This window comes from Ceratotherium simum, chromosome 5, assembly GCF_057802395.1.
Source record: "Ceratotherium simum simum isolate JZ-2026a chromosome 5, ASM5780239v1, whole genome shotgun sequence".
Classification (NCBI taxonomy): Eukaryota; Metazoa; Chordata; class Mammalia; order Perissodactyla; family Rhinocerotidae; genus Ceratotherium; species Ceratotherium simum.
Genome location: NC_141904.1, coordinates 12115231 through 12259409, shown reverse-complemented (window position 1 = coordinate 12259409; position 144179 = coordinate 12115231). Strand labels below are relative to the sequence as shown.

General features: G+C 38.0%; 1 protein-coding gene across 3 annotated transcripts; it reads left to right on the top strand.

Moving 5' to 3' along the window:
* Positions 1 to 28116: 28116 nt before the first annotated feature.
* On the top strand, positions 28117 to 140917 carry RASA2 (RAS p21 protein activator 2). Of its 3 annotated transcripts, none has more exons than XM_087430461.1 (24): positions 28117 to 28262; positions 50605 to 50722; positions 55745 to 55848; positions 66753 to 66847; positions 76198 to 76274; positions 91634 to 91717; positions 93348 to 93420; positions 96670 to 96746; positions 97731 to 97832; positions 105542 to 105698; positions 106020 to 106168; positions 106820 to 106934; positions 107337 to 107411; positions 108109 to 108232; positions 110585 to 110691; positions 114125 to 114208; positions 114624 to 114701; positions 118476 to 118549; positions 119297 to 119403; positions 133770 to 133852; positions 134519 to 134727; positions 135441 to 135544; positions 135895 to 136084; positions 137805 to 140917. In XM_087430461.1, the coding sequence occupies exons 1-24, from the start codon at positions 28136 to 28138 to the stop codon at positions 137833 to 137835; spliced, it is 2544 nt and encodes an 847-aa protein (XP_087286587.1). In that variant the 5' UTR covers positions 28117 to 28135; the 3' UTR covers positions 137836 to 140917. The 3 variants fall into 3 exon arrangements, with proteins under 3 accessions (XP_087286587.1, XP_087286586.1, XP_087286588.1); XM_087430460.1 differs by having other exon boundaries at positions 119297 to 119406; XM_087430462.1 differs by lacking the exon at positions 135895 to 136084 and having other exon boundaries at positions 119297 to 119406.
* Positions 140918 to 144179: the final 3262 nt, after the last annotated feature.

The window sequence follows — 144179 nt, the reverse complement described above, 5'->3', positions numbered from 1 at the left end:
TGTGTAGGATGGGGGAGGGAGTGGTAGGGCACCTGAAAACCTTTGGATTGCCTCATGACAGCACCCATCTCATATACTGGCCAGGACTGAGATGCTGCCAACCTCAGAGGCCAGGTGAGAATACTAACTTCACAAGCCATTAGGATGTGTGGCCTGTTCTCCACCCAGGTAGCCAGGTAATTGCACCTCACAGCCACTGGACAACAGATGTGTCATGGTCCTATGAAACCAAAAGGAGATATAGAGGCAGTGGCAGCAGGAAACCCCATGAGAAGACAAGGAAGCTGTCCATTATCTGGTAAGAGCTCTGAGGAAGAAGCATCTGACCTAGGCTTAAGCCAATCAATACACTGCATTTCCACATTCACAGTGATTGGCTCAGCAATGCCATGTGACCCACTCAGAGCCAATGAGACTTAATGACTCCTGGGAATGCTGTAAGAGAAAAGGTGTGTTTCTCTCCCAACTGGACTTGGAGCTGAGGGGATACAGAGGTTGGCAATACTGCTTCCTTCTTGTCAGCACAAGGGAACACCTGGAGCTGAGTGGAACCACCTTGGAGCTCCTGAGATTATGACTAACACAGTGAGAGAACCTCAAGGTGGAGGGAAATTGAATCCTGATGACATTGTTTGAGCCCTGAACCCAGACATATCTGAAGTTAATTCTACCCCTGGGCTTTCAGTGAGCCCACAAACTCCCCTTGCGCAGATTAGAACTGCTCTCCTGTGCCCCCGGGGGTGGGAGAGATGAGGTAGGTGTTCTCCCAGTCAGTTCTGACATCTGATTCCCTTAGGGTTCCTTGTACTGAGGTTGATCTGAGATAAACCCAATTGGCCAAGGCAAGCTGCTTAGGCTCAAAAGGTCACCCAGAGCTTGTTCTCTTACAAACATCTAGACCATTTGAAATCTTTGTGACCATTCCTGACCCCAGAGCAGGAGCCAATAACTTCCAGGTATGACTCCAAACTCCAGGATCAACATGGAGATCCCAGCACTCCTGTTACATATCATGACATGTTTAGAAGCATCTCATTGAAACTTAAGTTGAAACTTCACCTTAAGATTTAGAAGAGTTTGTAGCAGGAGAGCGCTGATAAATTAATTGGACCATTCCCATGAAGGCTAATTTAAAATATGTGAAGTATCATTGATTTTCTCTTTATTCAAAGTTCTGCCTTTATTCCTTTATTTTAGTGATGGCAAAAAATATCTAGGGTCATTTTTTCCTTTGTTCCTTTTTGCTTTTTCTTACTGAAGTAAAACATACTCACAGTAAAGTCTTAAGTGTGTAAGTGTGTAAGTCTTAAGTATACAGCTTGATGGGTTAACATATGTAAAACAAGTGACTTGTCCTCTCTGAGTCTGTGTCCTCATCTGTCAAGTGACTGTTGGTGAGGCTGCATTCCTTAAGTCTCTTCTCAGAGACTTTCTTCCAAGCCATGACACCCATTCTGCATGTTTCAGTGCAGTAGCACCTATATCACAATCGCAGTGTCTTTTAGCTCACATCTGACACAGTGGCTCTGCGTGGTCGGCGCTGGATAAATCTTTGTTAGGCTGAGTTCCACAAGGGCTGCCTCTGACACTGCCTTTAGAAGAGCCCAGCTTGGGAGCAGGAAGCTGTTGACCAAAGAGCCCACAGCCCATGGCCCACAGTACTGCCACAGTGGTCACAGTGCACACCGCACCTGGCTCAGGGGAACCTGGGGCCCCATCACCGCCACATTGGTAAATGCTCACATAGAGGGGGTCTAATAGATACTTGCTGGATGGATGGATGGATCGCAGTTCCAAATCCTTTAGGGGGAAAAAAAGAACTAAACGAAGAAGAAGCTGATTCTGAGGTAAGCACGCTGTTGCCTTGACAGGAAAGGAGATTCCTTGGCCATCCAGCCTGATGCCTATTGTTCAAATCAATTTCCAGTTCCTCTGTCATGTAACTGCACAATCAAACTCCTCAGAAATCCTCTGGAGTCCAGCATCTTGCTTTAAGCCATAACAAAACCAGAGTGTTTATAAATTGTTTGCTAAAGGGTTTGCTTTGTGCCTGATCATGTTAGATGAGCTGGGCAAAAAGTATGTGTATCAGTTAAGATGCTTCGGGCTTCAATCCACAGAAAAACTAACTTAACAAGATGTCCCAAATAGGCAATTCTGAACCTCAGTTGTATCAACAAGGATTCAAGCCTTTATTCACATCTGTCAACTCTGTCCATAATATCTACCCCCACAGTCAGAAGATTGCCAAAGCCACTCCAAGCATCAAGTCCTCACAAAAGTCCAAAAGCAAGAAGAAAGTGCAGCATGGCAGGACTTTCTCCCTTCCTCAAAGGCCCTCAGCAGCCCACAATTTAGACCAATCCTTGGCAAAGAGGAAGAGATGGCCATGATAAGGCTTATCCCTGGGCTTGGGCTCATGGTCACCAAATAACTGTACAAAATCGAGGATCTTTGAGCACAGATGGAGAAGACACGAATTGAGTGAGCAACCAACACGTTTGCCATAGCATGGCTACGTTGGCAGCCAATGGCGATCATCCAGGCCAATCTCAATTCAAATAAATAAATTATTTTTTAACTTGAAATAATCCATTTCTACAGTAAAATTGGATGACAGCCAGTGACCAGGCAACCAAAGGCTCTATGTAAAAAGCTCTGGTGGCTTCTGGAGGCCCTTGGTGACAAAGAGAGCCTTCTTGCTCTGTTTACCACAGATTCTCTCCAGCAAATGCAGAGACTTGATACGTGTGCTTGGCCTCTTCCTGGCTAGAGGTCATGGCTCAGGGAGAAAGCAGCTCATTGTGTGGCCTCACAGAACAGTCATCATTTGTTCCTTCTCCGTGAAACTCAGCAGGCTGGGAACAGAGCTGAGTACCCTTCAACTTCCCTTGCTAGCTCCACCTCCAGAGCACACCCACGTGAGCCTGGATAAATGGCCCTGTGAGGAAGGCGCGTGGGGGCAGGCAGTGACCCTGGGAGGGCCAGAGGTTGAGGGCATGGGGTGACTTCCCAGGAAGTACCAAAAATGTCACCTAAGAGGCTCATGTACTAACAATTGGCCTTTTATTTCCACCCTTTCTCCACAGTTGTGGAGGCAGGACCAAGGCTACCCTGGATGCAGGGAGAGTGTGTGTGTGTGTGTGCGTGTGTGTGTGTGCGCGCGCGCGCATGTGCGTGTGTGTATGTGAGTGTGTTAGAGAGAGAGATCAGGAACTGTGTATGTGTATGAGTGGGAGGGAAACGGGCAGGGCCAGAGGACCAGAGAATGAGTGGTACCTGTTGTAAGTAACCCACCTCCAGGGATCACCCTGGTTCCACAGGGTGCCACTCTTTTTCCTCCCTCCCAGGGTTGGGAGGAGCCCATGGGACCAACAGGGTGAAAGAACAGGGGTAGGCTGGATCGTTGTCATTGTCGTGTACTCTCTTGGCCTCTTTTCTACCTTCATCCATGTTCTGCTCCTACTCTCATCCTTTCTCCTTGTCTCTGCACATGGCTACAGTAGTTAGGAGCCCACTTCCCCCAAGAACAGAGTATGTGTAACACTAGAGGCACCCAAGATAATTTCAGGGGCACAGAGACAAACATTTTATCGTTTAATAGACATGCATTTATTTTCTTTTTCATTATTAAAAAAATTGTAATGAGAATTATAATTTGTATGGTGGCTATGAGAATTCCCGTGGTTCTTGAGCTCTTCCTCCACGAGAGGTATGTTGAACTCCCCCTAGAGGCCGGAGGAAAACAAGACCCAGATGGAGGGAGTTTGAATGGCATCTTGGAGCATAAAAGCAGTGGTTTCAGCATTTTAACGAATCATGCCTTTAGGCTCCTAATGCAGTGCTTCTCTCTCCATGCCATACTTCCGTTAAATATATCTGTCTCATCTGGTGCACTTTCTATTTTTACATTAACAAAAATCTTGTAAATTACTCAATGGGAATAGCTGCTTTCTCAAAGACAAAATAGGGAGCTGGTAATTTCTGAATTCTACCCTGATTTCTAATTCTGATTTCATCTAAGTCTAACAAATCTCTAAATATCTTTCTTTTTATTTCTTCATCCAGGAAATTACAGGACATTACTGACGTTTCAATGAATTTTTAATTAAGAATTTTAAAGATAATAACTCTCTATAGCCTGGTTTCAAAGAAGGTATTTTTTTGTGTGTGTGAGGAAGATCAGCCCTGAGCTAACATCCATGCTAATCCTCCTCTTTTTGCTGAGGAAGACCGGCTCTGAGCTAACATTTATTGCCAATCCTGCTCCTTTCTTTTTTTCCCCAAAGCCCCAGTAGATAGTTGTATGTCATAGCTGCACATCCTTCTAGTTGCTGTATGTGGGACACGGCCTCAGCATGGCCGGAGAAGCCGTGCGTCGGTGTGCGCCCGGGATCCGAACCCGGGCCGCCAGTAGCGGAACGCGCGCACTTAACCGCTAAGCCACCAGGCCGACCCTCAAAAAAAGTTTAATTGAAATTTTTTTTTTTCTTGTGAGGAAGATCAGCCCTGAGCTAACATCCATGCCAATCCTCCTCTTTTTTTTTGCTGAGGAAGAGTGGCCCTGGGCTAACATCTGTGCCCACCTTCCTCCACTTTATATGGGACACTGCCACAGCATGGGCGGCAAGGGGTGCATCAGTGCGTGCCTGGATCCGAACCCCAGCCGCCAGCAGGGCAGCACGAGCACTTAACCGCTATGCCACGGGGCTGGCCCCTTTAATTGAAATTAAATTCCAATACCCCAAATAAAAAGCTACATCATATACAAGATTACATAGCTCCCATTTTTTGTTCCAATCTTTTTTGTAAATTCCTCTTTTCTCGTTGCAGACTCAATGTAACTGAGACATCTAGTGTCCAGTCCTAAGAAAAACAAATTTCCACTGATTCTGGGTTTAAAGAATTCACCAAATCCAATTTATGGTACTTGTGAGTAAAACTATGAATTTTCCGCCCAATCTTGGAAAACCTCTTCGTGCTTCTTCTAAGAAAGGTTAACCCTTTCCTAGGTGAAAAATATTTTCATATCACAGAAGTTCACGAAATATTTCCCACATTTAGTGTTCTTGTTATAACAGTGTTGCCATTCACATGGATAAAATCCACCCCCTCAGTCCCACCCCATCCTCCCCCAACTTTTTAAAGCAATTGTCTCAAATAGAAAATGCTTCTCCTCTTCAGTGGCATTTAAGTCTAGGGTCACATCTTGTTTTCTGGATTTCCAGTCACTAAGAACGTACATATAAACCCAAGGTATGTAAATTATTTTGTATAATTAATTTAAACTGTAAAAACATATATATTATACAAAATATAAAATATTTTATAAACTATAAAATTATAAAATATTTGTATAATATAAAATATGTTATATAAAAATATATACACAAATAACGTATTCATTTCTATCACGTAATGAATAATATTTTCATATCATGATAACTTTTAATAATAAGTGTTAAGGAGTATGTAGAGAAATTGGAACCCCTGTGCACTGCTGGTGGCAATGTAAAATGGTGCAACCTCTTCGGAAATGGTCTGGCAGTTCCTCAAAAGATTAAACACAGAGTCACTATATGACCCAGCAATTCCACTTCTAGCTATATACCCAAGAGAAATGAAAGTATATGTCTACACACAGACTTGTACATGAGTGTTCATAACAGCATTATTCATAATAGCCAAAAAAGACTAAACAAGCCAAATGCTCATCAACTGATGGAAGGATAAATAAAATGTGGTATATCCACATTGTGGAATATTATTTGGCCATAAGAAAGTATGAAGTACTGATACATGCTGCAACATGGATGAACCTTGAAAACATTACACTGAGTGAAAGAAGCTAGACACGGAAGATCACATATTGCATGATTCCATTTATATAAAATGTCCAGAGTAGGCATATCTGCAAAGATGGAAAGCAGATTCAAGATGCCTAGCGCTGGTTAGAGGGAAATGGAGAGTGACTCCTAATGGGTATGGAGTTTCTTTTTGGGGTGAGGAAAATATTATAAAATTGATTGTGGTGATAGTTGTGGAACTCTGTGAGTATACTAAAAACCATTGAATCACGCACTTTGAGTGAATTGTATGGTATATGAATTATATCTCAATAAAGCTGTCATTAAAAAGTGAATTATAGGTAGTAACATATTTTAAATAATTAGCAAAAGGATAAAAAATACACTGTGGTCTACGCCCTGAACATCTTCACAACCTCCATTTCTACCTGTCTTGCAAAGTTCTAAGGCAACCCCCCTAGAAGTCTCTACAAAGGAATTTGTAGAGATCACTGCTGAAGTTAAGCCTAGGCCAAGGCTCTTCCTGGTGAACACAGATCTCATTCATTCTAAAAAGAAGAAACTAGGTTCTCTATGGGGGAGCTGGGGACGTGAAGACCTCAGAAATAAATCAACCAATCAAATTAAGAGGAAAAAGGATGTGAGGAAGGAGGATAACTATAAACCAATCTTTGGATGTGGCCAAGCCATGTTAACTTCTCTGAGCCCAGTTGCTGCCTCTGTTAATGCGAATATTAACCTTGCACACAGATTTCACACCCTGGCGCCACAAGGCTGTTGCGAAGGTCAGAGGATTGTCTGCCAATAACGGTGACCCACGGTCCCAGTTTACCAAGTTTTTCGAGATGTGGGACTTTCAGTTTTAAAACTGAAACAGCCCAGAGAAAATCAGAATGAGTTGCTTATCTTACTACCAATTGAGTTTTTAATGTCCAAGGTAGACTTTGGAGCATGGAAAGATGTACAAATATTAACGTGTCTGAATCAGTATTCAATTCATTTAAGTTTAAATTTAAGAAATGTAAGCTTGAAATCAACCTATAAATATAGTTATTTTAATCGTAAGTGTATATGTTCAAAAGTATACATAAAAGTACATTATGTATAAAAACAAGAATAATCATTTTTTCTCATCCTTGAACTAATGTTCCACTAATTTGTAAATTTAAAAGATTATATTCCCTTAAACAAATAACTCTTTATATAATTTGACTTAACTAAATTCCCTTAAACATTAAACAACAATTTCCAAATTTACTGTTGGATCCTCCTGGGCACTTCAGTTGCCTCACAGAATAGAGTTATAAATTTAACAAACAAAATCTTACTAAATTCATCAAAAAGCGGTAAATATATTAAATCAAATATTATAGATGTAGTAAGTCAAATTCACTTAAACATTCAAACTCTGTTTACAAACTTAGTTATATTATCTTAATAGTTTCTAATTAAAATCTCTTAATTTTTCTAGTAGCATAAATAAACGCAGAAATTTATATTTAACTCCGTTTTTTAATAGTATAGGATGATTTACTTCATTGTGCCCAGACGTTTCTATCTTCCCACAGCTGCAAAGGCAGTTATCCAACCCAGATGCAGAGCTGCAATCTCGGATCCATGGAACGTGAACCCAGGTCCCAGGATGCACTTCACTGAGATGCTAACCTGATGCCTGTTAATATGCTGAGTCTCATTTTAGAATAGGAGACTCTCTAAGCCTACATGTCCCCTTTCCCAATTTCTGCCTTAACCTTTTCTATAATTTTTAATTTTCTGATTTGAATTAAAGAGATTCTGAATCCTATTTGTAATCAACTGGCCTATTCTCATCCTGGTTTACATTGAAGAGATTTTTCCCTTCTTTACACCTGCCTTAACTGTCTTGTGCTCAAGTATTCTGAAACTCCTTCATGGACAATGTGAAAGGAGAAACCCTCTTAAACATTTAAAGCACCTCGAGGGGCCGGCCTGGTGGCGCAAGCGGTTAAGTGAGCGCGCTCAGCTGCAGTGGCCCGGGGTTTGCCGGTTTGGATCCTGGGCACGCACCGACGCACCGCTTGTCAGGCCATGCTGTGGCGGCCTCCCATGTAAAGTGGAGGAAGATGGGCACGGATGTTAGAGCAGGGCCACGCTTCCTCAGCAAAAAGAGGAGGATTGGCAGATGTTAGCTCAGGGTTGATCTTCCTCACACACACACAAAAAAAAATTAAAGCACCTTGCAAATATAAGGAAATATACACTTACAAATGTTACTGCCATTATTATTTAGTCAACAGTTATTAGCTCCATCATATCAATTCTCAATTAATACCTGGCAAGTAGGATGTAAGGGGGTAAATCAAAATTTGAATAGTTGTATTTTGGGAAATGGTGAGACAAGTCTAACAGCTCATCTGGAAGAAAAAGCAAACAAGAATAGGTAAGAAAAACTCCAAAGAAAATAGTAATGAGAAAGACTTAGATGTTAATAGTTATTAAATAGTTATTGTGGTTAAAAATGTATGGTAGTGGCACAATAACTGACAAGCTGCTTAAGGGAACAGAAATGAAAGTCATAAAATTGACATTCACATATAAGATTACATCATTTATAATAAAGGAAGGAACACAAATCAATGAAAAAGCAAATGTTCTGTTAAACAAATGGTGTTGAGATTATTGCCTATTTGGGGGAAATATGTGAAGCTTCGTTCAAACAATACACTAAAACAAATTTCAAATGAATTAGAGTGCAATGGAAAAAATAAAATCAGAAATACAAAATAAAAACTAAGTGCACATATATCTGATCTCTGGAAAGAAAAGATATTGTGAGCACAAAAGCAATGGTGGAAATTATCAGGAAGAAAAAGATTGAGTATGGATCCATAAAAATTGACAATTTCTATATGAAGAAAATACTACAAACAAGGCTACACACACACACACACACACACACACACACAGACTAGGAGAAAATATCAGCACATCACCTATACATACGAATGGTTCATGTCTGTTGTAGGTAAATATTTCCTAGAAATCAATAAGAAAACATTTTCCCCTACAACCTCCCCAAATAAAAGGATCATAAGGAGGTTCCCCTGCTGATGTGGAACCAGGAACCAGGAAAGGAAGGAAAAGGTAAAATATCAAATGCCAAAACACAAGACTTTAAAAAACAGTTTGGAAATCTGTCCAGAAGTGGAGACAAGCAAGCCAATAATTCCATTTTAATGTTAACCTGATAAAACCACTGACAAGAGACAGTGGGAACTCAACATCGTTCGAGTCAATAAGCATTCTCCTAAAATGCACAAATAGGCCAAGGTGTACATATGTGTTTGACATTATAGTGTTTAAAAATATGTGTCCCTATAAAGCATAATTAAGAACATCTTTGGCCAGGATTCTAGTAACCATTATTTCCATGCTTTTCCATCATAATAACAGATGTTTACAATAATAACTAAGGAACTGCGTGTTCTTGAAATTTCTTTTCAATAATCTTTTATCAATGAAAGTGTTGCTGCACTGTTGCTAGAGAATGTATTTCTATCTAAAATATCTGTGTCTTCAAGTGATTCCTGCATGGCATATAAGGTAATTCAGCTAATTGTTCCAGTCCCTGACTACTTTTGTGTAACAGAAATTTTACTACAATTTAATGTAGAAGATTCCTTTATCTGAAATGTAGAGAACGAGATTAAACAAAGCTACTATTTAATAGAGAAAGAGTAAGAAAACAATAAGTTTAGCCAAGGAAATGAAGCTAAATAAAAAAATGTGAAAATTGTAAAATGCCCAGAGAAGATCCTCTATCCGCAAAAGTTACATGGGCCTACAATGTGTTTATTTGTAAAGAGATAGCTGTGCAAAAAGCTGGATTTTCTGTTTTATCCAACCAACAGGTGGCGCTACACCAGCACCCTGCCTCAGGGCCATTAGCTGGGGAAAGAAGGCGCCAGAAACCACCAAGACCACTTCCTGTAGCAGTGATCATGGGATCCATTATTTGTCAGCGTTGGGTTGTGGCCTTCAAGAACCTCATTCTGTCATAAAACATAACAGGACCACACACAGAAAGGCACTTAGTAAAGTGTACTTGATGAGGATGATTCCAATCACTCTTCCTAGAGGTAAATTTATTTATTCATTCACTCAATACTTAGTCAATAAATATTTATTGAGTACCTATGATATGTCAGGCCCATGCTTGGTGCTAGAGATAAAACAGTGAAGAAAATACATGGACCCTGTTCTTATGGACCTAATGGTCTAGCAGAGGAAACAGACATTACTGAAATACTCACATTAACGAAATAATCACAAACTGGGGTAAGTGATCCAAATGAAAAGTACAAGCCATATAACACTACAGATATCAGGACAAGGTGAATCAAGGCAGAAAGCCTGCATAAGTATGGACTAAGTTCTGTATGGAATGAGACAGGAATTGTCTAAAATGCTAAAATCTACCCTGTGCATATGTATTAAGTTATTAGGAGTGTCTGCGGTACTCTTTAAAATCACCCTCCACCTCCACCATGGTAACCAATAGACACAACAACCAACAGACACAGAAAAAGTGCCCATTCGTCTCCCACCAAACGTTACAGTTCAGCCAAAGTCTAGGATGGGTTCTACTCTTTCTCTCCTTAATGGCTTTCCTTCCTCTAGCCTCTCTCCCTCAAACCGCAGTGATTCCGTCAGAGGCTGCTCAACTTAAATTTCCCAAACATGGTTTTCTTCGTGTCAATTCCCTTCTCGAGGAACAGTCAGAAGCTCCGACTTTCTCAAAGCTGACATTCTAGTTTCTCACCCTGTTACTCAAGGATCTCCATGACACGCTCTAACTTCCCTTCAGTTCTGCCTCCCATCAAATCCTGTAGAAATCCTGCAGGCAAAGTATACCCACCACCACCTGGAATTGGCATTGCCTATCTCCCTTCCCTGCCTCTGTTCCATGCCTTTGCTCCATGCCATTCCAGGCATCTGAAGTGGCTTTCTCTCTTATCAATAAATGATGCCTTCCTTCAAACAAAATCACTAACTTTTTGGGTGTTAAGTCCTTTTTTTTTTTTTAAATAAACATTGATGATATAGTGGTTTATTTTAAACATACTTGATTGGCAAAATAAAAAGTTAATAACTCTGTGTTAGTCTTCCCATTAAAAACATTTTATTATACTGATCTTTTGAATTGTAGAGTCAGGGAAGCACAACCCTACAAAGAAGTCTGCCTTTGCAGGCCCTGTCCTGACTCCATCTGGGAGAGAAAATTGCCCACGCTTGGGATAACCATCCTGGTCCTGAGGCTCCTGTGAGTCCAGGCCAAGAGACCTCAAGAACGGCAAAGAGCCCTTTCTCCTGTCTGTTAAGATTTGCCCTCAGAGTTCTGGTTTCCTGTCTGAGAACCTGTATCTTCTTCCGGCCATTCACTGGGCAGACGCGGTCTACCCACAGGGTGCGGTCTCGGCCTTGCAGGCCTCTGTGGAACAACCACGTTACAACATGACGTGTGGTAGGAAAAATTATCGATGTATATAATGGTGATAATACAGTTTTGAAATACTCAAATATACTACTTTCTTTTGTATTTCCTTATGCTGACCTTCCCTCCATACTTCCAGAGGTTTCCATTTGCCTCTGGGAGGTTTAGGATTGTTACAGAGGGAATGCAAAGAAAAAGAGAAAGAGGAAGAAAAAGTTAAGTATCAGCTTCTAGATAGGATTTTAGGATTTTTCAGCGGGATGATCTTAAAAGCTAGGCTTTGTAAGAGAGAGAAAAGATGTTCTAAAGATGTCCTTTAGTTCTTAAGATGTCCTTTAGCTCTCTTATTGGCATATCAAAAGCCAACTTGATCACAGAGTTTTGCACAAGGAAGTACAGGAAGAGAAAGAGGAACGCCAACCCTATCAGCGCTTGGGGACTATCTAGAAAAAAGGAGAGAGAGGTGGGGGAGGCTGTCGGAGGTGACTCTAATCTCCCTTTTCCTGATTCCACCCAAAGTGGGAGGTTTGTTAAGTAGCTGGGGAAAAGGTTGAGGGCCTCTGAAGACTTCGTCTTTGGGACTCTGGGAGGGGCTCACTTTGCAGATTGGCTGGCGCCACCCTGGGAGTGGTTGTACCAAGGTTTAACTCAACAGCACAGCATGATTCGGCAGAGAGAGAGGTGGAATGTAATTTCCTGGGCTGCCCCCAGGGCCAGTATGGAATAAATTGGACCGAGGAGTTCCCACCTGCTCCAGAGAAGAGTCCTGGAAAGTAGCTGAGTGGAGAGCCAACAGGTTCCCATGCCTCAGCCATGTGAGAAAGGTGAGTCAGCAGCAAGACTGGGGGTGGACATGCTAGGCAAGGGGCAGATGGAGGACACAGGGTCTGCAGCAGCAGCCAGAGCAGAGGCTGAGTCATCAGGGAGCACTAGCAGGCCCTCCCTTCCAGCCAGGAGGGACCAGACCACAGGTACTGTAGATACAGCCTCAACAGCAGGTGCTCACAGAACTTCCAGGGATGGGTTGGATACAACGCAGGAGTGTACAGACCTCCCACCCACAGCAGAAATCAGTAAGGATGCAGAAGATGCTGCATGGACCTGAGGATCCCATCTTCTCTCTGTCCCTGTAGGGTTTGTTAGCCACAACTCCACCAAAAACTCAGATACTATCTCAAAAAAATAGAAAAGGTGGATGCAGATACCTAAAAGATAGCGTTTTTTTTTATTTATTTTTTTCCCCCAAAGCCCCAGTAGATAGTTGTATGTCATAGTTGCACATCCTTCTAGTTGCTGTATGTGGGACGTGGCCTCAGCATGGCCAGAGAAGCCGTGCGTTGGGCGCGCCCGGGATCCGAACCTGAGCCACCAGTAGCAGAGCACACGCACTTAACCGCTAAGCCACGGGGCCGGCCCAAAGATAGCGTTTTTTACCTAAAAAAGATGGGCCATTTCCCTAAAATGTGTATTTAAATTGTGCCAGGATATTTTTCCCTCTATTCGGTGGTTGGAGGCTCATAAGGAAGACAAGAACAATTTTAAAATTTTATTTATTTATTTATTTTTTTCCCCAAAAGCCCCAGTAGATAGTTGTATGTCATAGCTGCAGATCCTTCTAGTTGCTGTATGTGGGACCCGGCCTCAGCATGGCCAGAGAAGCGGTGCGTCGGTGCGCGCTCAGGATCCGAACCCGGGCCGCCAGCAGCGGAGCGTGAGCACTTGACCGCTAAGCCACGGGGCCGGCCCAAGAACAATTTTAGAGAAATGAAATGCTACGTCTTTTTTGCACATTTGTGAGTAGGGTGAAAAAATCTGCAACCCTTCACACATATGAGCGTTGCCAGCTTTTCCCATCCTGCTCCCCGCTGCTAAATTTGGTGCTGCTTGGGCTGCTCAGTTCCTCCCATCCACCCACACCCAACTGAGGAGAAGAGCTTGGAAGGTCCAGACCGAAGCTTTGGAGCTGTTGATACAGAACCAGAGGAATGGGAGAGGGATAGAAGTGGTATAAGCCACATAGGTAGATTCTAAGGAAGAAAGAATAAAAGGCAAGATCCTCTTGCAAGAGGCCATGGAGAGCAGGGGGCATGAATATGTTCAGAGGCATCGAGTGGGAGTGGGAGAGGGACAGAAAGAGATGGAGGGAGAGAATGGGTGGATGAGAGAGGACACTGTTCTGGGGAAAGAGAGCGAGGCATAGAATGGTTGGATATTAAAGGAGAGGAAAGGTATTTTGATAAGGGCTGCTCTAGATTACATACTTGGGTCTCCTTTATAGTCCTTGAGATTAAGAGTAGAATTCCTATCCGGTCTTTGCTTCTTTGAACCCTACCCACTCAGGGACTGAGCAACGTGGATCCAAGCTTTGACAGGTCTCAGGTTTACAACCACAATGACCCTGCTGTTATACAAGAGATGTGTTCATATAGAGCAGGGGTTCTTAACTGGGGGTGATTTTGCCTCCCAGAGGACATTTGGCAACGGACAGGGACATTTTTGTTTGTCAAAACTGGGAGATGCTAGTTGAATCTAGTGGGTAGAGGCCAGACATACTGCTAAATGTCCTACAATGCACAGGACAGCCCCCAACATTAAGAACTATCCCAGCCAACATGTCAACAGTGCCACAGTTGAGACTCCCTGATGTAGAAAATGGAGGAAGTGGCAGATGTTGCCTTACATCTTCTCTTCCCAAAGACTAAATGAACAGTGACTTTTTTTATTTTAAACATTCTTTCAAGTTTGTGATATTAATTCTTTTTTGTGTGTGTGAGGAGGATCTGCCCTGAGCTAACATCTGCCAATCCTCCTCTTTTTGCTGAGGAAGACTGGCCCTGGGCTAACGTCCGTGCCCATCTTCCTCCACTTTATATGGGATGCCGCCACAGCATGGCTTGACAAGCAGTGCATCGGTGTGCGCCCAGGATCTGAACCGGCAAACCCCGCCGCAGCGGAGCGCACGCATTTAACCACTTGCACCACCGGGATAGCCCCTGTGATATTAATTCTTAAATAGCACTACATACGTACAGTAATATCAGCCAAATCATAGAATTTGGGTTCCTAAAAGCCTTTAAGGTGGGAGAATTCCTGTTGAAGAATTCCAGATTCTGTGGCAAAATAGAGTCGAATATGGAAGTTTCTAGAAAATTCATGAAAAGCCCTTATAAATATTTTTGTTCTCAATATAAAACTATTAAACTAGCATATCAAATAAAATAGCTATCACATTTAAGACGTGACCAATGTGAGCAGTCCTGGTTACTCTCCATCTCTTGCCCATTGCTAGAGAATCCTCAGAATCTGGCTCTCCTCTCCTCACACCCCTCATGACACTTTCACTGATGTACTAATAAATTTGTTTTGTTTGGTGGCAAATAAGACATCTCACAAGAAGGATTATTTGGGGAAGAGAATTGAGGGATGGTGGTAGATTTGACTCTCCATTCCAAACGCTCTATTAAAGGCCTTTTGGATTTTGATTCTAGACTCCCTGGCTCTCTCTCCATCAGCCCTTCCTCCTCAGGTCACAGCTCCATCTCTCTCCACAGACAGCCCCAAAGTTGGCTCCTGAGGACCACCTTGACATGGCTTAAAACAACACGACAGACTGTGGCCATTTTGATACAATTATTTCCAATAGGCCGGCCACTAGCTTATCAAAATGCCCTATTTCTTTTGTGGCTGTACATCTATGTCTTTCCTATGGAATTCAGACCTATAGAAGAAACAGTTTTATGAAATGCCAAAGTCTGCAGAACTATTTTAAATACAATTTACAACAACAAGAAAAATACTAGCCTTAAATATGTTACAAGGGGTGAGGATTTCCTGCTCTCATTACATTCCTGATCTCACTCTCTTTTAGTTTGAAGGCAGGAGGCAGCTGCCTAGGAGGAGACCACCAATAGCCCTGGCCTGCGGAGGTCAATTCAGGCTTCTCCCCTTCCATTGGGCCCACAATGTGAGGGCCAGGGTACATGGCTGGGCTGTCCCAAACCTCTTCATTTCTCTGTAGGGACAGACCAAGAACTCAGAGACAGGACACAGTGCCAGAAGGACATTGCCACCAGGCCTGGTCCTAGCACCAATGTCACCAAAAGTAAGTGCCTTCAGATGCCTCCCTCACTTTGGTGGAGACCTGCCCCCTTCCTCCAGTAGCAACAAATGGCAGGCAGGGCCCCTAGTGATGAATCAAGAGCATTGTCCATCAGGTGATTTATGAATGAACAGCATGGACTGTGAGAGATAGTTTCATAGTATCACACATAATGTGCAAAAGTCAAACTTATAACAGCTAGGAGCATGCTTTTGGCTTTAATAACTGACAAACTGTGGCTTAAACAGATAGGCATCTATTTCTTTCTCTCATAACAAGAAGGCTGGAGGAATGCAGTCCAAAGCTGGGCTTGAAGATTTCAGGGACAGGGATTCTCTTGGCCTTTTTGTCATGATCACAGACTACTGTTTGCATTTCCAGGCATTGTATCCATTTCAATGAAGGAAGAAGGCAGGGGGCCACAGGGAGAAGGTGTGGTGGCAGCCTCGTCTGTCCCTTCTACCAGGAAAAGCGAAAGCCTTCTGGAAGCCCAAAGAGGAGGACTCCTGGTGTCTCACTGGGTCATATAACCAAATCTAGCTGCCAGGGAGTCTGGAAAGGCAACATTTAGCTTTACTGGCCTCTATAGTGGAAGCAGCAAGGTGGGGGGGGTAGTATCTGTGGAGTTAACCATACTATGAGTCTCCTGTTTCCAGCCTGGCATCTTAGACTAGTTGGAGCCCTCATGGAGAAAGAGATGAGAACCAGAGCTAAGAGTTGATTTTATGAGAGAATCAGAGCCCTGGCAGTGCTGCTTTGAGGCCTAGAATTGGGAAGATGGCCATTTTCGCCAACTTCATCAACACCTGGAAGCTCTGGGCTGTGACAGACAATGGTCTGGGCTTGGGCCTTGACACTGTCACAGCAGGCACCTAAAGTGGTGAGAGTCCCTCAAACTACTTCCTGAGTTGACACAGTGACAAAGGGAAGCCAGAGCAAGAAAGGAAGGACATAACAAGTCCCGCAACCCCCACTCTGCCGATGGTGAGTCTGCCTCGCCCCTTGGGCACTCCTGGAAATAAATAATCGGGGAGAGGTTGAATTATTCAGGCGAGTGGAAGGTGGAGGCAAGATCAAGAACTTTGGGTTAATGACGTTAACAGGACTTCATGTGTAGCCACAGGCTGATATGGCTGCCTGGAGATTTGATCATAATAACAAGAACGAAAACAGCTTGCAACTTTGAAATCAGTTTTTCCAGCCTCTATAACAACCCACAAAAAATGAAAGATGTTTAGAGCTAGCCTACTACTGTACTAGGCAACAGTTCATGACGCATTAGCTTCTGTTCTCTTTGGCTATCTCTGCCAAAAATGAGCTGCTGTGACATACACAGCCCCAGCCAAGGGGGAGGATTGCAAACCCCAGACCCTGCCTCCTTCCCTTTCTTCTTCCTCGTCTGAGCTCTGAGACGTTGCCTTCTCTCTGCACCTAAGCTTTCTGCAAAGCCCAAGCTCAGCCCAGCATGGTTATGTGGTCTGCTCTGGTTTCCCTTGTGGCTTTTAAATTCAGAATTCTGAGCTCATTTATTAGCAGCTTCTCTGAACCGGCCATCTCATTCATTTATTTATTCATTCATCATCCATTAAACATTTAGTAAGTGTCTTCTATGTTCTTCTATGTTTTATGTGCACAAGGGAGGCAAAGACAAATAAAATATTGTCCAGTCTTTGAGAGTCTTACAAGGTGAACAGATAGGAATGTTAAATGTGTTATAAGCCTTACGGTGAATGTATACACAGGGTGCTATAGTGCTCCAATTCTATGGGGCAAACCAGGAGGTGAACCTTGGGTATTAATGTATTGAAAGATTTTCAGTTGAACTTATTGTTGAAAGATAAGCGGGAACTTTGGTGTGGTGCACAGAATTGACTGCCTACTCTCTGGCTATTGCTCCCCTTTCTTTCTCACAAGAGAACCTTGGTTTGGTTCAGGTCTCAGGTCTGATCTCTGTACTCATCAAACAATAACCATCCATTCCTCTCTCTGCCCCTGGCAACCACCATTCTACTTTTTGTCTCTAGGATTTTGACTACTCTAGGTATCATGTAAAAGTGGAATCAGGGGCCAGCGCTGTGGCATAGTGGTTAAGTCCTGCGGACTCTGCTTCGGTGGCCCAGGTTTGCAGGTTCAGATTCCAGGCGTGGACCTACACCACTCATCAAGCCACGCTGTGGTGGCAACTCACATACGAAATAGAGGAAGATTAGCACAGATGTTAGCTTGGGGCTAATCTTCCTCAAGCCAAAAAAAAAAAAACAGATAGAGGAAGATTGGCAACTGATGTTAGCCCAGAGCGAATCTTCCTCACCAAAAAAAAAAAAAAGTGGAATCATACAGTATTTGTCTTTTTGTGACTGGCTTATTTTACTCAGCATAATGTCCTCAAGGTTCAGCCATGTTGTATCATGTGTCAGAATTACCTTCATTTTTAAGGCTGAATAATATTCCATTATATATATATATATATATACATACCACATTTTGCTTATCCATTCATCTGTCAACCAAATGGACACTTTAGTTGCTTCTACCTTTTGACTATTGTGAATAATGCTGCTATGAACATGGCTTTGACACCCTGCTTTCAATTCTTTTGGGTATATACTCAGAATGGAATTGCTGGATCATATAGTACTTCTGTTTATTTTTGTTGGTTTTTTTTTTTTGCTTTTTTGTGAGGAAGATGGAAGATTAGCCCTGGGCTAAATCTGTGCCCATCTTCCTCTACTTCATGTGGGACACCTGCCACAGCGTGGCTTGATGAGGGGTGCATATGTCCCCACTCATCAAGGGATCTGAACCTGCGAACCCTGGGCTGCCGGAAGTGGAGTGCGCAAACTTAACCACTACGCCACTGGGCCAGCCCCTAGTACTTCTGTTTTTAATTTTTTAAGGACCCCTTTTTTAGGGGCAAGATAAACTGTAATTGTTTAAGCCATTTTCTAACAGTTTATCTGTTACTTGCAGCCAAAAGCCTCTAACTGGTATGATGGGGGATGGGGTGGAGAGGGAGTCTTGGACAAAGGGAACAGTTGGAGGACAGCAGATCCACCTGGCATACTTAGACAACTGCAAAGAGCTCAGCATATCAGCATGTCAAGTTCAGGAATGTATCAGTTATATCTGTTTTTGAAACAACAGAACCCACCACTAAGTGGGAAACACAGGCATTAAAGGTACTGGGCAACTAAGAATCTCTTGGAGAGTCAAAGAGTCAAGCTGTAAAGCTTTTCATCCAGGAACAACACCCAAGTCACACATTTGGTCCACACACACAGGCACTGTGGTTTACACAGGATACAGTGGCTGGGGCCTCTACCTCGACTGCCTGAGGTCCTTCTGCTATGCCTTGCCACCTTTACCAGCAATGTCTTCTTCCTCATGTCTCTCCCCTCTGAATTAAAATCTCTCGTGGCTATAGCTCCCTGGGGGAAACTGAGTCACATGTACGCATCCCAGCTTCAAGGGAGACTTTGACCTTAAGAAGGCAGGCACAATGTTCTGAGGCTCATTCAGATTCAGTAGCAAGGAGTGCTGTGATTGAGTGCAGTGTGCCATGGGTGTGAGAAAGGGAACTATGGGAGCTTGTTAGGGCCAGAATGTCTATGTCCACCCAAAATTCATATGTTGAGGCCCTAACCCCCATTGTGGCTGTATTTGGAAATGATTAAGGTTAAATGAGGTCATAAGATAGGGGCCCTGATCCATCAGATTAGTGTCCTTATCAGAAGAGACACCAGAGAGCTCGTCCTCCCTCCACATGCACACATCAGAGAAAGGCCATGTGAGGACACTGTGAGGAGAAGCCATCCGAAAGCCAGGAAGAAAGCTCTCACCAGAAATAGAATTGACCACAACCTTGATCTTGGACTTCTAGCCTCCAGAACTGTGAGAAAATAAAAATCTGTTGTTTAAGCCTCCCGGTCTGCGGTATTTTGTTATGGCAGCTCAAGCTGGCCACAGTTTGTAGCTCATGTGTCATGTGGTTCCCATCGATGCCTGAAAACCTCCAGTTCACAACTTCATTAAAGGTTTTAGATAGGAAAATGCAGATTTGCATTTTTGAAAGTGGCAAAGTGGGTAGGGTGGGAAGAGGAATGGATGGGAAGCAGAGAGCCTTAGGTGGTGTCTCAGTGACTCAAGGGAAAGAAGATGAGAAGCTGAGCTAAGCAGTGGCAGTGGGAAAGGGGAAGAAGATCAATTTGAAAGACATTAAAGGGGCAGCATCTACAGGATTTGGTTACTGAACACAAAAGACAAGGAAGAGGAAAGAGTGATGGCTCCCTAGTTTCTGGCCTGGGCAGTTGGATAGGTGAAGGAGCAATTCATCCAAGTGAAATATGGAAGGACGAACATGTTTGGGGAGAAAAACAAATTACTTTTACAAAATCTCAAGTATCACCCTACAAGGTACTTATTAATTACATGGGAACATAGTGACTTTACAGAGGACAAATCTGGCAGACACCACCTTAACCAAGGGAACGAAGTTAACATCACCAGTAACCAAAGAGATGTTCACCATGAGCTTCCTGATAAGATGTACTAAGAATTCAGCATTGCTTATGTGGTATTCCTGCCAAAAATGCATAATACAAATTGAGGGACATTCTGCAAAATAACGAGCCTGCACTAACCAAAAATAGCAAGCTTGTGAAAGAAAGGGAAAAACTGAAGAACTGTCCCAGATTAAAGGAGAGTAAAGACTCATAACAACTGAATGCCACTCATGATCCAGGATTTTCTTTTTGTATAAAGATTATTGGGACAATTGGTAAAATTTGAATAAAGCCTATAGGTTAGCTAACCTATTGTATCAATGTTAATTTCATGATTTTAATAATTGTACTAGGTCACGTAAAAGAACACTTGTTTTTAGGAAATATACACTCAACTATTGAGGGGTAGAGGGGCCACATACTCTCAAATGGTTCCAGGAGAGAGAGGTGTGGGGTGGAGAGAGAAGGAGAGGATGGCAAAGCAAAAGAGCAAATTTTTTTTTTTTGAGGAAGATTGGCCCTGTGCTAACATCTATTACCAATCTTCCTCTTTTTTTTTTCTTTTTTTCTCCCCAAAGCCCCAGTACATAGTCGTGTACCATAGTTGTAGAGTTGTAGCTCTTCTATGTGGGATGCCACCTCAGCATGGCTTGATGAGTGGTGAGGAAGTCCACTCCAGGATCTGAACCTGTGAACCCTGGGCTGCTGAAGCAGAATGCACAAACTTAACTGCTACACCACCGGGCCAGCCCCGCAAATATTTTTAAATATTAACATTTGGAGAATTGGGTAAAGGATATATGTAAGCCTAAAATTATATCTAAAGAAAAAGTGTTTTAAAGGAATACATTTTTGTGAGGAAGATCAGCCCTGAGCTAACATCCATACAAATCTTCCTCCTTTTTTTTTTTGCTGAGGAAGACTGGCCCTGGGCTAACATCCTGCCCATCTTCCTCCACTTTATATGGGACGCCGCCACAGCATGGCTTGACAAGTGGTGTGTCAGTGCGCACCTGGGATCCGAACCCCGGGCCACCGCAGCAGAGCACGTGCACTTAACTGTTACGCCACCGGGCCGGCCCCAGGAATACATTTTTGGACTTGACAAGTTAGATGTAGGTTCTTTTGGTTATCAGAGTTCAGTGAAATGTTTTTCCTTTTTTTTTAAAGATTTTATTTATTTTATTTTTCCCCCCAAAGCCCCAGCAGATAGTTGCATGTCATAGCTGCACATCCTTCTAGTTGCTGTATGTGGGACTCGGCCTCAGGATGGACGGAGAAGTGGTGCCTCGATGCGCACCCGGGATCCGAACCCGGGCCGCCAGCATTGCAGCGCGCGCACTTAACCACCAAGCCACAGGGCCGGCCCTTTTTAAATTGAAGTATAATTGACATACAACATCATATTAGTTTCAGGTATATATCATAGTGATTCGATATTTATATATATTACAAAATGATCACCACGGGGTCTAGTTACCAACTGTCACCATACAAGGTAATTACAATATTATTGACCATGGGAATTTTTTACCGAATAAGCGTTGGCATTCCTCCTCCCTTCCTGAAGAGTGAGCCCTTGGCAACTTTACCTCCCGGGTTCAGGTCATCTAAACTTCACTCTCCCTCCATACACCTTTGTACGTCTCATCAGTTCCCCTGGAAGACATACACGAGGCTAGGGCATCAGTCTGCTTTCCCCAGGAGTCATTCAGATTCCAAGGCTCCATGAGCCCTGGGGATGAGGTCCTCTGGAGGGGGCATCCTTCCTTGCTCTCTGCAGGTACACAGGAGCAGCCTCAGGGTTGATGCCCTCCTGGGTCAGTCTCAGGGTTCCAGCCTCATCAACCTCATCATCCCTTGTGCCTCACTCTCTTGGACTATTCTCCTTCCAGGAAGCCAGAGAGGGTCTCTGGACCACTCCCTTCCAAGATCTGGGAGGCCTTCTCCGCCAGTCTCCTTTAAGGCCCATTACTTTCTTCTGCTGTCTGGCGGGGATGAATGGCTCTCCCTTCTCCCTTCTCACTTCTCTGCTGTGAGAGGACAGTACTATGGGTGCCTCCTCACATCCTAATATGAGAGGCCAGACCCCCTATGCTGAATCTGCAAGAGTCTGGGAGACCCGCTCTGTGGGCCTGCTTTAGCCATCTATCCACTCTGGCCTATAACAGGAAGAGGGTGGAAAAGTCTTCTGGAAAGAGTTGTTACTGTACTATGGCATTTCTCCATGCCCCTCTCATGGGCAAAGGCAAGGAGGGTTTCTTATCAAGACAAATGAAAGTGACCTCCAAGGGAGCCCTCAGAGCACCTGGGGGGCGTCCCTGGAGGGTGACAAACCCGGGAAATCTAAAGGTAAGAGGCTGAGGTTACTGCCCTAGGTGGCAGAAAGAGAGAGCAAGAGTGAGAGAGAAGGCGGGAGAAAGAGGGAGATGCATTGCTCCCTACCACTGAGAGTACACACGATTCCAGGAGGGATTGACTTGGAAACATCATTTAAAGGGCTTCATCTGAAGTGGGGTGCCAGATGGATTGACTCAGCAGAGAGGTGGGCTGAGGAAGTCTAGGGGCTGAATGTTTGGAGTTGTCAGCTGCTACCTGGAGGAGACATGGCCAGAGTTGAGGTTCAGAACAGAGAATCTCTGAGAAACCCACATAAGTGGCCCATGAAAGAAAGAAGCTGTTCTGAGCATCAGGCTCTGAGAACAGCAACGCCAGATCATGCCAGGACAGGTCATCTAAGACTACGTCATTCCCCCATCCTCTCTTCCCCTGGACCCTACCTACCTTGAGAGTCAGCAACCTCGGCGAGTGCAGAAGGAGCCCAGGATAAAGGCCAGAAGTCAATCTCATCCTCCCTCCTCCTGTCAATCTCATCCAAACTGCTCAGCCTGGGGCAGATCTGAATCAGGGCAGAGGAGAAGCTTTACATTTGAAATGAGAAGTTTTGGTTATTTTTCTGAATTGGACTCTTAAATTACTGACATGAGACTTTTTTTGTAACTAAAAGTAGCTGAACAAGCAGTGGAACCTGTATGAGACGTTCCAGGGCTGGGAAAACAAGTAGGGAGAAAAGGACACGGAGGGGGAAATAAAACTGTTTTGTACCCAAAGTATTCTGCTCATGCAATAAAATGTCTCGTGCGGGAATCGCTGGCTCCTCCTCCTCGGAGCTGCCCTGGTTCTCCAGGAGCAACCTGTGCCTTCTCTGCTCAACCGAGAGTCTCCTATGGTTCTCCTCTGGAGCCAGCATGGCTGCTTGGGGGCTAAACACCCAATCAGTTTTCTCACCTCCAAGGCACCATGGAAGCTGCTCAGAAGTTGTTCTCACCATCAGAAGTAACTGCCTCTCAGAACCCGGCTCTCCCAACCCCTCACCACCGGGAGAACCGCCCAGTGGGAGACAGATCTTCCCAGGATGACATCAGAGTGGCATGACTGGGAATGTGCAGTGCAGTCAGACTGCATCAGTTCGAATCCCAGATATCCTATTTACTAGCTGTCTCACCTGTGGAAGTCTTTTAATCCTTCTGTGTTCAGAGACATCATCTATAAAATGGGAATAACGACAACCATAAACCACAATAACTTCAACCTGACGGGTCCACATGAAGGGTCTGGCACAGAGTGAGCGCCAATACATGGCATTGCTAGTTCCTCTGTTTTGCCGGAGGGTAGAGAGACTTTTCAGAGAAGTTCCCCTTGGACTTGCATTGTTGAATCTCTCTCCTTATTGATGTTTTCCCCACCTTGAGCTTTGCTGCAAGAGGGGACTTTGGGCCAGCTCCGTAGCCAGTTCCTTTAGATCCACCCAAGCCTCCTTTCTCCTTCCTCAGAGTTTGGAAGAACTCAAAGGTGTCACCTATACAACGACCACACCATTATTCTCTCATGGCCCTGGGGAGGGGACTTAGAGGTGACACATTGACCTCCAACCTGCCGTGAGCACAGCCAGGTGGGTCTCTAGCCCCAGCCTCATTCGCTGACCACTGGAGGTGCAAATTCAAATGTGTGACAGCCAAGTAAGTGACAGGGTTCTCGGCCTCAGGAGACCTTAGCCATGTGTTCAGAGCATGAAAATCAGCTGGGCCAGGGCCTGGTTCTGGCCAAGTGGATGGAGCAGTTCTCCAGCGTTCATGGTGAATGCACAGATCTGCCCAAATACAGAGGTTTCTTGAGTACAGAGCAGGAGATGAAAGAAATGCGTGATTACCCAACTTTTCTAGTTTTCTTTTCAGATGCATTGTTTTATCAGTCTAAAATGATAAAAAAAAGTGCAGTGGAGGTGGAGTGCATAGGCCATCATAGTTCAAAAGGAGGGAGGCTGAGAAACAACTGAAGCCAGACTGGCCTGGGGGCACAGAGTGTCCCATGCTCCAACATTCAGGCCTTTCACGTCCTCCTCCAGGAGCTGAGCAAATTTGAAAATATTTTTAATGGAGGAGCTAGAGGCTTGAGGATAAAAACTTATCCATATTTCTGGACATATCCTTGTTATGGCTCTGTTTGATCTTGAGGTAAGATGTTAAAAGTATGTTTTGAATATTCCACAAAATATTCTGAATACTTAAGGTCTTGCCTCACCTTCCACCACTCCAACTTTATCAGAAACAAAAATGCTGGTTGGATTTAGAGGCTGTTTGTACAACGTAAATGAAAATGATGGAGAAATCAAGTCATCAGTGACCAATAGAACTTGCCTCCCTACCCGTCCACCAGAAATAGTTCTGCCTCATGAGTGTATAGCCCTATGAAAATGATCTACATTTAAATACTGAAAAGCAAGCACATTTCTCTTCCCCTGACTCACCAGAAAGACGGTAATAAATAACTCAGGACCAGGAGATACCCTTTTATTGCCATGTTATAGGTTGGTGGGTGCTGATTCAAAACAATGCTGTATAACCGACAAGTTCTGGAATTAGTTTCTAGTTACAGGACATATTCTTATTAAGAGACAATGCAGTTTTCCTACCTCAGCCACCATGAAGCAAGCCAGTTTAGGAGTGAAAATGACTGAATGGGTTAAAAACTGGTGAAGAAACAGGAAAAGACACAGTAGTGAATGGTTGCTCATCAGAATGGAGGGGGTAGAGATAGGAGTGATGGCCTTTAAACACATTCATTAATAATTTGAGGAAGGAAGTGAAGTGCAAGTTTGTGTATGATGCAATATTGTTCCAGTTACTAAACATCATGAAGAAATGAGAGGAACTCTAGATGAATTTAAAACCTAATGCCAGGCCAATAAAGGGAGAGAGATGTAACAGCCTTCTTGTAATTGTGCTGTGAGTAAATCTTACTAGTCTTTACAAAATTTTATTTCCCAAATATTTTATATTAAGGAAATATTGACTCTGCTCAAGATCTCTACAAAGCAGGCCAGTATCAGTAAAAAGAATATTAATGTCCTTAAGTGTTTATTCAGAATTAGAGCAATTAGGAATGATTTCAGATGAAGAAAAAGTGGAGTTTCTGGGTTTTAGTGAAACAGTATGATAATTCTGAAATCTGCAACAGAAAGACTGCCTGGGAGAAAAAAAATGTGGAGGGTCACTTCACGTAAAATTGTTTTCACACCTTTAGTAACAATTTAGTAATAGAGTTATGGACGTGGGGTTAAGCTAGTGAAAAAGAAGGAAAATTAGGAGAATCTGGTACAGATATTGACATTTTAAAGAAAGGAACAAACCTTTAAAAACTAGCTTTTGATTTCAAATTATAGGACGTTATTAAAGTTTCTCATTCCTATTTTAATGATTTGGACAGGTATGATAATGAATAATAAATACAAATCAGAATTTTCAAAACAGGAAAACTTCAAGTCTGCAGAGTGGAGGAAGTAAGTGAGCTGATATGATTCAATCCATTCATTCAACAGATATTTATTGAGGGAGTTAAAAAAATGAGAGTGGGAGAAGAGATAAACAAGTACACAGGTACAGAACGCGATGCAGAAAGTGATCAATGTCACAAAAGGTACAAATAAGAACCTCTGTCCAAGAGAGAAGGAGCTAGATGGATGAGGCAGCATTGGCCAGGGGGGAAGAATGTCACTCCTGACAGAGTCAGGCTGGTGGGAAAAGTGGCACAGTGTGGCCGGAGATAAGAGGAGTGAGGTAGGCTGGGTGCAGTCCCAACCCTGAACACTTGCCTGAGGAATTTGAACTTTATTCTTTAGTCATTTCTAGCACTCTTCATGACCTGTAGTGTAGCTTGCTTGTCGGCTGAAGGGATGAATGAAGCCATTGATGTTCTTTTGAGCAGACAAGTGACAAACTCCAATTTTTGCTTTAGGAAGATTAATTGAAGTGCTGTGTAGGAGGAAGGAGAGGGATGGGAGACTTATTATAAGAATTCCAGTCAAGAGCATGAGGCAACATTTACTAATTTAATCCTACTACGAGCCCAGCATTCCACTAGATACTTCACACCAGTACTCTCAATAGTTATTTAATCCTGATAATAACCCTCTGAAGAAGGAAGAGTTAGGTATAGCATTCCCATTTTACTGTTAAAAAAAAAAAACAGGTTCAAAAGGGTTGAGTAACTTGCCCAAATGTCCCACATGTAAAAGTGGTAGAATTAGGCTCCAATCCAAGTCTGCCTGTCTCATAAGCTCATGCCTTCTTAAAAACAAAAAAACTATAACATGTTGACACTACTCAAATGAGCATGATTTTAACAAGGACAACAGGGAATGGAAAGGAAGGAGAGAGAGATTTCAGCCGAGTCAGAAAGATGTGGCACCTAAAAACACCATGAGGACAAGGTAGTTAAAAAAAAAGTTTCTAGCCCAGATAACAGAATATGGCTGTGAACTCAGATTTGGAAAGGAAGATAGGGAATTAAGTTTTGGACTTATTGTTTGAAATGACAGCAAAACATCCATATAAGAGGAGGTAGGTTTACTTTCTCTGGTGTGTAAAAATCATATAGAGGTCACCTGCAACATACACAGAACTGGCATTGCTAAGGCCATTCTCTGGCAGTCCAACCTTTGCACAAGTGGCTTCTCCTCCTCGGCACCTGCCTGCCTTCCCTGGCTTGTCTTCAGTTCACCCCTCAGTGCATCTTCCAGGGAGGCCTTCCCTGACTCCCCAGTTTCCTCATCTTAGTTCTTTTCTCCCACTGCCTCTGTTCTTTTCTGTGTCTCCCCAGAGACTGAGCTGCTGGAGGGCTGGGGATCTCTTCACCTCGACGTTGTGTAGTCTCTGAGGCTATCACTAAGCCTGATCCTCAAAAACTATTTGTTGACAGACTGACTGATTCCTAATGTTGCCCTGGAAAACAACTACCCTGCCCTACTAAGTCACAGTTTCTTCCTTCTTAGGGCAGTGCAGTTAACAACCTTAAGACCAGGAAATCATCTTCCTCCTCACATACCAGGGTATTATTCATGCAGTTTACTCACTGTAAAGAGTTTTCTTGAAATAAAGCTAACAACTGGTCAAAGATTGATGAATTTCCTCCTAGTGTCAATCAACTTTTTAACAAGCTCACTTTGGCGGAGGGGGCGGGGAGCCAGGACACGACGCCTCTGTGCTCTTTCTGTTTCCGAAATATACAAATGGTGGTAAAGGCTTCAGAATTTCTCTATGGGAGGGTCTCAGGCGCTGCACTCATGTTGTAATTAAGGGCTACGGTCCTTTTTCTGCACCAGCTTTTGCAGAGCAAAGAGTGTTCTCACTTAAAAGTAAGGATTTTTGTGTGTGGTGTGTGGCTTGGGGGTAGGGGCATGTGGATATTACTGGCGGAGTCTCTAATGCACCTCTTGGCTCCTTATGAATAAGGTAGTTTTGAGGTCCACCCAACTGTCAGATTCCATTCTATTTTCTTTCCACAGGGAGTTCCCTTGAGCGTTAGGAGATGTGGAAGTCCGCTCGCGGGGGGCCGGGGTGGGGAGAGCCTAATCCACAGGAGGATTTGGGGATCTCGGGAGGGCAGGGGTTTTCGCTCAGTGGGGTGTCAAGGCTGTGACTTGGAGCCGCACTTGGCCAGCGCCCAGGCGTTTACGGGGCAAAGACGAGGAGAGCCGGCGGTCGGTTCGCGCCCCGGCCGCCAGGGTTCGGGGGCGGGGAGCGGGGGGCGGCGGCCGCGGGGCCCGGGCGGGGCTGGGCGGGGCGGGGCGGGGCGGGGCGAGCCAGGCCGAGGCGGGGGCGGGGCCAGGCGCGGCTCGCCCAACCTCGGCCGCCGCTGGGCCCCGCCTCGGCCGGCTACGCAGGCGGGGGGGCTGCGGCACGGGCCGGGCGGCACCATGGCGGCGGCGGCGCCTGCTGCTGCGGCGGCTTCTTCCGAGGCGCCGGCGGGGACTCCGACGGGCGAAGCCGGGGCCGAGGACAGTCGCGAGGTCCGAGTGCTACAGAGCCTGCGGGGCAAGATATGTAAGCGGGGGCCGGGCTGAGGGGACCCACCGGCGGCGGCGGCGGCGGCGGGGCTGAGGGGGCGGCGGGCGCGCGGGGGCGGCGGCGCGGAGCCGCGCTGGGATCGCGGGGCCGAGAGGGGCCTGGGCGGGGGCCGGGCCGGGCGAGGCTGGGAGGGGGTGTGTTGGGGGAGGCGTCGCCTCGACGGGGCGGCGTGGGCTGGGGCCGCCGTGTCCGGAGGGAGTGAGAGCGGGGAACGCGCGCGGGACCGCGCCGGCGTGAGGGGCTCGGCTTTGGGGCGCGGCCGGGGGCGCGGGCCGGGGGCGTGAGGAGCTTCCGGCCGCGCTCAGACGCAGGCCTCCGGGCGGCCGCGGGCGCGGGGAGCGGCCCCGAGGTGGGAGGCGAGCGGTAATTACGGGGAGGCGCGTCCGGAGGAGCAGGCGGAGGGCGGGGAAGCGGGGCTGGCCCGAGAGGAGGGGGCTGCTGTCTCCTGGGCCGCAGCCGGCGCGAGGTTGAAAAAGGCGCCCTGAGCCGGAGGTCACAGGCCGCCCTGGGACGCGAGTGGCCGCCGCACGGGGTGTTGGCGAGCGAGCGCGCCGGGAGGGGTCGGGCCGGACACCTGTCCTCGCCCCACCTCGCTGCGGCGGGGACTTGAATCGAGAGACAGCGTGACTGACAGGACTTCAGGCAGGATGTAGTGGCTTCCTGTGAGCAGGTCTCAAAACACAGTCAGACAGCCCGCACTTAACCCACTTAATTCCTTTTCTTCTCATGCATTTAATTGTTACTTTGGTGAGCGAGCCATGCTAGTTGACTTAATACAAGCTTTTTACTCAGGCTCTGAGCATTACTATAGATGGACCATTTAAGTCCAGTCATTTGGACGTTTATTTTAAGAAAACGACCCTTTGGCGTCAGATTGCCAATTTTTTCACAGTGGTTTAGTCAGAGGAAACGCTTTTTCTTTTTCTTTTCTTTTTTTTTTTTGCTATTTGTAAGATATATCAATAGAACTTACTTTTACTTTTGTCGAAATTTAGCTTTATTTTCTTTATTCGGTATCTTCAGATTGGAAACCTGCTTCATTTTCATGTAAATAACCCTTTGTGATGAGAAGTACTTTTTACTTCGTATGAAGAAAATCGAATTGCGTTAAAATGGCTAACCATGCTTTTTCTTGCACAGGATGTAAAATTTTCCTCTTCCTGAATAGTGATATTAATTGAGCTGGGATTCTTTCACTGTCCTCTTTTCAAGTTGCCCCCCCTTTCAAGTATTTGGGATTTCATTAAACCTCAGAAGCAGATGTGTTAAATTTTCTCACTTTTTTATTCCCAGAAGTAGTCTTGGGGCTCTTAAGAGAGTACAGTTCTTAAAACCTGGGAAAAGACACCAGAAAAGTAGATCTTGTCTGTATCTAAGTTCGCAACATTGAAGTTACCTTCTAGGCTATAAAACCTTTACAGAATTCTGATTTAGTCTTATACTTAATATTTGCACATGTCTCATTTAATATTTGGGAAAACTATAAATGGGCCAGAGTTACCCCCTTAATCTAATTTTCCAAATTTTTACCATTTTACATTTTGGTGTCACTTGATGGTAGGCATTGTCCATTGGATCCTCACTGATTTACAAAGCTGCAGGTTATACCGTGGAACTACATGTACATGTGTCTTGGAATTGAGAGTTAGGGTTGGGCTGTTTCCAGAAGGACGTACCTGCCCTGCACTTTCACCTGCTCCGTGGCAAAGGTATCACAGTAAGAGATATCACTGTGAGTGAAACTTGGGCCTACAAATAGAAAAAAACAACTTTGTTTCTGTGGCTTAGAGCAACCCCACCACCCAGATTTGGAGATTGATCATCCAGTTGCTGGGAATGATATTACCGCTTTAACCATAGTGGAAGTATTACATCTGTTATCTCAGTCAGTTTCTTGCTTTCTGAATTGCTCGGCTTAGAGCTCAGGTCATGGAGTGTCTGCTTCATAGAAAAAACGTGTTAGGATACTTATATACGAAGCTTCTCCCCATCTCCCGCTCGGTTTCTTTGCCCTCCTTTTAGCTAGAGTAATCCAGAGTTGGTTGAGCCTCAGAACCCTGTGAAGAGATGCTGTTTTCTGTTTCCCTGAAACTGACATGTGGGTTTTGCAGGGTGGGGGCTGGGGGGCTGGAAGAGTCAATAGCAGGTGCTCAAGTCACAGAAATGGGATGGTGGTGGTTCTGACAATGACAGTATTAAGCAGCTTGGGGGTGTGGGTAACCATGTCAGCTTTCCTTTTCATCATACTGGGAGACCTTGGAGGAAAGCTTGATAGTGCTCACTAGCCTGGAGATGTGCTGGCAGATTCCAGGCTGCTGGTTGAGAGCCTCTAATCTGGAGAATTAGAGATCCATAGGGCTGAAAGTGAGCCTGAAGGGAAATGTCCTTTTTCCTGAACTTGGGCAGGACCCTTCAACTCCAGACCATACCAGCAAAAAACAAGGGATGGATTGATTTATAAAATATCTTCAAAGTTCTAGAGATAGTAGTCCACAGACTTCTTTAGGAGTTTCATTCCATTATTTATTAAATTTCCTGTATACTTCACAAGGTGAGATACCAGAGTGACAGATTGAAAAACCATTTTGTGGTCAGTTTCACGCAATCAATTGAGATTAGCAAATCCAGTGTTGCTGACAATATTTTGTCTTCTGTGCTGATCCCCAGTTCCCAGAGGTCATTTTAGTGCCCTAGGAAACCATGGCAGTTCCAAATGGTCTGCTTCCTTAATATTCAAGAGGCAGGTTTGGTTGTTGGATGGCCTAGAGTTGTCATATGAACCCTTGATAAAGGCAATTAAGGGTGTACCCCAGGCTCCATCTTTTGCAGTGAGGAGCAGGTATGCTGGCGCACCTGAAGCACTTTTGCATTGGCCCCACCCGCTAGAAAAAACCTCCACTCCCAAGTGAAAGAGGAGGATTAGGGCCTTCTCCTTTATATTTTCAGGCTTCATGCTGTTATTTTGTGATGTCCTCCTTTGTGGTTACTGCTTTTTGTTACAAGTTTGCTCTCATCCACTTAAGTCAGATTGTAAAAATGTTGCTGAAAGAGCCCATGCCACCTTATGCCTTGGTTTACCTACTCAAGGGAGACCAGGTTGATAAGGGAGCCACATCTAAGCGTTTGTGTGAATATTGAGATGTGTGGTACAGTGCGAGATCTGTGGGACCACGATGTGTCCCAGAACTCGCTTGGTCTCCCTGATATCTTCAGAAGAAGGCTGACCTAGGGCTATTTAGCAAAAAATCTGTGGGGTATGGTTAAGACGTGAGTTTAGAGGCTTGGTGAGGTTAGTCCCCTGGGTTTGAATCTTCACTTAATTTTGTTCATCAAAATGTGCCTCTGTATTCTCATGTGTAAAACGGGGATAGTAAAAACACCTATTTCACAGGATTGATTTGAGTATTAAATAAATCCGCTTCTCTGATCATTTCTCCCCCTCCACCCAGGAGCTGGGCCATACACGGACCATCTCTTAGGAAGGAGTAGAGCGGGAGATAAAACCTAATCTTTATCTGAAGTTCTTGTCCAGCATGTACTGGCATTTCCTGGTGTACAAAGCTGATTAAAATCAGAAGACCTGTGTTCTGTTTTGTATATTGTTAATTATTCATGTGACTCCTCACTTAACGTTTAAGTTTATCTTCCTCATCTTTAAAATGGGAATAATGCTTCATCACTAGCCATTTTGTACATATTGTTCCCTCTGCCTAAGAGTGTCTTTCTCCTTTTCTCCACTCCATATCAGGGAACTCCTACTCATCCTTCAAAAGCCTGCTCCATGTGATGTCCTGACCACAGTTGTCTTTGAGGCACCGCCACCCCCATCCCTGGAGATAAGGTGTTAGGCTTTCCTACTGCTGGGGAATCACAATTCCTTGTCCATTTCCTTAGTATAGCACATTTCACAGAAATCATTTATTTGTTTTCCCCATTTGACTGTGAGCTCTTCCGAGGTAAAATTCATTCTTGTTCATTTCTTTTAACTGTTCCTTTGTCAGCACGGTGCCTAGAACAGAATAGGTCTTTAGAAAATGCCCTACCTCTCATTATGTTATGATGAGGAGGATTTGCGATACTGATATGAAAGTGTTTGGAAATTTTACAGCTGAACAACTGAGAAGATGATAGTATTATTAAAAGAAAACTACATGAGTCTGTGACAGGAAGTTCATCTCTTTCAAAATCACAGTGCCAACTGCTTAGGTTTGAACCGATGCCAAATTTGCCTCATTAGGAAAAGGATTAAATTTTTCTAAATGCTCTGATTGCGTATTATTAGGGGATTTGACTATTGTTACCTGACTGTATTCCATGAATATTGTTACTAGTCCTGAGCCTGGGAAAGAAAAATCTCATAATCACACCTTACACATTAAATGTTTTTATTTGTCATGGCGGGTTTGAATTTTTTGGTAATAAAGTATAAATCAAAACATTTTATTGACCACGCAGTAGAATTGAGAGGGAGAGATTAAAAAGAGTTTATTCATGCTAAGAATTCATTATTATCAGATATTTGAAATGAGTTATTTAATAAATTATTAGAAAGAGGGAACGATTAATAAAGGGTTTGTTCATGCCAAGAATTCATTATTGTCAGAAATTTGAAAAGAGATGACGAGTTATTTAGGATAGAGGAAGAATCCATCTTTCAGATGGTAGAAATGAGAGAAAAGGGTTCTTTGTAAAAGTTCACAGAGCAGTTTGCTAATCATTTGCTCTGAGGAAGACAGGAGGTGAACTTCAATGAGTTCATAGAGTTGGTTTTGTTTTTTTTTTTTAACTTAGAACTGTGAATAGACTTTAAGAGACTGTGGAACTAATGTAGCTGAAATAAAACTATCATTTTATCCTTTCATCGTAGATGCTAATCCTATTTCCTTGTTAACGTGCTTTATAAAATTATTTAACAATAATATCAGATTGCGTATTTTATCTACTAATGAAGTTCTTTGCTCTTTTGAGAGCTGCTAACAGTTTTGTTGTATAGTCATCGATTAATGTAAATTAAGAAACTTTTTATGTATGCTAAGAAATTTCTATGATATATCTTTAGTTTTGTATGTCATTTTAGTCATCAAAAATCCCTAGCTAAAAATAATATACCTTATATGGTTATACCAACGCACAAGCAAACATCAGTGAACTGTAATTGACAAATTTATTACCGTGAGCTTGGTTGTAAGAATATCATTAATGACAGAAAGGCTTTGGGCAAATTCTTTAACTTTTCTGAGCCCCTATTACTTGTAGAGTGAGAGGTTTGGATGTGGTCTTTAACATCCCTTCTAGGCCTTTGATTATTGCTTTTTAACTTGAACCATTTGCTTTAAGACAGTACATCAGATGCATTTATTTTAATGCTTAAATATATTTAGTATACCTATTTTGCATTAGATGTACTATTTTAAAAATATTTATCTAAGATTTATTAGATAAGATTATTTGAATCCCCCCCCCAATTTTTTTCTGTGATCATTAATTTATTCAGCAGTACCTAATACATATTTGAGTGTCTGTTAGGGCATAGCCCACTGGACTGTGAGTTAGGCCTAAGCTGTGAATGGGATGAAAAAGGTCCTTACTAGTTTATTCTAAATTCTACAATACGAAGTAATAGTTGCTTTTAGACACTTGTATTCTTAGAGTATTTTAGAAGTTTAGAGCTGGAAGGTAGAGAACAAACATATCTTGTTCTGTCCCCTCATTTTACAAATGAAGAAGTTGACACTCAGAGACTCCAAGTGTCACATAGTTCACGTCCTATTGGGCACTAGTCCGCTACTATCAAATTTCTTTCTAAAATGATACATAGGATGAATTCATTAGTATCAATGTTGCAAATGTACTGCATTTACCATATGAAGATTACACTGCCTATCTAGTGATGTATCCAGAAATAGTAATAGATTTTCACTGTGCCATCTACACACTCTTCCTCTGTCCCTTCTTGAGACCTTTGTGAAGTGGTTAGGATTAGTGATCAAACTATGGTGATGACGTAGGTGGAGATTGAGCCCGGATGTTTACCTATTTGTGTCATGTTCTAACTCAGCAGTTTTCAGTCCTGACTGCCCATCAGCATCATCTGTGAACTTAAAAAAATTCTGATGCCCAGGCACTACTCCAGACCTGCTGAATCAGAATTCTGGGGTGGTGCCTGGACATCTGTAGGTTTAAAATGTTCCACATCCTAGCTGCCTGCAGTGATGATGGGCAGCTAGGATGGTGAACCTCTGCTTTTGCCAGTTGAGCAGACTAGCCACAAACTACCTGAATGGTAGCAACCTGCTGTACATGAACATTTAAAGGATACCAGTAGAAAGTTTGGCATGATCACAGGGTGGTTTTAATTTGGTTGATTATTTTTTTAAAAAAGATTTATTTATTTGATTAGATAATACGAATACCTAGTACAAAATTCAAAAGGTACAAAGGGTATATGTTGAAAAATAAGTTTTCTTACTTCTAATAGTTCCCTAGCTATTCTCTCTCCGGAAGCAAGCATTACCAGTTTCTTGCGTATCCTTACAGAAACAATTTAAGCATTTACAAACTTAAATATATAAGTATTAATATCTCTCTCACTGACATACAGATCATAGCAAAATATACATACTGTTTGGATCTTGTTTTTTTACACTTAACACAATAATAGCTTGAAGATTTTTCATATCCATATATAAAGGGAGTTGCCTCATTTTTTTAACAGCTGCATATATCATTATCTGGATATATCACAGTTTAACTAGTCCCCTATTGGTGGTCATTTAGGTTGTTTCCAGTCTTTGCTGTTACAAACATAACTGCAGTGAATAACTTTGTAGGTATATCATTTTTAAGTGCGTGTGTCTGTTTGTGGGATAAATTCCTAGATGTTAAATTGATGAACTGAATGGTGTGTGCATTTTTATTTTGGAAAGACAATGCCAAATTGCTTTTCATAGAAACTACAGCAATTTTTGCTCCTGCCAGCAGTGTATGAATGCCTATTTCTTTACACCCACACAGTGTGTATTTTAAAACTTCTTGATCTTTACTGGTCTGTAAGATGAAAAGGAACGTCTAATTTGTAGTTTTAGTTTGCACTTCTTCTAAATGAGGTTGAGGATCTCATCATATTTTTAAGAGCCGTTTTTATTTCCATTTTTTTTTCAACTTGTCTGTTTATTTTGTCCTTTCTTTTACTGGATTATCAGTCTTCTTTCTGATTTATGCTTTATGCAGTAAGAAAGTTGGCTATTTTTTTTAGTGGAAAGATTTTTAAAAATTTAGATTCTTTGGCTAATGCCTATTGTGAGATCCAGTGGGGGCAATCAGTTGTTGGTTTCATCTACTTACATAATTTATGATATAAGAATAGAGATGGAAAAAGAACTGTTGGAGAAAAAGTAAGTAAAGACTTAGGAGTTAAAAGACAAACAATAGATTGAGAGAAGATATTTGCAACAAATCCTACAAACAAAAAGAAAATACTTATATAACACTTGTTGTGTGCCAGGCACTGGTTTAAAGCACTTTAAGCACATTAACTAATTTAATCCTCACAGTGACTCTATAAGTACAGTTTTTATCCACATTTTACAGGTGAGGTAACTGGGGAATAGCTAAACTAAGTAACTTGCCCAAAATCAGGCAGCTAGTGAGTGGTGGAGCTGGCATCCAAACTGGGCAGACTGGCTCTCGAGTCCATCTTGTTACTCTTAACCTACTATGCTATACTACTTCTCTGTTTCTTAGAGTCCAGAATATATGAAAAGTTGACACAAATTTAAAAAAGGAAAAGGCCATTAGAAAAATAAAGGATATGAATAGGCATTTCACAGCAAAGGAGATACAAAAGGCCAGTAAACATAAGAAAATACTGGTAATGTTTAACAAAAATTAATCAGGGAAGTACAAATTTTAAAAAGTCATCAGTTTGTGAAAAAAGAAAGACTTGTTAATTTCAGTATTTGGTGAGGGTTTAGGGAAACGGGTAAGTTTAAATTGGTAAAGCAGTATTGGAGAGCATTTTGGCAATATCTGTTAAAAATTTAAATTTTTACTTTTAAAATGGCATTTAAAATGGCATTTCTACTTCTACATATCTACCCTACAGAAACACTTGTACGTTTGCAGAAGCAGCATATACAAAGATGTTTAGTGTTGCCTTGTTGGTAAAACAAACAATTAGAGACAACCTAAGTGTCCATCAGTAGGAAAATGGCTAGATACTATGTTCATATACATATTCTATAGCAGCTAAAAAGAATGAGGTATATCTATAGTATGAAAGGAAAGAACTTCAGGAGGTATTGTTGAGTAAAAAATAGCAAGTTGTTAGAGTGATATGTGTAATATCATATGTGTTTTATCTTTTCTACACATATGTGGGAAAATGCACAGAAAGAGGTTTGAAAAGATGTACAACATTGGTTACCTCAGTGGTGGACAAAGGGAATTAGCCTTGCCTATAATGGTTTCGTTTTCTACAGAGTGTATTTGTGTATTAGCTGTGTTACCAAAAATGACTATTGGTATAAGTGAATTTGGTACAGTATTAGTCTTAAGCTGTGAGAGCCTCTCTTGCTCTATTGTTGAAGACTATCCTATCTGCAAAAGTAAGAGTAACCAAGTGTTAGGCTTGGTAACATTTTGAGTGCACGTAGAAATAAAGTCAACTTTTCTGTCAAGTGTTTTGGTAACTTTTCATTTTGATATAATTTCATTCAAAAAAAGAAAAGTTTGTAAGAATAATATAGTGAATTCCCATATACGTCACCTGTTTTCAACAATTGTTTATGTTTAAAAAATCGATTAAAAAATTCATTGTTTTGTTTCAGAGGAATGTAGTAAAAAGAATAATTTTGTTCATTTAAAATATTATAGCATTTGTGTGAGTGGTGCAGAACTTCTTAGTTTTGGAATTTGGACAATTTTATTTTATATAAAATTTTCTTAGTGGATGGGGGAAGTGAACTAACATTTATTATTTACTCTTTTCCAGGTACTATTTAGGATACTTCGCAAATTCTTTCATTTAATCTAATTTCATGAAGAAGATTGTTATTCCTATTTTAGTGAAGAAAAGGTAGAAAGGTTATTTACTCAGAGTTTAAAGGGACAGACCCAGGTTTTTAGGAGGTCTTTAAGTTACCAAAGCCCATGTCCTTTTCTCTACCACGTTGCCTGTCGGATGGTATATTGCAAGGAACTGATGAGTACATTTCTGTTGTCAATAAGTTGATAATTATCCCTAAATTCGTTATGGTCTAATGTAATGGATATTCAATAAAATAAGAATCTTGGAATGCTATAAAAATTTATCTTGAGTACTTTTTTGGGGATTACAAAAAAATGTTACTCTTCTGTCTGCCTGACTATGCTCATATGAGTTTGTGTTTGTGAATGGTTCTTCTAGAACACACACATGCGTACACCTGTACATGCACATGTGTGGATGCAACTTCTTTATATCTAGGTGCCACGTTTTTCTTGAAAATTGCTAGATCATCTGAGTCTCATTTTGTATCCCTGGATGCCATTAGTAGAAACAGCAGCCATATCCTATATATGGCCTCTTCACGTAGCCCTTAGTTCTGCCACCACCTGGCTTTGGGCCTTTCATTTGCCTGCCATACCAGGCTCTCTTGGTCAGCTTAGGAGCCTTGCTAAGCTTCATGTAGCTGTAGGAACCATTGGCCTATCCTAGGAGAGATTCCTACCATATGTGCTTTCGAGTTTAGTTTGCTACTTGAGAAGGGGGCTGTAGGGAGCTTGGATCAGCGCACGTTCAAAACTGAAACCGGAAGTGGGCAAGGCAAACCACAGGAAGATCCTGCCTGCAATTTGGTGACGTATCTCTATAACCCATGGACGCTTCCTGGCAGTACCTTGCGAAACTTGCCTTTTCATGTACAGTAGTTTCCTAACTTCTTGTTCTAGACTCAGCTCCAGTCAGAGGTGATTAATATGATAGCAATATAGATAACTGACAATTGTTATGTGCATAACTTGTGTAAAACAACTGGCCTTTAATGATGTTCTGTGGACTTTCCCACTGAGGAATTGCATCTTACCTAGTAGGACATTTTTAAGGAATTGCCTTGGAATTTATGCTTTAACCTTGACTTATTCCTTGTCAATAATTGCACTTATATATTTTTCAGGTTTTATAGCCACAAAACAGTTCTTTGCTCACTGAGTCTAGGCTAACCACCTAAACTGTACTGGATTCCTGGAGTCCTTTGCCCACTCAAGTGCTTGCTCAGTGGTATTATCTTGCTTTTAGGCACCTTAATAATTGCACAGTACCTTATTTCCATGATGGAGTAGGAGTGCAGTGTTAGTGAAACTTTATTATTCCCCATTTCTTTAACCTCCAGGTCCTAGGTTAAAATCGAAGTACCTGTTCTTAGGCAGAACCAGATTTATGGTAGAAATTATGCAATATGTTGATTTTTTAAGATTACCAGTGGAGTGGGATTATAGAATCTCAGATTATATTTTTTAAAGATAATTTATTATTTACTGTGAGTGAGAAAAATTGCTGACAATCGAGTTATCTGATCATGTTAATTTATGCATTGGAAAACTCTACTTACTAGTAAATATTCCAGCAGTCACCATATACCTATTGGTACCATTTCTCTTTCTCTGCCTGAATAATATCACAAATGTATAACTTTCCAGTGGTGCTTTCAAGGTGACAACTAAGGAGGGGAATAACGAAATAACAGTTACCTAACTTTTTTCTGTTCAGTAGTTCCTAACCCCCAACCCCTGCTTTTGCTACCGTGCACCTGGGGCAATCCGACATACTCTGAAGAGGGTCAATATGAGACTCTTCAGACAGTCATGAGTGATTATGGCAGTTTTTTTTTCCTTTCTCCACTGAGAACTGTAAAGATAAATGAACAAGAGAGAGCTCTTATGTAAGATATTCTATTAGGTATATAGAAATCTGTTGAATGGTAATGTAGCATGTCAAAAGCATGGTTTTCTACTACTTTTCTAGTAATTACCTAACCTCGCTGAGCCTCAGCTTCCTCGTCTGTAAATTGGGAATAGTAATTTTTCTATTTTACGAAGTGGTTGTGAGAAGACTGGATGCCTTGGTATACTGCCTGGCACATTGTACTCAGTCAAGTGTGGGCTGTCACATAAGCAGTAGTAATACTCAAACTATACTCTCATAGTTTTCTTGATGAGTAATTTATTTAATATACATGTATATCTAGTTCTTGTAGTGTTCATCAGATTAAACTGGCGATAGGTAGCAATGTCTAAAAACATTTGAAATCAGTGTTACCATTTCAAGTGTTGTCTCTCAGAATTTTAGAGCTATAGGGAACCTAGAAGATTAACTAGTTAAGGGGTTGCAAACTCCAGTCCACAGAGACCAGGCATAATGAAGTGGAGCCAGGTGGGGATTGTTAGGATTTATTAAGGGAGTGCCTGTCTACAGTTTCTACTCAGAACCATGTTTCCAGGTCTTTGATTATTAAAGAGAAATGAGAAATATAGATTTATTTATTATTAACTCTCCCAGTATCTAGATGTTGGCTACATTTTCTTTTTAATACTGTGCAGGCCAAGGACTGGCCTGGTGGCATAGTGGTTAAGTTCACACACTCCACTTCAGCAGCCTGGGGTTCTCGGGTTTGGATCCCGGGTGTGGACCTATACACTGCTCATCAAGCCATGCTGTGGTGGCATCCCACATACAAAATTAAGGAAGATTGTCATAGATGTTAGCTCAGTGACAATCTTCCTCAAACAAAAAGAGGAAGACTGGCAACAGATGTTAGCTCAGGGCCAATCTTCCTCACCAAAAAAAAAAAAAAATTACTATGCAGTCCAAACAAAATAAATCTCTGGCTAGCTGACCAGAGATTTATGGCTCTGGCTAGCTGACCCCAATTTATGTCCCCTAATATAGTTCAAACCCCTCACTTTAGAGATGTAGAGCCTGAGGTATAGAAAGGCCAGATGTTTTTCTTTATATTTCCTATAATAGAAATGTATGACTTTTGTAATAAAAGTCTCATTTTCGAAAAATAAATGGGCTCCTCTGGTGTATCCAGTTGTTAAATTACCGATTATCTTTGGTCAGGACCTAATGGCTTGAAGAGAATTGTGTGCAGATGCTAATTTTTAGGAAATCTCTAACCAAGGAAGGGCACTACTAGTTATCATTTACTGAGTGCTTACTCTGTTCTAGGCATTGTGCTAAGTGCTGACCCTAAGTTAATGCTCACAATAATCCAGAAGTATTATAGTTACCTCTTTTTATACAGGAGGTTGAGATTGAGGACATACAGATCGTCAAGTACAAAGCTCGTGTTGAAACTCAGATCTCTGTCTCCAAAATGCATTCAGTTAACTTGCTATACTATATCAATACTGTATATGTTTCAGAATTATGTGCCCCTTTATCTTATTGCAAAAATTGTAACTAAACTTGATAAGAAAATTTGAAAGCCCTTATGATATATTAACATTATATAGAATTGTCTTATGTATAATTAGATGGCATAACAGCATTTTAATTTTACTCTAAACTTGTCAACACCAAGATTGTATTATATTTTTAAATGTACATTTGATTCATTCTTCTTCACTCCATTTTTTTGTTGTGAACGTAAATGATAGTTTGCATGTTTTTATGTTTTTCCCCATCTAAAGTTCTAATCCTCTGTTTAGGTTGATATTCCTGTTATTAGAACATCATATCCTGAGTCACTTGGGCCAAGTTCTGTGAAGTCTGTCTCTGTAGTATGTCTTTCATTTTTTTCCCTCCCATCGCCCTTTCATTACCTTCATTGAGGCCCTGTAACTGTCAGAGTAATTTTCCTGAAGCGTCGCTCTGACCACAAACTTGGAGTGACCCTTGTTACTTACTGAATAAAGCTAAAACTCCTGAGCTTGGCATTTCAGGTTCTCTGTGTGATTCCTGCCTTCATTTACAGGTTTATCTCCTCCTGGTCCCCTTTCCCTTTATGCTTCAGCCAAGTTGTACTATTCACTGCCTCCTTGAAGGTGCTCTTCTTGTTCCCACTTCCAGCACTTGTTCACATTGTGCCTTACTCTTGGAATGTTATCTCTCCATTCCCAGTTTCTATGTTTGGGGAAAAAAAAATCACTTAGAGGAGTTATTTTGAAGGTTAAGTAAAGTAATGTATATGAAGTTCCTAAAAAAATCTACTATGTATAATATATATATATGAATTTATTCACTAAATGGTAGCTACTATTATGATTTAGCTTTCCTCCCACCCCAAATTATCTTTATCTTAGGATCGTCTCAGATCATCTTATGATCATCACCAGATCACCACCTGGCCCTTTGCAATTTCTCTTGGGAGTTAATCCCACTGGGATCTGTGCTGGCTCTTATCCCTGAACTTAAGGTATCCTTTGAAATAGACATGGGCCTACAGCATCTTTTAGGATAATTTCAGAAAGGGGTAGCTCTCTATTCCCCTCCGCACTGCTGGATTCAGAAAGACATTAAGGGTGGAATGGAAAGACTAAGCTTTGGAGTTTGATTTCTGTCAAGTCACCTTACCAGCTATGTTAACTGTGAATTTTTTTTTTTTTTTTAACTATAAAAGGGAATAGTAATGCTTACCTCACGAGGTTTGTTGTACAGATCAACTGAGACACTTGAGAAAATATTTAGCACTGTCTTTGAGCATCCAGCTACTTCATAAATATTTATCTTCTTTTCTTACTTATCCCAGTAGTGTCATCCTGTAGGACACACGGAAAGATACATACAAACGTACAGATATAAATGCACACACACAATCCCCCCCATATGTACAAATTCACACCTATGTACGTACTCACATGTCCAGAAGCATATACACCAGAATGTCCATCCAGTAGCCTGATATTTGGAATTCTAGCCCTAGGTAAAATTTATATGGTAGGATCTGGATTTACTGTTGACCTTTGCATGGAATCATTGATCTTGTACGCAGACAGTTGGCCATATTTTCATTTCTGTTAATCTAAGTTATCTTCTCAGTTTTGATTCCCAGTGGTGTTTACCTTCTTGGTTTAAACTGTTTACTTTTTGACAATGGCTAAAATCTACTGTTTTCTGTAAAATATTTAGCTGTCTCCCCTATTCCTTCAGGTATTTATGCAGAAGTTACCTTCTCAGTGGAGCCTTCATTGGTGCTCCCTCTCTCTGCCAGTTCATGTGGTGCCCATTCCTGCTTAACACTTATGACTAACATACCATATTTTTTTACTTATTTATTTTATTTATTGTCTACCTGTCCATATGTGTTAGCTGAATGAGGACACAGAGTTTTGTCTGATTTTCTCACTGTTGTATCCCTAGCATCTTAATAGGCACTCAGTAAATATTTGAATGTGTGAATTTCAGGATTGGTTTGTTTATTTGCAATATGATATCTCTGTATTAAAGCTATAAAGATTCTAATAGTGCTTTTGGTAACTGTATCAGGAGATTTTTGTTTTTTTTTTAAACCTTTGGAGCAGTTGACATAGATGAACTTATATCAACAGGAAAAAAGAAGCTTATATGCAATTTTATAATTTGTTATATGATATTAGAAGCTCTTTTTTCCCCATGCTAAAGTTATAAACACATGTACACTCATACTTATTCAGTAGCTATTCTATTATCTATTACAAGCTAAGCATGGTGCTGAGAATTGGTCCCTTCCCTTAAGAAGTTTATAGTTCTTATAAGACTCTTATAAGAAGAGAGGTACAGCTGTCTCCTTTGCTGGTTTCTTCTCATTTCTACTAACTCAAAATGACAGAGAACTCTGAGGCTCAGTCTTCAAATTTCTTTTCTATCCATATTTGCTCCCCTTGTGATCTTGTATATTCTTATGGTTTTGTAAATATTATGTACTTGCAAATGATTCTCAAATTTTGTCTCCAGCCAGGACTTCTTTGCCCTCTTGATGTCTGCATTTGGGTGTCTAATGGGCATCTCAGACTTAATATGCCCAGTACAAACTCTTGATGTCCCTCCCCCAACGAGGCGCCTCCCTCTGGAAATGGCATCTCTATTCATCCAGCTGCTCAGGCTGAAACTCTAGGAAGTCATCATTAACCCTTTTTTCTCTCACATCCACATCCAAAATATCAAAAATCCTGTTGACTCTATCTTCAAAATAGATGTCCAGTTGACCACTTCTCTCCATGGTAAGACTGCCCCCCTGGTCTGTTATCTCTAATCAAGATTATTACAGTAGCCTCCTGTCTAGTTTCCTGCTTCCAGTCTTTCCCTTCTGCAATGATTCTTCTAAAACAAAAGTTAGATCATACCATTCTTCTGCTTAGAATCCGTCAGTGGCTTCCCATTTCACTCTAAAAAGCCTAAGACTTCCCTTTGGCCTACAAGACCCTATTTAACCTGCCTCCTTCCCCTCCCCTACCTCATCTCTTACCATTTCCTCCCTCTCTTCACTTACCATTTCCTCCTTCTCCTCACTTTGCTTATTGTTTTACAGCCCTACTGGCCTCCTTGCTATTCCTTCACTGTGCCAAACTGTCCTCTCTCAGGGTCTGTGCATATTTTATTCTTCCTGCCTGTCCATCTTTTTCCCCCGATATATGCATGGCTCATTCCCTCATTTGCTTCCTTCCGGTATCTGCTCAAATATCTTATTAGAAAGGCCCTCCCTGATTCCCTATATAAAATAACTTTGCTCTCCTCCCTCTCTCTACCCTCTGGGCCTGGCACTCCCTAACTCTTTTACCCTAGTTTGTTTTCTTCCATGGCAATAAATATTGTATACTTCCTTGTTTAAGAGTTTATGATGTTCTTGTCTCCCCTGTCTAGATTGTACAACAGTTCCATGTGGGCAGTGACCTATTTTTATTCATTGTTATATTCCCAGCATTTAGAAAAGTGCCTGGCATCTTGTACGCACTTAATAAATATTTGTTGAATGAAATGCAACAAGTGCAGTACAATATGATCGTTATAGTAGAAGTACATATAAAGTGCAGTAGGAACATGGAGAATAGAGTGACATGACTACCTAGGAATTGAGGGAAGACTTTATGAACAAAGGTGTCCTTAAGCAGAGCTTTTGGGAAAAAAGATGAGTAAGGGCATTATCTACAATGAAATAGCATTGCAAATGTGCGGAGGCACGAGAGAACACAGTGTGTAAAGAACCAGAAGTACAGTACTACTGGAGCATAACTTGTGGGGGTAAAGATTAAGTAAGTAGATGAAGCCAAACATGTAGTAGATGGTGCCAGATCATGAAGAGTTTTTATGCCAGACTAAGGAATTTTAGATTTTATCCTACAAGGTGAGCAGTGGCAGGTAGCATGGAGCCATTGAAGACTTTTGAGCAATGGGTGGTATATATGTTTATGTATTAAAAAGGTAACTGCCAACAGTGTGAAGGATGGGGATCAAAGCTAAACACAGCATTTTATTTAAGATATATTTGATGTTGCAAGGTATGTATGATGCAGAGAAACAATTACTGTCACATGAATGGGCAAGAAGCTATTTAATTTTATGGTTAGACAAAACCACTGATGTAGTGTGAAAGTGTTCTTGGCATATTTGCAGTATATCTGAGGGAGAAGACGTGCCTGAGATAAGTTTGTTCATCTCTGAAAATCTCTGCTTTAGGAGAGAATATTTTTAAAAAATTTAGGAAACAATTATGTTGTAAGTCGTAATGTAGACTAGAAAGGTTCTTAAGGAGTATCAGTTATGAATTCAGCAAAAAAAAGGGTGGTGTTACAGAATAAAAGGTATTGTGCTTGAAGGCTAGCCTCCTTTCTTCATAGAGGAACAGTTTTGTCAATAATATGCCTCCTGGTCTAGATTTATTGTTGAAGGAAATAGTGACAGTTGTAAATATAATCAGATCTATACTATTTGCTGTAAGGCCAATACATCTGCCTTTAGAGGACAAATATCTCCCCTTTGCATATTGCAGTATGCTGGCATGCACAGAATTTTTTAAATGACGGATAAGCTAAAAACATTTCTTCCTTTCATTCAAAGGCAAGTAAAAGCCATTTCCATCATTTCAGTTTTCTTGCTCAAGTGTCATACCTCAGCAATATATTGAATGTCTTGAATAATTTAATCTTATTATTTTAGGGTAAAAATATAACATGTAAGTTTAAGGATAAGATGGAGGCACCCAAAATAGTGCACATGGTTTGAATGTTGAGAATTTGGCATTTGAAAATTCATGGAAACATGATACTGTATTATTAAGCATTTTTTAAAAACAGCATCCAAATGGTACAGTAGGAAATGAAGAAATGTTTTGCAAAGGCAGATAAAACAATACAGAGAGTTAAGATCCGTTTATCTCCATTTCCCAAGTTGAAGCATTCACTTTTTGAATGTACTATGCTATTCAACTCACTATCTAAAGAAACAATAAAAGTAGTTTTCAGTGAGATATTGCTTCATAATTTCTGAGTCCAAGTTTGATCCAGATAGCCACATCTAACTGACAGATTTACCAAACTCTGATGATCAGTAATGTGAGATGGGATTTTCTAATTTGTTGGAAATAAAGGATAAGAAAGGAAACCAATCAGGATTAGGTTACAGAATCAACTCTAGCTAGTTTAAGCAAAAAGAGATTTAATAAAAGATTTTAAGTGGCTTATAGAATTGTTGGAAAAACTGAAGAAACAGACTCTAGGTTGAGCTTTCAGGAATGACATTCAAAAGCCATATTGCAGCTAGGCTACCATGGGAGTTACTAGCTCTTTTAGGATCAGAAAGGCACCTGCAGAATTGGCAAGCTGTAACTTTTAGCTGCTTGTCTTTAGAACCTTGCCACCTCTGCCATGATCAGGAATCTACCACTATTAGGAAACAGTCATCGGCAAGCAGCCATCTTCATCAGAAAGCTATTGTCACTGCTGCTGGTTCTAGAACCAAGCCACACCTGCATGACGGAATGGATGCCTTGTGCCCTTCTGCTTGTTATCTATGAAACCTGTGACTGGATACAAGGACTTCTACAAATGCTGCTGTAGAAAACTTGGACATCTCCATGACAGAACTTGCTGGTAGAAGCAGCCTAAATGCAACCTCCTTTCTCTTCTGCCCTCCAAATTTCTAGTGAGTGCATCTGATTGGCAGAATTTAAGTCACATCCACAACTCTAAGTGCAAGATAGACAAGGAAATGTAGTCTTTAGCTTTCTAGTCTCTGCAGTACAGGAAGTCATACACCAAAGGATGTTGAAACAGATGATGAAGGCTCATCCACTGTGTCTACTGCAGATATAGACCCTGATTCTCCTTAAGGCTGGCCATCATGAAATAAGCTATAGATAAATTGAGAAAGATTGCAAATAATACCATCAAATGATGTCGAGAAACTTAAAAAGTCTTTGTTTTTTGGTATATTTTTATTGTTTTATAATGACACATTTAAAAAAAAATACCTAAAATTGATGCTCCATTTATGTGATGAATTTAGCAGTCTGTGGATGCCAAAAGTTTATTCACATTTAAAGCGTGGTTAACGGATGAAAAGCCTGAAAGAAAGAGTAAAAGAAAAACTGTAAGAATGGGTTACCTAAACTGAGGAAAGGTCAGTGTTACCAAACACTGAAGTGTGGTTAAATAAGGTGGGAACTGAAAAGCTGTCGTTTGATTTGGTAACATTTAATATTGTTAGTGTTCTTGAAGGTTCTAGAAAGAAACAGGATCAGAAGCCAAATTGCAGGTTCAGGCTGTGAGTAGGAGGGGAAGGATTGGAGCAGAGATTATAGAAAGTTTTCAAGAAGCTTATCTTTTAAGAAGCAGTAGTTTTTGTCCAATGTACTTGCTTATTTATATACCATAATTAATTAGAACTAGTGAGGCCCTACACGGGTATTATTTTAAATATCAAAGAGATTATTTTAATAACGCACAGCTTTATATCAAGCTACACAAAAAGTATAACATTATTTTTAGTTCTCTAACTAATACTCTAACCATTAGTTACTTTACTTCTGATTATTTTTTAATGAAGTGGCAGTTAATTATTTTGGTTTGTGTTTTTCATAAAGTGCTAATTAATTACTATTATAGTTTGGAGTTACAGTTTAAAGTCTTGATAGCTGACAACGTATTTGTATGATTGATTGGTGAGCTGGGCATTGATTAGATGAATTCACCTTCAATATAGTTATTTGAACGTTAGTGGCAGATATTCAAGAGTACAGATTATGATAACTACTTTTGTAGGAAGTGATGTTGAGTACATTTTATATATTGCATAGAACTTAAGTTTTTATTTAAGTAAATATCTGATAATGTCAAGTTTATTGGATTCTGCAGACAAAATAATCCCCACTGTCTCCCTCTTAAAAAGGTGGGTGGTGGAATATGTGTACGTTTATACAGTGTAATTTTCTCAAACTTCGCTTATGTGAATGAAATAGGAGCATGTTCAAGGTGTTCCAGCTTCCCTCATTAGATATGGTATTTGTTTATTATGATTTAATTCCAAATTTGTTTACATTCTAGGCCCTATATGGTGACCTAGTTGCATTTTTGGTTAAAAAAAAAAAAACCTATGGATCATACAGAGGGGAGACATCAAAGAAGGAGAGACTTAAAGGAGAAGGTTGAAAATAGAATCCTGGGCGGTGTTCTGGAGTGAGAGGGAGGGAGTCGGGTAGAGGGAGCACAGGTAGATGGATGAGCTGTGGATCAGCTTTGGATGGGAGGAGGGACATCTAGTGTTTGAGGAAGAGGAGAATGGATGGATACAAATTCAGATATATATTATTTTTCGTGTTAGGAAACTAGTTTATTTGTAAAGACCAGCCCATATTAGGCAATTTTAGTGTCATTTAGATTCCTTGATTATGACTTGAGATGAACATAAGTATGTTTATTCTATTTAAGTGGTAGCTTAATTTTTTTCTAATCTCTCAATGACCATCTTAATAACCAGGAATAGCTTACTGGTGCCTTTCCATTGATTTTCTTTTTTTTTTTTTTTTTTAAAGATTTTATTTATTTTATTTTTTCCCCCCAAAGCCCCAGTGGATAGCTGTGTGTCGTAGCTGCACATCCTTCTAGTTGCTGTATGTGGGACTCGGCCTCAGGATGAACGGAGAAGTGGTGCCTCGATGCGCACCCGGGATCCGAACCCGGGCCGCCAGCATCGCAGCGCGCGCACTTAACCACCAAGCCACAGGGCCGGCCCCGTCCATTGATTTTCTTATTTTAATTTTTAAAGATTATTTATGTATTGAGTTTTTCACAGTTGTTTCTTCACTGTCTGATAGACTTCTTTAAAATATATTGGTTTAAATGGCCTTTTGTTTTAAAGTTGATAAGCAGAAAGAGATTTGAGTTTATCTAGCCCAAATCTTCGTTAGGAAAGCTGTGCTTCAGTGATTTGTCTGGTCATTTAGCTGCTTAGTAGCAGAGGTGAGTCTGGAACCTTGGTTTCTTGAATCTTAGGGCAATATTGTTTCTCTTACGCCCACTACCATGCTTTCTCTCTCTCTCTCTGTCTGAATTCAATACCCACACTTTTGGCCCATGAGCATCTCACAAGAACTTCAAAACTAGACTTACTGGCTTCTTTAATATTCATTCAACAGATATTTCTCAAGTGTCTACTGTATGACAGTCACTATTTTAGATCTTGAAGATCAGCAAGTTCTCAGGCCTCAAGAATGAGGGAAGCAGAAAATAAACACTAAAGTAAAAATTAACAGAGTTTCAGATCGTTATAAATAATATCAAGAAAACAAACAGAGAAATAAAATATGGTAGCAGGATTATCTACTTTAGATAGAATAGTTAGGGAAGGTTTCTCTGAGGAAGTGACATTTGAGTTGAGACTTGAATGATAAGAAGAGCCAGCCATGTGACGATGTAGGGTTAGAGCATTCCAGGCAGAGGCCCTAAGTTTAAACAAGCTTGGCATGGTTGTTGAATGGAAAGAAGGTGACTACTGGGGAGAGTGGAAGGAGAAGAGGTCAGAGAGGAGAGGACAGTTCAGTAGGGCTATGTAGACCATGAAAATGGAAATTTAGAAATGGGGTTATATTCTAAGTGAAATGGAATGTATTGGAGCAGGGGAATGACTGACCTGAATAATATGTTTCAAAGATCACACTGCTTGATGGAGAGTGGATTGGAGGGTGATACCAGTGAAAGCGAGGAGAGGTGGTTGGATTTGGAATGTGTTTTGGAGGTTTGCTAAATTTACTGATGGACTGAATGTCGAGGTAGGAGGTTTTGGGAGGGTGAGTTGAGAAAAAGAGAGGAAGATGGTGGTAGACTGGGGGAAGAGTAGTATGTTTTACGAGAGGAAATCAGATGGTTTGTCTGGGACTTGTTAAATTTGAGATGCCTACTAGATATCCAAGGAGGCAGTTAAATATTCACATCTAGTGTTGAGTAGGAGAGATCAGGCCTGGAAATGCAGATCTGGGAGGCAACAGCATTAATACCATATACTGAAGGAGTTTGCTTAGAGAAAGAAGAGAAGGTGGTCCAGAACTGAGCCCTGAAGCATTGCAACATGTAGAGGTGAGGAGGGGAAGTCAGCAGAGGGCCAGTGATATAGGAGGAAAGCCAGAAATACTGTGTTGTGGAAGCCAAGAAAAGAGGGCATTTTAAGGAGGAATGTTAGTGTTCACTTATATTGAATAGTGCTACCAGTTCAGGTATGATGAGGAGCAGCGAAATGACCATTGGATTTGGCAATATGGAAAGCACTGGCGACCCTGGCTAGAGCAGTTCCAGTGTCGTCATGGGGTTAGAAGCTGATTGGAGAGGGCCAAGGAATGAATGTAAGGTGAGAAATTAGAGACAGTGACTGGAGATGATTGCTTTTGAGAAGCTTTGCTGTGAAAAGGAGTCTAGAAATGGAATGATATCATGAGGGAGGAGGTGGAGTCAAGGGAGATTTTTTTCTTTTTATGCTTTTAAAAAATTCGGACATACCAAAGCTTGTTTATGTGCTGACGGGAACGATCCACTCGAGAGGAAAATTGATGATACAGGAAAGAGGGATTAATTGTGGAGTCAAGTCCTTGAGGTGGCACTGGTGGGATGGGATGGAGAGCTCAAGTGGGGGGTTGCCCTTTTCTAGGAGCAGGGACTCAGTGATGTAATATGACCTCACATGCCCCTTTACCCACAGCTCCTCCCTTCAGTCTCACCAGACTGCTTTAGACCAAGTTGATCATCATCTTTCTCTAATCACTAATTTTTTTCTGTTACATCTTATATGTTCTTTTGGATTGAATTCATACTATATGAGGCTTAGCATGAAGCAGCTGGTGATATTTAACACCAATTTTAATTTTTGTGCCAACAGGTGAAGCGAAAAATTTGTTGCCATATCTTGGACCCAACAAAATGAGAGATTGTTTCTGCACTATAAATTTGGACCAGGAAGAAGTTTATCGTACCCAAGTTGTTGAAAAATCTTTAAGGTTTGTAAAAAAAAAAATTGGTAAATTATCAGATATTCATATGATATATATTGATTAACAAATTTTATACATTTTCCAGACTATAATCATCAAGAAGACTTTCTTCATCTGAAACTTTTACTTTTCTTTTATATTCTAAATTTATTTTTAGAATTACAGAACCTCAGAGTTTGAAGAAACCTTAATGTTCAGTGAGCTGGACTAACCACCTTATGCTTGGTTCCTTCTGACAATTATCTTTGACAAGTGGTCATCTGACATTTGCTTAATAATGTTCGAGGGACCAAGGAGTTCACTGCCTCCTAAGCAGCCTATTCAGTCTTGCAACTATTCTTACTCTTAGAAAGCTCTTACATTTAGTTAATTAATGTCTGTCGAAACAAGAACCTACTCTATGCCAAGGACTTGCTGGGTGCTGTTTATTCGTACATCCATGGGAACAAGACAGACACATTGCCTGCTTGCATGTGGCTTTTCGTTGCCTCAAACTGTATCTTCCTCTTAATTGTTCCTAATTCTTTCCCTTGAATTTCTAGAGAACAAGTTTAATCCATCTTTCACATGACACTCTTTCAAGTTTTTTTAAAACAACTATCATATACGTCAGTTTGTTCTCTAGGCTAAATTTTGCCCATTGATTTGAACTTTTCTCAAAGTACATCAGTATTTATCTTGAGGATAAATTACTTCTTCAAGTTTATACAAGTAAACTAAGTAGGGCATTGTAAGGAAGTGATCTCTTAGGTAGATTTCTCGTCTTTTGAAAGTGTAATAGCACTTTGAGAGTTTCATAGTAAATTCTAATTCGTAGAATTAGAATGTGCCACCTCTGCCCTATAATAGTGTTTGTGGACAGAATTCTAGTGTGGAGTTGTGCTGAAAGGATGCAGTTTAGTTCAGGCATGGGGAGTGGTCGGAATGAACATGTAGTGGGTGAAATACTGAGTGTCATGACTTATATAAATTGTATTTCAGGTATCTATTTTTTGATGCTCTTTTTCATTTTTTTTCTTTACACTCACCTTTTTTTCCCTCTGAAGTTTTTCCCTTTATGTCTTTATTGTCAATATTTATAATTTTGAATGTCTGTTGAGTTCTTCATAGGAAAGGCATTGTATAAAGCTGAAAATACTTTAGTAACCCACAGAGATTTGAAATAATACATTTCACATCTTTAGTCATAAATCATCTATCCCTGCTGTATTAGAATTGTGGTGTTATTTATGTGTTAGAAATGATGAAACTGAGTCACCAAAAGCCAAATAATTTGTGCATGTAATAAAGGAAGTTAGAAGCAAAATTGAGATCGAGGACCTGAAACTATTTAAATCTCAATTTGTTACTTAATGTGTGCTGATGCCGTATCACACAATAGTCGGTGATATACAAAAGTAGTAATTGTCCATAATTGAATACTTGTGGTAGTTTCTAATATGTAGCCTTTGTAAATGAGCAACTAAAATGAGCCTACTTTTTTTTTTAACCCTTGCCTTTCCAGATATTTGTGTTGGGGAAAACTATGAAACCAATTTTCTTTATCTATCTTAAATTATTTTTCTAGGTGCATAGGGACTTGGAAGATATTTTAAGGCTAGCAGTGGTTACCTGAGGTCATTTCAATATAGTTAGACGAGGTGCTTCTGGGATTCTGGGATTCTGGGTGCCCCCTAGCATTTTTCCTTGTGAAATAGGGCAAAAGAATCTGTAGTATAAACCCTTGGTCACTTTGCTCTCATTTCAGTGTTTTCTACCCTTGTGGATATTGTGATAAACTGTTAAGTCAAAAGTCAGTAGATACCACTTAGATCTTTTATGGGTTCTGGATATTACAGTTTTTATAGGTGTCTGGATATCGAGTTTTCATAATGGGTAAGTAGGAGTCACATATGGAATCTATAGCTCCCAAATCTCTACCTCAAATCCTTTTAGGGAGTAGGTGGTATATAAACAAACTAAGTGACAGCAGTACTGCTCGTACCTGGTGCTTCTCTTCTTCACACCAAGAATTTCCTCAGGAGTCATAGGCATTATCATAGGTCAGTGATAACAAGAGAGTGCTAGTTTTTTTGTGTGTGTGTGTGAGGAAGATCAGCTCAGAGCTAGCATCCGATGCCAACCCTCCTCTTTTTTTTTTTTTGCTGAGGAAGATTGGCCCTGGGCTAACATCCGTGCCCATCTTCCTCTGCTTTATATGGGACACCGCCACAGCATGGCTTGACAAGCAGTGCATCGGTGCGTGCCCAGGATCCGAACCTGCGGACCCCAGGCCGCTGAAGCAGAGTGCATGCACTTAACTGCTGCGCCACTGGCTGGCCCTGAGAGTGCTGTTTTTAAAACTATATAAATCTAGTCATTGCTTCTTACTAACTTTGTTGAAAAGTTTTCTTCAAGTGAATTTATTTATTTATAAAATATAAAGAAGTGGGCAGCCAGATGTGGGGATTGGTTTGTGAGATTGTGATGATACAGTGATACAGATGACTTAATAATTCTCATGTTGTTCTTCTTGGCTTTAGAATGTGTTTTAAAAATAATATTTGAATGCGGATTTGTGATATATAAAGGAAATTTTCCATTTTATAATTGTTTATAAAATGATGCAAAGGAGAAAAACACCTAAACATGTCATGTCTTTGCCTAATAGTTGTTTTTGTATTGATTTCTATGTTGAGATTAATTAGAAGACACCAGTTATTTTGAAAGACCAACTTTTAAAAGTTTATTTTGGTTACATTTGAAGTGAAAAATATATTGCCAGAAGTTGACCAGGCATTGTAACAACTAAAAAGCTGAGTCAGCTGTTTTCTGGACAAGGTCAGAAATGACTTCTGTAAGAGTATTTTACTTCGCATTTCAGCTTCTCTTTAAGAAAGTTGTTCCCTTCAGCTTCTCTTGAAGTTGACATCCGGAAGAGGTTGCATTCTATGGTGACATTTTTAAAATAACTTTTTGTTCTTTAATCTAAATATTCTCAGGAAAGAGGTGCTCTTGACAAAAAATATTCACTAGCATTTCAGAGATCCATGTCTTCTCAGAAGAATTTAGTATCAAAATAGCATTCTTAAAATGAACTATGAAAACAAACTGTTTCATAGGAGGAAATCTTAGCAACTTGGGAGTAGGCAAAGATTTCTTATTTAGGATGCAAAAAGCACTAATTATAGAAGAGGAAAATTGATAAACTGGATTTCATCAAAATCAGAGCCTTCTGTTCTTCAACAGACACTGTCAAGAAAATGAAATGGCAAGCCACAGCTGGAAGAAGATATTCTGACAAAGAACTTGTATCCAGGATTTATTTAAAAAAAAAAACAATGAGAAGACAGACAACCCAGTTAAAATATGTGGAGAAAACCCTAATAGATATTTTACAAAAGAAGATATACAAATGGCTAACAAGTACATGAAAGAATACTCAACATCATTAGTCATCAGGGAAATACTGTTTAAAACCATTTCTGTCATTATAGATTCTTGAACGTAATGTGTCATGATAGAAATCAGATCACTGGTTCCTGTGACAGTATGGAGGGGGTGATTGCACAAGAGAACTTTCTGGGGAGATAGAAATGCTTTATATCTTGATTGGGGTAGAGATTACGTAGGTGTATAAATGTATCACATCATATTCACTATAATAGCTAATGTTAAAAATATCTTCAGTAGCAAGAGTTGGCAATGATGTGGAACAAATGGAGCGCTCGTATATTGCTGGTAGGAGTGTAAAATGCTACAATCAGGTTGGAAACAGAGTTTCTTATAAATTAAAAATTCACCTATGCTATAACTCAGCAATTCCACTCTTCTACCTACTTAAAAGAATTGAAAGCATGTATATATAAAAAGCCTTGTATAAAAATGTCCATAGCAGCTTTATTTATTTATTTATTTTTTGTGGAGGAAGATTCGCCCTACACTAGCATCTGTCGCTAATCTTCCTCTTTTTTTTTTTTTTTTCGCTTGAGGAAGATTAGCCCTGAGCTAACATCTGTGTCAGTCTTCCTTTATTTTTTATGTGGGAGACCGCCACAGCATGGCTGGTGAGTGGTATAAGTCCTCGCCTGGGATCCAAACCCTTGAGCCCGGGCTGCTGAAGCAGATCACTTGGAACTTTAGCCACTCAGCCATGGGGCTGGCCATATAGCAGCTTTATTTTTAGTGGCCCGACTGGAAACAACTCAAATGACATCACTAGGAGAACGGATTGTGGAATATTTGTACAATGGAGTGTTACGCAGCAATTAAAACAAATGAACAACTGATACACACAGCAAAATGGAAAAATCTCATAGATGTTAAGCTGAGTGAAAAAAGCTGGACACAAGAGTATATACTGTTTAATTCCATTTATGTGAAATTCTACAGCAGATCTATAGTGATAAAAATCAGATCACTGGTTGCCTGTGGCAGGTATGGTGGGGTAGCTGCAAAGGAGTGTGAGGGAACTTAACGGAGCAATAGAAGGTTACTATATCTTGATTGGGGTGAAGACTACACAAGTTTATAAATTTATCAAAAGTCATTAACTTTTATACTTTAAATTGGATTTTATTATATGTAATTTATACCTCAATAAAATTGATTTTAAAAAACCCTATTTTAGTTTTTTAAATATATTTCTATGGTAACATTTTACATAACGTTACCCATTTTAGGTGTTATGTGTTATTGTGATTAATATAGCTTTACATATTTCTGAGACAGTGATAGTGTGAATGACACCATCCTCAGTGCTCATGTATGTCCAGTTTAGGTGAGCATGACCCCAGGCAATTACCAGGTCTTCTGTCCATGGGATTCCTGAAAAGCTATTTGTTCACAAAGAGCTCAGCCTCACAGTTGAGGTCCTCTAGAGTTCAGCTTGGTTTGTATGAAGTTTAGTTGAAACTTAGAGAATTGTTCTGGAGCTTTTGAAGCTTTTTTCTATGGTGTTTTAGTCTGTAATTTATTTTATTGAAAATAATATTATTTGAGGACACTGTTGAATTTAAATTTAATGAGCTTTCCCCCTTTTCTCTCTAGCCCATTTTTCAGTGAAGAATTTTACTTTGAGATTCCAAGAACTTTCCAGTATTTGTCTTTCTATGTTTATGATAAGAACGTTTTACAAAGAGACCTTCGTATAGGTATGTACTCTTCATAATTATGTTTAATCACAACATTGGTGTTTACATTCATTCTTTCTCTAAGTATAAAGTGTTGAAAACAACAGAATAATGTATGGTCAACATTTCTAATCCTTTTCTCTAGACTTCATGTTCATCTGTGAATCTGATTTTTAATTTGTATGCTCAGTTTAGATGATACTTCCTCAGGGAAGTGTCATGACTGATCCCCTGGTCATAGTGTCATATGTTTCCATAGTACTTGACCGGTCCCTTTCCATAGTACTCATAATGCTTGTTCATCATGTTTAATATCTAAATACTCTAGTAGAATATGATATTTATGAAGACAGAGACTATCACTCACAGAGTGCCTTACCTTTATTTCCGGAAGTATTTGATGAATGGTTCAAGGAATGTTTTTTTTTTCTTTGTCTTTTTTTTTTTGTGAGGAAGATCAGCCCTGAGCTAACATCCATTTCCAATCCTCCTCCTTTTTTTCCCCAAAGCCCCAGTAGATAGTTGTATGTTATAGTTGCACATCCTTCTAGTTGCTGTATGTGGCCCCAGCATGGCCCAACAAGCGATGTGTCTGTGCGTGCCCGGGATCTGGACCCAGGCCGCCAGCAGCGGCACGCACGCACTTAACTGCTAAGCCATGGGGCCGGCCCCTCAAAGAATGTTTTTATACGAAGATCACAATATTTGATCCCCTCAAAGAACATCTGTTTTTGAATTTTTTCTAATAGAAGTAATAATTTGCTTTAATCTAGCTTTATTGGTGACCAATAACTTTATTTCTTAAATAGTTGTCTGAGGCATGTTATCTATGGGCATGGACTAGAACAAAGCTAACTGCCTACATATGTGTCACATTCATGATCTTTGCACCACTATCTTTGTATTTTAATAACAGGTAGAGGTCTATAATTTACCTGTATTATCCTCTCCCTTTTTAATATTCTGAATTTCATCATCTCCATCTTTCCTTTCTGACTTGAAATATGCTCAGGTCTCCTACAGTTTAAGTGATTAAGCTTTATTTGCCTTTGTCCTCTTAACTACCTTCTCATTTGTTTCTGCTTTTGCTGTTGAACTCCTTAACAAATGGTCTATATCCTTCCCCTGCTTACTACTTATTTCTTCTTAAATCTCTGTAATCTGGCATCTACATTTTTCTGACAAACCTTTTTTGAAATTTGCCAAAGTCATTTTAGAGCAAATCAAATAACCTTTTAAAAGCAATATGTTTTTTGTTACTTATAAAACTATTACATGTTCTTAGTAGCTGGTAGTGACTCTGCACAGGAATAACTACAGTTAGTAATTTGTATGTTTCTTCCCATTCTTTATTCCAGGCATTTATGTTATTACGTTGTACCATTTATTCAGTTTTTTTCCTTTTTCACTTAATATCATATAATGATCCTTTTCCCGTGTCATTAAATATTTTTCAAAAATATTTATTATGTAATATCCTTTGTATAAAATGTATCCTTTTAGCCACTCCTTTGTTGGTGAACATTTACGTTTCCAGGTTTTTGGTACTCTAAATGGTGTTGCTATGAACATCTTTCTGCATAAATTTTTGCATGTCTCTTTCTTAGGATAAATTCCTAGAAGTGAAAATACTGAGTCCAAGGGTGTGAATATTTTTAAGGTTTCTTCTGTATATATATTGTTACGTTGGTCCCAGAAATACTGTACTAAGTTACGTTCCCGCAAACATGGCATGGGCATAACGGTTTCACCATACCCTGATCATTCTTGGATATTATTATTGAAAAAAAAATTTTTCCAATTTGATAGGTGAAAAATAATATTTTATTTTTTTAACTTATATTTTCTGATGATCAGTGAATTTGAGGAATTTTTCATATGTTTATTGGTCTTTTACATTTTTCTTCTGTGAATTAATTGTTCATTCTTTTGCTCATTTTTCTTTTGATTGGAGTTCTATCTTTTATTTATTCTTATGAATCCTTATTTGTTAAATATGTTAACTTTTGTCAGCTGTATACAAAACAAATACTTTTTCTCTGTCACAAAAATCATTTTTGTAGTTTTCAATTCTCATCTGCCTCTTTTGATTGACTCTTGTTGAAAGCCAAGGAAAAGACGATTTTTAATGACATTGTATTTTCCAAGTTATCTTTCTTCTTCTGACTTCTTTACTTATTTATAGACTCTTCTCTTTCTAGCAAACCCTTAATAATGGGTCACCCCTGAGGTTCTATCCTCAATTCAGTTAAACAAACATTTACAAACACTTCTGTGTGGCATACAAAGGATGGGAGTATTAGGATGAATAAGACTCAAGTTGCTCCCAGGCTATCAAAGAGGCAGACTCTAATACTAATATATGTAATAGGGTCTGTGCTGGAGGTATGAACAAAGTACTTGGGAGCATAGAAGGGAGAACACTTAATTTTGTTTGGTAGAGGATCAACAGAGACTACCTAGATAGGAAAAGGAAGAAGTTTCAAGGTAATAGGGATTAGAAGCAGAGGGGGAAAAGTGAATCATATTTGTGGTGTATCTACTGGATATAAATTACTTAGGAGGAGGGTGGTAGAAGGTGAAGCTGGGACTATAAATTGAGACCAATTTGTGATGGATTCTAAAAGCTGTGCTAAGGAATTTGGACTTTATCCTATAGACTATAGTGTTGAGCCTTTTAAGAATGAAGAACCTTTTAAAAATTATACGTAACTGTATATACTTAGTTTATATGCTATATACTATACTTAGTTGTAGTTTAACAACTCCCTGTGGTCTACAACAGGAACTTCCAAACTATAAACTCAGTGTCTATAGAGTACATATTTAAAGTGTGCATATATATGTATATAATTATATATAACTATACATATTTTTTTAAAAGTATATATATGTATACTTTAAATATGTAATCTATAGTTTATGGTTTATAATAGAGAGAAATTAGAGGCAGGGAGAACAACAAAGAGGCTATTATCAAATGAGATGATAGGGCGATGGCAGTCGAAGTGCAAATGAGGAAATGTATTTCACAGGAGTAGTTTCAAACAGGACTTCAGGACTAAGGGAATGTGAGAAGGGAAATGGTCTTGTTAAAGTAGTCTTGCTTCTATGACTGTCATTAACTGAGATAAGGAATGCAGCAGGAGCATTCAGTTTTGAATGGGAGATGGGAAGGGGAGGGGATAGCTTTGATTTCAAACTAGTTAAACTTGTATTACCTGGGGAACATTTTGGTGGGCACATTGATTGACTGTTGGAAGTATAGTCATGTGCCACATAATGACGTTTCAATCAACAATGGACTGTATATACAATGGTGGTCCTGTAACATTAATACCATATAGCCTAGGTGTGTAGTAGGCTGTACCATCTAGGTTTGTGTAAGTACTGTAGGGGAGGAAGAAATTTTCCTCTACCCTTCTATGTTCTTCTGGCTGGTCTAAGAATTAAATTAACAGGAGAAAAACAAACAAAAGTTTAATAACATGTATACATGGGAGAAACCCAGGAAAACAGAGTAAATCGCCAAAATGGCAGAAGCCTTCACCTTAAATACCATCCTCAGCTGGAGACAAAAGAAGATGTTGGGGGTGGGGAGAGTCAGGGACTTCAAAGGGAAAGAAGGCAATTTACCAGAAGGTGAAAAGGAGCAAATGTTTGGAAAACAAGCGTTTGGCCACACAGAAACAGAAGAACACAGAGGGGAGCCCAACAAACAGGCTCTTCTAGGTTCCTCTCTGTCTGCCACCTAGTTTGTTATGCTAAGGTGATAGCTTGCTTCCTGAGATAGGTTTTTTTTTTTTTTAATTTTATTTATTTATTTTTCCCCCAAAGCCCCAGTAGATAGTTGTATGTCATAGCTGCACGTCCTTCTAGTTGCTGTATGTGGGATGCGGCCTCAGCATGGCTGGAGAAGCAGTGAGTTGGTACGCGCCCGGGATGCGAACCTGGGCCGCCAGCAGCGGAGCGCACGCACTTAACCACTAAGCCATGGGGCCGGCCCAAGATAGGTTTTTTTATTTGAATTCTTCTAGGCAGGTAAGGGGAAGGTAACAAGAAAAACTGAATCTTTTGTTTCTTAAAAATAATCAGCCTAAAATAAGCTTTATGTTAAAGAGACACATTTTGGGGTGACAAATTTTATTCCCCTTCGGCATACTCTATGATGTTCTTGTAACAACAGGTTCAGCTAATGACGCGTTTCTCAGAACACTGCGTGACTGGACAGATCTGAAGTTTTGAGAAAAGAGCTGGAGATGTGGAGTTGAGAGTCATCAGCATTAAGTGATACTTGAACCCTCTGCTGGAATGAATGAAATTGCCCTGGTAGCAGATAAGGAAGGTTGCAGGGAAAATGAGGCTTCAGTGAAGATTGATAAGGTGTATCAGGAAGGTAGGAAGAGAGATAGGAGAGATTAATATCAGAGAAGGCAAGGAAATCTTTTAATATCAACACTCGAGAGAGGTAGAGTAAGATAAGGATTAGATATAGAGGCCATTGCTGATTATTAGTGACCTTTGAGAGAGGGTGTATCTTTGATTCACTATCACGTCTTTTTAAGAAAGTGTTAGTGGGGCTGGCCCCATGGCCTAGTGGTTAAGTTTGGCTTGCTCCACTTTGGCGGCCCGGGTTTGGTTCCCATGCACAGACTTACACCACTTGTCAGCGGCCGTGCTGTGGCAGTGACCCACATCCAAAATAGAGGAAGATTGGCACAGATGTTAGCTCAGGGCCAGTCTTCCTCAGCAAAAAAAAAAAAAAAAAAAAGGTTTGTAATTTTCATTGTTTACACATAATATTATAGTCATCATATAGTATTTCTTGAAAGGCCTTTAGTTGAAGTTTGTAACTATGATTTCCAAAACATGCTTTTGTTTGTTTTTTTTGTTTTTAAGTAAAAATCAGTTTTAAGTAAAAGTCAATTCTTTGTGGAGTAGTATCAGAAAGCTATAACTTGGTGTGAGAACTTTTTTCCAGATAAGTTTGTGCTTGTTAAGAGAGAGAATTTGTGCATTTAGTGGGAGTTTTTTTCCCTTTTACATATAGGAATTATTATTAAAGTAAACACAGTATGTACCCATTAAAGTTGGAAAATGGTCGATGTTTTCACATTTTTATAGTTTAACATATTTTCTATCATCATTAACTCATAAAGTTGGGTTGTTGTTCTTTTTTTATTTTCAGCTACTAGAAATTGATTTCCCTCAATTATTTTATTATTCTGAGTTGCCTAGTTGTACCTTAAACAGTGCCATAGCGTTTTCTGGAAATGAAATTTGAGCTAGAAGTTGAGGGAACCATCTTTCAATCTGAAGAGCATCTGAGAATGTGTACTAGTTGAATATAGCTTTAAGAGCTTGTTTTTTTATTTTCCATTGTATCAATAATATATGGATATTTTTCTTTTTGTAAAAATAATTTATAGTATTAAAGATAATCTTAAGTAATTTTGACCACTGACATCCCTGTGTTCTCTTCCCAGAAGTAATAACTATTATCAGTATAGGGCATAATTTTTCATGTTAACTATCTTTATATGGCAGGAACAGTTAGTGTAAAAAATTGATTATGGATTAATTAAAAACTTGAGGCCTAGGAACCATGCTACAAAAAGATAGAAAATTATAAAATTAAGGCTTTAATAGTCTTTTACTGTGTGTTATATTGTCCTAAGTTATAGTGTCTTCTTCTCTTAAAGAGAGAAAAAAGAGAAGAGAAAAACTTTATGTAAGAACATATTTTTATTTCCAATGAGGATCCTAATAATATTAAAATTAAAATGTATATATATTATCTGCTAATGTGTATTTTCTAGTTATTTTAGTCTTTAGGGGAATCTAGGCTCAAACAATTAAACTATGGTTGTCTTAGTAGACTTTGGCAACTTTTTCTTTCTCCTTGGTTCAGAATGATATGAAATAAGAGAATTTCACTAGGATATCACAGACCTGAATTGCAGTCATGATTCTATTCACTTTAGTCGTGTGACCTTAAAGAAGTCACTTTACCTTCTTAGGCCTGGTTCATCTATAAAATAAGGCTGAGTTTAAGATACCTAAGGTCTTTTCCAACTCTTTGAATTGTAATTTCTGCTAGCATTTAGCGCTCAAGTTAAACCTGCTGTTTAAAAATTGCCCAAGATTACACTTTGGTGTCTGTTTGCATAGGGACTGTATCAGTTATCTATTGCTACGTAACAAACCACTCCAATACTTAGTGGCTTAATATTGCACCCATATATTTGCTCATGATCCTATGGTTTGTCAGTTTGGGCCTAGCTCAACGGGGTGGTTCTGCTAGTCTCATCTGGGGTTACAAATGTGCAGTTATCTGGAGATTGACTGGGCTGAATGATCTGACTCATATGTCTGATGGCTGGTGTTGGCTGTTATCTGGATCTTCCTCTTCACGTGATGTTGGGGTTCCAGGAGAGTAAGCCTTACTGCACAGGTGCTTATTAAGCCTCTACTTGCATCAGATTTGCTGATGTCCCATTGGCAAAAGCAAGTGACATGGTCAAACCCAGAGCTAGTGCTGGAGGGGACCACACAATGGCATAGACCAAGGAAGTATGGTTTATTGGAGACCATTAATATACCATACTACCACAGAGAACAAAATGTGTCCACCCAAACCCCATACACTAAGGCATTGAAGTGTTACCATTGACTGAATTGCTGTTGACTATCTGCCAGAATTTGTTCAGTCTTCTGGTCCTATTTCATCTTGTATAGGCAGTCACACGTTACTACTTCTATCTGTTCTTCCAGCCATTTCTACTAGTGTCCAAGTAGGAGCAAGACTATCAGATTTTACAAGTTGGGATCTGTATTCGGATTAAATGTCTAAGAATATGTTGTTTCTAAAAATGCGGCTCAACTATAACACAGTATTTACAGATGGCAAGAAAATGCTGCTTAGAAGTGGTGCTGGAAAGCTATGAATACTCTTTTTTTTTTACTTAGAGACCAACAAAGGGTTTCTCTGCCCACAGTTCCTTCATTTCTTTTTGTGTTTCCTCTCCTTGTCTTATTTTAAGGAACTAATACAGCATTTGGTGTATATATGTGTGCATATGTTTGGTCTAAGCTCTTTCTGCCTGTGAGTTTTTCAGAACAGTGGGGAAATGAAATAGTGCCTTTAAATAATTTGTTGGGTAGTTTATTCCTTTGTGATTTTTTTTTTGAAGTTGGTGATTTCATGGCCAGTGAAATAATGAGTTAACTTTGTTTAAAATAGTAAACACTAAACTAAAACTTTGGGACCATTAGAGGCACAGAATAGGTTTTTAAGATTGGTAGAGCTGAAAGTTGTTTCTAAAACAGAGGAGGTAAATGAGACGTAGAGTTTAAATAAATCGCCCAAGATCACACATCTAATAAGTAACAGAATTGACACTAGGCTATGAAATTAGTGTCTCTTTTGGAAGGAACTTGGACAGGCATACCTTGATTTCGAAATCGGGCTTCAGCACTTGTTAGTGGGCAGGTTTTTAAATATCGTTCAACTTTCTTCTTCTGTAAAATGGTGATTATACCCTCTACCCCTAAGATGGTTATGAAGATTAAACAGAAAATATATTAGAATGTGTGCTACCTGGTAGATGTTCAGTAAATGCTGGCTTTTCTTTCAGTTCAGTGATCTTTCCACTGTATCAGGCTGCCTACCTTTTACAATTAATACTTGCCATCTAACCAGTTTAACTGAGGATAGCTCAAAACAACGAATAAGAATGATGAGGGTTTTTTTGGTCTTGTTTGTATTTCAGAAACTTGTCCCTCCTGTCCCTGTCCCTCTCTGCTCCCTCTTCTGCATTTTCTTACCCTTCACCCTCCCACCTCTCTTTCTCTTATTTATTCATTCATTCTCTCTCTCTCTCTCTCTCTCTTTCTCCTTCTCCCTCCCTCTCCCCACCACTTCCCCATCTCTACCCTGTTGGATTCCCTAGGGCTGATGACATATACTTCTTTTTCATATGTTATATTGCCTACTAAAGTGCTGAATATGTTGTAGGTATCCTAATACCTAATGACTTCAAATGTTTTTCATTGTTTTCCTCTGTTGTTCTTATATAACAGTTTCTCTGATTTCTTGGGATCATGTGCTCCTCCCTTTTTCTTCAGGCTGACTGGTCTCATGCCACTAAATCTTTACATTTCAGAAACTGACATCTCAAAAAGGAACTTAATAAGAATAAGAACTAGCAAGTAAAACTGTAGATTTTTCTCAGCTTACAGATGGCTTGTTTATGCAGCTAGTCAGAGAAGGGTTTCCCTCTCAGAAGACAGAAACCATTCAACTCTTTCATGACAGTGAGTACCATGGATACACGAGATGTGAGATAGGAGGAAGAGGATACTGTTTCTGGGATTTTCTTTATCTGAGCTGACTAAGAGAGAATTCTCTTTTGGGAAAGCATCTGTAACAGAGAAGATATATTTCCAGTGATCTGAGTTGTGAGTCATAAATAGAACAGGTAGATTCCTACTCTAGTTTTTAGAAGTATTATTGGTTAAATAGACTTTGGTTAGGGGAGTCTGGAAATCAAATCACTGTTTAAAATATAGTGCCATTGTGATTATTTATTGAATGAGTAAGTGAATCAATCAGACTAGTAAATTTCCAAATAAACATTTTTAAAAACCCTGTTTTTAAGTTGGGGGCTTGCTTTAAGGATGTTTGTATATATTGTACATACACACATATGTACATCTACATACATATTCATAAATTATGTATCAAACTAAAAAACCTGGAAATTATAGAATAGGGTCTTAACTAGGAGTTTTCCAGTTGAGTTTCTGGATGGTGGGTAAACTCTTAAAATTATATGCCATATAACATCTGTGTATTTTTCTGGGGACACAAAAGATACACAGAAACTAAGATTCTTAAAGGGGGTAAGGTGAGTGGTTCTCAAAATGTAAGGTCTTCAGCTGTAGGATGTATAGACCTATTTCTGTGTGTATGTGTATATGTATGTATCAAGCTGTTAGACATTGCCTTAATGTTTATATCTGGCGTGGAATCAATGGTAAGTGAAATCACTTGATAGAATTGTAATAATCATAATCATTTGTGACATTCAATATTGAATACTTTGTCATAATGCTGTGTCCTGAGCCATTCCTGGTATTATATTAATTTGCCAGGGATTTGATATAATCTGTAGGTAAAATATATCAAGAGATTTGTATAATTTGGCTCTTAACCTAACTCCTTCAGCAATGTAAAGAATATTTGGGTGTTCCAGTTAGTACCTGAATTCTATACTTGGCTTTTAATCTGTATATTCAGTACTGGAAGAAGTTCTGTTTTTCCATCATTTTACATCTTAAATGTAGCCAAAAAAAGGCTAAAATATATTATTTTCCTAGTGCCATTTCCTGTAAGATTTGAATGAATTATAAATGCTATATATTCATATGAAGATTTTGCTCTTCACGTTAGATTTCATCCACTATATTTAAAAGAAAGTTTCAAAGATTCATGCTTGTGATGAGGACTAATTTATTAAAGTTTTACATATTTTAAACTTCATGTCTTCATAGATACAGTTGATGAATTTTCAATAATTCTCCTTTGAGTTATATATTAATACAGTTGGCACTGTAATGAAAATATCTGTAGCTGTGTATTTTAAATGTTTTCCTTAAAATTACACATGTATATCTTTATAGTTTGAGTACCAAGTCATGAATAGGAAAATAAGCTTATCAAAAATTTTAATATGGTTAAATTTTTTTAGTAACAGCTTTATTGAGGTATAATTTATATAACATAAAATTCACCCTTTTAAAGTATACAATGCAGTGGTTTTTAGTGTATTCACAGAGTTGTGCAACCATTACCACTGTCTAATTCCAGAATAAAATTTTAAAGATTATTTTTCTATATTTGTTTTCCTGTCAAACCTTTCCTTTCCACTTGATACACAAAAATTGACAATCTTGACAGAAAATTTTTTTACTGTTTTCTAAAAGATTTCAAATGTTGAACTACAAGACCAAGATAGGTCATAAGTGAAAGGATATGAAGTATAATCAGGGCACTTAAAAGGAAAATTCTTACTTGATAAAGTAAAAGGAAGTGAACTGTTTTTGACTTCAGTATGTATCCTTTGCTGAAGTTTTTATGTAGAATCTTGGAGTAACTTGTCAGTTATATGCAAAACTATGTCTACTTCTTAAAACTTGAATTGAGGAAGGAAATGCTTTGTACCAACATGGCAGATACTTCATTATAATAAGAACATTTCTGCTTCTTCCTCTCATACTGCTTTGTTCATTGTACTGTAGCTTCTCTGAGAGGTAGAAACTCTTTAGGGAACTGCCTTGATTTTTTTTTTGTATGCGTTGAAGCAACATAAGCAGTGTTTACAATGTTTTGATAAAAGCAGATTTTTACTAAAATTATTGTTTTAATCTCCCATAATTTTTAAGTCAATTTTCAATATTGTTAGTAATGTATAATATTGTTTTTCTTTTTCTCTTAATTGGAACCTGTAAACTCTTATTAAATACAGATATGTCTGCTCAGAACATGTGGTTTATTCATAGTGTTAAAGAATTGGAAGGGTTAGTTTGCACTATCATTGTACGTTGCTTTTTACACTGAATGGACTCTGGGTGAAAACGTGAATCTGAATAAGTACTAAAAAATGCAGTTGGATGTAAATACGACTGAGTTTTTGTCTATTCTCCTGATTCAAAATGACCCGGAGACGGGTCTGCCAAGAGGTATGAGGAAATGAGGCACTTTTTCATTCTTTAGTATATAGAAAAATGCTTTATAAAAATGGATTTTTTAATATCAATAGGTACAGAGTATTTTAAAATATTTTCTGGAAAATATCACATATAACAGTGCCAATGATTATACAAAATATGTTTCCTCATATTGTTTTACTTATTTCCTATAGGGAAAGTAGCCATCAAAAAAGAAGACTTGTGTAACCACAGTGGCAGAGAAACTTGGTTTTCGCTACAGCCTGTTGACTCCAATTCAGAGGTTCAGGTAAATATTAAGGCTCAAGTGATAGAAGAGATTGTCACACACAGAAAATGAGTGAAAAATGAACTAATTATACTAGTTCATATAGATAGAGCTTATTATACCTTATTTTAAATTCTGGCACCAAATATTATAGAATACCTTTGGGTAATATATAGCTGGAAGGAAATGTCTCTGCCACATGAATTCAAGATTCATGCACGTGTGTGTGCATGTATGCGTTTGGGGAGGTTATATGAGAGGGGACATTTTCTCCCTGACTTAGTTCTTGTGCTTGAGTCACAGTAAAATTATTGATTTTTTTTTTTTTTAAAGAAGGGAAAAAATTTTAAGGGAAAAGATATGTCTTATTAACTCTGACTTTGAGGAGAATCCCTAGAAGTCTGTGATTTCATCTGTTCTGTTCAGGGATGCTCTGTTTACTCTTTAATAAACCAGGCTTGGGAAAATGTTATTCGTTCAAACCATCCCTGAGCCCACCATGCAAAGCCTTCATTCCCACACCCACACTTCCTGTTGTTCACCTTCCTTTTTATTTGGAAGGGTATCATTACTCTGTTTAAAGCTCTTCTTTTCTCTTGCCAAAATAAGAGGTCTTACAGATTCTAATATGTGAATAAAGATGTGTGTTCAGCCATGTAGCTTAACTTTCTATTTGTTTCTGAAAAGTCAGAGTTGCTCTTAGAAATTATTTCTACCTAAAAGGAATCCTTTTTTTTGTAACTCTATTTATTTTTGAAATATGGTAAAGATTGTGAAACCATTTCCCGAGGGCATAACTGCAAGCAGAATTGTTCCTTTCTAAAAGAAGTTGTAATTTGCCACTGTGACTCAAACAGAATTTTAAGACAAGAAAAAAGTGCTGCACATACTCCCACTGATATTTGCAAATAAAGTGCCTGTATGTCTATTTCCTCATAACCTCTCAAGCATTCTCTTTGATTAAAGTCTCAAAAAATTATTTGTGTACGAAAACCCCTTCTTAAATACAAAATATAATTGAAACTTTTCCTGTTTTGTCCACTCTACCCCATTTTAATGTTCTTTTCTTTCCATTTGATGATAAATGTTATTCAGATCCCAGTTATACAACGTGTAAATGATCCAGGTAAGAGACAGTGTGATGAGGTGGAAAGGGTTTTAAACTGGAAGTCAGAAAATTTAGGCCCTAATTTTCATATGTGGTTATTTTACTGACCTTGAATTTTATTTCTATAAAATGGGAATAAAAGTTGCCGTGTTTGACTCACATCGTCATGAGAATTAAGTGGAATACTTTTGAGTCCTTTGAAAGCTGTTAGTTGCTATATTATATGTATAGTATTTTACATGTGCTATACTACATACCACATGTAAAATACTATATGTTTACCAGCAGTCAGTCAGGTGGCCATTTCCCTAATATGCCTTTACCGAAAGGCAGATACGAAAGTTTTAAAGTACCAGTTTTTGTTTTTAATAGTTTTAACAAAAAGCAAGATAAGAAAAGGCTTTGAGAATTTGGTCTAAAATGAAATTGGGGGATTATTTTAAAATGTAGTTTATTAAAGTCCATCGTTTTTCTTATAACCAATATAAATTTGCTAGAGGATCTAAGGGCCTTAGCTCTCAAAAAGTGGAAATCTATATAGAATACTCTTTATATAATTCTTGGAGATGGTATTAGAGATTAGTACTCGGTAACAGGCTTTTACTTGATTATATATTCAACTCATCTCTGAAACATGAAAATTCTGGAAACAGCATTTACCTGTTAGGTATAATGTCAACTGTGAGTTATTTTCGTGACCATGAGTTATTAACCTTTACAGCTCTTTTGTCTTAAATGATACTTAATTATTAAGATCTACTCACTATTTAAAATAAATTTTAGAGGGAAGAGTACTTTAGTGGAGGTAGGAGAGATATATGACACTTTCCAGCTTAATATGGTACCATTGGGAATATTGTTGTTTGGCCCCAAAACTGATCTGGAAATACTAAATTAACTTTGTGAGTCTAGAAAAGACAGAAAAACAGCCCATGATTTATACGAATTCTACTTTGTTAATAAATTTTTTCACTTGCATATGTTTTGTAAAATTTTACAAAAATATTGTGAAAAATAAGAGCAGTTGATGGAGCCATAGGAGAAAGCTACAACACAGATTGAGTTCAGCAGGAACTCAATCTAATAATTACTGTTAGTAATTGTAACAGTATATACCAAGCAAAGTACTAAGTACTTAATGTACATTATCTCATTTAATCTTCAGAATAGCATTATGAAGTAGGTAGTATTACCTCCATTTACAAATAAGGAAAATGGATTCAAAGAGGTTAAATGATGTCTCCAAAGTCACAGAACTTCTAAAGGATGGAGCCACGATTCCAATAGAGATCTTGTCTGATTCTAAAACTCCTAACCACAGTGCCTTACTGCCTTTCACTATTTTATACTGTTGGTCATAAAAAGGCTTCAAGAGAGATTATTAGGAGGATCACTTAAGGAACATCTGGGTAGAAGGAACAAGCCTTGTCAAATTAGCTCAAAGAAGAAGGAAGAGGGCATTAGAAAGTTCCTAGGGAACTTCTTGGAGTATAATTACAGGAACTTCAGTATGGCCAGTGTGAGCTAGAAAGTTGTCAGGCATTTGCGGAGGACCTACTCTTAAGTAGAGGTCAGGTTCTCACAATAACGGACTAGATACAGTTCACATAGTAAAAATTACTTTTAAAAAGACTTTAATTTCTCATAAAATACACTAAAATATTGAGTGGTTTATTTGTTTTTGGTTGACCATTACATAAAATAGTTAGCTTGCATTTGGGGCCATGATGAATGAAAAATACATACTTGTATCTTTAAACTGTAGACCTCCACTCAGTGCGGTAATAGATACCGCAAGAGGCACGTGGGAACTGAGGCCCACTGAGTCATTTCTCTCTACTCATGTGCCCACTGTGCTCATTGACTGTTAAGTGCGCACCGTTTAAATAGTGTTTCCTTCTTCCCCTTTCATTTTGCAAAGTGAATAATGTTTTCTCTCTATCTTTGCCTCATTTTAATAACTATTTATTTTGCAAAATGAAAGGGAAAGAAAAAAACACTTTAAAGATGAGATTCCATTGTTTTCTTTTTGTATATCTGATGAGACTTGACTCTCCCTTCTGCTTCCCTGTGTAAATCCCCTCCAGTCTCTTGTTGACAGCTAGAAAATGCCACATCAGCCTTTGAGTCTACCTGCCCATCCAGCCCCTCACTCTCTAAGATCTGACTCAGTTCTCTGCCACAGTTTAGAGAGAAATTTGGCCAAACTTGGGTGAGATGTCCACTGCAGTCTACTTTGATGTGGTTGGGGGTAAAGTCACTGTAGAGTGTTCACTGTGGGGCTCTGGTAGGCAAGTCCCTGAGAAAGGGGTTTGGGTGGAGGAAATGGTTGGTGTCTCTGCTTCAGAGGGAAGATGTTTCATTTCCTTGCTATTCCACTAAGGGTGTTTGTACCCAAAATAGTTGCTAACCTACTGTTGAGTAGGATCTTCATCTGTGAAATGAGAACTTCGGTGTATAGGATTGCCTTCAGTTCTGACGTTCTAGGGAAGTAACATGCAGCCCTCAAATGAAAACATCCAGATACTAGTAAGGTGGGTTTTATACCAAAACAGTTAAAAAATTGCTAAGAACTCTAACCTCTTACTTTGAATTGTTTCCCAGATGCTTTATTATTACTGTTAATAATGTTATTTTCCGTTTTCTTTTCAAACATTAAAGATATTAGTAATATTTCATGAGTGCATTTTTCTACACTTTTTTTTTTTCTTTTTTGCAGTTTTTCTCTCTCGATTGAACCATTCTCTTCTCAACCCGCTCTAATCTGCCTTCAGACCCCACAACGGGTCGGAGGGAGAGCATAAACGGTTCTCACTAATGTTACCCATGACACTGTGTCACTAAGTCGAGTGGACATTTTTCAGTCCTCCTCTTATGTGACCTTTCAGCAGCCTTTCGTACTGCTGACCACTTTGTCCCTTTGGAAGCATTCTCTTCCTTAGTTTCTGGTCCTGGTTCTCATCTTACTTCACTTGGTGTTCTTTTTCCATGTTCTTTGCCACATAAGTTAATATGGATTGTACTGGTGCCTCTTCCTATAAATCCTCTTGGCTTCAGTGATCTGCAGCCGTGCTGTGAGCTATTTGCTCCTGGAACTCACAACAAACTTCAAGTATTTTTCCTTTCTTTATTTCTTAGGTGCTGTGATAAAGAGCATGCCTTTATGTAAGACTGTTTAAACCTAATCTCTCATATGGAAAAGTTGGCACTCTCATTAATTAAGAGTGTCTCACAAAGCTTGTACAAGCAGTAAATCCAGATGTACTGTCCATCACGTCCTTTTGATATAATTACTTACATTCTTTACCAACAAGCTTATCTTGACTTTCTGGATCATGCCATAAGTTATTGATTGTTTTATGGTTTTGGGGCTTTTTTTGGTAATAAGGCTTCTGCCCTCCCTGTTTAAAGAAATGTAATGATTATAGCTAATAGTACACACCAGTTTTTTTTTTACATGCCCAATTAAGACATAATGAATGTAAAGGTGTAATTCATTGTTGCAGGTTGATTTAAAAAAAACTTCATTTGTGGAGCCAGCCCTGGTGGCCTATTGGTTAAAGTTTGGTGCTCACCACTTTGGTGGCCTGGGTTCACTTCCCAGTTGTGGAACCACACCACCCATCGGTCAGTTGCCATGCTGTGGTAGTGGCTCACATAGAAGAACTAGAACAACTTACAACTAGGGTATACAACCATGCCCTTGGATTTTGGGGAGGAAAAAAAAAAAAAGGTTGACAACAGATGTAAGCTGAGGGCGAATCTTTCCCTGCAAAAAAAAATATATATATATATATATAAAAATTTTAAAAATTTAAAAACTTTGTTCGTAAACGTGAAATAACAAAGGAATGAGCCATTCTAGATCATAATAAATACTTCTTTAAGAAGAAAAAGTATATCCATAAATAAGAGATATTAAGTAAAACTTGTATTTTGGTTTTCATCTGACAAGCAGTTGTGTCCAAAATGATTTATGGAAGTAATTACATAAAAACATCTGTCAGATGTTTGGGAAGTTGGGATTTTTTTTTCCCTCATATGAAGAAAAATTTTCACCAGTTGAAATATACTGAGTTCTTTTACATGGAATGGTTGTTAAAATTTAGTGTTTTGTGATAAAAACTAAAAAAAAAAAGGTTTAGACTGAAGAGGTTTCTAAGTGTGTGCATTGTGTTTTGCCCAAATACTTATATTCATCTGAGTTTCCCAGACTGTATGCAGAAATTCACATATCTTCCATATGGTACCAAGAATATACATAATATTAAAATAATCACAGATTTTTCTGTGTGAAATTTTTGTAAAAGTAATTAAAGTTAACATATGAAATATTAAACCTTCAGACAGTACCAGCGTTCCTAAATATAAGTTCCTAAATAATTTGCTGCCTAATACAAATTAATAGGATATAATTGCATATATCAACATAACATAATCAGTGCTTATGAAATGTGTATTGAATAATACCTTTCCAAGAATTTGGTTTCTTTTTAATTAAAGGTATAGAATACAGTGCCAGATAACTGATCTTCCAGCATTTTCTGACATATGTGAAAGGTATACTGTTTTGTCATTGAACCTGCCTTAGGAGATTAAATAATAAGAAAGCAATTGTGGACCAAATCTTGTGCATTTTTATCATCAAATATGGTTCCTTCTCAGAGTCTTATAGTTACTTCTTTGTAGGGAAGGTTCCTGTTTTTTGTAGTTGCTTTTAGGATTTTCTCTTTATCTTCTGTTTTCAGCAGTTTTACTATGCTGTGCCTGCGTGTGGTTTTCTTTATATTCATCCTACTTGGGTGTTCCTAGGAGTTCTTGAATCTGTGCCTTCATGTCTTTAGGAAAATTCCAGGCAATTATCTCTTTATTTATTTTTTTCTTCCTTATCCTTTGTTTTTCATCTCTCTTCTGGGACTCCAGTTACATGGATAATAGACCATTTTACTACGTCTTATGTGTCTCTTATGCTCTTGCTCTCTCTGTGCTTCACTGTGGATATTTTCTATCTCCTGTTTCACCAGTCCTCTTTTCAGCTGTGGCTAATCTGCTGTTAAATACATCTTCATTTTGGTTTTTTTGTTACTTAATTCTACATTTTTAATTTGATTCATTTTATAATTTCAGTTATTTGCTGGGTTTTTCATTTGTTTTCTATCTTAAGAAAATTTTTTAAACAGCCATTTTAACTCTGTCAGTTAACTCCAACTTCTGCATCTCTTGTAAATCTGCTGCTTTTTGTTGGGGTTTGGTTTTGGTGTTTTGTTTTTTTTCTTTTTTTGGTGTTTGGCTTTGTCTTTTGGCATGCTTTACAATTTTTGGTGGAATACTGGACATTGAAATATGAAATGTTTTAGAGATAATTTGAGGCTCTGGATGATATTTTTTTCTTCCTCCAGAGGAGGTTTACTTTTGCTTTTGGCATATGGCTAGACTAGAGGCAGATCACGTTAATCCAGTTAGGGATTCAGCTGATTCCAGGCTAGATTTCAGTCTTTGTAAAGGCTGGTCTGTGGACTTCACCCTTATTCCTCAGGGACAGTCCTTCAGAGGTTCCAACAGAAAGCCTGGGTGTTTACCAGGGCCACTCTACCTTGGACGCCCTGGACTCCAGTTTTTATCTGCCCAGCACCATGAGACTGGAAAGCTTTGATTAAACTTCTCAAGCATCTCAGACAACTGCTAAAGTTATGGAGCTCCTTTCAACAAGCTTCGTCAGGTGCCCCATCAGCAACTTGTGTTTACGTCTCATTGCCCCGAACTGTATCATGGCTATCCTTAGCCACTATCTGTGTCCTCAAGGGAGACTAGGAAATGTTTTGCTGAACGCATAACTGCTCTCTCCAAAAAAACCCCCAAAAAACTCTGTTTTGCTAAAATCCAAGTCTATAAAATGACAGATGTAAGTAAAACAACTTTTGTGTGAATGTAGTGAGGAATACTAAATCATTTTTCTAAAATGTTCACAGATTTGGGTTTCTAACCCTGAAAAGCAGCTTCAAATAATTTTTAAAACTTTTGTTCATTTTTCTTTACTAAAAAGCAGCACACATTGGTAGTAGAAACTTGAAAAATCTAGATGAGCAGAAAGAAAAAATCTGAAATCCTACAAACCAAAGATAACTTCCATCAATGTTTTGGTAGATGGCCTTGTAGTAATTATATATGTAGTGTGTATATATTTTATTTTTATAAATTAACATATTATACACCCTATTTTGTAACTTGTTTCTTTATTGTGTGCATATTTCCATGTTAAAGCATACAATGAGGTAGTGTTTTAGAAATTATAATTTCCTTAATTTAACTCATAATGCTTTTTAATTTTGGTGTTCCACCCTAATAGTATGTGTCTTGTGTCTACCTATTCCACCCCTACTCTTTTCTTGACCAAGTTAATTGACAGTTATGTTATTGTTGATTAATACCAAAGGAATGTTCTGTTTAACAGCTAGTGGGAGTAATGAGCATATTAGGTGGGCTCTAACTCACTGATAATGATTCCTAGTAGAATCCCATTAAATATCTTTTTATTTCTAGGCTTAACTTGATACAGTGCTATGACTTTTAGTCGTGAGTGAAATTATACTTTTTTTCTACTCTATTTTAATGGTTTTTATTGTTTTAGAAATAGAGTAGATCCTAGACGTTTCCTGAGAGACAGTTGGCAGTGCGTTGTTAGTATACAATTTCTACTATAAAATGCATACATGTTAAAATAGTAAAACTGCTTTGAAATGCAAATATTGGTGCAGTTGGCTAGGCTCACTCCCTAGCCAGGTGACACGTATGCTGGCGTGACAGCAAACATCATTTAGAATTCTAGTTGAGTAATATTACAAATTACTACATATCGTGGACCTTCAAGGGCACTCTTGAATAGTAGGGGTTGTGAATATTAAATGCAGAACTAGCAAAAGACTTATTTTGTAAATTACATATGATTTTATAAATATTTGTGCCTGGATTTTTAGTGGAAGATTTGCTTAATTTAGTTCCAGTTCCACCTAACTGCTAATTTTACTACCGCTGATGCCTCTGTTTTCTTTAGAGCTTAGCTTTCTCCTGCAGACTTTGTGTTGAGATCTGTCAGTGTTTATTGCTCATCAATTACTATGCATCTAACCCTGAGCTTTGTAGTTAGTGGACCTCAGATTCACTTTGTATAACAAATCCCCAATAAAACAGTGAGACTCATTCAGGTTAGATTTCTGTGGAAGAACGTCTGAAAGGGGTTGTCCCAAAGAGGAACAGTGACTAGATAGTGAACTCTCCTGCCTCTGATGAAATTACTTATGTCATCATTCCCTAGACATCACACCCCTGAAATCGCCACTTGGCACTCTGTCAAATCGCCAGTTGGCACTCTGTCAACTGGGTGGAGGTAATCCAGTTCAGGATTGCTCATACCTGGTTTAGAATTGCTCGTCACTGCCAGCTAGAAATATCATGCTCTAGATTATATTGTTCCAAAGCCTTTGTTTCTTGAGAAGTTGGTAGTTTGCTTTAGACTTATACTACTGAATTTTTTAAAAATCCATTTATTAATGGCTGTTTACGAAAGAACTCCTTTATTTTCAGTATCCTGTATCTTTATCAGTGCTCTTGGCCATATATTGTTATCTTTTGTTTATTGTCTCCCCAACTAGATTGTGAGCTTTTTATAAGCAGGGACTGTGTCTTATACATCTATGGATTCCTATCCACTCCCACAGTGCCTTCCAAAATATAGTAGATATTCCATTCCGTAAATCTTTATTATTTGAGAAAAGTGTCCACAAATTGGGTCTTACTAGCTTGAACTTAGTTTTAGTTTTATTGTTTTAAAATTGTATGGATTTCTCTGTCTTTTAACTGCCTCTCTCCTTATTGATGATTTATCTTTTCTGGAAAAAACATTCTACATTTTATAATTTGCTTTTATTTCAAAATTTCCTAAAACATAAGTGTTATCTTTCTTTTTAATCTGTGATAATTGATATACATAAATATTTGTTGAACTGGGCATAAAATTCTTAGATTTGAATACCATGTTTGATGTAAGCATTTAACTGCTGCTTATATTTCAGAATTTTCATCTATGTTTTTGGTTATTAGTCATTTAACACGTACTTAATATGGGCAAAGCCATGTGCTAGGGATCACTAATATTTAGTTAGTAGATAACTAAATATTTTGGGTACCATTTGAAAAAGTGCATACCTTTAATATTTGTCAGTAAAACAGACTACTCAGTTTGTAATTTTTTTTTTTGTCGTTATAGGGTAAAGTTCATCTTGAATTAAAACTGAATGAACTGATAACAGAGAATGGAACTGTTTGCCAGCAGCTTGTTGTACAGTAAGCATATTTCTTTTACCAAAGTCAACTAGAAATAATTTTCCATTTTGTATTCTTTGACTCTTAAGCCAACTCCTTATTTTAAATACTTCAGAAAACTTTTTCAGAAATTAAATTCTGCCATGCTGTTCCTTTATTAAATTGATCTCTAATTTATTTTCTCGTATCTAGTCTACTCAGGTTATGATGAGTCATTAATTCATTCAGCCAATATTTATTGAATGTGGGGTCAATGATAGACATAGGCAATATGGTATTAGAGGATCACTGATAACGGTGTCTAACTACCTGGCAGGAGGGAGTTGGAAAGACTTCCTAGTGAAGGGCCTCTGGAAACTCTGATACCACAGAGCAGAGCAGTAGGGACCTTGGGGCTAAAACTAAATGCCTATGTTGAGATTACCAGTATTGATTCTCACTTACTTTGAATTCCTTTTCCTTTTTTTGCCCTCAAGTCATTTTTTTATCACCCAGACTCTAATCTTCTAACTGTTCTGGAAATCTGTTCCAGCGTAAGCCCCTACCTCTTCCCTCCCACACAAAACCCTTCCTCTGTGTAATCAACAAAGTACCGGATGTCCCAAGTTCTGTGGAATGTTTTCTATCTTTATCTTAACTAATATCTGAATATCCCCTGAGGTGCTGTTTCCTCTACTGCCTTCTCAGTCAGAGGCTATGTTTTCTAACATCCCCACATACCTTAGAGCTGTTGAGTAGGGTAGATGTTACACTCCTGTTGCTGCTCCAGCCTATAATTTATTCTAATTATGAACAGTCCAGCTTATTCGAGACATTCTGTCTCTATATAAATATATATATTTATATTTATAAAGTACTGTATGTAGTATTATTTACTTAATTTTTTCTGAACTCCTTTTAAAGAAGGTTGCGTATTTCATGACCCTTAATATATCAATGTGTGTTTCCTAAGAAAAAGGATATTCTCTTAAATAACTAGTACATTTACCAAATTCAGGAAATTTAGCATTATTATAATAAAAATATAATCTATAGTTATTTTTCAATACTTTATTCTACAGTTATTATATTTCACTTTTGAAATATAATAATGTCCCAGTAATGTCCTTTAAAACATTTTTTTCTCTCCAAGAAAGGATCCACTCCAAGATCATGTATTACATTTAGAGGTCATGTCTCTTTAATTTCCTTAACCTATAATAGTTTTTAGCTTATCTTTGTCTTTTGTGGTATTGAGATTTTTGAAGAATATGGGCCAATTATTTTTTTGAATATTTCTCAGTTTCGATTTGCCTACTAAAAGTAGTTCAAGATTTGTGTGCAGTCTTTTTCCCCGTAGACTGAGAGGATATAGTGAAAATATTTGGATTAGTCCTCTTCCACTACTGTCTCCCTGCTTAGTTTGGTTATGATAGACATTTGAAATAGTTGGGTTGGTTTGGTTTGTTTGCATTCACTTTAATGTTGTTTTCTCCCATCCTTGTTGGTTTACTTTTATTTTTTGAATATGTAGAATATTAGCATGATTTTAAAAGTCAAAACTATACCAAAAGGCATTAATCAGAGATGTGTTCAATATCCTATCCCTACACCCAGCGCCAGGCAACTGTGATCTGATTTCTGTCCCTATAGTTTTGCCTTTTCCAAAATGTCATATAAACAGATTCATGTAATGTGTAGACTTTGTGTCTGGCTTCTTTCACTTAGCATAATGTTTTTGAGATTCATCCACGTTGTTGTATGTATCAATAGTTCATCCTTTTGTAGGTATTATTTCATTTATTTCTTGTCGTAACTGTTGTCCTTATAGTATGTGATCTTTTGAGCTTGGCTCTTTTCAATCAGATCCATCCAATTGTTATGTATAGTTTCCTGTAGACAAAATATAGTTTGGTCACTTTTTTTATCCACACTCTGCCAGTCTGTCTGTTATTTAGTGATTTTATATCATTTACTTTTAATGTAATTATTGATATTTTTGGCTTAAATCTGCCATTTCATTTTTTGTTTTCTATTCCTTCTATTTTCTCTTTTTCCTGTGGGTATAGTTTTTTTAGTGGTTGTACTGTACAGGTATAACTTATCATAGTTTACTGGTGTTGACATTTTACCTGTTAGAATAAAGTATAGAAACTTTACCTTCTTTTAAATCCCTTTGCCCTCCACCATTTGTGATATAATTATCTTAAATATTTCCTCTACATACATTGAGAACCACATCAAACAGTGTTAATGATTTTTGCTTCAGCCATGTAACACAACTTAGGTTAGAAAAGAAGGGAAGTCTAAGTCTATTGTATTTACCCATATTTTTGTTCTTTTTATATTCTTTTTTCCTTCCTGTCGTTTCAAGTTTTCTGCTTTTATCACTATCTTCATGTTAAGAGAATTTCCTCTTACTATTCTTTTAGGATAGGTCTACTGGTGACATATTCTCTTAGTTTTCCTTCATCTGAGAATGGCTTGATTTTTTTCTTCATTTCTGAAGGATATTTTCACTGCATATAGAATTCTTGCTTGACAGTTCTTTTTTTTTCAGCACATGAAAAACGTACCACTTCCTTCGGCCTTCATGGTTTTGGGTGAGAAATCCACTGTCATTCAGATTGTTTTTCCCATACAAGTAATGTGCTGTTTCTCTCTGGCTGCTTTCAAGATTTTTTCTTTGTCTTTAGTTTTCTATGTGTTTGTTGTAGTTTGACTATCATGTGTCTTGGCATAGATTTCTTTGGGTTTATCCTGTTTGATGTTCGCTCAACTTCTTGAATCTGTGTGTTTGTGTCTTGTCAAATTTATCAGCCCTGCCATCTTTCTTCTCTCCTTTTGAGACTCCAGTGGCATGAATGTTAGATCTTTTGTTATAGTCCTACAGGTCCCTGAGGCACTGCTCTTTTTTTTTTTTTCCAGTCTATTTTCCCTCTGTTGTTCATATTGGGTAATTTCTAGTCTATCTTTAAGCTCACTGATTCTTTCCTCTGTCTTCTCCATTCTGCTGTTGAGCCCATTTATTGAGTTTTTTATTTTGGTTATTATATTTTTAAGTTCTGAAGTTTCCATTTTATTCTTCTTTATATCTTTTTATTTCTTTGGTGAGACTTCCTGTTTTTTGATGAAACTTCCTGTTTTTTTTTTCTATTCATTTCAAACATGTTCATAATTGCTCATTGAATCGTTTTTAAGATGGCTGCTTTCACATCCTTGTCAGATAATTCCAGCATCCACATCATCTCAGTGTCGGCAGCTGTTGATTGTCTTTTCTCATCTAAGTTGAATAATATTGTCTGGTTTTTTTGGTATGAGGAGTGGTTTTCAGTTGTATCCTGAACATTTTGGGTAGTATGTTATAAGACTCTGGATCTTATTAAACATTCTGTTTTAGCCAGACTTCTCTGACACTTTGTTGCTGGGGGAAGAGAAGTGCCTATTTATTACTATCAAGTAGAGGTAGAATCCAGATTCCTGACTCAACCTCTGTGTGGGGGAAGAGTGAGAAGAGTTCTTTGTTACTGCTGAATGGGAATGGGAGTTCAGGTTCCCCACCACTCCTCTCCAGTGACCATTCTGGCGGGGAGGAGTGCCTTGTTACTGCTCCATGTGGCCTTCCCTGACACTATGGTTGGGAGGAGTTAGTTACCTCTGGAAGGTGGTGAAAGTCTTACCTTCCTACTCAGCCTTCTCTGATACCACTCTGGCATGGAGAAGGAGGAGTCCCTCATTGCTACTAGGTGGGGATGGAAATCCAGGCTCCCCATGTGGTTTCTACTGACAGCATGGAGAGAAGGGGCTCGTTACAGCCTGTCAGAGGTGGAGGTCAGGGCTCTCTCCTCAACCTTTGGCCTTTGTTGATGGGTGTGAGGGTAAAGCCACCGTATTTTTCATGGTGTTTTATTGGCAGGTGGTTATTATCTAAAAAGAGTTTCTGTCTTGCTGAGCTACCCATGTCCTAGTCCTTTGGCTAGAGAGAGCTGGTTTTTTCTTAGGGCATTTTTTGTCTATGCCCATTAGTGTTTCCAGATTGAAGGCTTCCCTAGCACCCAGTCTGGGATATATAAAGTAAAAAGAAAAGCCCAGGGAATTCAAGGAAAGCCATGTCTTTCCTTGGGTCCCAAGGTCTCTAATTGGTTTGCCTTCTGTTTACCTTTCAGAGTTTTCTTATGTTTTTGTTTTATGTATAATATCCAGGATTTTTAGCTGTACTTAGTGGGAGGAATATGGAGGCATGCATCTACTTCATCTTGTCCTAGAACTGGAAACCAGTTCATTTCTTTTTATCATGAGTAGTATTCCATTGTATGGAATTTGTTTATCCATTCACCAGTTGATGGATATTTGAGTTGTTGCCAGTTTGAGGCTATTATAAAGAAAACTGGTGTCAGTGTTCACAAACAGGTCTTTATGTGGACATATTCTGGTCTGTATTCTTTTCTTCCTTCTCTTGTTTTTCACTTAGGCCTCCACTGTACATACTCACTAACTTGTAGCAACAGAGCTTCAGTAGTAGCTTTGTGGAATTTATTGTTGATTTCTCAACTTCAGAGAGTTTTTTTTTTCTTTGGTGGGGAAGATTGGCCTTGAGCTAACACCTGTTGCTAATCCTGTTCTCTTTGCTTGAGGAAGACTAACCCTGAGCTAACATCTGTGCCAGTCTTCCTCTATTTTGTTTGTGGGACACCACTACAGCATGGCTTGATGGGTGGTGTGTTGGTTCACCCCTGGAATCTGAATCCGCAAACCCTGGTGCTGAAGTGGAGTGCGTGAACTTAACCACTATGACACCGTGCGGGCCCTAGAGATGTTTTGAAGTTTGTAGTATTCTGTTTTGTAGTAATGCTGAAGGCGTGGTTTCATGTGTTGTTTTCTTTCTTCTCCTTGCTGAACTTATAGTTTTAGGGGGGTAACGTGTGGAAAGGTTAATATCCTAGCAGTTGCTGTTATCCTCCAGACCTGGAAGCTCCCCATTGCAACATTTCTTGAACTTCAGTAAGACCTCCATCCGTTGATCTTTACCGCATTCGTACCTGCTCCTGTTTTCACTTCCCTCTAGGTCTTTTTCTGTGATCTGTCACTATAATCATTTTTTTGCAGGTTTCCTAAACTCCCCTGCTCTTCTCTTCATCCCTCTTATTTATCTGGAAAAACCCAAATATGAATGAACTCAATCTCTTACTCTGTGTCCAATCTGCACCTGAATATTGCTGGAGAAAATCACACAGAGTGACTTTACTTTAAGTTCATGATCATGGGTACTTATAACTGCCCTGGAGTTTCACTGTGCTTCTCTAATACACCAGTGAGATTCTGCATCACTACAGACTGGAAATTGATCACATCTTCATGAATCCAAATTTGCAAACCTGTGTTGGCATCCATCTTTTTTGTCCTTATGTTATTGTAGAGGAGGTGCCTCTTCTTTTGTTGGGGTGAATTCTTCCATCCAAGCTCTAGATTCTTTCTATTTCGCCTACTCAAGGACTTTGCTCCTTCAGTTATCCCTTCTGTTCCATCAGCTTCAGCCTCTCTTTTAGGCTGTTCTCATCAATGTATAAACATGTTCTAGGTTCTCCCATCCTAAAAGGCATGCCTCCCCAGACCTCATCTTCTCCACAGCTACTGTTTCCACTTCTCTGCTCTCATTTGAAGGCAGACCTCTCAAAGTAGAATTGTCTAATAGATATAGGTAGCCACTAGCCATACCTGGCTGTTGAAAACTTGAAATATGGCTAGTGTGACTAAGGAACTGTATTTTTAATTTCGTCTAGTTTTAATTAATTTAATTTTAAATAACCACATGTGGTTAATGGCTACCGTATTAGACAGAGCTGCTCCAATAAAAAGAACCTGGATTCCTTTTTAGCAGTGGCTGATTTCAGGGCTTGGGCAGGGAAAATACAAGATGAACCCAGATCATTAAAAAATAATGAGGGCATGGAGAAAGGACATTGAAACCAACTTGAAGGAGCTCCACATGACCAAATCTAGGACAATTTGAGCATCAAAATAAATAATGATAATGATGAATTAAAACCTGTAGGATAAAATAAATATTCATGAGCCAATGCTGATATAAGCAAATAAATAAATATATGGAGGAGAAAGGACTGCTTTTCATTATAGTTGAATTCTAATTAATGAAGGTAGGACAAATGATGGAAATAGAAAATCACCATTGGCAAACACTACAGTAATAATTAGTGCAGGGACAAATCATCTATATGCTAAATAGATGGGCCTAAGTGTGATGACAAACAGCATATTTGCATAGTCTCAAAGACTCTCCCCACCAGATGTCAGATAGATACCACCTTAAATGAGTGATCAAAGTTAATATCACCCATAATGAGACATACAGTACCTCCTGGTATGATGCATTGAGAAGGACACTAAGATGCAAACCTCAGTCTAGTCATGACCAAACATCAGACAAATTTGTTTAAGGAATATTCCACAAAATAACTAGCTAGTACTGGCAAGACCATGGAGCAAAGAAGGAAAACTAAGGAAACGTTCTAAGATGGAGGAGACTAGAAGACATGACCACTAAATGCAGTATGAGATCCTATATTGCATTCTAGACAGAAAAAGTGAAATTTGAGTAAGGTCCATAGATAAGTTCATATTAGCTAACATTGTATCGATGTTAGTTTCCTGTTTCTATAATTTTACTCTGGTTACACAAAATGTTAATGTTGGGTAATGGGTATGCAGGAACTCTATATATTATTTTTACAACTTTTTGAAACTCAAAAATTATTTCAAAATAAAAAGTTAAAAAAAAATCGTCTACGCCTTGTGAATTCAACCCAGGTCTTTTTTCTGAGCTCCAAATTCATATGTCCACCTGCCTTTTGGGCAACACCACTTTGATGTCTCACAACATTGCAGATTTAACGCATTTAAAACGAAAGTATTGATTCTCATGTCTATGTAACTCCTCCCCACAGCCTTACCACCTAATTACTCAAGCCGGAAATCTGGGAGTCATTTTTAATCTTTTCTCCTCTCTCTCCCCACACATTGGATCCACTTCTTATTGATTCTTTAAAATATTTCTTGGATTTTCTAATTTTTTATAATATCTGCTGACATCTTAGTTCAAACCACCAACCATCTCTTACTTTTGACTATTTTAGTAGTCTCTTAGCTTGTCTTCCATTCTGCAGTCCACTCTCTTTTAGCAGCCAGAGCAATCTTTTAAAACATGAATTAGATGTTGTCATTCCCCTGCTCAAACACTTAGTGATTTCTCATTGCTTTTGGAATAAACTCTAAGCCCCATATCTTGGCCCTCAAGATCCAGCATGTTCTGACCTGCTGCTGCTTTGATTTCATGTTGTGGTGTGCTTCCTCTTCTTCACGTGCTCGCTGGCCTTCTTTCAATTCCTCCAGTGTGACAGACTCTTTCAGTTCAGGCCTCTACATCTGCTGTTCCTCTTGCCTGGAATGTTCTTATTCCCATTCTTCTTCTAGCTAGTTCCTTCTCCTTCTTCAAGTTGCAGCTTAAGTATCACTCATTCTAAAATAGGATACCCTGTTCTTATTCCTTCACAGCACTTACCACTATTTGTAGTTATTCTTCTTTTCTTTATTGCTTGTCATCTTTTTCTTCAGGTAGACTCTAAGCTCCATGAGGGCAGGGACCATGCTCGTCTTATTCACCTCATCGCCCTAGTGCCTGCACTCAATAGGCACTAAATTAATCTTTGAAACAACTAAATGAGGAAAGAAGGTAACTTCTGTCTTCTCAAAGGATGAATAGAAAGTAGCTGGCCTAGAAAAAATGAGATTTTTTTCCAAATGGGAAGAACAATATAGACAAAAGTATGGAGGCAAGAAACAGCATGGCGAGTGTGTGTGTGTATAATTAAAAGCAGTTTGATTTTGCCTAGTATATGAAGCTTGAGTCAAAGATTGCTCAGAAATTGGTGAAACAGGCTGGAGCTAAATCTTAGAGGCTCTTATGTACCATATGAATTTATGAAACTTAGAGCTTATGGAACTATTGGGAGATTTTAGACAATAAAGTAATATGGACAAAGTTGCATTTTAGAAATATCAGATTTGTGACAGCAGTAAGCATAGAAACTGGTAGATGAATTCAAAGGGTGTTAGGGTGCTTGAAGTGAGAGATGATGGATTTTATACCAGAGCACTAGTTGCAGATATGATAAGAAGAGGACAGATGAAGAAATATTTAGAGAGTAGAATCACCAAAACTTACTGATTAGATAAAGTAAGGAAGAAAAAGGAATTTAAGTGTGGCTCCTAGATTTCCAAATTGTTATTGGGAGGATAGTGGTGTTTACAACAAAGAGAAAATACTAGAGGAGGAACTGCTTTTTTTTTTTTTTTTGGTGAGGGAGATCAGCCCTGAGCTAATATCTGTGCTACTCCTCCTCTTTTTGCTGAGGAAGACTGGCTCTGAGCTAACATCTATTGCCAATCTTCCTCCTTTTTTCCTTCCCCAAAGCCCCAGTAGATAGTTGTATGTCATAGTTGCACATCCTTCTAGTTGCCGTACGTGGGACGCGGCCTCAGCATGGCCAGAGAAGCAGTGCGTTGGTGCGCGCCCGGGATCTGAACCCGGGCCGCCAGTAGCGGAGCGCGTGCACTTAACCGCTAAGCCACAGGGCTGGCCCGGAACTGCTTTAATAAGAGATGGTAATTAGTTGAGTTTTAGCTGCTCTTGAACATGTAGGTAGGGATTTGCATCAGGCATTTGGATATATAAATCTTAAACTCTGTGGTGAGATCTCATATAGAAATGTAAAGCTGATGTTGGTTGTGGCCATAAGAATAGATGTGATAGATAGAAATAGGCTTGGAGGGAGGTTATATAGTGTCAAGAAAGTGGTTGACTGAGAACAGATCCAGCAATAGAGGTAGATGAGCATGTGAGAAAAACATGAAGGAGACAGATAGATGATACAAGGAAAATTAGGAGAATGAGGGCCAAGGAAACCAAGAGAAAAGAGGGTTTCAAGGAGAGAGTGATCAGAAATATTGCATGTGGCTGAGAAGTCCAATAAGAAGAGCCCTGAAAAATATGGATAGCATTTGGTACTCAGGGGACCTTAATGAGGAGAGCTTCCGTAGAATGACAAATGTATTAAAAAACTAGATTTCAGTAGGGTGAGGTGAATGGGAGGTCAAGAAATTTAGAGAGACAAATTAGATAGGTACAGGGTGACGTGAGGTCCAGGCAGTGATTTTTATATTAGAGAAACAGGCTGAGGGAAGGAAGCTCAGGAGAGAGAGAAAAGAGACAAGTTGAAAATATGGTTGGTTGCTGCTAGTATATAAAAATTAAAAAAAAAATTTTTTTGAATCCTGAAACCTTGTTACATTCACATATTAGTTCTACTAGCTTTTTTGTAGATTCCATAGGATTTTGTACATAGGCAAGTGTGTCATCTGTGAATAGACAGTTTTACTTCTTCCTTTTCATTCTGGATATTTCTGTTTCTTGCCTTACTGCGCTGGCTAGGACCTCCAGTATGATGTTAAATAGAAGTTGTGCAAGTAAACATCCATGATTTATTCCTTATCTTAGAGGGAAAGCATTCAATTCTTGACCATTAAGTATGATGTTAGCTATCCTTTATCAGGTTGAGAAAGTTCCCCTCTGTTCCTAGTTTGCTGAGAATTTTTATCAGGGATGGATCTTCAAATGATCTTATGTTTTTTGTGTTTTTGACTGTTAATATGGTGAATTTTGTTGATTGATTTTGGAATCCTAAACAAACTTTTCATTCCTAGGATAAACTTCCACTTGGTCATGTTGTATTATCATTGTTATATATTGTAGGCTTTGATTTGCTAAAATTTTAAGGATTTTTGCATCTATGTTTGTGTAGGATATTGGTCTCTAGTTTTCCTTTCTTGTAATGTCTTTGTCTGGTTTTGGAATCAGGGTAATAATGGCCTTACTGAATGAATTGAGAAGTGTTCTCTCCTCTTCAGTTTTCTAAGCTTTTTTAGAATTGATATAATTTACTTTTTACATGATTAGTATAAGAATTCACCAGTGAAGGCATCTCAGCCTGAAGTGTTTTTGTTTTGTTTGTTGGTGGGAAGGTTTTTTAACCAGGAATTCATTTTCTTTAATAGATTCATAGCTATTCAGATTTTTTTTAGTAATCTTTGGTAGCTTGTATCTTTCAAGGAATTGGACCATTTAATTTGAGTTGTCCGATTCTTTGGCATAAAGTTGTTCACATTATTTCTTTTTGTCTTTTCAATATCTCTAGACTTCATAGTGATGTCATGTTGCTCATTCCTAACTTTGGTAATTTGTATCTTCACTCTTTTTTTCCTAATCAGTCTAGCTAGAGGTTTATCAATTTTAATGACGTTCCTAAAGAAACAGCTTTTAATTTCGATTATTATATATTTTTTATTTTCTATTTTATTGATTTCCACTCTTTATTATTCCTGTTTACTTTGGGTTTAATTTGCTCTTTTTTTTTTTTTTTTTGGGGGGGAGGAAGATCAGCCCTGAGCTAACATCCATACTAATCCTCCTCTTTTTGCTGAGAAAGACCGGCTCTGAGCTAACATCTACTGCCAATCCTCCTCATTTTTCCCCCCCCGCAAAGCCCCAGTAGATAGTCGTATGTCATAGCTGCACATCCTTCTAGTTGCTGTATGTGGGACGCGGCCTCAGCATGGCGGGAGAAGCAGTGTGTCGGTGCACACCTGGGATCCGTACCCGGGCCGCCAGTAGCGGAGCGCATGCACTTAACCGCTAAGCCACGGGGCCAGCCCTAATTTGCTCTTCTTCTTTAAGTTTCTTATGGTGGAAGCTGAGATCAGTGATTAGAAATCTTTCTTCTTTCCTAATGTAGGTGATTAGTGATATCCATTTTCTTCTAAGTACTACTTCAACTGCATCCCACAAATTTTGATGTGCTGGGTTTTCATTTTCATTCAGTTCACAATAGTTATTGTTTTTCTTTTGTTTTATTCTTTGACCCATGGATTATTTAGAGAGAAGTTATTTTGTTTCCAAATATTTGAGGATTTTCCACGTATCTCTTAGTTGTTGATTTCTAATTTAATTCCACTGTTGTCAACATCTTTTGTATGATATGAATACTTTTAAATTTACCAAGACTTAAAGTATGGTGCCGTCTTCTATATGCATTTGAAAAGAATATGTTTTCTGCTTTTGGTGGGTGGACTGTTTCTTATAAATGTTAATTATGTCAGATTGGGTGACACTATTGTTTAAACTTTTATTCTCGACTTGCTTTGTCAATTATTGACAGACAGGTGTTGAAATCTCCAACTATTTGTGGATCTGTCTGTTTTTCCCTGCAGTTCTATCAGTTTTTGCTTCCATTTGTTTTGAAGCTCTGATGTTAGGAGCTTAACATTTAGGATTGTTAGGTCCTCTTGATAAATTGAACTCTTCCTTATTATAAAATGACCCTCTTTATCCCTGTAATAGCCTTTGTTGTGAAATCTACTTTGTCTGATATTAAAATAGCCACTCTGGCTGGCTGGCATTCCTTTTGTTTTTATGTTTCTAATTTAAATTTAGTATTATAAGATTTTTAATCTAACTTTGATTTTATACTTGTATCTTTTTCAAACCCTTACATTGAAAATCTTAATCCCTAACAACATTGACTTGTTTATTTTCATAACTTATAAGATATAGAAAACAGATTTAAAATAATAATACCAATGTTACCACTGAAAATTAGGGTACTGAATGAAGTTTAAGAGGTCTTACTACTCTATTTGTTCTAAGAAATATATCACTAGGAATGTAGAGTCAAAATACTGTGTTCTAGTCTCTTGAAATAATTCTTTCTTTTTTAATGGTTTCTCAGGGTTTCTTTTATTTTTAACAATTGCTTCTTAAATTTAATTTTACTTTTGAAAAGTAAAAGTTTTCTATGTTTCTAAAGTCAGAACTATATAAGGTATGTTTGGAGAACTATCACATCCATTCCCAACCATCTACCCACTTAACTCCTATATTTAAAAGTTTTGATCTTTCTTTCCAGTATTTTTGCAAATATAAACAAATACATATACACACATATATAAATAAAATTATATTAATGTTTCTCACGCCATTCTTACACAAAGTGAAATGTTCTGTAACTTTCTCTTTTTTCACTTAATAATATATCCCAAAGATCACCCTGTATGAGAATAATTAGAGAATAGAGATTTAACTCGTTCTTTTTGACAACTACATAGAATTCCAACATAGAGATTTACCATAGTTTATTCAACCAGACCTCTACTGGTGAACATTTTGGTTGTTATTACTCATAGAATTGGCTTTCTTTTGATTAGTATTAGCATGATATATATTTTTCCATTCTTTTACTTTTCATCTAATTTTATCTTTATATTTATAGTGAGATTCTTATAGGCAGCATATAGGTAGGTTTTGCTTTTTTGTCCAATCTAAAAATCTCCACTTTTTAATTGGCATGTTTAGACCATTTACATGTCTATTTAACATGTATGTATTGCTCTATCTTCATGTTTGCTAATCTTTTCTTCTGCCATATCTCATATGCTGTTAATCCCATTCAATGTGTTTTTCATGTCAGACCTTGTGTTTTTCATCTCTAGACTTTCAATTTTTTGTGTCTTCTATGTTTCTATCAAACATATGAAATATAGTTATAATAACTTTTTTTTTTTTTTCCCCCTAAAGCCCCAGGCAATAGTTGTATGTCATAGTTGCACATTCTTCTAGTTGCTGTATGTGGGACGCGGCCTCAGCATGGCCGGAGAAGCAGTGCGTCTGTGCGCGCCCGGGATCCGAACCCGGGCCGCCTGCATCGGAGCGCACGCACTTAACCGCTAAGCCACAGGGCCGGCCCTATAATAACTTTTTTAATGTCTTTGTCTACTAATTCTATCATGTGTGTCATTTCTGGTTCTGTTACTATTGATTTATTTTTCTTTTTCCTTATGGGTTGTATTTTCTTGGTTCTTTTGTTCCTGGTTATTTTTTGTTGGTGCTAGACATTGTGAAGGTGCTGGATATTTTTATATTCCTATGAATATACTTGAGGACTCGGTTACTTGGAAACAGTTTGATTCTTTTGTGGTTTGCTTTTAAGCTTTGTTAGATGGAACAAGAGCGACTTTTAGTCTAGGGCTTAGATTTTCCCACTATGACTCTCTTCAGCAATAGCTGCTCTTTTACCCAGCCTCAGTTAGATTCCTCATATGTATATGCTTATTGGCGCTCAGCTGAAGACTCCAGGGGGATTCTTGTAGCTCTCTGGAGGTTTCTTGGTCTCTGTGCAGCTTTCTTTCCTCCAGTGCTCTGCCTGGGAACTCTAGTCTCTGGCTTTCCTCAGCTGACAGCTCTCTCTCTTCCTCTCGGGGAGACCATCTAGCAGTAAGCTGGGGCAGTTGGAGGGCTCGCCTCATTTATTCTCCCTTCAGAGATCACTGTTTTGTGCTGCTGATTTTGTCCATTTTTTTTTAGTTGTTTCGAATGGGAAGGTAAATCCATTCCCTGTTACTCCATCTTGGCTGGACACCAAAGTTAACATTTGTCTTTAGTTTTTTTAAAAAATCTATGGAAAAGTTTTAGATCATTCTGTATTATAAGCAAGTTTGGACTAAATTTATTTTCTTTTGTAATTTCTAGAAAATGTATTAATATCAAATGCTTTATATGTCATATGCAAACAAAATGTAAGATAATTTAGTATACTATGGTTATTTTCAACATTTTTTTCTGTTCATCCATGTTTGTGATGTGAAATTGCTTGATTTATCTAATAGAAGAATGGTTGTATCCTATATAATTATAAAAATCATATTTCATAATATATATAGCAAATAAAATAACCTATATTTAATAATATTACTTGTTTGTCATAAAAAAACAATTTTTCAACTGTCTTACATTTAAAAATTGAATACTTCTAATGATTTTTATAGACTTATATGTTTGGTTTATTGGCATCATTGTTTTAGTTTGTGGGTATTCTTACAGAAGTCTTTATATACTGAACTGCATTTTTCTCAGTTTTCTTATACCTCATAAAATTATAGTGAATTTCTGTAATTAAGATTTCTCGTAATTAGTGTTTACAGGAGATAAATTTGGTATTACAAGAAGAGTAATACAGTATATTCAGGCACAGTGGGAATGTAGAAGGATGCTGGACTTTCAGAGTTAAGAAAGTAGAAGTTGAGTCTTGGCCCACTTCTTACACGTTGTATTACCTCTTTCAGCCATATTTTGTTACTTTCTCACATAGCCTTTTCGAGCCTTACTTTCTTCTTTTAAAATGACATGATGATATTCCTCTCAAAGGCAGTTATGAGAATTAGATGCATTTTGTGAAAATACATAGTAAACTGTGCAAATGCTGTTTAAAAATCAGGTATCATTTTGAGGTTTAGCCTGAGAAGTTAAGTTTCAAACATTATGTACAGTGGGAAAATTTGACTGTACCTGAGCCTAACTTTAATAACTGGAATTATTATCTTGGCCTGTGCTTTCTTTGGTTAGTTTCAGAAATTTTTAAAATTTGGTTTTTGATACCCAATTTAATAGAAGTGAGTCATATTATCATTTCTTTCTTTACTTGGCAGCACACAATTTGCACTTCCCCCACATATGTGATCTCTGGGTTGTGGAGAGAAATAAGAATGTTACTCAATACCCCACATCTTTCAACAAAGAATACTTTTCAGCAACACTCATGAGTTTCTCTTAGGCATTAGAAAATGCAGACCCTTAGATGTTAAACTAAATTTGTGAAACTTGAGGAGCAGATCATTAAGTCGGATTCCATGTTCTCTGTGAATACCCGTGACTATTACCCATGGAGTAGATTAGATGACCTTGGTTTTAATGGTCTAAACATTTTCTACAGAATGATGCAGGAACTGCTACTGAGAATCAGAATGAAAGGTTACAGAATTTTGTATGAATCGGATTTTAAGTGGAAACCACAGTTGTTTCCTTGTTTCTCATTCATGCTTTGGCAGAGGATATGATGCCATAGATCCGGCTTGGTTGGTAGTTTCTCCTTTAAGGTTCACACCGCTTTCTTTTCCTTTTTAGAAGCCACAGCAGTTTTGATATAGTATCAAACCACAAGATGTACCTTGTTGGACATTTAGTGGGGGATGTGTGTTAAATATTATTTGGTAGTCTCAGTACTAATTGTGGCATTCCTATTTAGTCTTATTTTGGAAATATAGCATAAGTAAATAAGTGCATACATATATATATTTGGGGTAGGTGGTATATAGGCATACAACTGCAGACACGTGGAAAACAATTTTAACCTTTGAATATATTGATTTGTATTTAAAGATAATGTTTTATGTTGTTTAACTTGAATGTAATATGTTAATTTTCTTTCATTCTTCCTTAGCATCAAGGCATGCCATGGGTTGCCTCTCATAAATGGACAAAGCTGTGACCCTTATGCGACAGTTTCTCTAGTGGGCCCTTCTAGGTAATGTTTATTGAATTATTGTCAGATGTTTAAGTTTTAAAATTTGATTTAAGAGTTAACAAGATTAAGGTTCTAAGAGCAAATGCTAAATAGATATTTATGACACAAAGTAATGAATGCTTTGAAAGAAAAACCTTTAGTGAGTTCTGTTATGTGCTTGCAAACAGCTGAGTCCTGTTTTTACAGAAAGAAAATGGGTGCCATTTCACATCTGCTGGACTCTTAGGCTGTGGGGTGCAACCTCAGTTTTATAGTAGTTAAAATGTACTTGAAAACATAATCTTGTCCTTCTTCATTCATCATCAGCCTTCCTACTTTCAAATGTCTTAGATTTTATGTAGATAAATCCTGTTTTAATAAATGCTAGCTCAAAATAACAAGGCAGTTTCCATATTTTTATCTGGAAATCAGCTCTGGACTAAAAATGCCTTTTCTACTCGCGGGATCTGTGCTCTACAGAAGAGAATTCCAAGCTGTAGATAAACTGCTGAAGTACCAGAACATGGTGAAGTGTACTGTATCACTGATTTAAATTACTTATGATAATTTATGAGAAAACATATAGCACTTTATAATATTTTATAACTTCATTGTGATTTCTTTTGGAGCCTGACTAGTCTGAAATTTGTCTACAACTTGAAAGTTTAGAATCAGGAAACAAGAGAACACAATATTCCCTCTACAGAAGCACATACATCCACACACACACACACCCCCCCTTCTCCCCAACCCCAAGCTCTCTAGGTATTTGTATTTTTTAGAAAATCACCAATAAGTCACTTTGAAAAATGTATTTGTATATATGTATATAGAGTACCTAGCACCGTGCCTGGTACTTATTGGGTGCTCAAACAATAGTACGCTATTGTTATCATAGGTGGTTTAAAATTTAAAAGCAGATACTCAATCCTGTAACGTTCGTACTATCAGAGGGATTTATTTTTGCATGTTAAAAATGTTTAACCTAGTGGAGCTGTTTTTGTTTTTGTTTATAATCTCTACCTGACAAATTCTTTAGTGTCATTGTTTAGTAACATACAGATAGAAACTATTTGGCACGTGAATTTGTGGTTTTGATATTGTACTATAGTTGTATAAGATGTTAACGTGGGGGAAGGCTGAAGAAAGGCTGCATACTCCCCTGTACATTTCTTTGCAGCTTTCTCTGAATCTATAATTATTTCAAAATAAAAAAAGTTTTTTAAAAAGCCACTGTTGGTCGTAAGTGAAGCCCAAGAATTAAACTGAGTTAAGAATGCTTTTCATGTTCCTCAGGTATTTTTCAACATAGATAAAAGTACTCTGAATCTCACTGTCTTCCTTCTGCCATTTATTCTGACTTGTTTATACCATAGAACGTTATTCTATGAAGAAAGCGTGGCAGTCAGTCTAATACAGCCATAGAGAGAATAGTACAATCTTGACATATATAGGATATACAAAACTTGTACGTTCTTTGATTTGAGTTTTTAGAGACTCAATTTTTTCCCCAAGTAATATTTAAAACTACAGTCTTCCCTGAGTCATCGTAACAGTTAAATAGAGGTCAGGCTCCCTGGTTGGAAATAGCATGTTTTATAATTGTGTACTATTAAGTTCTACAAGGTAAAACTCTACCACATTGGAACAGGAATGACCAAAAGAAGACAAAAGTAAAGAAGAAAACAAGCAATCCGCAGTTTAATGAAATCTTTTATTTTGAGGTAACTTTTTGTTTTATATAAATGTTAACATTGAATATTTAATATTGAATGCTGGTTGACTTCTTTTTTCAAACAATGGCCATAGTAATCATTTCATCAACTAATGCAACTAAGCGTTTCTTTCCTGAAAGCAGTAGAACATGGTGTAATACAGTAGAGGCCCGATATATAAAACAAATAAGGGCAGAGCTCTGATTGATTTGGGGTTGGGGAGGTTTAGGGCCACATCCACTCCCCAGTCATCCTCAATATCATACCCTCCTCCACAACCCCGTCCTTATCCAAACCCCTACCTGACACACAGTGGCCACAGGACTCTTCTGCAGAATACGGTTTGAAAACCACTAGTGAAGTAAGTGTGATATCACTTGGTAGATCTGAGTTCTAGTCCCAGATGACTTTGAACAAATCACTAAATGTGAGACTTAAGTTTTCTTACCTTCTGAAAGGTTAATTTTGTAAGAGAAAACAGTAGCAGCCCTACCTAACTCAGAGTTTTTATGACACCCAAATGTGAGAATGCTTTGAGACTGTAAAGTACTATATGATTAAGTCCCTATTAGTAAATTCTTTTTAGCTAATTTACTCTATGGACACATGCTTATTTTCATAGAAATCTTCACTGCCTTGAAGTTGCCCCAAATACAGTGCTTTGGAGTTCTTTACTGTGGAGCATTTGTTAAAGAAATCTTTTTTCATATTATTTGAAAACTACAGGGAAAAAAATAAGTCCAACTCTATTCTGAAAGATTGTGTTCTAACCATAGAACATATTGCAGTTGAGATTAACATGTAGGGAAGATTTGAAAAAAGTTATGTTGTGTGCTTTTTCTTCTTTTGTGTGTCTGTTTTTCATGATATTTCAAAGTAGAATAAGGGCACATCTAGCCATGGCTGATTACTGTACTTTAATAAAGGAACATGGGTTAAAGAAAATGCCAAAACTGAAGTAGGAAAAATTTTGGGAGTGGAGGCAAGGGAGAAAGAAAAACAAAAGAAAATGTACCAGTGTGAGACTTTTCCATTTCCTGGCTAAGGACTTAGTTCAGTTGTTCTCTGTTTGTTAATGGCTGTTAGATCTAGTCTGGAGAAAACAAAGAAGGGGCAACTTGCAGCAAGCAGATGGCCCTTTGAAAGTCAAGGCCCAACCTGCTTGCTATATCCAAGTGTACCTATTAGGCCTTGAAACATTCATTCAAAAGGCCCTTTGTTGAGCTGATTATCAAGATAAGGTTCCACAAAGCATCCACACGCCTGCTTAAACGCCTGCTTAAACGCAGCAGTAAAATGCAGCTGGATACCGGCGAGGTCAGATGAGCTCTACTCCTGCCGAGTTGAGTCAGAAGAAAGGGAGCATTACAGAGAAGGAACATCTTGAGCAGAGACATAGAAACAGAAAAGCAGAAAATGATGTCCAAAGAATAGCAAGTAGTGATTTGACTGGAAGGCTGTAAGGGAATAATGAGAACTAAGCTTAGAAAGATAGAGGAGAACCAACTAATGGAAGGCCTTGAGTGCCTGGCTGAGGTGCTTAAATATTAGCCACTGAGTGTTTTTGAGCCTGAAAGTGATAAGAGTAATGATGCAGTGTTTTGGGAAGAATTAACCATGATCTGTGGGCCAGATGGCTGAGAGGAAACAGAGGTCAAGAGACTGTTGTAGTTTAGGTGTTAAAAAGAAAAAAGGAGAGGCGTCTGGTCCAGGAGAATCATGGAAATAGAGAGGAAGGGACAAATGAGAAAGAAACTGCAAAGGGCAAGATAATAAATTGGTTATAGAGGGAAAGACAAGGGGGAAGTCAAGTGTTGTCCTCATGGTTTCAAATCTGGAAAAATAGAAAAGTTAAGAAGGAAAACAAGTGCTTCAGTTTGGGGCATAATGAGCTTGAGTTCTGACATGTAAAATCCTCCAATAGGCAGTTCATGACTGAACCTTAAGATGGTGGTGGTTGTAGATAAAGACTCAAGATCTGCTTACAGAGAGTCAGGAAAGTCAAGGTGTACGATAAAGGAGAAAAGTGAAAAAGCCCAGTTCTGCCACTTAACGTGTTCAGCTTTAAGCATGTCTCTCAATTTCTGTACTTATTAGCTTCCTCATTTTTGAGATGAGGATAATAAATCTAGCCCTGCCTGCTCAGAGCAGCGTTCTGATAAACAAAGGAGATAATGGATGTGAAAGCACTTTGTAAACTGTGTAGCGCTGTGCAACTCTTACAGCAAACTAGAAGAGAAAGCCTGGGAGAAAACCCATATTTATAGATTCTGAGGAAGAAGAGGTACCAGAGGAGGAAGCAAAGAGAGCAGAAGGTTGCCGGGATAATCCCTGGGTAAACTCAAAGGAAAGAGTGTTTCTGGAAAAGGAGGTATAATTGTATGATCACTCGTTCAGATAGAGGGGTCAAGGAAGGTGAGAACTAAAAATTCATCATCACACTTGGTGATTAAGAAAGAGGTTTCAGGAGGGTGATCTGTGAGGAAGCCAGATTATAAAGAGTGACTATAATGAGTGGGTGGTGAGGAAGTGGAGGCTGTAAGGATGGATTACAGTTTTGAGATATTTGTCTATGAAATGAAAGAGATAGGGAGACCATAATTTAAGGGGAGAATTTTTCTTAAACTTCAGTGAGGTGAACAAGCAGGTAAAGAAAGCTGTAATTAAAATAGAGCGAATGCTTACTGTGTACTGTCTGGGTGGAGTAGAATTAGAAAAGAGGAGGATCGTCTTATCCTCTTGTTCAGAGGAGGGGGAGAAACTCATCAGGTAGAAAGGCGTGTGTGAGAATGGACATGTTCGGGTTGATGGCAGTTGAGGAAGTTCCTGCCAATGACCTTGATATTTTCAGTAAAAATGTGAGAAGGAAGTGTAAGGGTGGCATTGGTGTCTTGAGAAATGTGGGAAAGTCTTCAAACAGTTCTTAGCATGTGCGGCTTCACTGAAATAGAACACTTTACTCTTTGAGTCATCAACAGATTACCTATGAACCGGAGAAGCTAATGTGGCTTTGTACTGAGTTGATAAGGAAGGGTATAGAGGCAAGGTTGCTTTTGATATTTTTACGCCATCTTATTCTTAACCTCCCTGCTACTTCCATAGCTATTTTTGTATTTAGCTTTTGGGTAAAATATTATCTAGGCATTTTCCTCTGTTTATAATAAACACAATTGAACGTTTCAGGGATGATAGGTTTTTAGGTTCATGTAGGAAAAAGATTTTAAAAAAATTTTTTTTACTAATACATTTTGTTTACAGGTAACCAGATCCAGTAGTTACACCAGAAAGTCCCAGTTCCAGGTAGAAGAAGAGGACATTGAAAAGCTAGAAATTAGGTATGTGTCTTGGGGTTTTGCAGAATTGCTTTTTTTCTGTGCCAGAAGAAAATCCTGAATTTAACTGAGAAAAGTAAACCAAGCTTAATAGAATTCTCTTTGGCAAGTTGGTTGATGAAATTTAGAGGAATGTGCATCTAATTTAAATCCAAATTGTCTTTTCAAAATCTGATTGTTTTGCAGAAATAGTCAAGGTGCATTTATTTTATAAATAAAGACAACCTAGTTTTCACCTATTTTATTATATTTTTAACTTTTCCCAAATTTAGTTTCTCCTTAAATTTCTGAATCATAGCATAATGGATGCAAAGAATATATAGAAAAGTAATTATGTATTAGCCAATTTAGAAATAATTTTTTTATTCTTCTTAACATATCTGCTGTCTAACAGAAATTTCAGTGAGGTAAGAAGTCTTGTAAGATAAATCAACAGGTGCATGTGTTTGAAGTTTGTGCTATTTCCTAGGTCTTAAATATCTATGCTGTTTGGGAGGGGAAAGTTTTATAAATGCATGTATAGGTGTGTTGTTAACAGTGTGTTCATCTAAAGGGTGTATTACTCACATGTTTGGAATGATCAGGTAATGTATTTTTTCTAAATCACCTATCTTTATATATTAACTGGTTCTAATTGAGAAGGAAACTGTAGTCTTGTGTTGGTTTCTTTTCTCAAATTCAACAAAGTAACTTCTGTAGTCCTTATTGCTACAGTTAAAACAAAGCCTAGATTTTGAAACTAAGAAACTTAAGTACTTTCTTTTAGACTATTTAAAATGGTTACTTTCTATGCTTAGTAAATAAAAGCTACTGCAGTATTTTGCTTTCTTAGTTTAGATAGTGAGGTATATGTACAATGCTAACATCTTGCTTTTAAGCATGTAAAATTAATGCTATAATATAAATCAAAGTAATTTGAAGCTATTTGGTGATGTGCGTCCTCTTACACATTGTTTGCAAAAAATAAAGCCAGTTTTAAATTTTCAGGATCGACTTGTGGAACAATGGAAACCTGGTCCAAGATGTTTTCCTAGGTGAGATTAAGGTTCCTGTGAATGTGTTAAGAAATGATGCCTCTCATCAAGCCTGGTAAGACAAACATTCTAGTGAACTCCGTAATAGGTCATCCCCTGTAATATACTGTATGTGCAAATAAATACACATATTCGTATATATATAAAAGTATGCTTACTGTAAGCATATGTTAAATTTGCAATGGAATAAGCCAAAAGTTATTAACATTAATTGATTTTGTTATTAATTTATTGTTGCAGAAATATAAGTACATTGACAGTTTTATCACCTGACCTCTAGTACTGAGATAAAAGAACTGAATTGTCTAGGAACATTTTTCTGTTCAAAAACTAAATCGTAATTTTAAGGAGAAAATGAAAAACATTTAAAACGTTGTATATGAGTTGCCCATTTGGAAGATGCTTGGTCACAAATGAACGTCTGCAGTTCAGAAGCTTTATTAATGGTCATGGGAACCTTGACTGTTTGAAAGCAAAGGATTTATTGGAGAAAATCAGCTGCTTATGGGATCTAACCAGTGATTTTTATTTCACCACACCCCGTGTGCTGTGGAAGAGTGGCCCTGATGTTATTTTCCAAATATCTAGAGTCTAGATGTTGTTGAGCTGATTCAGTGAATACCCTTTTCAGGAGCTTTTGGTGGCTCAGTAATGGTTATAATAGTATTTTACCTTTTCATGACTCTAATAGTGACGTTAAACTGGTGTTAAATTAAATTTAATGTTCAGACATTAAATTGATGTTAGTTTCCTTAGCAGAATCAATGTGAATCTACCATTTTTTCTGTCTCCAGCACCTACAAGCATGTATATCCTGCCCCATCCAGTAGGCTGCCAGCAGCCCTCATGCTGGACTTGGGTTCCAGCTGAGTATAAAAGAACAGGTCCTGGGGCAGCCTGGTGGTGTAGTGGTTAAGTTCGCACACTCCACTTCGGCAGCCTGGGGTTCGCAGCTTCGAATCCCAGGTACAGACCAACGTACCGCTCGTCGGGCCGTGCTGTAGTGGCATCCCATATACAAAAAAATAGAGGAGGATGGGCACGGATGTTAGCTTGGGGCTAATCTTCCTCAGCAAAAAGAGGAAGATTGGCAACATGTTAGCCCAGGGCCAGTCTTCCTCACACACACACAGAAAAAGCACAGGCCTTTCTCATATGCCTTTTAAGGCCCACTTTTTAGAACTCAGTTTCCGTTGCCTGGAAGAAGAGTTGAAACTGAATGTTTAGATGTTTCTTCCTGTGGGCGTCAATCTCAATCTCATTTGTTTAAAAGAGCCTGCCCCTCCTGATTGGCCAGCAGACATTCTTCACTTCAGACTCAGTTGTCTTTGAGAGGTTATCCCTTGTAGATTGATTTTTAGACTCTCAAAATTTTTATTTTGCTTTTACTTCTTGCTGATGCAGATCTAAGATTTATCGGTCTTGATGGTGACATTTTTGTATGTTGTAATTTCTAAAATGTATCCACAGTTAGGGAAAAAATTAAACTTATTGACTATTTGAGGCCTTGTCACACTGCCCCCCCGCCCCGCACCCTCACACATCTTCTTCCACCTTCTATAAAGTAGCATACATTTTAAAATGAAAATTTCTGAACTCGGTTTGCCGTCTTTAAAATTGTATGCCATGCTACTCAGTACAAAATAAAAAATGAGTTGGTGTGCCTCCCAGGGCCCCTTATAGTGAACTTGGAATGTGCCACATAGCCTATATTTTAAGTAAGACTGTGTCCAGACAGGCCCTCCAAATTTGGCAAAAATTTGTCCACCTTGGCAGGATGTAAGAACAGTAACAGAAATTAATTTTATTCCTATAGATTTTTTTTATGCTAATAATATTTTAAAATATTTCAAAGTAACCGGCCAAAAGTATAAGTGCTAAAATTTATACAGCGTGAAATAGAAACATCTAATTCATTCATACTTCCATAGATGTAAGGAAATATAAAAATGTGAATGCCATTTCCTTTTAAGTCAGAAATTAAACTCCTAGCCTTCTTTGTCAATTGTAGAGCTGTAGCGTCCCCTTGTGGGATTGATGGTAACTACAGGAAAATGCAGGAAAAGCTTTATTTACCTTCAGGATTTCAGGCATATTCTTTCTAATCTTGTTGTTAGGACAGTTAGGATAATTATCAGTAATGTGATCCTATTGTTTGGAAAGCCTCAATTTGCCTTCCTTTTTCACATAATTTCCACTTAGTATTTGTCTATTACAGTCTTTTCCTGAAGACTGATTTTTGATGATCCCAATTTAATTTTATTCTTATATTATAACATGATTCAGTCATTTTCCCACATCTTTCTAACTGTTCAGTTCCTTAGTAATGATGTGTGTTCTTTGTTCTGAAACTTCTGTCAAATGCTAGGATTAGCCTGTTAATGTTGATATTAGCTAGTTTTAACTTTAACCTCTGTAGGTAATAGAATTTTATTTGGTGTTTTGAATAGGTAATACACTCTCATGGTTCACAGTTCAAAAGGTAAAAATGGGTCTCCTGCCACTGTCTCCCAGCTACTCAGTTTACCTCTTCTAGGGCAGCCATTGTTGTGAGTCTCTGGAAATATTTTATATATGTCCAGGCAGATACATGTATTTTCTTCTTTCCCCTTCTTTACACAGATGGGCACATACTGTATTATGCTATGCACCCTGCTTTTGTCACTTAGCAATTTAGTAGAACTTCAGTAATTATTTGTTGACTCTGGATAGTGGTTAAGAGCATAAACTCTAGAGCCATACTGCCTTGGTTCAAATCCCAGCTCTGCCATTAAGTACTTGTGTGACCTTGGACAACTTACTCCACCTGTTTGCCTTTGCTTCCTTTGTCTGTAAAATGGGGATAATACAAATAGTACCTGCCTCCCAAACTCATTAGATGGAAGAGTAAGCCACAAGTGCTGTGACCGTGGATATAACTCATGCTGTTACCATTACCGTTATTGCTGCTGTCATCACTGTTATGCCACAGCAGTACGTATAGAATTTCTGTATACCTTTTTTTTGCACCAGTATTGCACCAGTATTCCATTGTTATAAATAAAGAGAACCTTAGAGATAATCTAGTTCAATCTCATTTCATGAGTTACCTCAATGTCAGAGAACTGTGTATATAAAACCTTTGTATGATTATACAAATTGACACAATAATTTCCCCCAAATGATCCAACACGTAAAAATAGACACTAAGAAAAGAAAATAGGTATAAACATCTTTTCATGTTGAAATTTTTAATTTTGGAAGTAAGATTCAAATAGTGTAAATGAAACAAATGGTTGGGGTGTTTTTCAACATAAGCACTTTGTACATATTTAAAACTAGATTCATATTTTACTTGAGATTAGTTGGTTTTCTAGTTTGCTAGTTTTGGCACCTATCTTTAATCTCCTGTCTTTATTAAAAATCCATTGATGATGGTTATCTTTATGGAACCAGAAATAACATTCAAGTATTAGTAGAGCTGCCTCTGAACAGTTATGTTCCAGCTTGTATAACATTATGAGCAAATAATTGTAGTTTTTACCTGCCAACCTCAATTTCAGTTATACAGACCTTGTGGTTAAAAATTTTCAAATGACGGGTTTTTTTTTTTTCTATTAAGGGGCTGTTAAAACTACTGACTCTTGAGAGCATAAGGATTGCTTTTATGTCTCTCTAATAGCAGGTGAAAAAAATACATGTAGAACAACAGAACACCACTGTTAGTAATAATTTCTCTGTATTTCTTGTTTCTTACTCTTTCAAACTGAAACACTTCATTCAAAAACTGAAGAACATAGATTTGAGATTTTTTTTTGCATCCCTAGACTTAGGCATGCCAGATATCCTCTGTTTAACAAATCTTGAGGTTTTTCTCTTTAGCTCTAATCAATACAAGAATACTTAATTCACAGGGGATCCTTCAGGTGGTTTAAATGGAGCCCTTTGTAACAATGTTTTAAAATAATAAATCACATTTATATAGTTATAAATAATACATTTATCTGTAGTTATATATTTAAGTAGTAACAGTTATATGTATATAAATGTTATATAAATAACATAGTGTTTACTGTGTACCCAGCACCATTCTAAGTGCTTTACTTATATAACTTCCTTAGAGTTGTTGTAAAGATTAAATCAGTTAGATACTATTATTACCATTTGTTTAAGAGATAAGGAAACAAGCACAGAGATTAAGCAGTTTGCCCAAGGTTACACAGCTGGGATTTGGACCAAATTCTCTGACTCCAAAGTTTGTGCTCTTCACCAATGTACTAATAGATATGTACTTTGCCATAAATATTTTTGAATATGTTTAAAACTCAAAAATATTCTCTGTTTTAAGCTGTCAGCAAAGATTCAAATGCTCTTGCTTATAAAACTTTATTACAAAGAAAATCAGAGTGGTCCCTACTCATTAAAAAAATGATCTTTTCAAGGAATGGGTAGGACAATAACATTTTGAAATTTTGTATTTTTTTCAAGTAGACACGGTTGAGATATTTTGTCCATAGCGATTTCTTTCCCTGCCAAAGAAACCCAAGAAGACAAGCATAAAAAGTGTGGCTTTTAGAGTATGGGGACACTGTTGAAGATGGGTTGGTGCAGTCTCAGGGAGGCAGAACCAGGTCGTAACTGTAATACAAGTAATTTTATTCTACCATATATGGAAAACACTCGTTAAAATAAAAGAGGAATATTAGAACAATAAAAAAGGATCCCAAAGAGACAAACCTGGATGGGTACTGCCTATTCAAGCACCATCCTCTCATCTTTTAAATTTTCGGCTCTGGAAGAATTACTATTTCCTTGCCAAAACTGTTGTCTTAGCTGAGAGATTTTTTAGATTGCTTAAGTCTCTGCATTGTGTCTGTACTCAGCACAGCACCTTCTGATAATTTAGCTTTCCAAATAACTTTACCAGCGGGTAAAAAACGTATTAAACAGATTTAAAAAATTGTATTAACAGGTTAAAAAAATGTATTAGTTGAAGTGAGGGATACAGATGAAACACCCTGGGAAATGGTGATAATTGTTGAAGCCAAGGGATAAGTGCATGGGGGGGAGGTGGTGAGGGTGTTCATTATTAATATTATCATTCTTCTCCCTACTTTTATGAATGAACATTTTCATAATAAAATGTGTTGGTTACAAAAAAGTCCAGTTATTTTTGCCTCTTGACTGTTACATTTCTTTTCATAAATTTAGTAATTGGCCTTCTATTTAAATATATCAGTCTCTGTGCTCAGTCATTACAATTCATGTTCACTTTTATATGTGCTGATAAAACTAGGTATCTGAATTTGCAAGTCTACGGAACATACACCAGATTGTGGGAAATTGACCAAAGAGATGCCCTTGTCAGGATGCTTGATGATCAGCCAGCTAGACTTCCCTTAGAGCTTCTTCTGAGTCGCCTTTGCTAATAGGCTTATTTGCAATTATTTCCGTAAGCAAATCTTGAAATCATTATTTCTCAGATCAGAGAGTAGAAGTTCTGAAGGTTAGTCTTTGGAGACAGGAATTCCTCTTTTTCAGATAGTGATATAATTTCTGTATAATTTCTTCTCCCTGTTGTGTTATTACCATCCCCTCATCTTTTAAATTTTGCTTAGTTAATTCTCTAGTTCCCTTTTCTGTCTTTAGTCATATCTTTCTCAAAGCTAATAAATACTTTATTAAACCTTCCTCCCTTCTGGTTTTTTTTTTTTTTTTTGGTAATGAAGATTAGCCCTGAGCTAACATCTGTTGCCAATCCTCCTCTTTTTGCTGAGGAAGATTCGCCCTGAACTAACGTCTGTTTCCATCCTCCTCCATTTTACGTATGGGACACCTGCCACAGCATTGCCTGGTCAGCAGTGCGTAGGTCCATGCCCAGGATCCGAACCCGCTAACGCCAGGCCGCCGAAGTGGAGCGCACGAACTCAACCACTATGTCACGGGGCTGGCCCCTCCTCCCTTCTATTTTTAAACAAGTTAGTCTATTAGGGGAAGCCATAGGTGATAAATATCAAAAGTACATATCAAAACTACTGACTTTCTTTTATAAAAAGCATTTCAGCTAACAAGTGAAAGAGGAATGATAGAATTATAAAATTATCATTTTGCAACCTGTGAAGATTAATAACTCTAGGTGGTAATCATCAGTGACTGCTAATATCACAGAAAGAAAAACAATCAGACATAAATGTCTTTTGGTGGAACTACACAAGACTACTAATGTAGTTCTTGCCAGAATATCAAATTCTGAATCTAACCAGGCCTCTGGATCTAACTACCAGTATACTACAGGAAATATAGAAAGGGCAAAGGAACATGTTAAATGCCATCATGGAGACAGAGATAGAGTTCACATAATCCGAAGTGTGGGAAATTCTATAGGACAAACTACCTGATTTCCTAGGGAGTAGAGGGAATCTATAGATTAAAAGAAACTTAAGCTACCAACCACTTACAATCTGTTGATGTTGGATTTGAACAAACTGTAGAAAACTGTTTATGATAAGTTTGGGAGAATTTGAATACTGACTGGGTAATGATGATTTTTTTAGAGTTTTGTATATATAGTTATATATACTGAAATATTTATAGATGAAATTATAAGACAGCTGGAAATTGCTTTAAAATAATGCAGGAGTGAGGTGGGAGGAGTGAGTGGAGGTGTGGCTGAAACAAGAATAGCCTTGAGTTGATAATTACTGAAGCTAGGTGATGGGTACATGGGGGTTCAATATACTACTCTCTTTACTTCTGTATGTATTTTTAAATTTCCATGATAATCAGTCTTACAAAATAACTATTAGATTTATGGTTTTGGCCCTACAAACTTTTCTTGATTTCTAAACATTTTTCTTTCCTTGGCTATTTAAAGTTGTCGCTGTTTTATGTGTGTGTGTATATATATATAAAACATATATATTTTACTTTTACCTGCCTGATTGCCTTTTACTTACCTGAAAAAATTCATGTAAATCTGATTTTTGCAAATAAAAACATTTTCAGTATAGCAACACTGGTACTCTCTTAATAATATAAAAATCTATTTATAAACTTTGTCACTAACTTTTTAAAAAATAAGTTCAAAGTTTTTCATATAGGATTTACTTTAAAACAAGATCACTTATGCCTTCTTGTAGTACGTCTTATCTATTTCAACTAAACGCATCTTAAATTTAGTTGGTAAAAAGTTATTTGTGGGGGCCGGCCTGGTGCTGAAGCGGTTAAGTGTGTGCACTCTGCTTCGGCGGCCCGGGGTTCGCAGGTCTGGATCCCGGGCGCGCACTGACGCACCGCTTGTCAAGCCATGCTGTGGCAATGTCCCATATAAAGTAGAGGAAGATGGGCATGGATGCTAGCTCAGGGCCAAGCTTCCTCAGCAAAAAGAGGAGGATTGGCAACAGATGTTAGCTCAGGGCTAATCTTCCTCTCACACACACACACACAAAAAGTTACTTTTGATAATACACTGGATTTTAAATATTTTACTTATTTTTTCTAAAACTGCAAGCTAATCAAACTCATATTCAGCCTCTTTGAGATCTTAATTTTTGTATTATCTATACTTTTTGTTTCCCAGATAAAAATCTATTTATAGCTTTCTAGTTCAATATATAACCAGTTTTAAGCCTCTGAAGATTAATAGCCTGCTACATATGAAGTGTCCTAACCTTAAATATCATTGACTTTTTTGGTTTAGTGTTTTTTATAGCTTAGCTATTGGTTTACCTCGCCAGCTTGGATGCTCGTTACCATCGCATGGAATTGATTGTATTTTTACTTTAGGTACTTGCTACAGCCAAGAGACAATGGAAACAAATCATCTAAAACTGATGACCTGGGGTCTCTTCGATTAAATATATGTTATACAGAAGACTATGTGCTTCCTTCAGAGTACTATGGTCCTTTGAAAACCTTGCTGCTAAAATCACCAGATGTTCAGGTACTTTAAAAGTCTTAAGTGTATGATTTAATATGAAAAGGCTAAAGTAATTCTGTAAATGATGAGGAAAAGATTTCAGAGTATCAAGTTGTGTAAAAACAGTAAGTATATATATGTATACTTAATTTATCTGAACCACAGTACTGTGATTTCAGTATGTGCTCCAAATTTCATCTCTGATAAAAATTTAGAAAATGAAATACTATTCTGTACAACAGTTATATTTAATGAACATATTTGAATTACTTTTACAGGCTAGTCTTGGAACATTTGGTCATGTTTCCTAATTTTTTGCTTGTTTTCTACCTTTCTATATTCTAGCCGATATCTGCCTCAGCTGCTTACATTTTGGGTGAAATATGTCGAGATAAAAATGATGCTGTTTTGCCCCTTGTACGACTGCTGCTGCACCATGATAAACTTGTTCCTTTTGCCACTGCAGTGGCTGAATTAGACTTGAAGGATACACAGTAAGAGTTATATTAAATGTCACTTATATATTGTTGAAATTGGACCTTAGTTTGCCAAATTGTTTTTATAATCTTAGTTCTTTTGTATTGATCAGCCTTTCTTTAGGGTAGTCTGAAAAGAACTGTTTAACAAGTAATAAAAGGCAGTTCTTTAAGTTAGCAAACAGTGTCCACCAATAGTAAAGTTAACAATTAATGAAAGATTTTTTTTAACTCAGTATTGAAATTTCCTGTTATTAAATCTTTGCTTCTTATTGTAATGATTCAGATGTCGCAAATAAAATACCAGGTCAGAAAGGTTTTTTTTTCCTTATCCATTATCTATCACCCTTATATGCACATGTGTGACATTATAAAAAGCAATCAGATGGCTTTCCATTCCTGTCATAGTCTAACACTATTTTATACATAGACACACACTCCACTTTTGTAGTTCATAAATATGGTTTACTTTTTTCTTTAACTTATTTTCTTATATTTTCAATAAGTACTTTTGTTAAGTTTGAAATTCCTAATGGCAGCAACCTTTTAAATGGGTGGTAAAAATTACTAAAATGGTATTTGTGACCAAAGTCAAATATCCCCTTATTATTGATTTCACAGCCTTTGTTAACTACACTTGGTTTCACCTTATTTCTATTTGTATTTCAGAGATGCAAACACAATTTTTAGAGGAAATTCCTTGGCTACCCGATGTCTGGATGAGATGATGAAAATAGTGGGAGGGCACTACCTGAAAGTAACATTAAAACCTATTCTAGATGAGGTACAGAATATACCTCTGATAACAATAGTTTGTGTGGCATTATTTTAACATTTCTTTCATCAAGTGATCTATGGATGGGAGTGATATATCCATTCATGTATTACTGAAAGAAAAAAACTGAACACTTCAGAAATAAAATAAATGATTTACTTTTCTATCAATGGATTTTTATTCAAAGGGCACATTTTAGTATAATCAACATAATTATTTCTTTATTATGGGATTTCTGTTTTAGCCTCAAAAGTATGAAAAATATTTTTTGATCTGTGGATGGGAGTTTTAAACTTTGTTACAGTTTTAATTCTTATAATTAATTTGTATTATCAGCAAAATAATAGTTATTTTTATTTTGCCAAATTATTTAGAAAAGATCATTAAATGAAAAATTAATCTAATTCCCAGATATGTGACTCCTCAAAGTCCTGTGAAATCGATCCTATTAAATTAAAAGAGGGAGATAATGTAGAAAATAATAAGGTAAGTCCTTGTTTTCTTTATAACTGCATTAAAATTGGCCTTAATGGTATACCTGTCTCCCACTTATATTGTAGTGATGCTACATGGAGGGAAGCAGTGGTTTTATTCTTTACATAATGTCCATACTATTAGCAGCATTTCCTATGTCTAGTTTTTAGAATGTTATTTCCTCATTCAGTTTCACTTTAGTTTTGTTCTTGATTGTCTCTTTTTGGCTTTAGTAACAAGAGTGGAGTAAGGTTATCCAACCCCCATTCTGGCCATTCCTTTGGGGTCAAACTGATCAGGCCAGGTGGCACAAGGACTTGTTAACCAATACTTTTAGTTGCTTCTGGGAAAACAATGATTGTGTTAGAGTCACAACTTTTCATTGCAGTAGATAACAGTGCCACGATGTCCATGTGCCTACATATCTGAGTTATTTCCCTCTGGATCATTTTATTCTTGGTTGCTTCTTGTGAAGTTTAGTCCATAAATTCACCTCTCATATCTGGCTGGTCTACATCTAATTCATTAAATGAGGTCAGGATGTAAATTGTCCTGTAACTGAATGAGGTTAGAGAAGGGAAGCAAAGCTTTAGAATACTAGATAGTGACTGCCTAAGGAATCTCCTTTTCATTGCATTTTTTTTCCATAAAGACTACTGAAGATGTGTAAAAGTCAAAATCTTAATTTTTACCTTTTTAAATCCTGCAGGAGAATCTGCGCTACTATGTAGACAAGTTATTCAGTACAATTGTAAAGTCAAGTATGAGCTGCCCCACAGTAATGTGTGATATCTTTTATTCTCTAAGGCAAATAGCTACTCAGAGATTTCCTAGTAAGTGCCTTGTTTTACTAAAACATGCCATTTTTTTTCTGTTTGATTTTTTTACAGATTTATTGTGTATTTGGTTTATGTGAAATGTTTAAGGTTTACAGATATAATCCTCTTTAGTTTTTCAAAGGAGTTCTAGCTTTTTTATGAAACATCCAATTTAATTTTCTTGTAATCTCAAAACATTTTCCCGTTTTATTTCTATATAATGGCAACTTTATACAAGGAGCAAATCAAAATCGCCATTTTTTTTAAGAAAGGCAAAAATTTAGAACTATAACATTGTATAAATAAACATTTATAGCAGGTGCTTATGAGATTGTTAAATATAATAAGCAAAAATACCTTTGTTATTTGTACCAACTACCTTTTCCACTTGCATGCATTCAAATAGTGAGAATTTTTAGTTCCATACAACTGACTAGATTTGACATTTTGAGAATGCTAAGGTTTTTGTGGTGAGAGATTTTTTACAGAAATGGTTTTAGACATTAGAAACATCTCTGTTGCAATATACATAGAATTTTGAGGTACATATATCAATAACTTGCGTACTTTAATTTTGCAAGATCAGCTATGTCAAGGCTTTGCTTAGAAACATTTCATAAAATTAAGAGTTGCTATTTCTATTGTCAATACTTGGAATTATTCTAATTTTATGCATCTCTGATAAGTAAATAAACTTGCTATAGCTATCTTTCCGGATCTGCCTGTAATGCGGGGGAGGGTGAGGAGGTAAGGCAGCTACTTAAATTATCGGTCTTGCCCAGCTGTGTGAAACTATTAGTTTATTTCTGTAACCATCTGAAGAGACTTTGTTATTTTATCATGTTCTTTTAAGTGTGCATGTGTATGCACACACACGTGTGTGCCGTTATCTGCCCCTCCACTAAATTTTCCCAGTGCTAAAGTGGTGGGACTGAGTTGTCCAACTAACATGTAGATAAATGCAGACCTAGATGTCTCTGCTGATTATAGTAAAGACATAAACCATTAACTTCAAATAAGTATACTAAATCTAGTCTCTGTAACAAAAATAAGGGGAGCAGAGATATTAACATATGGAAAGATGAAATGCTGACTGAAATTATATTTTAAAATAGTGAGTTAGATCGTGATAACCACATTGCATCCTTAGTGAGTGAGCAGGCACAGCACTAGCCTGCAGTATCTCCTGCTCTCATCTGCACACCACCACGTGAGGTGGGTGGTCCCCACCCACTACTGGTCCCCTCAGGTAGATAATGAAACTGAGCTTTAGAGAAGTTAAGTAACTTGCCCAAGGTCCATGACATGGCCAGCAGGTGAGAAGGGTCTCACACCTGGGCCTGGCCTATTCCAAAGCATGCTGCTAGTCACTGTACTCTGCACTACCCAGCGATCTTGGCCTTATGTGTGCGTTAGCTGTTGAATTCTTGTTTATATAAGTGATCTAAAACACATTTTATGATTTTTTTATAAATGCAGACATAGCTCCCTAACTATTTTTTGTTGGCTTAAATATTGATATGTCTTCATTTCTTCAGTGGACTACAATAGTGATAGTTTTGTTGTCATAAAGTATTTTCATGTTTTCTCATTTGTTCTTCTTACTACCCTGAGAAGATGGATGGGGAGAGGGGAGGAGGCAATGAGTGGGAAGCAAGTATAATTAAAAAACTACAGATTAAATGACTTGTTGGCAACTACCTATTGAGTGACTTAAGAGTTAAAACTCAAACCAAATCCAGACGTTCTTTCTCTTACCACCTGCTTCTCTACCACCTGATTGTTGGGTTAAGTGTTGACTCCTAAAATGAAAGCTTGGGTGAATGATCAAAGCCAAAAGTTGTCTTCAGTTCATCTGCATTTTTATATGGAATATTGATAGCTCTTTTAAAGTAAAGATTTCTGCCCAGTTGTTTTTATTGCATAGCCTTTGATATTATCAAGATTTTTGAGGGGAAAATTGAAACAATACCCTAAAACTGAAAACAATCTCCTGTCCTAGTCTTGAGAGATTCAGTATTACCACTAGGTAGTGCTAGATACTACTTTTATTTTTGTTGTAATTTCATGAGTCCCTTCTTGCAGATGAGGAAAGAGGTATTTTTTCCAAATTAAAATTTTTCTGAAAACGTAGCAGCGTTGCCTTTCATTTTCTTTATTATTTCTTTCAGATTTTTTTAGTCATAGGATTTTTTCCTTTAATTTAGTCATAACCATTACTATCATTTCATCAACTCAGTCCTTGCTAGACAAGTAATATTGATCTCCTATTTAGTTTACATGTTTTTTCAATATTTTTTACTTTGTCATCTTTGTTTTTCAATTCAGTGTTTTTGTGCATGACATTTCACCATTTTTTTCCTGCAGATGACCCTCATGTTCAGTATTCTGCAGTGAGCAGCTTTGTATTTCTTCGTTTCTTTGCTGTAGCCGTAGTATCACCTCATACTTTTCATTTGCGACCTCATCATCCAGTAAGTGTTGTTCTCAAAGCTTTATTCCATTTTTATTTATTTTTACTTAAAATGAAGAAAAGATTAAACAAGCCAGTTTCACTTAGCTATGTTTTCTTAAAACTGATACTTAAGTTTCCTGGGCATTTTTCTTGGTCATTTCAGTCTTTCAGAAAAGGCTGAAAATTCTATTTTTTGTTATTGTTAAAAGATACTACAGAAAAGTAATAAAATGTTGATAATTGTTGAAGCTTGGTGATGGATACAAAGAGAACTCAGTATATTTTACCCTCTGCTGTTGTGTATGTTTGTAAATTTCTATAATACAAGCGTTTTTTTTTTCATTAGTTATAGGTTTAGTTTAATCTTGTAGATATTTTTAAATCTCAAATAAATTTGAAGAGGCTCGTTTCTGAAAGACAAAAACTTTTATTAGAACATAATTTGTTTGGTGTCTCCATATTTTTTACTTTTTATTCACCTGAAGATATTGTAAATGTATGAAATTTAAAACATTTTTAAACATACAATCTTTTTGTTCTGAAGTCCTGTTCAAGTGCTTAAATCTGAATCTGCATTACATAGATTTACATGTTTCTTAACATTTTAAAACTGCTTACATTTGCCATGTTTCTGTTTCCTTTTCATAACAATATATTTTTTTTGATTCTTTAACCTTTTATGGTCCAGATATTTTATGATCTTATCTAATTGCTTTCGTTGCTGATCTGTGTAACAAATAATAATAATAACCAACTTTATTTGCTGCTTACTTCGTACTAGGCCTTGTTTTAAGTACTTTGTGTTTTAACTTACTTAGTCCTCCCAGTAACCCTGTGAGGTAAATTCTGTTATCATCTCCATTTGCAGATAAGAAAATCACAATTCAGTAACTTCTCGACGGTCACAACTAATAAATTATGATTTGAGCTGACTCAGTTTGAACTGGCTTAAATCAGAATTCTGATTCAATCTTCCCAGTCTGTGAGCTTCCCCCTGTTCCTTCCTCCCTCTTTGGCAATCAGGTGTTGGAGCCCCTGTAGTGCGTCTCACCTGTGCTCAACACTGAGGTGCACTGATGAGGAAGACCCCCCTGCCCTTGGGAAACTCCCTGACTAATACAGTGTAGGGAAGACGCATGGGTCTTAGAGTCAACTGGGCTCTGAAGGCCACTCCTCCTCTTGACACCTGCAAGACATTGGCCACTCATTTAACTTTGAGAATGGAATAGAATCATGCTGCTGTGGCAGCAGCACATCCTGTCTTGCCAAAGGACAAGCGGTCTGTGAGTAGCTAGAGAGTAGAGTGTGGGCCAGGTTCCTTTTGTTCACAGGGCTGTCTTTTCCAGGGCTATGTTACTGAAGCTGTACAGAACTCTGGGACAGTGAAAGCCTGGTAGCAGCATTCTGGACATAAACAGAACTCCTACCTCTGAGCTTGTGACCCTGCCTTGTATTCAGACTTGGATTTGCATATCCCTGTAACAGATATTGCAAAAAAGTCCTTCTAACCACAAACTCTGTATTTTAGGTCACTTTTCCAATCAGTATGCCAGAAGGACTGTTTCATACTGTCATAGAACTTTATTATTTGCTTTTAAGTATAACTATATCCCTTCTTCTTAAGAACCTTTTATTCTAATTGAGGAAATAGAGCAAATACATAAGATACATAATCTAAAACTACCTACGTAAATCTAAAACTAGCACCTAATTAGTACCAAGTAAGGAGTATAGACAATTCATACTATACAAATTGAGAGCAAGGAATGATCCCAGGGACCTGGGGGTGATGACGTTGTCAAGACCAGTATTGAAAGTTACGGAGTGACTGGGGAGAAGAACCAGTTAAAGATTGTTAGATTTTACATTTAGAAGTTCTTTGAATTTTGAGAAGCCAGTTTTAGTAGAGTAGAAGAGAAGAAGAAAATCAGATTGCAGAAAATTAAAGACTAAATAGGTGAATTTAGTTTTACCTAGCAAATATATCAAAAGTGAGCCTGCCCTGCTACTAAAAGACATAGGCAAATTCAAGCATGTACACATGTGTGTACATACACACATGAATGAATAATTTTTTAAAAAAACACTAATTTTAAAATATGGGTTATGTTAACATTGACATGGTTAGACCACTCTTTGGGGAAGTTTCATGGTGGGAAAAAAAGGGTTGAACCATCCTTCTTATCACGTCCCCCATTTTCTCATTGATAGCTCCTCTCAAGACTCAGCCAGGGCAGACCTCTCTAACCCTTCACTCTGAGTTAGGTGCCTCTCTTATGTGTGCCTCTAGTACCCTGTGGCTCTCTCTGTCATGGCATTTGTCATACTGTTTTATAATCATCTGTTTATAGTCTTTGCATGTGGACTGTCAATACCTTAAGAGCAAGAGCTGGATCTTTTTCAAGTTTGCATATCCCAAGCACGTGTAACTATTTCATAAGTATATCATAACGATCATATCCCAGATAGTCCTTCTTTTCCGAATTGTCTTAACATCCTGGTCATCTCTTCCCCTTCACATTCACTGCCTATTTTCAATGTGGAGATACTAAAATATTAAGGAATGTCAACCAAAAACTAAACTAAAGCATTTCTATATCTAAATTTTCTTAAGTATGTCTTTTGGTAAAGATTTTTTTTATTTGAATCCCCAAAACAAAGATGTTCTACATAGTGATAGGGGAATTGGTTATACAGATTTATGGATTGGTGAAAACTCATCAGGCTATATGTACATTTAAAATCTGTTCATTCACTCTATGTAAATTATACCTCAATTAAAAAAAAAAGGAAAGGAGCAAGGACTCAATAGGGAGTACTGTTTAGTCAATTTTATTTATACTTAACTTCTTTCTGGTAGACAGGCCTGAAAAACACCTTGGATAATAGACCCCAGTGGTTACCCTATGCTAAGATCCTACATGAACTGGGTGACTTGTTATTTCCTAGGTTGAATTTAGGTCTTGGCTTCCACAGTGAAAAGAATTGATTGCAGAAGCTGTATAAATTATTGAATATGTTTAGAGGTAGGTTGAGTACAGAAAATTTGGAAACTGCCGTTTTAAGTTATAAGGTATAAGCCATTGACATTTGAAAAGTGAATACAATTTGTTAGGTAATTCAAGCTGCCGTACTGTACAAAATAACATGTATAATATTGATTGAGTTATGGCTTTCAAAAGTAACTCATCATTGAATATAATTACTTTAGGAGGAATTGTGAATCATATGTGGCTTTTTTAGTCTCTTAATTCCTTAGTCCAGTGAGTTGTGCCCATCCTTAGCTAGATTTTAACTATGTTGGTGTTTTGAATGAACATTTTTGCGTCACTGTTTTAGAGCAGTGTAGCCCATTCATTCTATTCTACTTTTTATACAAATTCTATTTATTGAAAAAATTCTATTTCTTGAAAACTTAAAAGGAGTTTTGTGTCTTTTTTTACATTCTTTAGGATGCACAGACAATTAGAACATTAACGCTTATCTCAAAAACCATTCAAACTTTGGGAAGCTGGGGGAGTCTGTCCAAAAGCAAGGTAAGTCTTCACATCCTTTGCTTTGTTTTCATACTTTTAAATGTTGTTGTGCACTATGATCCCTTTTCCCTCCCTCACTCCCTTCTAAATTAAAAACAAAGCAAAACCAAAAATAATATAGATACAGGTGCAATAGCTGTCTTTTAGATAGATGTTCTGTCTTAGTCACCTGTTAAAGAAGACAGTTTCATTTAAACTAATATATCTGAGAGGGGGAGATGCAAAAACCTACTATTTGTTTGTGCCATAATCATCTAACAGCTGTTGAAAGAAATATTCAGCTCCAAGCCCTATAACTCTTGAAATATATGATTGAATCCTTTTAGGCCTTAATCCTCAGTTTAAAAATACAGTCCGTTATATTCTTAGTTCTCTACTTAACATATATAAATTCCTGTGTTTTTTTTTTTCTTAGTCAAGTTTCAAAGAGTCATTCATGTGTGAGTTTTTCAAAATGTTTCAAGAAGAAGGATATATTATAGCAGTTAAAAAGGTATGATTGTTTTACTCTGGAAATATTAACATTTCTTATCATATAGCATTGGGGAAATAACATTTCATATTATTCCTACCAGTCAATCCCCAGTTTAAAAAAATTATAATGTTTAAACTGTCCATCAAATATAAAAAGGCTGTCTTTTTCTTCCTTTCTCCCCCCATACAAAACTGTGGATTTTTCAGCTGTGAAAATACCTAAATGAGTTTTAGTAACAGCTACTGTTGCCAGTGTCTTAGTAACGCAAATTGCAAATATCTAGAGTTAGGATTTCTTAACAGCGGCACTATTGACAATTGGTTGGATAATTCTTGATTGAGGGGCTGTCTTGTGCATTGTTGGATGTTTAGCAACATCTCTGGCCTCTATCAATTAGATGCCAGTAGCATGCCCCCAGTTTTGACAACCAAAAATGTCTCTAAGCATTGCCAAAGGCCCCCAAGGGATAAAATTGCCTGCGACTGAGAACCTCTGGTCTAGGGGTAAAGGCTTAATATGGTGCCTGATGTATAGTAAAAAAACATATGAATTATTGAACATTTTATGAACAATATAGGCTTCTGGTAGTAACCTGAGGAGAGTTACTATAAATTAAAATGTACAGGGCCAGCCCTGTGGCTTAGCGGTTAAGTGCGCGCGCTCCACTGCTGGCGGCCTGGGTTCGGATCCCGGGCACGCACCGACGCACCGCTTCTCTGGCCATGCTGAGGCCACGTCCCACATACAGCAACTAGAAGGATGTGCAGCTATGACATACAACTATCTACTGGGGCTTTGGGGGAAAATAAGTAAGTAAATAAAATAATAAAAAAATAAAAAATAAATATTAACAATTGTCAGAATAACATAAATTAAAAAAATAAAAAAATAAAAAATAAAATGTACAAAAGCCTACAGTATATACTATCCTAACATGAGGCCTACCACATACAAAACTTGCTTGCTTAGAAGTTGAGAATGTTTTGAAAGGATCTTTAATTTCTTAACTCTTTAGTTCTGAATCATCCTAAACAAAATGTAGCATTATTGTAAAATGCTAAAAATTTGTAAAGAAAAGTTGTTTTGAAGTACATCTAAACTTGGCTTGGAGAAAGTACTGTATCTAATATATCATAATTCTAACTTAATGAATCCCAATTAGCAAGGCCCAGTTTTAAAGATTTCATTCAATTTCTGTAGCATGATTTGCAGTTGATTGCCAAAAGTATATTTTGTTGAAATATATGTTTGTACTTTTTAAATTCTTACAGGAACTCGGTAAATAAAAATGATAATTGAAAAAATTAAAGCCAGTTGGAATTTTTTCATCCAGAATAGTGCAAGTTCAACCAAAATTTTTTAAAGCAACCATTGAAGGCTTTTGAGGAGAAAGTCTTTCAAAAGAATAGGCAAGGAAAAAGCTGCCCTTTTATTTTTAGGACAGTGTTGAAACATTTGTGGGACAGTGTAGGCAGACTTTTGTTGGCAAGATTCTGATGTCTTTTGTTTTAGGGTTGTTTTTCCATTTTTTATGACCTAGGCTATGGCAGCATCTGATTTTTTTTTTCCTGATATAATCAGAATGTGTAGAGTTGGCAGTGTCAGTGGGGAAGTATTTAAGGGTGCCAGGAGTTAGTCTGCTCCTGATCTGCCTTGAGTCACCCACTCACATTCTCATGTGAGATGCACCATAATGCATCTCCTGTCTCAGATTTGGTTCTAGACTCCTAAACTAGTGTAGGCTATTTTGCCCTAATATGAGAGGAGTCTTAATTATTTACTAACTAAATCTGGATATATGCAGTGCTAGAAATTATAAAAGGTTATGAATTTCTCATTTCGTATTGGTGTTCTCACTAGTGACATTGACCACTGCTCCAGAAGAAAATAGATTGTAACTCTGAATCCTATACTATTCTCACAGAGTTTAGGAAGGGTAACCTGGATAGGTCTATAAACAGAATGACCATATCATGTAGTGTCCAAACCTGAACACTTTTCAAGAGTGAAAAGGAGTACTTGTGATTATGTTGGAACCACAGTTGAAGACAGGGATGGCCCTGAGCAAACTGGGACCTGTATTCACTCTGCCTATACTCCATCTTAATTATTGTGTTTTCTTTCACTTTATGTAACTGTATTTACCCCATAGTTCCTTATAAATATAACAAATAAATAATGTAATAATTATCATTAATAAATAATAAATATTTGTCAAATAAATAAATCATTGCCTTCAGGCAAATACTAGGAATTGAAATATTCAATTAAGTCTGTTACACTCCATTAGTGGATGGTCCATCTATGAGAAATGAAGATGTGATAGGACACTTCTTTAATTCCCTTGGATACTTGTTCTATATCACCCACATATAATGCGAGAGAAACTCTTTTCTTGTTCTTTCACTTACCAAGCAGACTAGAAGTAACATTCCTTCCAGCAAACTAGAAGTAAATGCCATTGGAAAACCTCACCAGTGTGGGTTCTAGGGGGTAGTCTATAGCCCTTAGGAGAAAATGGCTGTGCCCATTAATTCTACTTTAGATGAGGCACTGGTGCCTCGATATCATCCTTATTGGAATGTACTTTCTTTTTCTGTATTTTTTCTAAGTCCTAAGTGGGACAACGTAGAAAAGTATAAAGGAAAAAACAAGAATTAAACAAATAGTTCATTTACAGGGCAAAATAGGATTCCTCTCTAAGAACAAGAATTGTTCCTTGAACTACTAATTTCCCTTTCCCATGAAGAGACAGCCACATGCCAGGAAGCTCTTGACCAGTCAAGGTAGCATATTTATGAAACTAAATGCCCTTCACTGGCTGGCTTGCCATTGTTAGAGATGAGCACTCTAAATTTTCTTGAGCCACCCCTTCCCATAGGAAGTTTATAAATGGTGATTAGATTTCCAGGTTATTCCAGAGAACCCAATTACACTTCAGTCATAACTGTGAATACTCTCTCAAGTCTGAAGTCAGTTATAAATGATAGAAGTCAGCAAACTCTTTTCTGTAAAAGGCCAGTGAGTAAATATTTTAGGCTGTGCTGGCCGCATAAGGGCTCTGCCACATATTCTTCTTCATTTTTGTTTTTGTTTTTACGACCCTTAAAAATGTAAAACTATTCTTAGCTCATGGTCCTTGCAAAAGTAGGCTGCAGGTTGAATTGGGCCTACAGAGCCATGGTTTGGTGATCCCTAACCTATAATATAGGTTCACAATCCTAAATCCAAAATCTTTGGGACCAGAAGTATTTCAGAATTCAGTTTTTCAGAGTTTTGAAAGATAATAGGTATATGCCATATATTATATAATACCCCCAGTGGGGCCTGGAATAGCACCCCATAATCAAACACATTAATGTTTATGTAGCACAGTGTATGAATATTCACACTAAGTGGGATGAATACAGACTATAAATAGCCTTACACCAGTTCAGGTTAAGTTATACCCCCAAATGAGTTTACTGTAAATCAAAAACAAAACAAAAAACGTCTTTGTATTCAGAGTTTTGTAGATTTCAGAGTTGCAGTTAAGGGTTTGTGGATTGAATTATTTCTATAGGGAAATATATTCTGGTTTTTAAGAAACTTAAGAATAAACTTTTTAGAATCCCTGTCAAGTGTAAATTAGGGACTTCCTCTACAATAAATATGTGTTTTGCTTTATGACTTACAATTACATGTATTCCTTAATAATGAAGAACTTCTCAATATTATCGTGACATTTAAGATAAACTGAATTTATGATGTACCTTATTACAAAGTGTAATACTTACTGATTTCTCCATTTAGTTCTTGGATGAAATTTCATCTACTGAAACTAAAGAGTCCGGTGGTACCAGTGAGCCTGTGCACCTGAAAGAAGGGTAAATTTAGTGAAATTAGACATTAAAGTCATGTGTCAGTATAGATGTTAAGTCTGGGAGTGAGGAAATCTGGGGTTTTGTTCTGTGCTAGAACTGCCTAAGTACGTCAGTCAGGTAAGTCACCATCCCTATCCTATAAACTTTATGCTGCTGGGCATGACTCCTTGTCCATACTCTCCTAGAGTTGTTATGTAAATGTAATGAGATTATGGGTATTAGAGTACTTTGAAGAAGTGACAGCACTATTCAATCTTAAAGTAGTGTTATCATTGGAAGTTAAAGGGGAAAGTCACTCATTTGGCCCTTTTAGTTCTGGATAGCACAGTTATAAGTATTAAATTAATTAAAGACTTTATTCCCTTAGTATGGCCAAAATAATTGCAGCAGTTATAGACGGCAAAGACGTTTTCATTTACTTAATATAACCTTATGCAACCTTTCATGTCATTTAAAATTAAAGGACAGGGCCGGCCCCGTGGCTTAGCGGTTAAGTGCGCGCGCTCTGATGCTGGCGGCCCGGGTTCGGATCCCGGGAGCGCCCCGAGGCACCACTTCTCCGTCCAACGCGAGGCCGAGTCCCACGTACAGCAACTAGAAGGATGTGAACCTATGACGTACAACTATCTACTGGGGCTTTGGGGGGAAAAACTGAATAAATAAAATCTTTAAAATTAAAGGACAGTTCTTTGTTTTAGATTAACTATTTTAATATTTGTAGCTAAATGTTTACATCTGTTGTTTTGGCAGTGAAATGTATAAAAGAGCTCAGGGAAGAACTCGGATTGGAAAAAAGAATTTCAAGAAACGGTGGTTCTGCTTAACAAGCAGAGAGCTCACCTACCACAAACAGCCAGGTAGTTGTGTTTATGCTCTATTCTGGGGTCTTTTCCTGGTTCTCGGTGAAGATTTCTTTTTGCTGCTTAATGTGATTCTATTGAACCTTTTCACTAATGTTACTCGTTTATAGTTTCTCATAGTGATGCACACACACTAAAAATGTAATAAATATTTGACAAGTGACACCATGTAAATTACATTTTTTTCTTATACATGCTCTGTTTTCTAAAAATCCATGGTAAAGCCCTACTGTTATAATCAATATGTAAGGAACAGCATTTGGACCTCTCAGAACTTGGAATTTTCTTTAACTCGCAGAGCCAAATTGGTAAAAATCAGTATTTAATAAATGAGAGTATTTCAGTGGTTTGCTGGATAATATCAGCCAAAAATTCCCACAGTCATACCCTAGATTGTGATTCCTATACAGTTATCAGATTCATTCTAGACTATTGGCCAAGCCAACTCCAAGATGGAAATTTTAATAGTTTGCCTCCTGAGAAAGCACAAATGGGCTATCTGTCTGGGTAAAGAAAGCCATCTTCCTACAGTGTGATTTGAGGGCTTGAGGGAAGCAAAGTTTGTCCCTCAGTGGACTGGCACAATGCTTAAAATATCTACCTTTTAAGTTTACTCCTATGGGGTAAAGCATTATCCACAGAAGGCCATTCTGATATCTTAGCAAGAACTTAGTATCTAGATCGTAGGTCACATACCATAGAATCCCTTTTATTTAAAGTGATCAGGGTCCAAAGATGTTCGCTTAATCAAAAAGGTCAGTTAAAACAAGAGTCAATTAAAAACAAACAAACAAAAAGATGCATACATATCTTAAATACAGTCAGCCCTCGGTATCCACAGGTTTCACATCCGTGGATTCAATCAACCACAGATCGAAAGGCCTATGATGGTTGCATCTATACTGAACATGTAGAGACTTTTTTCTTGTCATTATTCCCTGAACAATACAGTGTCACAACTATTTACATAGCATTTACATTGTGTTAGGTATTATAAGTAATCTAGAGATGATTTAAAGTATGCGGGAGGATGTGTGTAGGTTATATGCAAATACTACACCATTTTATATAAGGGACCAAGGATTTTGATAACTGCGGGAGTCCTGGAACCAGTGCCGCAGATACCGAGGGATGACTGTATTTACATATTTGTTTACCCATCTTTTGATAGAGATCCAAGATCTTTTCTTTGAATATGGATCTATAGATGGGATTTCCTCTTTGTCTTTCTTGTGCAGATATACCCCTACTGCATCAGTTTTCAGGTTGCTTTCTCCAAAGTGAAGCTAGAACTTAAATACTTGTAAAGTAACCTAAGTACAGAATTCTTTTAGCTTTTCTTGATAGTCACCCTCATCTTTTACAGCTGTCTCACCCCCATATAAATCAACTTTATTTGTGTGGGTTTGGGTCTCCTTTTTTTTTTTTTTTGCTTTTTTTTTGTGTGTGTGTGAGGAAGATCAGCCCTGAGTTAACGTCTGATGCCAATCCTCCTCTTTTTTCTGAGAAAGATTGGCCCTGAGCTAACATCCATGCCCATCTTCCTCTACTCTACATGGGACGCTGCCACATCATGGCTCGACAAGCAGTGCGTCGGTGCACACCCGGGATCCGTACCGGCGAACCCCGGGCCGCCACAGCAGAGCACGCACGTTTAACCGCTTGCGCCACCGGGCTGGCCCCTGGGTCTCCTTTTTTAAGCTCTTCATAGCACTTGCCTGATTTTCAAATAAATAATCAACCTCTTAGTAGGGGGCACTTATTTTGTCACTTTACATATATTTAAGTAAATTATAATTACAACATGGAAAAATGGCATAAATAGGTTTGGGAACAAACCCAACAGACTTGATAAGCAAAACAGCCTAACCAATGGAAACAGAAGCCTGCAGGCTAAATAGATAGTAACCCGGCAGCCACAAGCATTCAGCACCCCATGAGCATCATTCACTAGGAATGGAGGAAATGGAGAGTCTCCATTAGTTAGGTAAAGCTCTGTTAAGAGAGCTTCTGCTATAAATTCTGAAATGATAAACACCAGACAGGGTACTTGCAAGAGAATGTAAACTCAGCTAAGTAGAGTGCTTCAGTGGAGATTCTTGAAGAACAGAGTGATAAGAAAAATTTTTTTGTTTCATAATTCCTTAGAATGGCTTAGGCGAAATGACTACATATGTCCAAATATATTGGTAAGACATAAGAAACTAAATGCATTTTATTTTTAGGTGCTCAGATAATTTGTTATGGCATATAGATAGTCAAATGACTAAAGATCACTAGGCTACATACTCGCCCTTCCAGAGAGCATTTTTTAAGCTAAGCATATTTTGAATGTTTTAGAAGTTATAGCTTATGTTGAATACTATATAAGTGCTCTCACATATATAGCAACATTTTAAAAATGGGTGTCATAATATGCTAGTTATGTTTACATTAACAGTACACTGAGATAAATTTAAGGTAAGTTAGTCATTCTCCATGAGTAAATTAGCTATTTTTTCCTCCTTTAAAGCATTTTCTAATCTAAACCAACACTTTAAGAATCAGGTGAAAACTTTGGACCCTTTCTTTTAGAAAAATGCACATAAAACTAGACCGAAAATTTTTTAAATTTCAGGGAGTTCATAGATCCAGAGTCCATCCAAAGTTCTAAAGAACTTCTGTTCTATCAGAGATCTTAGGAGGATAACATTCTGTGGAATGATTAGACTGCTCTAGATATAAAACAGACACGTTAGAAGTTACATTGTTTTCAGGCCTTAAGAAATTTAATATGTTGGAATGACATTGGAGAATGAACTCTATTATATGAAGTTTTGAGATTATTTACCAAAGCCTACAATTTTAAGCATCCATGCTTTTTGTTTTAACTATTTTGATGGATTTTTCCAAAATGTATTACATGCTTTCCTGCCTTCTAAAAAAAGAGTTCATTGAACGTAAGTTAACATTTTCTAGATGATTTGGGGCTGTCATTGATGATATTAATTATTACATAGTGCTCTGATGTAGTGATGTTTTCAGGACTGATTATGGGTGTGTGCAGCTGTTTACTCCCCAGCTAAATGCCTTGGACTGCTGTGCTTTTTTGTGTGCCTGTGTTTGCTGTATACAGTTTTTCTCTATTCCCTTTATGTTCCAGGCTGTCACCTTAAGTTTCTCGTGCTGTCAGTGAACCATAACATGTAACATCTCACTCCCACCTCCATCCCCCGCCTCTTTACTGCTAATATAGTATGAGAGAGAATGCAAACACTGTGTGTGTTAAAATTATGCATAAGATTAAATGGCTTTGATCGAAGACTTCAGGACTTTCCCCTATGAATGAAGTACTTGGGCTTTGGATTCTCTGGTTGCTCAACAGATGTTTTGCTTACCTCCTGTTTCCTTGCTGTTTTCTGGACAGCCAAGACTGCTGGTTAAGTCTCTTGTTACACTTACCGTGTGACTTCGGTGTCTGAAAGAGTGCCTCCCAAATTTTCTGTAACATAGCTCTGAATCATTGAGTCTTTTACTTTATCCTCTTCCTGGACAAGAGTTTTCTGAATCAAGTATTTCTACCACTTAGAATCAAATAATATGGTCTTTTCCCAATTTACTGGAAAAGGAATTAATAGAATTTTCTTAATTTTAAGAGTTTTTCTCAAATAAGTTATTACATTTTTGATGCCTGCTTAGGTAATTGCTAACAAGCAATGGTAAGCAACTAATCTTCAATACAACTTCATTAATGTGTGACACATGAATATTATAGGGCACTCAATCAGCTGTCAGTCATGATTACCTTGACAGTTTTTTATGGACCTATGTGCTTGTGATTATGGTTTTATATTGCTGTATTGTAATGTGGTCATCTTCTACAAGTAAAAGTTCTCTTAGTTGTATGCTGGAATCAAATGAGTTATTGATGTTCCAGCCTTTTCCTGTTTCATCTAGCCTCATCTTTTGCATTCTCCATGTGTTGCTTCACCGGACTAGCTCTTGCAGTTCCTTTAACTTGGGCTCTTTTACATTTATGCTTTTGCATATGCTCTTCCTAGAAATCCCTTTCTTTCCTTTTTCACCGGTGTAATTTGTTGTCCTTTAAGCCTCAGATCAAGTGTCAGCTCTTTATGGAAGTCATTTATAGGCCTCTAGCCACCTCAGTTGAGCTATTCCTGTACTGTGTTTCTTTATCACTTTAGTGATAACTTCTGTCACACTGTGCAGTCCTTACTTTTGTCTGTCTCTTTCCCTAGTCTTTAAGATCCTCAGTGGTAGGGACTGTGTTTTTACTACCTTTATTAAGGCATTTAGTAAATGTTTTTAATAAATGGTGTTCTTCAGAGAACACTATGTCTTCTAGATATGCTATCATCTGAATTACTTTAAGAACCACTGCTCTAGGTTTCTAAAATTTTCACCAAGCATACTAATAATAGATTATTAACAAATTCATCTCTGAAATTCCGTTCTGTGTTCTCCACACTTGATTAGATATTGTCTACTTTTGGGAGACCTGATATACACACACACATACATATAGCCTACACAACTTCTGTGTGATATCAAATGTTCTAGCTCATATTGCCTATGGACAATATAGAAGAAACTTCCAAGATGTTTTAAACATAAATTTCAATACATTTAGGTTGACTTGGTTTTCACCTGCCCATATTTTCACAAACAGTGCTCTACAGTATTTTTTCTTTGATAGCTAAAGAACATCATTGATTCAATCATTCATTCACTCAAGAAATATTTTATTGATTGCCTGCTATGTGCCAGGTGCTATTCTAGGCTCTGGAGAAAACAGTAGTGAACAAACATACCAAAATCCTTGCCCTCGTGGATCTTATGGTTTAGTAGTGATAGACAATAAACAAACAAATTATATAGTATATTGGATGGTTATAAATGAGATGGACAAAAATAAGGCAGGAAAGGGGAATAGAGAATGATGGGCTCACTGAGGAGAGCTGCAATATTAAAAAATCTAGCCAGGGAAGGCTTCACTAAGAAAGTAGCATTTGAGGGGCCAGCTCGCTGGCACAAGCGGTTAAGTGCGTGCACTCCGCTTCAGCGGCCCGGGGTGCACTGGTTCAGATCCTGGGCACGCACCGACACACCGCTTGTCAAGCCATGCTGTGGCAGCGTCCCATATAAAGTGGAGGAAGATGGGCACGGATGTTAGCTCAGGGCCAGTCTTCCTCAGAAAAAAGAGGAGAATTGGCAACAGATGTTAGCTCAGGGCTGATCTTCCTCACACACACACACAAAAAAAGAAAGTAGCATTTGTGCAAAGAACTAAAGATGATGAGGGAGTGAGCCATGTGGATATTGGGGGTAGTAGAGACGCAGGCTTAGCTAAGAGCAGCCAGTACAGAGGCCCCAAAACAGAAGCCTGGAGTATTCAAGAGACAAGAGAAAGCTCTTGTGGGTAGGAAAATGGGAACCAAGGCCAAAAAGATCCTGGAGGAGCTAAGATGTCATAGGGCTTTGTGGGCCATTGAAAGACTTTTAGTCTGAGTAAGATAGAAAGGCATTGGAGAGCTTTAAGCAAAAGAATGACATCATTTGACTTATGTTTTAATAAGATCAATCACTCATGCCATATGGAGTGCTGTGTGGAAAAGAATGAAGGGGGCAAGGAGACCAGTTCAGAGGCTATTGCAGTAATCCAGGGAAGAGAAGATAATAGCTTGGACCAGTTGGTAGCAATGGTGGTGGTAAAAAGGGATCACATTCTGGATCTATTTTAAAGATAGTACTTACAGGATTTGCTAGGGGATCAGATATCAAGAGTGAGAGAAAGAGGCAAGTAAAGAATAACTCCAAAGATTTGGGTTTATGCAACTAGACTGATGAAATTGCCTTTTAAAAAATAGACACACAAGTTCTCATAGTAGTAAAGAAGCTTGTATTAGACTAACTCTCCTAGATGACACATAAACTTTAGGCAGAATACATAAAACAACTCTCTGAAGAATTTGTCCCTCAAAAGATGGGAACCGTGCTGGATGAGATTTATGTTTATATGGCTTCTCCCCCTGAAAGCACTCCCAGCCTATGCAGTGTGAGGTGGCTAAAATTCAAGCAGAAAGCTGCAGTTTTATTGGCTTGAGGTGTCAAAGGACAGAGTTCAAGGCTGCCAGAGAAGCTGGGAATTAAGGAGATAAAAAGGAGGAGCACTCAAATCTACATATGAACTCCTGTGAAATCCTTAGCTGACTCAAACTGGCTCATGCAAGGGGGAACTTCAGAGAGGCTAGTGAAAAGCAATAACTGGAAAGATTTAAAAAGATGAGCAGAGATTCCAACTTTTTTCCTCCTCAGGAGAGACAGAGTTTGGAATTTTAGGGGCCTTAGTAAACACCCTGGGATTTTCTTTGAAATCTCAAAAGGTGATTTGAGATGGCTCGGGAGTAAAGACTATGTCCTAGGATTAAGAATAAACAAAGTATAGTATAAATAAAGTATAAAACCAAGCCTTAGGGTGATCAAGTGATGATGTAACTGTTCACGGGAAGGTGACTGAATCTACAGTCTCTACAATGTGTCATTCATAATGTCTAGTATACAATGGAACATTAACAAGTTTGAGAAGAAACAGGAAAATATGATACATAGTCAACAGAAAAAGCAGTCGATAGAAGTAGACCCCTATATGAATTACATGTTGGAATTAGCAGACAGGAACTTTAAAGCTGTTATAAATATTTCAAGAGTTTAATGGGAAAGATAGTCATAATGAGTAAAGAGGTGGGGAATTTCTGCAAAAGAAAAAAATAGAAACTATAAAAATAGTTTGTAGAATTGAAAAGTATATTAGCTGAAAATGAAAAATTCATTGGATGGGCTTAACAACAGATTGGAGATGTCAGAAGAAAGATTCAGTGAACTTGAAGACAGATCAATAGAAATTATCCAATCTAGGAACACAGAGAAAAAAGATTTAAAAAAAAATACCAGAACCTCAGTGACTCATGGAATAATATTAGGCAGTCTAACATATACATGATTGGTGTCCCAGAAGGAAAGTAGAGAAAGAGTGGGGCAAAAAAAATACTTAAAGAAATAGTGGTCTAAAATTTCCCAAATTTGGTGACAAACATTATCTTACAGATCTAAGAAGCTCACTAAGCTCCAAGCATGAAAAGTACAAAGAAAATCACACTTAGACATATAATAATCAAACCAGAGATAAAGAGAAAAATTTCAAAAGCAGAGGAACATAAGACAAATTGCATACAGGAGAACAACAATGCAATTGACAGCTAATTTCTCATAAGAAGAAACCAAAGCCAAAAGACAGTGGAGTGATATCTTTAAAGTGCTGAAAGAAAAAAGCTCTCAACCTAGAAATCTAGTGAAAATTTCCTTCAAAAATGAAAACATCCTTTAGATAAATGAAAGCTGGAAGACTCCATTGCAAGCAGGCTTGCCCTATAGGAAACGCTAAAGGAAATTCTTCAGGCTGAAGTGAAATAACATCAGATGGACTTAAATCTACAGGAAGGAATGAAGAGCACTGGAAATGATAAATATGTAGGTAAATGTGTAAGAATGTCTTTTCTCAATTTCTTTAAAAAGTAACTGTTTAGGGCCAGCCCAGTGTAGTAGTGGTTGTTTGCATGCTCCGCTTCGGTGGCCCAGGGTTTGCTGATTCGGATTCTGGGCACGGACCTATGCACCGCTCATCAAGCCATACTGAGGCGATGTCCCACATAGAGCAACTAGAAGGATGTGCAACTATGACACACAACTATCTACTGGGGCTTTGGGGTGAAAAAAGGAAGAAAAGGAAGAAGATTGGCAATAGATGTTAGCTCAGGGCCAATCTTCCTCAAAAAAAAAAACTAATGCAAAATTTATAACATTGAATTGTAGAGTTTATAACAAATCTAGATGTAAAATATATGACAATAGTAGCACAAAGGAAGGGAATGGAATAAATTATTGCAAGGATCTTTTATATGAAGTGACAAGAATAATTTTCAGTAGTTTGTAATGAGTTAAGGGTGTATATTATAATCTCTAGAACAAAAACTTTTTTAAAAAAAGTATAACTTATCCCCTCTCTCCCTGGCCAATAAATAAATATAGCAAGAGAAGAGGAACAAAGGAGCAAAAATGAGATGGGACAAATAGAAAACAAGTAGCAAAATGATAGCTTAAACCTAACCATGTCAATAATTGCAATAAATGTAACATCATATCTAAGATCAGGAGCAAAGCAAGGATTATCCACGTTCATCAATTCTAGTCAACATTGTACTGGAGATTGTAGCTGATGCAATAAGATCAAAAAAAAAAAAAGAAAGAAAAGAAAAGACATACAGAGTTACATAGAAAGTCCTAAGGAATCTTCAAACAACTTCTTGAACTAATAAGTGAATTTAACAAGGCCTTGGGATACATGATTCATATATACAAATCAATTGTATTTCTATAAACTAGCAGCAAACTGTTAGAAAATGAAATGTTAAAAAATATCATTTACACTAGCAGCTCCCCCCAGAAACCTAAAATACTTAGGAATAAATTTAACAAAAGAAGTATAAGACCTCTGCAGTGAAAACTACAAAACATTGCTGAGATAAAGAAGACTTAAATAAAAGGTCAAGTTTCAATAACTGCCTAAAATAAGAGTTTCAGAAACGGAATTTTCTCTTTCAGGAGAAAATTACCAATGAAAGTGTCCCAGAGACAGAAGTGGAAATCTTCAGATCCAAAGGGTCCACCAAGTGCTGAGCGGAATGGAAGAAGAAAGACAATACCCAGGGGCCAGCCTGGTGGCGTAGCAGTTAAGTTTACATGCTCCGCTTTGGCGGCCTGGGGTTCACTAGTTTGGATCCTGGGCGTGGACCTACGCAACGCTCATCAAGCCATGCTGAGGCGGCATCCCACACAGAGCAACTAGAAAGATGTGCAACTATGACATACAACTATCTACTGGGGCTTTGGGGAGAAAAAAGCAAGAAGGTTGGTAATAGATGTTAGCTCAAGGCCAATCTTCCTCCAAAAAAAAAAGACGATAGGTAAACACTGAGCAGTCAAGTATTAAAACCTCCCTAGGAGTCGAGACACCTGACCTTGCTTAGTTTAAAGATTTTATTTATTCAGTTTTTTCCCCCCAAAGCCCCAGTAGATAGTTGTATGTCATAGGTTCACATCCTTCTAGTTGCTGTACGTGGGACTCGGCCTCACGTTGGACGGAGAAGTGGTGCCTCGGGGTGCTCCCGGGATCCGAACCCGGGCCGCCAGCATCAGAGCGCGCGCACTTAACCGCTAAGCCACGGAGCCGGCCCTGACCTTGCTTAGTTTAATGATCAGCCAGTGATTTGAGCAGAGAGCTCAAATACCTGAAGCCAAATAAGTCTTCCACCCTCTATCACCTGAGCTGTGTGTGAATTAGGGAACACCTTCAAAGGCACGGCAAATTTACGAGTCTCCCCAGGGTTTCCATTTTTACCAGACTCTCTGGGATGGTCCATGTATATGCATGGTTTAGCAGTCATCCGGGGACAGAGAGAGTCTACTATCTCAGCCTTTCTATAGCTCTCATGTTTCCAGAATCTCACCCTTAAACTGAATCTAACCTCCAGCCATGAGTTTTCACTGTCAGAGCTGGAGAAGGTGAAAACACTCCCAGAGAGGAAGACCGTAAACTCACAGTTCTTACCCTGTGCGGTAGCGGTTGTTCATGAGTAAACATGTCTCAGATTTTTGCGTGCCTTTGGTTGTTTTCCAGTACCCTGAAGTGGTTGTTTTTAATAATTTGCCCAGGTTTATGCTTATTTTCTGAGGAATGGAATCGCTTAACTTCCTTACACTATTAAAAAATAGAGTCATGGTTATTTTATTTTAGCTGTGTCCCTTCGGGCCAATATAGCTGGACTTCTGCTTTTCTTGTGGTGGTAATGGGTTTTTTTAATGGAGATATAATTCACATACCATAAAATTCACCCTTTTAAATTGTACAGTTCATTTTCGGTATATTCACAAAGTTGTGCAATCACCACTAGTTCTGGAACATTTTCATCACCCCAAAAGAAACCCTATACCCGTTTACAGTCACTTCTCATTCCTCCCTTCTCTCAGCTCCTGGCAACCACTAATCTACTTTCTGTCTCTATGGATTTCCCTATTCTGGATGTTTCATATAATGGACTCATACAATATATAACCTTTTCTGACTGGCTTCTTTCACTAACCATAGTGTTTTCAAAGTTCATCCATCATATAGCATGAATCAGTACTTTATTCCTTTTATGGCTGAATAATATTCCATTGTATGGATATATAACAAATTTCGTTTGTCCATTCATAAGTTGATGGACATTTAGATTGTCCAGTTTTTTACTATTATGTCAGGCTGCTGTGAACATTTATGTACAAGTTTTTGTGTGAACATATGTTTTTGATTCTCTTGGGTATATACCTAGGAATAGAATCAGTGAGTCATATGGTAACACTATATTTAACTTTTTGAGGAGGTAATGAAGATTTTAACTCAAACTGGGTTTCAGTCATTTAATAGGGAAATTTAATGCACTCACATTTATTGTGATTACTCCTTTGTTTTGTGTTTTCTGTTTACTAGGCTTTTCTGTTTATTGGGTTTATTTTTCTTTTCCTGCTTTTTTATTAGAATAGTCAAGCCCATGCGCTCTTGCATGCACGCTTACTCTCTCTCTCTCTCTCTGTCTATCTAGTGAGAGAATATGGGCATCCTATTTCTACTTTTAAATTGTTAACAGAAAAATTTAAAATAACGTGTGTATCTTAATGTCTACAGTTAATCAAAGTCTCCATTCAAGCTATGAAAGACCGTTAGTATGCTTTCAATTTGTTCTTTTCCTACCATCTCCCTAATGCAGTCATCTGGAATCTTTGCACTAGATTCTCTTGTGTCTTTTACCTTCTTACATTATGCTTTAATGATTTTCTATCCATGCTTATCAATTTTTCTGATTTATTTGCCCAGCACTATTTCTTATATAACATACTTGTCTTTTTCCTGGATGCATTATTTATTTTGCAGGAGAACTTTCTCAAGGAATTATTTCAGATAGGCTTTATGGCTGATAAATTTTTTGAGTCTTTTAATATTAAAAAAGTCTTTATTTTACCCTTGCTCTTGAATGATAGTTAGACTGGATTTAAAATCATTTTCCCTCAGTACTTTGAAGATATTTCCCCATGGTTTGCTAGCTTCTGTTGTTGCTACTGAGAATTTTGATGTCAGTCTGATTCTCAGTCTTGATTCCTCTCCCTAGAAACTCTTAGGACTTTCTTTAGCCTTCAAGTTCTAATACTTGACTGCTCAGTGTCTAGGTATTGTCTTTTTTTTTTTTTTGGAGGAAGATTGGCCCTGAGCTAACATCTATTGCCAATCTTCTTCCTTTTTTCTCCCCAAAGCCCCAGTAGATTGTTGTATGTCATAGTTGCACATCTTTCTAGTTGCTCTGTGTGGGATGCCGCCTCAGCATGGCTTGATGAGTGTTGCGTAGGTCTGTGCCCAGGATCCAAACCAGTGAACCCCAGGCCGCCAAAGCGGAGCACGTAAACTTAACTGCTACGCCACCAGGCTGGCCCCTGGGTATTGTCTTTCTTCTTCCATTCCGCTCAGCACTTGGTGGACCCTTTCAATCTGAAGATTTCCACCTCTATCTCTGGGACACTTTCATTGGTAATTTTCTCCTGAAAGAGAAAATTCTCTGTTTCTGAAATTCTTATTTTAGACAGTTATTGAAACTTCTAAATCTATCCACCGTGGTTTGTAACTTTTTTACCTTCCATTTCTTTGTCCTTTTGTACTGTATGTTTCAAGAGTCCTCAGTAAAATCTTCCATTTCACTTATTCACCCTGCAGTTCATTCCAGTTAACACAATTAACTGTGAAATTAGCTCTAATAACATCATGACAGTATATGTGCCTGGGAGCAGTGTGCTTTCTCTACATATGTCGTATTTTAATTTGTCCAGGAATGAACAAATATAGCAGTTCTAGGGTATGTTCATGCTTTGTGTATTCAACAAGTCTAAAGGTAGAAACTTCCTGCAGGTTTTTAAAATGCTCTGTGGTGTTCCATGTAGATCAGTACCCAAAGACATGTCTCCTCTGCTCCCCAAGTTTTTAGATGCCTGATTTCCTCAAATGTATTCTCTTTGTTGTATGTGTGTCTCTTCTCCAGAGTGCTGATTTTCCTCATCTGTTTGGTAATTTTTTTGGTGATTTGCTCATCTTTGTGTTTTACAGTCCGTCCACCTGCTTGAGTGTTCAATAGCTCACTGCCAATGATTGTGGGGTGGGACAGGACAAGCTGCTGAGGAGAAGGCTGCTGGTGCTTGTCTTCTGGTCTAGGTGCTCTCCTTCCCTCTCTAGAGTCAGAAGCCCCCTGTGACACAGCACTGCTCTGCAGCCCAGTATGCATCCTTACTGCTTTAGCCTGGGTCATGCGTCTGTTGACTGCTGCTGAGCGGAAGCCAGGGCCGGGAAGAGGAGGGATCTAATCTGCCCAGCTGTTCCAGATGCAGCTCGCTGATTAATCATCCTGATGTGTGTCTGACTGTGTCATCCCTCCCAGCTGTCTGTGTCCCTTGACTCTGGCCCAAAGCTGTCTTCTGACCACTCCTGCATTTTGCAGATGTCTTTTCCTACATGTGGCTCAGGCTGTGACTTTCTTCAGTTTATCGTCCCCCACCCCTCCACCCCGCCCTAAATTTGATCTTGTTTGCTTCCAGGAGACGGCTGATAGTCTTTTCTTAATTTCCCAGGCATTTATGATTTGTATTTGTTGAATTTAAATATTGTTTTCTCAGAAAAGTTTTCCTTAACCACCCAATTTAAAATAACTTCCCAGTTACTTTGTATCCCATCACCTCAGGTTATTTTCATTATAGCATTTGTCTCTACCTAATATTTATCTGTCTTTTGTCAGTCTTCCCAAACCTAAATGCAAACTTCATTAGAGGCCTTGTATGTTCTGTTTACCACTGTATCCCAAGTAGTTAGAACAGTGTTTGGTAGATAGTAGACATTCAATGTGTGATAGTTGAATTAAGTAACTTGATCTCTAAAAAACAAAATCATAGGGGGCCTGCCTGGTGGCGTAGTGGTTAAGTTCACATGCTCTGCTTCGGCGGCCCAGGGCTCACAGGTTTGGATCCTGGTCGTAGACCTGCACACTGCTCGTCGGGCCATGCTGTGGCTGCATCCCATATATAGGGTAGAGGAAGATGGGCACAGATCTTAGCTCAGTGACAGTCTTCCTTGAGAAAAAGAGGAGGATTGGCAACAGATGTTAGCTCAGGGCCAATCTTCCTCATACACACACACACACACAAATTGTATATCACATCTGCTTGAATTATAAAAATTTTAGATTTTACACCAGGAACCCAGCTTAGCAAATATTCTGTATTAACTTCTCTATTCAAGACAGAAAACTTTTATTAACCAAATAAATGTTTTTGGCCGAGAAGCAATACGTTAATCCATGGACTGATATAAAATATAAACCTCTAGCACTTCAGTCTACATGTCATTAAAGCAAAGTTTGGGGGGAAAAAAATGTAAAGCTTTGATTTCTAAGAACAGCATTACGAAATAACCAGAAATAGTCATAATTATATTTGCTTATAGTTTGTATGGCTATATGAGATAACAGTCTATTCTCAGGTAAATTGTATGTTGAAATGCATCATGTCCTCATGCCATATTATTGTGGAGCTCCTTTAGCAAACTCAAATTTCCAAATTCTTAAAATAGGTTAAGGATTCACTCTACCAAATAAAATTTTTATTTTTGCTCCCTGTATCTCTTAGAGTAAATTTGGTAGCTCTAGTCGGCTGACCAGCCAACATGTGATAGTAATGAACAGTTTTTTAATTTAAAAATCATTGTTTTGAGAGTTAATCTCTTAATTAAATATTATATTGGAAAAACAGAAAAATCCATTTAGGTACAGTCAGATTCACTGCTCATGTAATAACTCAAGGAAGGAAAATTCCATGTCTCAGCAAGTTTTGAATAGGCCTCTATTGTTAAGTATATTATTTGTTTTGGTCCCCTTATAATTAGTATTACAAAATGTTATAATGTTTTCTACATAGAGATCAAATTTATTCCCACATTTTTCCTTGAAAGTGTTTTAATTTTATATTGAAAAAAGTAAAGAAGTCACTTTATAGAAAACAATCAAAATTCATCTGTTCTATAAAGCAAAGAATATTTATTTTGTGCCATTTGGAAATCTGTGGGTTACTTATACTCTTACCATCAAGAGAATGAGCTTAAACTTTACAGACTTAACCTCTCACTGTTGTAATTCTGATGGAAATTATTTTAATTTTGTTCTACTTCTTTTATTGTTTAGGCAAAGATGCAATTTACACAATTCCAGTGAAAAACATTCTTGCTGTGGAAAAACTGGAAGAGAGCTCTTTCAACAAGAAAAATGTAAGTTACATAAATAATTATTTAAAGCTTTTTAAACTGTATATATTATTCAGTTAAAATTTTTCAAGAGGTTTTTTTTTTTTTTTTAGTATTTGCCATTAATAGTACTTTGTAATTGCTGGCTAGAACTCTGTTTTAAAATTGTCCGTTATTATTGATGCCTATATAGTCTGCCTAGCCTATTAAGTTAAAGGCACTTTTCTCAATACTTCCCTATTATCAGACTTCTCAATTTGACATTTAGGTCTTTAATAATATAGTCCCAACCAATCTGTCAACCTTATCTTCTGCTACCACTCAGTACGTACCATACACTGAAACCAACAAAGATGATTTTCTTGTTTCTCTATATTTCCCCACTGCTTTGCCTTTACTTATACCTTGTCCTCCATCTGAAATTCCCTCCCTTTATTCCTGTTTATATGATAGTCCATTCCTTTGGACATGCATTGCTTCTAAAAATTCTATTCTGTTGTACTACTTAGTACCATGCGACTCAGATTGTCCTGGGGACTAACTGGCTTGAAAAGTAACAATTCATAAGATACTTGAGCAGCAGTTATCTAGCCAAGCAAATTGTATTTCTGTGATATAACTTGTCCTGTTTTTACTGTGTGTTCATTTTTAGACTCTGTCACTAACTTTTTATCTTAATTGCCTATGAAGATGTTCCAGGTAATACATACAGAGAAACCACTCTATGTCCAGGCAAATAATTGTGTAGAAGCTAATGAATGGATAGACATACTCTGCAGGGTGAGCCGATGCAATCAGAACAGGCTCAGTTCTTATCATCCCTCTGCGTATCTAAACGGAAGCTGGCTCTGCTGTCAGGAGACCAGTGAAAACGCTCGTGGCTGCAAGCCATGTACTGCGTAAGTTTCTTTCTGATTAAAAAAGCAATGTTTTGAATGCAGTGTATCCAGACAATGGAATGTTATTCATCCATAAAATGGAATGAAGTCCTGACACATGCTACAACACGAAGGAACCTTGAAAACATGCTAAGTGAAAGAAGCCAGACACAAAGGCCATATACTATATGATAACATATATAAAATGTCCAGAATAGGTAAATTCATAGAGACAGAAAGTAGATTAGTGGTTGTGAGGGGCTGGAGGGAGGAAGGAATGGAGAGTGCTGATGGATACAGTGTTTCTTTTTGGGCTGATGAAAATGTTCTCAAATAAATAGTGGTTGGCACCAGTCAAAAAAAGGGGGGCAATGTTTAAGTAGATGCACAAGCCTGAGCAAGATACCAAGGAAGAAGGGCTTAACATTCTCTTTCTAATTGTATGGCACAGCCATTGTAGCCCTATAGACTTCAGAAGTAATGTATTGCTTTTATGATGAGGCATAGGTTATGAAAATGATTTCACTTTAAAAGTCCCCTTCTTTTGATTAGAGTCACATAATGACCAAACCTCTCTTGGACCCATTTTATTTAATTATCAAATGACACTAGATTTCTGAGGTTTCTTTTGCAAAATTCTCTGATTCTGTTTTTTAGTCTCAAACCATCAAAAGTCTTTGGCATGTTTACAAAGTGAAATTTTTCCAATGTGTTTAATTTCATTTTTACCATAGAGGTGTCCCTGCAGACATCCAAATAGATATTGATGAAGATAGAGAAACAGAAAGAATTTATTCCCTTTTTACCCTCAGTTTACCTAAGCTGCAGAAAATGGAAGGTAAGTATACCATTAAAATATTTCTATATAACCATGATCCTTCATTACCAATTCCTGAAGTATTGCTTTGGCATTATCTTCAAGTTGAAAATACTCATTTACCAAAATGTTACTTATATGAAAGTTGGCAAACTCCCAAAGGGGGCTTTTTCGTAGATATTCATGAAGTAAAAATACTGTTTTTGCATAAATGTGATGATCATAATTAATAAAATGAATGTATTTTGGTTATCTATGCATTTCCAGGGGAAATCTCCCCAGGTTGAGACACTTGAAAAGTCCTTATTTATGCTACAAATTACATTTTTGGAATTTAGTTGTCTGATCAGAGATTTTACTACTCCTTGTAGAGGCTTGTGGAACTATAGCAGTCTATCAAGGACCACAGAAAGAGCCTGATGATTATTCTAACTTTGTAATCGAGGATTCTGTAACAACCTTTAAGACAATTCAGCAGATAAAAAACATCATAGAGAAGCTAGATGAACCTCATGAAAAGTATAGGAAGAAAAGATCAAGTAGTGCAAAATATGGGAGCAAGTAAGTATTTTTAAGATACTTGAAACATAGTTTGGGATTGCCTCTACTACTCTGTACTCACACCTGAATACAGGCCTCCTGCTACCTTCATCTTTCAAGACCCAGCTCAGAACCTTTCTCTTGTGCGCGAGTTTCCCTGGCCATCACACAGCGCTCTTTGTCTTCAGTTCTGGCATCATTTCATTATATTGGTGCTGTACTTGATCACCACTTATAGTGTTATACTCCAATGTAATTCATTAAATCGAATACTTAGTAGCTTTCTGTTTTTGTTTTGTTTTTACTGATCTTCTTCCTTCTTAATGTCTCCGATGGTGCCTTATACATACTAAGGAAAAAAAAATCAGCCATGAAAGTGCTAAAAGTATTTTATAGTTGATTCTTTGGATCCATCTCAGATGTAGATGGATACAACAGTGGATCCATCAACAGCAGCAGCAACAGCTAACATTTACTAGGAGCCTATTCCACCACCGGGCACCATACTTATACTTTACATCGTATCATGTAGATTGTTTTTAGCAGCAAGTAACAAAAAGTCCTAATTGAAGTGGCTTAACCAATAAGAAACTTTTTAATCTCACACATTAAGTCCTAACTTCCACAGTTGGTTAGTTCAGCAGCTCAACATTGTCACAAGGACCATCCAGCCACTCAGCCATCTTCAACAAGATGATTTCTCTCTTCCGCAGGCGTGTCCCCTCGTGGTCACAGATGGCTACAATAGTTCAGAGCCTCACATTTTTATCTAATAGTGTCCAGAGGCAGAAAGAGCTGTTTCTTTCACACTGTTCTTTTAAGAGAAAAGAACCTTATCTAAAGGTACCTCTAAGTTCCCCTGGAACACAGGGCTGCCCAGTACTAGCACTAGAATCAGTGTTCTGTTTGCACAGAAGTATATAGAAAGAGGATGGTTCTTAGACCAGCAAATAAGTGTTTGCCACAATGTACACTGTCTTACTGATCTTCACATCAGCCCAACATGGCTATGTTCCCATTTTACAGCTAGAGAAACTGAGGCTCAGGAAAGTTAAGTGCCTTGCCTAAGGTCACACAGCTGATTAGTGAGGGGGCTTTGAATCCTGGCCCCACCATTTTAAGTATTCTTTAAAAATTATGTGGATTAATAATTATATTTGTGATTTATGAACCATAAAAATAAGTTTGACAGGTATAAATATTGATGTTCTCCCTGGTTAGAAGGCTCGGTGCATGCGAAAGGTTATTGTAAGCATCCTGATTCTGTCTTTTCTACCTTAGTATAATAGATTCTCTTCCAACAGTTATAATGCAGTTTTTTTGGAGTCCTGGGAAGTTTCTATATGAGATCCTAGTCAATGCTTAACCATCTTTCTTAACTAGTACCCCCACACACCCACACACTGTACGCCTTCCCAGCTTTATTTTTCTCTATTAAAAAATACCAGTCTCTCTTGTACTAAATATTTCACATGTCCGTTTTTTTCCGTGTACCAGAATGTAGGCTCCATGAGGGCAGGGTTTTGTCTGTTTTGTTCACTACTGTATTCAGAGCTTCTAAAATAGTGCCTGACATTTAATAGGTGGTCAGTAAATGCTTGTTGAATTGATGAAATAAGACTTGGCGTGAGAGATTATCAAGGGAAAATTATAAATACTTAATACTGTGAGATATTTGTCACTTTTTAAAATGTTATATTTTTTAACTTTTGAAAAATTATTTTCTTTTATTATTTTCTAGGGAAAATCCAATTGTTGGGAAAACATCTTAGAGTTTGACCAATTGCTTCAGAAGAACTGGAAAATATTTTTGTTGGAGTTTTTCAATTCATCATATATTTTGTTCATAGTATTTAAGAATGAACATTGGCTTCAGTGTCACCTGCATTCACATTGTATTTAATATTTAATAATTGAAATTAACTGTTTGGGAATCCTGGTACTGATGTATTACTAGAGAATTTGAAACCCAAGATTCCCTTCATATCTTATGTGTCGAAAGCCATCTTTCAGCAACTTCTTTTTAATAGAAAGACTCTTCCTAAAGAAGCTTTGTAACAAAAGGAGAACTCCTCCATAGCAAGAAACCATCTCTTCTAGTAACACTCCGTGTTCTGTGGACTTTTCACTACCATTAGTGCCTGCTCTATACTGCCAACATTGTGTTTTACTAGAAAATCCCAACCCATGACAATTCAGTTTTCCATTTAGTTCTTCTAGACCTTCCCTCTTCAAAAAAGAAAAAAAAAAAAGATTTTCCTGTGGTCCATTAGTCATTAGAGATTGCATTAGGGACAGTGACAGGAACTTTAGAAAACTGCCAGAGCGTCCTTGAAAGTTGGTAGATCTTTTGCCTATTTAAAGATGTAAACAGAACTCAGACAGGAGAAATCAGGGAACATGTACTATTGTGTGCATCTTGTTTACATTTTGGATGAGTGATGGCAGATGAAATAAAATGAGACCACTAAATTTTTTTCATTGTTTTAAATATCAGGTACTCATTTTCTTGATTTGAGAGTTCAGGTTAACACGTTCTAAGAACGTCTCTTCTGAAAAGAAAGAGAGTGAACAGTGAAAGAAAGTGGTGGGAAAATCACTTGACTTCACCTGTTACTCCATGTTGTTATAAGGGCCACCATCAGGCCGCCCTCCTCCTGCGGGAGGTTGAGAGCTAACCTAGAACAGTCACTTGGCGCACTTTAACCCTCTGGGCTGTCCAGAGTATACTTCAGATACCCCTCGGTGTCTAGTCTTATGATCAGTTGAATGATCAGTGTTTAAGTCTAGAAATAGTGCTTTCCTGAAAATGTTTATATCTCACTGCTGTTTCTTTATTGCCTGCTAGCCGAATGGAATTTGGGCTAGCAACTGTTTGAATCTTATTTTTCCCTAATAATTTACTTTTATCCTAAAAACCATAACTGTAAATAAGCAGTCGAAGCAAGTTGCTACCTTGACATTAAGAGGGATACACTTTGCTTCATCAGTATTAAAACCATGGTACTCTTATTTTGTCTTTTTAAATTCAGAAGATTTTCTAGACGTGGTACTTTTGAACTTTGGAGTATTTACACGTGTTTCTGTTTAAAACTGTGACTTATTAATGTAAGTCTAGCTAGTCGTGCTTTTTTTGTTTCCCTGAGCATAAGCTATATTTCAAGATACAGTTTGCCAATTATGTTATTGGTGAGTAATTGTTTTTAAATTATATTGTTACTAGGTAATATTTTTAAAGATCGTTGACACACAATCAGAGTTGTTCCATAAATGATTATAACTGAGCAATGTATTTCTCTAAATTACTTGTAAAAATCAATTGGTTTTATTTAAGAATCAGTCCTAGTCCGCATTATGGTAGGTTATTCCTGGCCCATTTTAAAGACAAGTTTGAAAGAGTCCTTTAAATTTTACAAATTTCTAGATTCCATGAACTACGCTGATTTATAAATGTGAAAGAATTTAACCATTTAATAAATTTCTCATTGTTGAATTTCATTCAGATTGAAAATTCCTTTTAAGAGTCTTTGAAATGTCTACCTGAAAAGGACATCTGAGCATTGCCAGGTACCACTCATTACTCTTTAGTGGCTTTTTTAGTCCTCTGCTGTTTTTTCAAGGCAAAAGAAATATTCTCCTAGTATTTCTAATATCAAATCCCCAATTATGATTGTTTTTAAAGATAACAGCATTATCAAAGGGACCAAGGCTGTGTGAACACAGTACTCTGAATTTAAAGGGAAGAGTGCAGTCATCTCATTATTTTCTTCACATGACATTTTTAACCAACCAGTTTGACTGGAGTTAACCAGCTTGGCACAGCCTAAAAAGAAGTAATGTCAAATTAATTTTCTTTGAAAGTCTTCTGAAATAAGAGACCATGTCAGTAGGACCCTAAGATAACCAGGGTACGTGCTTCCAATGGCCTCCTTCCTCCACTGTTATTATGAGTACTTTGATTTTTACCAACTGGTCGGCTTTATCTGCCTTTTCCACACTTGAAAAAAGACATGGCAGCTTACTTCACCATAAAAACCCACAAACCCCAAGAAGGAAAGAAAAGGATGCTGTAGAGAAACTCTTGCCATAAATGCCAGTTCTGGTTCTTAGTTTAGCCGTTTCCAGCAGTTGAAATTGTGGTGATCTGTTGCTTGTTTTGTTGTTGTTATTGTTTGTTTTGTTTTTTGTTTGGCTTTTTTTTTAATGTTCATTTAATTAGATGATATTATTATTAGTCAATAGCAAAGTTTTTTACTCCCAGGAATATAATTTATCAAATTGAATGATTTTATTTGCCAAAGAAATATGTTTATAATATCACGGGTAATGGTTAAGTGTCAAAATGCTTATTATACAAAAAAAGTGACGAATGATGTGGCTTTTGTTTCTGTTTCTGAAGCCTAATTTCATTCATTTATCAGAAAGGCTCATTCATGCCACATTTTAGAAAACAGATTTTTTTTTTTAAGTAAAAGCACCTTTAATTTGTTCTAACGGTACATCCTGTAAGACAGAATGCTATCAAGCCTTTTAGGTGTCCTTACAGTGTGTGAAAATACAGGACTCATTCTAGAGAGAAATTACCAGTCTTGATTGATATTATCTGATCCATTTTTATTAACTTGGAAATTAATATGTTGCCAGTACATATTGGTTTTTACAGTGTCCAGTTTGAAAATGTAAGTTATCAAAATTTAATGTAGTGAATTTGTGTAACCATGTTGTATTGTTGAGAATGTATTTTTATTTAAATTTTATTTTCTTATCAAGAGTATTATAAAAATTAAAAACTTTTTTAACTGTCGCTTGGAAATAACTCAAATAAATTACAAGAAGCCTGTCCGTTTTTTGTGAGACCTTACTTTCTTACTGATTTAGGAATTCTTTTTGTTTGAAATTATCGTACCTTGGGCTAGCCCGGTGGCGCAGTGGTTAAGTGTGCACGCTCCGCTTCGGCGGCCCAGGGTTTGCAGGTTCGGATCCCAGGTGCGGACCTACGCACCACTTGTCAAGCCATGCTGTGGTGGTGTCCCATATAAAGTAGAAGAAGATGGGCACGGATGTTAGCCCAGGGCCAGTCTTCCTCAGCAAAAAAGAGGAGGATTGGCAACAGATATTAGCTCAGGGCTGATCTTCCTCACAAAAAATAAATAAATAAAATAATAAATAAAATAATTGTACCTTGCCTATTAGGGAACAGCAAAAGTGAGAAGTCCTCGATGCGATGTGGAAGAACAAAGCAATCTGGAAGGAACTCACTGTTCTTTTCTTGCATTTAACTAGGGTGGTTTTTGATGGACTGTGCTCTTCATTCGTTTGTTCATTCAGCAGACTTGTTTTGAGGACCTGCAGGGTGCAGGTGCCATGCAGGATCCTGTCACTCCCTGGAGCCATGCACGTCCGGTGTGTGGGAATATATTCCACTCCTGTCTGGGTAAATAGTGTAGAGCTGAGGTTTTCAGCCTATGTTCGGCTTTTTGAAGAATCCCACATTCTACTCATCTCAAAAAAGTCAACCTCAGAGCCTCTGGTTACTCAAGTCCTGCGTTGACTCCTGCAGGTTAGTCTACCCTGCAGCTGGACTTGCAGTGCATCCTTCTGGATGTTAGAATTTGACCATGTGGTACCATTTTGCTGAATTGTCTAGAGAATATAAAGTGACCAGGTTAGTCGGTAACTTGTGCCAGAATCTTTCCCCATTAGTGCCTCAGCAGCCCTCTTAGCATCCCTAAATAAAGCTTAGCCCCTGCAATTCCAGAAGAGTTTAAAGTTAATAAAGAGGAAGGAATAGGCTTCTGAATCTCTAAGGATCTTATTTTTATTAAAATGCCAGAATCCCACTCGTAGGAGCCCGTGTATTAGAATAGAACATGTCAGAAACATCCAACACTGAGGGTTCTTCTCTGTGATGTAAACAAGCTAGTTCTTTAAAGAGAGAGGGGACCATACTTCAGTTGGGTTTCCCTTTCCAAATTGCATGATTCCAAAACAAGAGACACCTGAGGCCGAGCAGCATCCCTTGATGTGTACACAAGATTAGGAAACAAGACAGACCGTGGTGCTGCTGGGTTCCAGCCGCTGGAGTGAGTTTCTCTACGACTACAAGTCAATGGCCGGTGCCGACCCGTCAGAGAAGAACCTGTCTTGGGTGGACATGACATGCTTTAAATAAACTGACCAATGTTCAGAGAACTTTGGTCTTGATTCTTCATACACACCCTCACCTGAGATTTGGTCTTTTGTGGCCAAAAGGGTTCATTCTTTGGCTTGTCATTTTGCCATTTAACTTCTTAGTTTGGTGACACCATTTGCCACAATACTTTAAGCTTACGCCTATATTTTATATTAACAGCAGAGAAGGTATAACCTGTTTAATTAAACTGAAGTCCTATTAAGATTTGTTTAGTTTTCTGCCTTGTATTTAAAATCCTTTTCATAGAATCGAAACCTTTGTGCTTTCTTTGTATTGATCTACTTTTTGATATGGAGTTCAGTCTTAGATATGTAAAGTTTTTACTCAAGGAAGAATTTTTCTGTCTGGAATTAACATTGTTTTCCAAATTTAATGTATTTCTCAACTCCACTGAGAAGGCCACACTACTTGCACTGTTAAAGAGGCACCCATCGTTTTAGACGGATTCTCAATGCAGGAAGGGGCGAATGACCCCAGAGAAGCATATCAGAATCTCCCTGCGGAGATGGAGCGTTCAGGGGAGGGAAGATATAGAATTTGAAAAGACAGTCACTATTATAACTTTACACTTGAAAATACAAATAAACACATTTTTGTAGTTCAAACTACTGGAAAATCTCAACAAAATCTTACTGATACAAATGCATAGATGAGACCATGTTTCTTACCTGGAAGCCCTTTCCAATATGGAGCTTGAGATATTTGTGTTAATGCGAAGCATTTGCTTTTAAAGTTTAGGAAACACTGGAATATGGGCTAAAGTAAATTCTAAATCCTGACCCCAAGTCTCAGTCCTAAACTTTACATCAAAACTCTGTGTCAGGAATAGATACAGCCAAAATCACCACCTCCTTGGAGCTTGCGTTCTGGGGGGAGGAAGAAGATAAACAAGTACAATATGCCAGCTGGTAATAAGTATTACGGAGCAAAGTGAAGCGGGAAAAGGAGACGCAGTGCTACGTATGGGCGTGCTGCATGGGGATACAATTCAAAATCAGATGGTCGAAGAAGGGCTGACTAGGAAGGAGATAGGAACAAAGATCTGAAGGTGAGAAAAGGGAGTCATAAGGATATGTAGGGAAAGAAAGAGCCTCCCAGGCAGAAAAAATAAAGCGCACGGTCTGCTCAAAAACAGCAAGGAGATTGGTGTGGCCAGAGCAAAATGAGTGAGGGGGAATGGTAGGAGACGAGTGTGATGGAGCATTTTGAGCAGTGGAAGTGACATGATGGCCTTAGCTTTTTTTGGATTGCTGTGACTGCTGTGTTAAGTCTCAGGGAGGGCCTAGGAGGCAGTAGGAGACTGGATAGGCTCGCATCCTAATCACGCGAGAGTGGTGGCTGGGTCCAGGGGTGATAGCACAGCGGGTGGTGAGGAGTGGTTAGATTCTGGTTACATTTCATGGTAGAACCAACGGGGTTTGTTGACAGACAGAATGTGGGAGAAAGGCGTCTAGGAAGATCTAGTAGCCTAAGCGACTGGGAGAAAGGAGGGGTCATTTACTGAGATGGGGAAGACTATAGGAGGAGAAAGTGTGTGTGTGCTTTCTGTCCATGTTAATGATTCCTGGAAACCAGGTTCATTTAAATCAGTAAGTACCAGCACATACTTACCTAGTTTTATACATTTATCATATCTTCCTCGCTAGATTGTAAATGATTGCAGGGGTAGGGAAGGACATTACTGTACCCCACAGCCCCTTGCCCTTAGATGAGGAAGACAATAAATGTTCAATGAATGAATGATACCATGGCTAACGGTGGAGCAGCTAGGGCCTTGGTGGAAAGTCAAGACTCAACTAGAAACGACCATTATGATCTTGGTCAGATAACCCCTATGGGTTTTTGTTTCCCTACACAGGTAAAATTTTAAAGTTTCTGTCTTCAAGAACAAGGTATTGGGCCCTTGCTACTCACTAAGCACTC

Coding starts and splice junctions, on each gene's coding strand:
- RASA2 (XM_087430460.1), top strand. CDS start 28,136: ATGGCGGCGGCGGCGCCTGCTGCTGCGGCGGCTTCTTCCGAGGCGCCG. Junction 50,723..55,744: donor GTTGTTGAAAAATCTTTAAG/GTTTGTAAAAAA, acceptor TTTTCTCTCTAG/CCCATTTTTCAGTGAAGAAT. Junction 134,728..135,440: donor GGCTGCAAGCCATGTACTGC/GTAAGTTTCTTT, acceptor TTTTTACCATAG/AGGTGTCCCTGCAGACATCC.